The sequence below is a fragment of the Hippichthys cyanospilos genome, chromosome 6 (assembly GCF_059441005.1).
Source record: "Hippichthys cyanospilos isolate Australia breed blue-spotted pipefish chromosome 6, RoL_Hcya_1.0, whole genome shotgun sequence".
NCBI lineage: Eukaryota > Metazoa > Chordata > Actinopteri > Syngnathiformes > Syngnathidae > Hippichthys > Hippichthys cyanospilos.
Genome location: NC_142374.1, coordinates 10,145,203 through 10,267,098, shown reverse-complemented (window position 1 = coordinate 10,267,098; position 121,896 = coordinate 10,145,203). Strand labels below are relative to the sequence as shown.

General features: G+C 39.4%; 1 protein-coding gene across 1 annotated transcript; it reads right to left on the bottom strand.

The window, feature by feature from the left end:
* Positions 1-7,637: 7,637 nt before the first annotated feature.
* tmtc2b (transmembrane O-mannosyltransferase targeting cadherins 2b) lies at positions 7,638-93,975 on the bottom strand. The gene is made up of 12 exons (XM_088417739.1): positions 93,494-93,975; positions 51,683-52,259; positions 34,137-34,983; positions 31,671-31,785; positions 30,130-30,215; positions 28,652-28,836; positions 27,505-27,583; positions 23,386-23,507; positions 17,266-17,347; positions 16,253-16,367; positions 12,166-12,229; positions 7,638-9,787 (listed from the first exon to the last, which is right to left on the bottom strand). The coding sequence occupies exons 1-12, from the start codon at positions 93,574-93,576 to the stop codon at positions 9,608-9,610; spliced, it is 2,535 nt and encodes an 844-aa protein (XP_088273865.1). The 5' UTR covers positions 93,577-93,975; the 3' UTR covers positions 7,638-9,607.
* Between the last annotated feature and the right edge of the window lie 27,921 nt (positions 93,976-121,896).

Here is a 121,896-nt window from a genome sequence, read left to right as displayed (position 1 = left end):
ATCTGGAAGATATGTATTATGTAAGCACAACATTTTCAAATTACCGCAGCGCTTGTTTACTCCTAAATATTCTCGTGGGGTTACTGTACTTGTTTATCTTTGACCTCAAATGACTTTAAACAAGGTTCTTCTGGCTCTCACGCCCACCAACAGCACTGAAACTACATTCACTAAATTTACAGTCTCCTCTTGAGGTCAGACAGATTTTACATTTGGCTGTATTCTAGGATGCCTCGGGACGGCATAAATAAATGCTAAGCTCACGTCTCTCATGCATGAAAAAAATTAAAATGTTCCAGCATGGGGCCATAAAATTATGTAGGAAGGCCAAGCAAGGGCTTCGGTGGTTTGTCGAGGTAATTATTTGCTGATGATGTGTCATCATGAGGGATAAAGTGCATATACTAGCAGCAACTCAATGTTTTTGTTAACCTAAACAATTTCTTCAAGTCTTAAACTGTTAACAGTAAATGTTTATGCTACATTCATGATGGGAACTAGAAAACACCAACTAACATTCCTGGGCACATAACATTTTTTTAAAGTGCTGGGCTGAACATGGTGCACAACTGCCGGCATACCAAATTTATCTTACTATAATTAATGACTGAATTATTCTGATTGCATCGAATGTTTGCTTTGAAATCTAGACTGGCATATCGGATACATGTCACATGTCGGCAAGCTAAGGTAAAACATCAACTACATAAATAGTTGTCATCAACAAAGATGAACGTGACATGATACAGTGCCTTCTTCAACAGTTTCTTTAACATTATATACGTAAATATGTGTTTTCGTGAGTGTCCGGGTGGTAAAACCCAAAATGATCTTTTACTTCCCGGATTTAATAACTAATCATCTGCACCTGTGGTTAGTATAGAACTAGAGATCACCGGTACTGCCTCCCATGGCCATCTGCCACTAAACAAGGAAAAATATACAAATGACACCTATAGTTTGTATTTTAGGAATAAACCATTGAAAATGACTGAATTTGGCTTTTCATGAAAGTCCAATAAGCGTAAACATTGATGTGGTTTTATTACATCACGGATTATTCTAATCCGTGGCCATAAAATTCACTGTGGCACAAAATCGAATGTATCTACCGTGCCTCCCCCCCAACACACCCCCACGACCACACCCCACCCCCACCACTATCATTAGGTTCTGCATGTCTGCTATAATGGCCGGGCAGCTCCAAGTCCCACTTGCTGCAGTACATTAGCACTTAGCGCTAATCACTGAGTCAGTCCAATATGGCCCGCAGATGTTCATCTGAAGGGTCATTTCTGTTGATGTATTAAGTTCAAGGTGATGACCCAACAGTTATTTATGATCTTCTGGGAATTCCAGGAAACTGGCAAGCATTTAATAGCCTGGAAAATTTGTCTGTACTCACAGGCCACTGGCCCTTACTTGTCTGGCCAGCGGTCTTACAACCAGTGTTGACACCACGGTTCTGAGCAAGTAAGCACTGTTTCAATTAATTAGCAAAATCGATCTTTTTCAGTGTATTCTAGCATATTCGTCATGAACCTATTTAGTCAGGCTGCCATTAAACCCATTATCAGTCCCGTCTTTATGGCACCTTGTGTTTCCTCCAGGTAAAAAGACATTTTCTTGTGGGTCAAGACCTTCGGTTGGCCATTAGCAAGCACAATGAAAACCATACAATGGAGTTCTTTGTTTAGGTGCTGCTTGTTTTGGTGCATTCATTATCATTGGGTTGATTAAGTTTATGATATTCAGATATAAATTACAGCTAAGGAAAATATTAAGGTTAAAATGACCATAATACCACTGCAGTGACGCCAACTACTGCGACCTTCTGCACATGCGTTTGAAGTCGTACACTTCCGTGCCATAGGCGGTGAGAGTCACGGTTTCTACCCGGTGGTGTACATTTCGCGCAACGCATTGTGGGGTGCCTGATGTCACACCCGTAGCATCATTTCTACGTAAATAAACAGACTGCTTTCATTTTCACTCATGATGGATCTCTTGCTATTCTGTCCAGGTAGCCATTATATCGAGCACCAAAATTGGGATGTGAAAAACACGCCAGAAATTATGCCACTCTTGATGGAGTTGAGCATTATGAAAGTTTTGACTTGTTTTTTTTCCACGTTCGTCACTTCTGGTTCTCAATTTGGCTTGTGCACTAATTTGCTAGCTAGACAGAGACTCAGAGTGAAGATTGTTCCGATGGCCCCGACCCGATTCAACATGCTGAATGGGCCCGAGAGCTCATTGTTTGAGGCATGTTCTTGGGTGCTTTTGTTTTGGCTATGTGAAGCGTATGACAGTAAAGCTAATATTGATTTGTACATAGTAAATATGATTTAAATATGTCAACTCACATTCAGTATGTTATTATCATGAATCCTAAATACTATTAGAAGATAACTTAAATGGTTTGCTCAGGGGAGGGGTATTTAATGGGTAGGTGAAACCTTTTTTTCCCCCTTCTTGTAAATACTTTTATTTGAAACACTTTGGTTTATTTTGCATTTTTTGTCATTTTGTCTGTTGTTCCACTGTCTGCTGGTGGCTGTTGGAAAATTAACAAATTCACTGAAATCTACTCGACCACGCCATCATATCTCTGTTTTTCTAACAAGCCTGTGACATGGAGTAACGCTGACCAAACATTTGTCAAAACCTCTATCAAATGTATCATGAGGCCTCTTGCATGGTTGGCTTAATGTTTCAAAGCCCTTTGCAAATGACCTTCTCCACCGGTGTCAAAGGTAGAATAACAGCCTGTCCAGTCGTCGCAGCCACAGGGACAATAAGCTTTGGGAAACAACCAAGGTGAGGTGTCAAACTTGACTAACCAAAGCCTACTGATATGAGGCCTGTGGCTTTCACCATGCTCAAGGATGGTGTCCCATTTCTGTTATTGGAGTAGTTATTCAAGGAGTGTCCACAGTGGTTAACTATATGCTTTTTTACTAGTGCCTGACATCGGGGTGTAATAAAGGCTGTGACAGGCCTGACTGGGGTGTCCACCTTCAGGATTTGCATGATTGATGTTGCCGGACTACGGGTGGGACAGGTCGCCGGTTCTAACTGCTCTCTGTGGAACTTAATCAGCAAGGCTCTCAGCTTTGAGGATAAATAACACTGTTGCTTGAAAGGAGGCCATGATTTTGAGGCATTCGTCTTTCACATTGCAAAAAGTCTATACAGCAAGATAATGAGCTTAATCAAGAGAAACAAACTCTAGTCTGGGAAGGTTTTTCGTGAGGTAAGCGGTTTCTTGACCAAACTTCACATTCAAGGTTTGGACAGTTAAAATATGAAGCCCTTCACTACAACTACACTTTTATGTCCTGGCATTGGGGCAACTCATAAAAATGACAGAATGGATACGTAACACGATAAAATGTATCATTTCAAATAGGTGGGTTTCTACATTTCCGGGCATAAAATACGAAAAGAAGGATTGCTCCTTGACAAAAAGTCATTGCCCGAATGAAATAAAAGACTGCAGTGATTACATTTCTGCTTAAATCATTCTAAGTACTGGGAAACAGTAAAACAGGGTAAGAGACCCATTCAAATAAAGAAGTGAGGATTCTACTCTGTTCAAATAATTTGTAAACAAGCCGACAAGTCGAAGTACAACAATCATACAGTATATTTCAAATTAAATTCAAGGGTGACAGCAAACACGTTGTGGTGGATTAACAGCAAAAGATTTTGATGTAAAGCCACATGAAGAAAAACAAGTGTAAAATGGTGTTTTCCCCACCGAGGTCTGTTATGCCCTGTTTTCCTTTGCGCTACCTAACAATTCCCTTGATCTAGCCAATGAAGGTGACAAGACCATTTGTCCAAGCAGGAGTAGGTTTTCTACTACGTATCTCCTACAGCACTCAAACCTAATGTAATATGAAAATAGAACACTATAAAACAACACACTGGATATCAACACAGTGATAGTTATAGTGCATGCAAACAGTACAGAAGTAGAGTACAGTAAAATAGCATTGTTGAAATGTCACTGTAATGGATAATGGATTTATTCTTTGAAGCATTAACATCAAATGAGACTCCTGTGTGCACTGTAACTTAATTTTAACTTAAAAAGTAGGAAAATTAAGATACATTATTCAGGAAGTATTCTTAAATCTTGAATCTATAGTTTGACAGCTCTGACTTTTGTTATGTCAAAAATTTGCGTACAACTAATGTTCATTGTCACTGAAAACTACCATTGACAATGGACACGCTTTTCTTTTCTTCATGATTTTTTTCTTAATTAAAACAAAGAAAGACATTTAAGTGGTAGTCTGCATTTTATATCACATTATCTCAGGTAGTTCTTAATGACACAATGAACAAACTATTACCAGCACTAAAGTTTGCTCAAAAGAAACAAAGAATTTTGCCACTCCTACATGCTTCATATAATTTTTAGATTGATTTATTGCTTGCCATATTTATCAGTTGATTAATTGACAGTTTGATTGATCATTTATGTTTAAAGCCCTGTGCCATTGTCCATTTAGTCATCCAATTTAACTGTTGAGCAACTATAATAGGTGACGGTAACATTGAAAAGGTCACATTTTGTTAAATGCCACCTGCCACAAACGCCACAAGAAAAATACTGTGCATGGTTTTGCTGAGCTTCACTAAATAATGCCGTTTATTAGGAAATGAAAAAAAAAAAAAACATCTAGCTTGCATTTCCTGGCTAAGAGTCAATCTGAGTGAGCTTGTCCCTTGAATGGCATTCACAACCAAGGCATCCCAGAATGCTTTGCTCAACTATCAGCACACCATTTTTTTTTAATGTAAATCATATTTAAAAAGCAAAATAACACAAAAACCTCCTATTTTGTCATTACAATGATTCAGCCCCACAGTGATGATGTACATTTTATATAACCCCCCTCAAAAGATCTTAGGAAAAAAAAAACAAACAAAAAGACAAATCAACTGCAAGTATGCAGAGGGCTGCCGTTTAAGATAAACTAAACTCATGCGGTTTCTGTTTGAATCTTGGAGGTTGTTTTTGTACCTTATGATCAGACACTGTAAAATGAGATCAGTATTTTCAACAAGCACAAAAATAAAACAACATAGAGGTAATTGCTCAAGTTGAATGATTTATTCAAGTGTGTTTTTGCAAGAACAATATACTCCAACTAAATAAGCCAAAGTTGATTTATAATGGTGTACTGTGAAGAAAATTTGCTCATGTGCACTTTTGCTTGTTCCACTGTTGCTGTCAGTGTATGTTAAATCACCTAACATGACCCCTCACAAGTCAGATGACTGAATTCCTTCCTATCACATTGAGGATCCTCACGAGGATGTCAGTCTTCTCTGAATTGCGCTCAAACCAGTCAAACATATCATTCTACAATGGTGTTTTCTCTCTGCATACGATGGCATCTGAGGTCCTGAATTGAAAGTCAGTTTCCTTGAGAAGCGTTTCTTGTTTTGACATTACACTTTTGGATATTCACATCCCTTTCTCTCTCTCTGGAACTAATCAGTCCTGACATATGTTATGCACTGGCCCAGCTGCAAAAAAAAAAAAAAAATCGGAAGGCCTCGAGGGGTGTGCTGGTAATAGTGTTCTATAAATCATCAGGTGTGGCCATCCCGGGAGATCTGTGAACCTTGGATGTGCTTCTTTGGATCAACTTTGTGCAAGCAAAATCACACAGGAGACACTGTGTTCATTGACATTCTTGTGAATTAATGGATTTTATTAATACAAATATACTTGCTTCTTGCATCTTTCTCATACTTCTTCACTATACTCTCGCAGTTTAACTCAAATGATCAAAAACACCACTTGTGTCAAATTCATTTTTGTAGGCCAAGTCATTGCAAATAATTCTAACTGGGCAATCAGTCGCTTAACTGAACAGTTGCTGATTAAAAAACACCCTCTTTCAGAAAGTGCTTCTGCATTTTTGGCGTCTGCTTGAACAGACTGAGCGCCTGCCCCCCGATATGACCTCATTGAAAAAACACACACACACAAACACACACATGCACACGCACACACACACACACACACACACACACAGAACAGGTGACCGGAGAGCGCTCTGCCAAGATGCGTAACTAGGCCACTGTGGTGCCCCATATTTCTCACAAAATGTCTCAAAACATGGACGCATATTTGCAAAATGCATTTCAGTGCACATGAGGAGGAATATAACAACTACACTTATACTTACGTGAATAAGATAAAGGTTAAAAACAAAAGGTCACCAAAGCATTATAATATTGCCCTTCCTAATCCTTAGTTCATGAACATCTATAAGTACCCCAGAAGTCATATTTACAAATCATCATCTTAGATCACGAAAATACAATTTCCTTTCAGGACATTGGACAAAAACAAACAAACAAACAAACAAAAAAAACTTCAATGAAACAAGAAGCTCCCTGTAATCCTTCCTCTATCAAGCAATTACATTGGCTAAATAGTCCTCAGCATCAGGTGAGATGTGTAACAAATGTATCAAGCAGTGGTTCAGTTCATTGTAGTGATAGTTCTTCATAAAATACCAAATAGCATTCATTTAACAACACGTGGCTGCTATGGAAAAGGCTTTGAAAATACTGTCAATGTCGATTCTTTTTAAAGACAAACTACTTTCTTGGTGTCCATACGCTTCATTTTTCAAGACATTTGTGTATCACCACTTGCTTAGATAGTCAAACGGGTGAATTCTTTTGTATGATGTTAGTGAGTATTAAAGCTTGCTTTACCATAATCTTTTCATTTCAAAGCGCACATATGTTTGAATAAGTCGTGGGCCACTTGCGGGTGAACGTTTTGTTTTATAAAGAGAAGAATACAGAGAAATCAAATTAATTAGCAGTGCAACTAATGTTAACCTAATGATGCAGGAAGTAGGATTTTTAGGATTTATTCAAAGGGAGGCCACAGTTATAAATAAAGAGTTCTCTCTGAGGTACATGTAAGACCATCATCAATGTGCTTCCTAACGTAGTGAAAGTAAAAAAACATCCTTCAAAATGACCATGGTGGTGACAGTAATGTTCCGTTTCTCACCATCAAAAAAGAAACATAAGGTCAACATCATTCACTCCTAATCAATTTTTCATCAAATCCTTCAGCGAGTCTCCTCTTGGTTTGAAAAGCATCTGCATTACACATGCATGGGGACTTATTCTTCACCTGCCTCTACATTTTTTCTGGTTAATCTCAATCTAAACATGAGCACACATTTCTCTGATACACAATATAAAGCGCCACTGGACATTTTGAGCAGCTTCTGTATATTCCACTAGGAAGTACAAGCAGCGGCAGAGGTCGTACCTGGTTTACACTGTATGCCATATGTGGAAATGTGCTACCCTCTACATATGGAAATGTTTACATGTCTTCTTTGATGCTGTATGATCAAAGCAGAGGAGATCCATTAGTGTTATTTTTATGACATGCTTTTAACGAATTTGCTGTGGGGGCAGCCTATGCAAAAGCTGCACCGCAGCTTGCAGGACTATCCAATTAATTTTGACAGAAAATAAAGCAGGTGTGAAATGTCATCTAATTTCAAAACAAATAACAACAACAGCAACAAAAGAAGGCTTGGTTCAAGTTGTATACCAAAAAACAAACACATTCATTCAAATGCATAATTTATTAGGGAGAAAAAGAACAACATCAGGGAAAAGACACTTTTTTTTTTTTTAGAAAAAGGAGAAACAATGTTACAAATATCAATATGTACAAGAACTTTCAAAAATAAATCTTTAATTTAGCTCTGTGAATAATTGTTTCTGCAATAATGCAGTGCTTGAGATCCCTGAGCTGCGACACAGTGGGAAAATTGACTCAAGCAATTAGCAGAGTTTGCTTAAAAACACTGAACATAATGTAACCCATATTGTGACCACATTGTGTGAAACTGGGAAGGAATGCGATTTTCAAAACGTATTAAAGTCGTGAGAAATCACCAAAAAGACAGTACGAAGTTCAGATCGACACTTTTTAAATGCAGTTTATCACACTTGTACTTCAGATTAAAAAAAACCAAAAACATAACACTTTCTTCATTAAGCATGTAAAACGCAGTGCCAGCTGGTTCTGTTGCTATGGTAACACACAATAACTTACAAGATAATGGCCACTTCCTAATGCACTGTACCTACTCGGCTCAAGGTAGAATAAATTTGGACAACATGGCAAGAATACAGGAAACACTTGTTCTCCAATAAATGTTGACTGTTAGCATGTCTTGTTCTGACTGGTGCGCTCAATAAGCCACGCCCCTCGCCCAAATTCCTGAAGTACTGTTTTGAAATTGCACTACAAAAGTGGAATATTGGTCTAAGACATTTGTAACAGATAATTAATGACTCACAACTCAGAAGCATCACCAATTTCATACAATTTTTTCATCTTCAGAAGTCGCGTGTTCACTTAATTTTTGCTGACAACAACCAACCAATGTTAGTTACGATACACAAAATATACAACATTGACACATTAAGACTTACACCAAAAATAAGACAAGATGAGGAAAAAAAGAACACAGCGAGGCAAACAAATCTCTCACTGCTTGGCTTTTTTTCATTCAGATTTTCTCTTTAGAATACACAATTTGGGTATATATTAGGATTTATTTTATACAAAGAGATCAAATTAGTTTAGTCCAACTCAAACACAAGGATGAAAATCTCTCTTCAGTCTTTGCATCCTCTTATGTTAAAAAAGGTCAGCATGGCTATTTTGGCTAGAATAACTCCTTCACTCATTGAAATATTAAATAAAAACTTCTGACATGTCTGGGAAGTGGCGTCACACGGATTCCCATACAAGTCCTTAAATTGTTTACATCTTCCATAGGAAGGTAATTTATTTTTCCGTTCATAGCTCCCTACATGTTCCATAAAGACTTCATTCCTATAGCAGTTATTGAAATGACACTCGCTCTGCTGAAAAGAAGTCTTAAGGTTTTATCAGAAGGCATAATAAATATCACAGGTCCCATTATTTCACTCTTTTACATTTTCATGGCAAATTTGTAAACTCTTCTCGGCAGCGAATATACTTTAATTTTGAGGCTTTTGTTGTGCTGCAAGAGCAAATAAATAATTCCCTTTTCAAGTCTCAAATATCCCGGTTGCTATATTCATTATACAATAGTGGTTTTCAAATTTAATCTAGTCTTATTAGCGCATACACTGGCATTGACAGTGATAGACATTGAAGATCCATTTTAACTGGGCTGGCAGTGAATGAGTTTATTATTGACGTTTTGGGTGGCATTCTCAATACCGTACAGTCTTACTGATGGCTAGATAATTTTATTCATTAAAAAGGTCTTGCTGTCACTCCTTCAAAACCATTGCCAAGGTTTCACGCCGCAAACACATTCCAACCTTATTTTCAAGTGCTCTTGTTCGTAAAAAGGAGCTTCAATTGCGACCAACTAATGACAACATTTCTATCAAAAGTTCAGTTGTATGCATGAGCCATGGCGACGGCACCGAGGCGCCGTTCACACCTCCCTGTATTTGCCGGCGTCCTCCCTGAGTCTTTTCCATGTCAACAAGATGCACATAAGTGCCATCTGGGCCAGGCAGCAGGACCCTAAGGGCTTGTGGTCTTCAGGCCTTGTTTCTCCATGATATTCCACAGTTTACGTAAGTTGGACTGGGTGATGGTGTCATCTGGTTTGAGGCGCAGCGCTCGGAGGTAATTGGTTTCAGCTTCTTGAAGTTTCCCATTGAGGTGTAGGATGGCTCCCAAGTTCATCAAGGCTGCAGGATACTAAATGACAACAAAAGAGAACATTTCTGACCCAAGTAGGCATGGTTATGTAGACTCAACATTTATTGCAAAGCCAGACTACAGTATATTTACATTTCCCTTCCATTTAATACAAAAGTCATTCAATACATGGATGTTTGGCAAAAGTATCATTGTACAGTAATTTGGAGGAAGTTAAAAAGTACATATGGTGGTCAGAAAGAAAAATGTATACGGTTTATGAATACTAACTGCATCAAAACACATTTTGCTGGTAATATTAAAGCAAGCTTATAATAATCTGTGTATCCTATTTGTCGAGACGCCATGGCAACTAATGCCTGCGGCCATACTGCTCTGCAGGAGGCGGACCCATGACATAGCGGTGTTGAAAGCAGTCTTGGCGCTGCCATCTCACCAATACATTGTGACTCATTCTTACCAATTTTGCACAACTCGGCATTCTGACAAAACTGACGGAAGTTCCATCAGTGTTCCCTGAGGATGCTTGGCCATTTTGTTGACTGTGTATGTCAGACAAGGCCGGTGGGGGAGCGCACAGCAAAAAAAAAATAAAAAAAATGTGGAAGCCTGTCTGTGACACGGGTCGGGTTATATCCTTTCCATTTAAATAAAGAAATGCCAAATAACTATTCAACTCTAGATTCAAAATGAGTGAAAATGGTCCTGTTCGTGTTTGCGCTTTCTTAGCGGGAATTACACCTGCAATTTGCTTTTAGAAAAGCTTGTGAAGTCACAACCTCTCAGCATTTGTAAACCAGCTCTTCTCTGTATTGAACACTCTGAACTCCAAATAATGTCAAAAGGGTTTATTTGGAAAAGTCTTTCTGACAGATAAATTACAGTAAGATGAAGAAATGTTATTTAACATCCAGCGCTTCAAGGGACTTAGTCAGGTCTCGAATTATTTCAATTCAACCTAACTATACAATTTAACCAAGTATACATCTCTACAAATGTAGAAACATCAAGAATGGCAGTAACCAATAAGCTGAGTTTAATTTCACATAGATACAAAATGTTTAATTTTTGTTTCATTTTTGTCTTACCTTTTAAGACAGGATAGTGTGTTGCAAATTATCAAAGCCTGTGTAGAAACCTGTCTGTAGCCTTGACTCTATCATGTCATGGACAACAAAATAAAGATACATAATTCCACCCACCATCATTATTTTATCATGATGCTGTCAAACACCCTAAAAGTTTTTTTTGTTGGTGCCAATGAAGTGTTTAATTAAGTAACATATGAAACAGGATGGAATGAACGCAAGTACAACTTTTTTTTTCCCCCCATAGACAATCTCATGGAGAGCATATAATGTCCTGAGTTCAGTTCCATCCTCAAATCACCGGTAAAACCTTTCAGCTAAGCTCAGCCAAAAATCTTCCACGCTCTGCTTCATTCATACGGCTAAGACGTCTTTGATTTATATCCACGCTCCTGCATTTTTCCCTTGCCCTGTAGCAGCACATGCGGCACTCCGCAAATGTCCCTCGTCAAAAGCCTTCATTTTTTCCCCATTTCCTGCCGCTCTGCAACCACTCCACCTCCCAGTCCTCCCCCCAAACGGCATATAGCAGCAAAGGCAGAGCCAGATGTGCAGCACATTAGCCTGCGCCATAGAGCAACATGTGCTCATCTAAAGAGCGAGTGTGAAATTCAGTTGGGGAATTATTGGCTCAACAGTGCAGGTAGCGATTAAGGTAAAGAATCCCATGATGAGATAAGGCACTTCAAAGGGAAGATGAAGCGCCCTGCAAAGTAAGCTTCCGATATGACTTAACTTGCTTAGCTAGAAGGAATGGCAAAACTTTAAATGTAGAGTGAACTGTACTCTCTAACCCTGGAGACATTCGTTCTTAATACCAAACGCCAGTCCCCTTTGAGTAATTCATGAAACAACAGTTGAAGATGGACTGGCTACATGGCCTTAGCTAAGCCCACTAAGAAGATGGGTACAAGGCTAATTTAGTACACTGTCATTCTTGTCTTTTACATGGTTGAATGACATTTTTTTTTTTTAATCTATAAAACACCCCATCTTATAATCAGCGATCCTGAAATGGTTTTCCTTCTACCATGGACTAAATATTACTCAAATCCTATCTTTGTAATGCTTGTTTAGTGGCCATGTTTTTTGTCCATGTGTCTTTATCATTAGCGTTACCCTTGTCAGTGTGGTCCACCTTGGAAGCGAGTGATGGATCGACAAACCTCCAGTCTTGGCAACGTCCCCAATTTCTCAGAGATTCACTGATAATGAAGGCACGTGAAACAGTAATATGGCTGAGATTAGTGAAAAGCCACACGGCCTGTGATAACCCAGCGTCCACCAGCTGGAATGGTAATGACAATGATTGCTATAGTCTGTACTTACATTCGGTCTCAGACTTGCTGCTTGTCCGTAATATTTCTCAGCTGCTACATTCAGGCTGGCTTGTCTAAAAAGGAAAAACAGAAAGCCACAGTCATAACTCATCTTTATTACCCGCATACACAGAGGAGGACTTCAACCTGCTGTGTTTACGGTTTGTACAGGAGTCAAAGAAAAAATAATGGCGAGGACAACATGAAGGATGAGAATAGTTGATCCATTTGCCTCAATGTTTCTCATTTCATAGCATCTCTCAATTCGATTGGATACTTGCATCGATATCGTCACATCTAAGCAGTCCAGCGGCAGCACCTTTTTGTTGGGTGTTGAGGTCAGGACTCACTGAAATGTAAGGCCGACTCTAAATTCGCTAGTGAAACCAGCATGACAAAATTGCAAACTTTTCAGTTTTTAACTTTGAAACTTTCCTGTTATCTGCAGATATCTCATGGAATGTTGTCACTGCAACACCATTTGTCTTGTTACTGAAAGTCGGCTAAAGCACAATTCACAAAGCCCAACTAGCCGATTTTCACTGATGGTAACAATTGCTCATTCAAATGGGCTATTTTTGACAAAGTCAAGGACAGCGGGGGCGGTCGTGGCTGCTGGTGGAGCCCCTTTTTCTCTGAAGATCAAAGAAGGCCAGCTTTAATGTTGGCTGTTGCGGTTAATTATATGTTCAGTAGTTATTCAAAGTTCCAGGTAAAAGGCCATTTGACAATCATCAGTTTACCATAGAAATAATCAGGGATTCATGTTTTGACAGGGAAAAGAAAAAAAAAAAACTGCATAAGTCACATGACAGCAGGGCTTCTCGTTATATTTTGCAAAGTCCCCCAAAGGAAAGAGAAAACATTTCGCACCCCCCATCCCCACTTGCCACACCGATCATGAATAAGATTGACATTCATAAAAATTGTATTACTTTAAACCATATCCTTTTCAACAGTGAGATAAGGAAAAAGCAACGTAAAACAACTTTCAGCAACCGTTAATTACTTTTTTTTAACAGCATTTATGCAGGTTAAAGGTTTGTCTAAGCAGAAAAAAACCCAAGTGCATCAAAGTGCCTGAAAAAAAAAAAGATGAATTCTTATTTTGGTAAAACCAAATCTTTTTCCCAGCATTACAGGGATGTTAAATAAGTCAAATAAACTTTTTGTATGGAAGACAGACATCTGGTCAATATAAATGGAAGTGAATACTAACAAACCTTAGTTCTTTCAACAACATTTAGTGTAGGTCATGACTTCTAAGTTCTCTTGCACCAAACTCATCTAAGGATACCTTGTTTGGGCAAAGTCATGCTGGCACAAAAAAGAGCCTTCACAAGACTATTCCCCCCAAAATAGAAGCACACTATTGCCCATAATAGAAATTTAAAGGATGCGATTTTTATTGTGGGTCACAATGTTTTAGAGCGAAAAGAATGTCCACAAAAAGCCAGATACACGCAAGCAGATATGCTGGATTGTTATAAATGGGTGAGTTTTACATCTAACCACAAGCACATGTTTGTTTGCCCTTATTCTAAAAGACATTTTTGAAAATGATGATGATTTTGTTGTTCAACCCTGTTTGGCAGAGGTTAACTGGAGAAGTACCAAAACATGATTGAAACTCAGGAAACTTTTAAGGCCGCCAAGCTCTCGTGAACGGAGGAATGCATGAGAAATGTTTCCAGACATACAAACAACTACCTTATTTAAAACTTAAATAAAGTATACGGAGACAAAGAGACAAATACACTGCTGAATTATTGGTCAGGCATTTTGTTTAGCCCGCAGTTTTTCTTTACAAGACATGAACTAATTATAGAACAAAGTATTACTTCAAAAATGGCAATGTTGCTGATTGAACTTGTATGGCATTTGGACTAAAACCAGTCATCCCAACATTTTTTCAAGCCTGAATTCCTACGCCATCTGAAGGCTCCAAGTACGTACAGCTACTATTTTCAACCCATTCTGATAGTTTGTGCGGAAAGTGAGCCCACGCCAAAGAAGCACACATTGGCATGGCTAACATCATGATATGCAAGTAATTTTTCAGATAGGCTGCAATTTGACATGGCAGAGAACATATGGCCTGTCAAAAGGGAAATTACCCAATGCAAATTGAAAGTGTATGACTTTATACCTTGGCTGTGACAAGGTAACACAAATAACCCCACAAAAAAGCCTACTCTTTTAAAACGCTGCCAACTGGAATCATTTACACAGGCAAAACAATCCCACAACTTATTTAGAGGAAAAATCATGCAATTATTAGTTTGGTAGCAAAATGATCAGAGGCACCCAAGAGTGCAATAAAAAAAACATTTGCCCATGTCAACGTTTCACCTCGTTCTTTTGTGAAGTGTCTTTTCCCCTAACAACCAGAAGCCTTTCCACGTCTGCACCCAACATAAACACATAAAGAGCGTGAGCTGTGGAAGAGTCAGGCAACAGGCCAAACAGGAAGAGGAAGACCCAAGCATTGCTTAAAAAGTCTCTCCAGTCATGCAGTCAATCTCGCTGTTTGGTTTACATGTCTATAGAGCAAATACAGTTATTGGCTTAGCGTGATTGAATTTTGAGATGACATTTAAAAAAAAAAAAAAAAAAAAAAAAAAACCCTTCAACTTTCAATTGAAATTCTCAAAGAAGCAAACATGGGAGCATAACTGGACTCGGGCAACGCATGTAGTAAATATAATACTGCACTATATTTTTTCAACAACAAAGTATACAAGTATTACAAGCAAAGTAAGATGATTGCTTTAAAACACAGCAACCGAAATGGATATACTGTAACGGTAAAGCTCACAGCAACACCAAGGCAATGGTCTTTGCTGCCTCGGTTTAATGGGAAAAGATGCACAATCTTGGTCTTTTCTCACCTCCAGGGTTAATACATATAATATTGTTTAACAATTTACTCCTATTACAGTTTTATTTTGATCAATCTCTGGATGCAAACATACTGAAATATTGTGAAAAATAACTTACACGTTACAAGTTTAAACTAAAAGAACAACCTTAGAAAATTAGAGAACACAGAAGAAAATCTAGCTTTATTGGAACCTAAGTGGACATGAATGTATCACTTACTATAAAGCTATTAATCCAAAATTTACTCATTTTATGGTAGACAACAACACATGCGCATCTACCAAAAGGGTCAAAACACCGTCTTTGCTAAAATTCCTAAAAGGCAATTTATCACTGTCTTTGAGGATTTTGAAAGAAAACACGGAAGGTAGCACATGTACAATAATTATAGTGTATGAATGAATTTTGGGGGGAGTGATCTTGGGTGGGAGTTTTGCTGCTGACAGGATAACGGTGTGTCGGAGACTTTTTAAAACAAATACTTAAGGTTGGAAGTTTAAAAATCTAAAAAGTTATTGTCCTGTCTGCAGACTGGGAAAAAAAACCCCTCCTCTTCAAAAATTAACATCAGAGCCACAATAACAAGGTAAGCACACTGTAGTGGTGCTGCGGTACATTAAGACTTCTCCAGCGTACGTGTACATTTACTGCTTTGCAAACTACTCATATATTCAGTAGTGTTGTTTTCTTTGCCAATTTCCTTTCATCAAATAAACCAAACAATGGCTATTCAAAAGATGATTTCGTCCAGAAGGACAAAACCAAGAAGTAGTCCGTCAACAGCCACGTCAGTATTATTTCTACAGTAAGTATACCTTTCATTTATGTACTTTGCACCAAATTCCGTTTAATGCATTGCGGTCAGAAAAACAACAAAGAGCTGGTGGGCTACTAACACTTCATTTTTCAGACCATTCGGATGGATTTTGCACTTTGATATGGATGTAGAAGTCAGCTCCCGCAAAGCAAGAGTGGCAGGGGAAAGTGAGAAGGCACATGTGAAAATATACAGCTGAAAAGCTCCAAGAGCTCAGCTGGCAGTGTGACCACAGAAGAGGATTATAAGGTGCAGTCAAGTCAACCGTACTCGCTGAGGAGAAACCATGCAGACATGGCACACGTCCCTCTTTTACAAGCACCGAGTCCTTTCAAATAAAATAAGGAGGATCGAGTAGAGATACCGCAACCTGAGAGAATTCAAATAGAAAACTTACCTGAGCATATGTGCAGCACTGAAGACCACATCAAACTCCCCACTGTCAAGCCGGGCGGCCTTTTGTGCCATCTCTGCCGCTTCCAGCATTCGTGACTCTTCCAACAAAAACTGACCTGGAAGAACAACAGAGAGCTGCATTGTTAGAATGCAGTGGGGAACCCTTGAGAGAAAGAAAAGCGGTAGCGGCACCCTAGTGGGAGAAAATCAACTGATTAAAAGTCTAGATGAAAGTAAAATGGACAAATAATTATTAATTAACTACATTAATTACTTGTTTTGGGGAGGAATTAGAACAGAGATGTCCAAGTCCTGTCCCCAAGAGCTGCCATCGTGCATGTTTTTTATGTTTTTGTCCTCCAACACAGATTCATTGATTCAAATGATCAGCTCATCAGCAAGCTCAGCGGAAGCTTGATAACGATACTGGCCATTTGAATCAGGTGCGATGAAGGACAGAAACATCGAAAACACGCAGGATAACCGGACGCAGGACCGTGTTTGGACACCCCTGATTTAGAGGTAACTGAGGACTGTACTTTCCTCACTTTCTTGATTTTGTTCTTCTTAAAGACAACATTAAACATATCAAGTGAAACCGACATCTCAGAGATTTCGCGCAATTTAAAATCACTGAATTAACACACTTCCACAGTCATCATAAGACTTTGAAATACTGCCTGGGCTGCACCTCGTACTTTTATGACCCAATGCTGAAAACAAGGAATCAACTTATGAGTGGTTGCAACTTTGGTAATTTGAGCAATGAACTGCCGTTTAGGAATACATTGCGGGAAATTGAATCATAACAATTTTGACAATTTTTATAGACACAGCATATCTAAAAGTCACAAATTAACAGCAAAATCATGCATTGGCTTCATTTGAAACTGATTCCGTCTGAGATCACACTGCCCAAATATACTAATACACAAGATGTGTGCGTTACTTGAGGATATAAAGCTGGGATCAAGATTTGACCAAATGAAGTTGAGAAAACAAACGACTACTTACCATAATGCATGTAACAGTTGCCCTTTGTAGGATCCAGTTGGATGGCCTTCAAGAAGTACCTCTCTGCTTCTGATTTCTGCCCCTGAGACAGATTAACCACAGCGGCTTTAGTACTGTTTCAACGGCCTCATGAAACTATTCATTCCAGTAACACCACACTCAACTCAACAGTCTAAATATCTTTGTGTATATTCTTAACGTGTCTCACCAAACCGCAGCCTCACTTTAACAATAAATCTTAATAAATACGCATGCACCCTCACTGTTTCTCCAAGCTCATGTGTCAACATACAGTATGTGCGGTCACTCTTGATTCAACTGATCAAATGGGGCAAAGGCTCATTCATTACACTTTGATCAGCGCAAATAACACTTGCGTATGTAACCACATATTGCCGGTTTGCGCCTTAGCTACCATGTGGGTCAATAGAAAATGGATGCAAAAAAAAAAAATTGACACCAAACTTAGAAATGAATGCTTTACTTTGTTGTTCGGATCTTTAGAGTTACTATGAGCACAGTATATGATGCAGTTGACCACAAATATACATGTACTGACTGGCATGTATAAGCATTCAACTTTTTGCTTTGGATATCATGCAGTTCTTATCTTCAGCATGTTATATAGTGCTGCCTTGCATGTGTTTAGGTTGTTACCATTTTCGTTTGTGCCCGACATTTCCCTTTGGTGTATGTCAGCATATGTAAAGGTTTTGTATTGATAAGTGCTAATCTGCATCTAATTAACGTTTTGTATTGAAATGAATAGCATTTGTAATTCAGTTGTATGATTGAATGAAACTTGTGTACATTTTTGTAAGCTATATAATTCTTGCATATGGGCCGCACCTGAGTAACTGAGCTATAGCGATGTTTGATATTGAAGAGAAAGTCATTGACTGTCTTTGTTTTGTGTATTTTCTTTTCTTTACAGTTTCACAATCTAAATGAGTAAGAGATGTGCCACTGGCTCAAATGTATTACAGAAGAGTTAAGCTCATTTGCTGTTCGCTGTCTATCTGGACAGAAGCCATTCCAACATCTAAAAAGGACAGAACAAATGAACTGTTTCCATTTCATGAATTATCCAAGTCTGGAGGCTATTTTATTTTGAAAAAACATTTATTTTGAAAACTAGCTGGATTATCTTTGATTCTTTTCGGTCCCTTGAGCACCAAATTTCACTCACAAATAAGTTAAATGAGTAAGAAACAGACATCATGTCAAGAGACAAGTGACGAGTCTACAACTTCTAAGAAAAAGAAAACTTTTAAAAGACAATACCAGGAGTCCTACTTGTAATAATGATTTCTTTGCAGTAAGGACTTCGAGCGAAAAGTCAAAAAGGACCCACAAAGTGACAGCGAATGGATTCTCTGCATTTTTGTTACCGAAGCAGATAAGCTTGCAAATGACAGCAGCCTCAAAATTATTTTCGAGACTCCTGACGTTGCATCTGTATGAAGAGAGAAACACGCTAAGGGCTCCCATTAGTTTTGTTAATGGTGAGCTGATATTTTGCCATTTTCAGGGTTTCCTGAGAAGTATTAATTTTGGAGATAGAAGCATTCCGCCAGACATAAGTGATATGCATATTTTAAAAAGAAAAAAAATGGTGGCATTGAAGATAAAGGTGTCACTTTTTAACCAATGAAAACCTAACAATTAGAAAACAATGTGAGCTGATCTTTTTACAAAAAAAAAAAATAAACTGCAAGAAACTCATAATGAATCTACAATACGGTGTGATTTAGAGAATTAGCACTCACATGTGCAGGCCATGTACATATGTGTACATATTTTAGGTTAACAAAATAAAATCAACCCCCTCCTCTAGCCTCCTTCCTAAAACTCTAGTGACTTTGAATTGTCATTCAAAGACAAGAAAGCAGAGCAGCTGGCTAATAGAAGTGTGGGCTGGGACATATGCAGATAAAACTCCCAAATTCAGACACCGGATGACATCAGATCAAACAAACCACAAACAGCTGCCATCTATAAGCGCCTGTATAAGTATTTAAAAAGGCAGCCATAATTAGAATGCAATTGCTGGACAAAGGAATACATCATTAATACATTTGCTAAACCCTTACACGATTTAGATGAAGTACTTTATTTTGGCAAAATCCAATCACCGGACCTTCGTGTTTATGCTGGTTAATATGGCTTTTAGAGAACTGCAGATTCAATGAATTAATTTTCTAGTGTAAACATACAATTGTGGCTAGTTTCCTCTGATGCTGTGGAAAATGAAGCCAAGTGCGAGGTACACCGAACGGTAAATATGGCTATGCCTGGGAGTCAACTTACATTGCAATTGGAAAATGGTCATCTCTGTGTAGTTTCACTCTGAATTTTGACAGGATGATGATTTTATAATAACCTGAGGCATGTGCGTGTGTATTTGCTCAAACTCAGAATAAAGCCTTCATTCTCACGAAAGTGAATTGACAGTGGAGGGAAGGTGTGATTTGAGACACGTTTTGATATCATTTATCATTTATCGGACATCTGAAAAAAATATATACAGTGGGCCCCCGTGTTACAAGATTAATCTGTTCCCCGGTTGGGCTCGCAAGGCAAATTCACCGTATCAAAGTTTAAAAAGAAAATCGTCCCAGTTCTATTTGTTTCACACATTACTTGATATCCTACATTTTATTTTGAAGCATTTTTGACAGATACAGTGTCTGGTTCTGGCCTGCAAATGGGTTTAATCCTGCCCGCGAGATGATTCTGTAAGGTATAAAAATGAGCTGAATTTTGTAATAAAATGGAATAATAAATTTGAAGTGATCCCTTGCTACTTTGCACCTCCCCTATTGTGCCCTCTATTTTGGATAGACACACTGTGAAAGTTTTCTGCATGCTGCATTTCTAGCACTCCTCAGTCTTCAAACTACTGCAGTACACATACAGTATTTAATTAGAAATTATAAATTATACTGTTATCACTTCCCTTCTATCCCTTTGGCTGTGGTCTCACAGAGAGCCGCGGTTATATTACCGGTGCCCAAAAGTCTAATTAGAATGAAGCTTGTAGCTGACCAAGCATGATAACAATCGGAGTTCACAATTGAAATTCCAATTCATTACAGATGAACGTAGCTAACTAATTTACAACACTACCTTTCGTGGCCACCACTGTCTTGTTACCCCTCCTCACATCTCACCTCACAGCTTGTGAGTTTCATGAGGAAACACAGTTCTCGGGCTCTCCTACAAGACACGTGATTGGCTCCCGGTGCGACCGTGGGAATTCTTCCTTGTTAGCCCCTAACCCTAAACACCCTTTTATTTAATGAAATATTAGCAATTGCTAACCTAACACTCAAGTGACTGCAACTCTCCACACAAACCCACATCTACAGCTAACAGGCAGTCAGAGTGATCCAATGCCAGGACTGTCTGATGCCAATTAAACATGCTGAATCTGCCAAAAATGCCTCTTGAAGTTACGCCAACAGCTCCGACCTAACAACGGTTTTTACTTAACAATTCAGAAGGCCCATACCGACTCTTCTCGGCTTCCAACATCGGATAGGTCTATCTAGGCCTTCAAAGTTTTTATATCAACCTTTCTGTGAGGAAAGGAAATTCAGGATTGGAATTCAATGGGTATGATGCAGCAAATAGCACAATGGATGGCCTGTTTCAACATCTTCACAGTTTGTAGCTCTGATTCCAATGGGCTACAAATGCTTGGTTGTGTTTTGGCACGCACACTGGCCTGGATGTACTGGATAATGTCAAACAGCAAAGGGACCTCTCGAATGAGCCTGGCTTTTATTAAGTTAGAAACTACTGTATATAGGGGTAAACAATCCTGTTAGCAACCAATTGTGCCAACATTCAGGCAATGGAGGCGGAGGCGTGGATTGGTCTACACAATAAGGCAGGTAATGATTAGATTACATCTACCTCAACCTGGCCGATAAGCAATAAACTCCAATTCAAATGCCGGTCATGCCTCAGCTTCCAGATCTGCAGCAGGTGGTTTTCCTTTGCCCCAACCCTTAATGATCATGCCATTCACATTAATCTAGGATTCTCCACCCTGCACCTCAACCACCCCGAGTGGAACTGGAGCATTCTCATAGCAAGTCAATTTGCCACAGGAGAATATGTAAGTGGGCGATGACGGATGTCGAGGCTGCAAGGCTGGACAAATATCCTTTACCCACATTGAATCAGTCTCATAAGTACAATGACTCTAAGATGTTTGATTAAGAATACATGTCTCACACTGGTCAAGCGCTTGGAATTGACTTCCCATCTGTGCTGGTATTGCACTAAAACTGTACAATAATTTGTGCTCTAAGCCACCTTTCCATCCATCATTGTCAAAATCTATACAACTGTATCGCTTAAGGTTCCACCTCTGGGCTAAAATCAGTAACAGCCTCCTGAATAACATACTATTCTCGCCACGGGTAACTGAGCACTTTCCCAGAGTAAACTTTACCAAACCGTAACACTCTTCTGTGTTACTACCTGAGACGGTGCTTGAGAAAACAACGTGGGTCAACATGATTTATGATGGAGGGCTCCTGCATAGAGACTTTATGCAACCTTGACAAGCAAATTGTATTCAACTTGGAAACTACAACAGCTTCCATTCGGGTAAGACTTCAACAAGAATTTGAACTTTGTGTGATCTAACTGATGTTAGGTCAGAGAGAGGCCCTGACGGCTACTGATTTCTTTTATTGCTCATGAATAATGTGTTTGGTGGTTTCCTTTTTACCAGGATTTCTGCAGATATCACAAGTCTAACGAACACTTTTCAATGATATGACAGGAAGTGCACAATTTATCTTTTCACATTGGGAGCAAATTAAGTGGATCCCAAAACAAATTAATGCTAAATTGTGTTTTGTGCATTTATCATTTATTAATTTATGCATTTATCTTAAGTTTTATACGATGCACATTGTCATTAGCAACGTAGTTTTCCGGCAAATGAGCCAAACATAAAACAGGTTATTTTACATGAGCCATAGTGGCTGAATAATATACACCTAAAGATAACACTACACTACAGATGTCTTTTATTATTATTATAATATATTGTTTTTCATCAAAATCTGCTTTGTGCTGATTCAGGGATGACTGGCTGAAAAAAAAATCATAAGGGGTACATAATTTAAAAAAAAATGTTGAGAACCACTGCCATAGTCCAATATTAGTGCATCATGATTTTTCATGCATGATTTTAAAGAGATCATTGCATTTATAAATTATAATGGGATGAAAATAAGTGGTTTGCAGCGGACCAAGCTCAACCATTTGTAACATGAAAATACAAAGATTCTGTTTATCAGATTCTGACAATAATCCTCAGTTTGGACTGACTGACTCAGTATCATACAGTAGTTTTCTGCACTCAATTATTAACATGTTGTTTAGCTAATCTCTTTCAATATGTTATAATTCAGAATTATTATCTTTCTAAAGGCATGGTCACATTTTGTATTGATAGCATTATCATTGTGAAAAATGCTGTGTCTGTGAATTATTTATGTATTTTTAATTAATCAAGTATTAATTTTCAAATTAAATGCCTTAACATCTGTTAAATGTATTAAATCTAAAAATTCTATTTTCCTAAGAGGAAAAGGCTTACCGCTGTTCATTTACTTACAGTCCAGCATGCTATCAGTAAAAGGTTGGGGGCCTGACAAAAAGTCAGTGAGAAAAGAGAGATAAAAGAGGCCAGAAAGGGGGTCAATTACACGACTCGTGAATTCAAAAAGTTGAAAGTCTGAGGTTGAATCCTGGAGCGAAAGAAAACAACATGGCGATATCTACATGTATTTCATTATATATTGTAGAGGCAGATCAATAAAAAGCAGCAGATGTAGAACACAGTGAAAGGTTTTGAAATGAATTCCAGTCAAGGAAAATATTTATCTTGTAAGGTGCAGCAAAAGTGTCAGGCAAATATTTATCCTGTAAGCTGTAGAAAAAGTGTCAGCAGAAGCCCCTTGTGTGTATTGTGTTCAGTTATTTATGCCTATGACTTCACTCATGAGAGGCACAATTTGTCACGATTTCCTTCATAAGTAACATAATCGTGGCTCTAAAGGCCAAACAAAAGAGTGGAGGGAAAAGGCATACTGTCATAGCCAGCAGTTTTCCATAGGTGAGGTGTGCGGGAATGTGGTCCGGCTTGGCTCGCAGGGACTCTCTGTACCAGTGTTCAGCTTCAGTCAGTTTGTTTAGTCTCATATAGGCCTCTCCTGTGAGGGCAAAGAGAGGGATCAGGTCAGAGTTCAAGCTGGCAAAGGTTAAGAAATCACACATCTGCACATCTTGCACTGCTATAGAGTTCCAGGACAGACAACCAACCTCTGACCCCGAGCGTTGGAATCTAGTATAATTGGATCAGCAAAATTGAAAACTTTATTCAATAATCTACAATCAAACAAAGCCTCACATAGCAAATGTTTTCGATTCTTGTAAGAACACATTGCAGTGTATGGTTTGAGGAGTGTACGTTAAGCGCTATCTCAGCCTGCCTCATGTGTCGGATCTCATTTGACACCGCTGCATCTGACCCTCGGCCTGCTCGCACCTGGAAAAACAGTGACATCTCGACCAAAGCCATCAGGTGACGCCAGTATTATTGCAGGAATTTGACAACATTTGCAAGGTAATTCTACACAACGCAGTTCAGAGTCTATTCAGGGGAGGAAGCTTCGTGTATGCCAGGCGTTAACACTTCGTTAAAGCTTTTTACATGGTTTGCATATACAGCTGCTTAGATTTTACCCAATCAAATAACTGGAATCGGAGGGAGACTTTAATTCTGCGAGGATTACAACTAATCCTTGCACTGATAAGAAAGTCTGATCAGCAACAGGTGACACAAATTCTTAACACTTTTTAATAACATTTCACACTTGGGATGGCGTGATGATGTAATGATTAAATAGATATTTTGTTCCATTTTATATTTTTTGCCTGTGAAAATCAAACGTGTTTAGCCACAGGTGGACTGAACCTGAAGCAGTGCTTCTCAATTATATTTGCAATGCGCCCCCGCCCCCAGGAAAAAGAAAACTTTTCGCGCCTCCCCCACCCACTTGACGCGCTGACTTTATTATATATATATATATATATATATATATATATATATATATATATATATATATATATATATATATATATATATATATATATATATATATATATATATATATATATATATATATATATATGATTATTATTTATAAAACTTGTCTAAGTATACCTAAAATTGTATAGTTTTTCACATTAACAAAAGAAAAAAGCAATATACTGTAAATATTCAACTTTCAACAACTATTCTTTTTACAGCGTTAATATGGGTTGCACCTTAGTCTAAAACAGAAACAAATAACCAAGTGCATTAGTGCCTGAAACTTGAAAATTCTTATTGCAATTAAACTTCACATGAAAAAAACAAAGGCTTTTCCCTGGTGTCACCCGTGCCCCCCCCAGGGTGGCCCACCCCACTATTTGAAAAGCACTGACCTAAAATGTTTGCATAGCACTCACTGTGCTATGAGCCAAGGAATAACTGATATGACATGCTACAGATAAAAAAATCAGAGTTAATTGTTAGTTATCTGTTTTTCCTTCATATCAGTTTTAGCTGGGTATGGTGCAAAAGTAAGATTTTTTTCTGTCACCTACATGTCCTCTGAGATTTGCGTATGTTAAAAACTGGGGGTTTTGCACATATCTTTGGACCTGCATTTGGCTGTAAGGAATTGTAAACTAGAGACTCATGTACATTGATCCATCTCTATAAATAGGAGTAATTATACATTACACAATGGTAGACAGATATAGCATACATGAATATTTTAAAAACTTGCATTTTTTTTTTTTTTAATCAATTCACATCATGACGGTGCACCAAGATGTGATACTGAATCCAACCAGCCCCAACCAGCCTTTGAGTGGAAAATTCCACAGCTCACCAGAGAGCTTTGGAGTAGGCCCAGCGCAGTTCATGTGATGAAAGGGTCTGCTCATTGGCGACTGACAAACAGCATGAGGGCAGCACAGGGAAAGAACTTGGAAATAGTTATGAGCAGGTGCACCAGTAGTGCAAATTCAGCTCAGGGGGGAAAACATGAGTAATGTGCAGAAAATAAAATAGTTGATGGCCTTGTTACAAAGCTGCTGCTTCATGGCAAACTGAGCTTTGGTCAACATTTTGAAATCTAAGTAGCTCTGTCAAATTGCATCTCATGAACAAATAAGTGAAACAGTCTCACTAGCAAGTCTGGCTCGGAGACCTCAAAGGGTTGGCTTATGATATAGGAAGAAAGGGAAGACAGAATGAGAGAATAAAGGGAGGAGAGCCCAACTGAGCCTCAGCATATGCTCTACAGATGTATGCTAACTAGCTATAGCTATATTTCTATAGTTCAAGTCATGACAATTCTGCTTTTTTTTTTTGTACCACTTTCAATACGTAACATTAACTGACTATGCATAAACCATGCATATTCTCCTTCCATCTTTAAATCTACCTAAAACCAAAGTAAACCGATAAATGGTTTTAACCATTAGGCTTCATGGTAGTTACTATGAATGTTTAGAGTGAGGTCTGGCAGGAGCATTCTTTATTTTTTTGACATTTACACAATCCATTGCAGGATGTTGTCAGACCTGTGATCTGTTGGGACTCGTTAAACTAGTAAATAGTTTTAGACACAAGAAATAATGAGACTAGTCAAAAAGGATTGAGCTGCTAATATGGAATATACATTAATGACAGGCAGAGACATACAAATATGTTCAAACTTACTTGTAGGCTAAATGTTAAAACATTTTTGCCATAAAGTAACAGGGTATTGACTCACACATAGAGGGAAAAAAATATTTCGCTTAAGTGTACCTGTGGTGCTCATAAGGCAAAATATAGATCATACATGTCGAACTTCAATCCTCGAGGGCTGGTATCCTGCATGTTTTATGGTTTTCTCTCTCCAACACACCTGATTCAAATGATTAGCTCATTAGCAAGCTCTGCGGGTGGTTGAAAATGATCCTAATCCTTTGAATCAGGTGTGTTTGAGAGAGAGGGTTTGAAAACATGCAGGACATCGGACCTCGATGACTGGAGTTTGACACCTATGATATGATGTTTTCTCAAGGAAAACTGCATCCAAATGCAGAAAGGGTTTGGCTGGTTGTATTAAAGCAAGCTTTTAATAGCTCAATGAACCAATTTCTCGAGAAGCCATGACAGCTTTGTGCACAGCCATACTTGTCAGATGAATTGATGGACCTTCCATCAGTAATGACTGTATAAATGTGAGACTGAGTCAAATTCATCAGAATCTGAACGTTGAATTAGAGAGAGTCACAAGACTGCTATAAACCCTGCATATTATATCTCCGCCCCAGTGCATTAGCTGTCATGGTGTCTTGACAAATAAGGTTAGCAAGCTATTATGGCATTGTTTAATAATATTTTTTATGGCTTTTGTGTGTCTGCTTGTATGTTCAAACGTACTTACAAATATGTTCAAACATGCAGATACGCTTGAAAGTTATGCCAATAAAATTCAACAGGTTTAAATAAAATGTGTTTGCAAGTATGCTCCAACATACTTGAAAATACATTCCAACGTACCTGCAAAAATGTTAGAATGTACATGTTATATGCCTCCATTCAATCTTAACGGCTTAGCCACATAGCATTTGAAAATTAAGTAAACATTGTTTATTATTACTTTTTGTTATTTTTTTTTTACTATGTCTGTCTGACAATTTTTTCCATATGCGCATGTGCAAGTCAATGCATTCTGTGGAAAAATTGGAATGTATTTTGCATTCATCCTACAAATAAGTTGAACATATTTGAAAGTACATTCAAATGTTTTACAGTTACGTTCAAACATGCTTGCATATTTGTTTGAACATGTCTGCCTGTCAAAAATGTTACTCCATGCTTACTGACTTGACAGCTTACCCACCTGTTTTGTTTGACTTTCAAGCCATGTTTTTCCCAATCACTTTGGTCAAAGTCCAAATGTTCTGCCGTTGTATTGCCTTTAAAAGTTTTATTATAAAATGTTGGAGATAAAAAAAAAAAAACTGTACTTGAAGAGTTATAGTCGAGAAAAATCCTCCCAAATATAACCTCTTAGCCTCAGTTTTGCAAGGTATTATTTCTGCCAGAGTGAAAAACAACAGCTGCGGTGCTTTCACAATGAAATAAAAAGCTGTCCTTACCCATCATGTTGTAGAGGCTCTGCGGTGCAAATTGCCTTGGCATCTTCTGTATTGCTTGTTTAAAGATGGAGAGGGCCTCCTATGAATGACACGAATAGAAGAATAGAAGGTGTGAGTTGTTTGCCTTAGACTAGAGCGAGGGTCGCCTGTCGTCAATACAAAGCGTAGAATTGGGGGGTTGCTTAGAAACTGGGTGATACAGCACTGAGGAGGAAGGAAGGGTCTGTCCGCATTGTCACGGCTATTTAGGCGACCAGAGTGTGGTTTCACATCCTGTGCATGGGAGCAGTGATTCACCTTGGAGTTCCCCACAAATTAAACGGTCAAAGGATCTGGAACCAGTTTACTGCTGAAGCTAATGCAGTGGTCAAGAGGTCAGATCTCAGCCAGCTCTCTTTCTCTCGAGTAAAATGGAATCTGCAGAGCCTTTATTCCCAATTCAACCAGCAGCCCCTGTGCTTCTGTACAGTGGTAATGTGCAGGATTGGAATCGGAGCTGCCGAAGTCTTCGGGGGTTTGAAACCAAATGCATTGCTTCAAAACAGTCTAAGGTTTATCTGCTCAAAACATACCATGCTTTGAAAAGACAATTATAGAAAATATGTACAGAATAAATTCCCCTAAGGCTTCTTTTAGCAACTGCCTACGTTTGATTTCACCACTTCCATATCAGGGAAAAACTTACTTTTTCTTTTATGATAAAATATAGTTTATTCCTGCATGTCTGGCGCCTAATTGTCTTCGTAAATTAAATGCATTACTGTATCTAATAAGCACATTTTTGAGACTTGGCTCCATTTCCAAATATGAATGGTATTCATGAGCTGTGGATGAACACAGAGGGTTCATTGTTACAATTTGCTCTGTCTGAATAGTGACCTGCCACTGAAAAATTCCAATAAACACTTTTTTATTATTAGTTCAAACAAGTTGCGAGCATTTTACCCACCTGGAACCCTATTTAACCCTAACCCTAAACAAAAATACAAATAACACTTCAGGGTTGCTAACAGTGGATATTGGTGACATTTTAACTTTGAGCAGAATCATGATAATAATAATGGCTTAAAGAACGGGTTATCTGCAAGGGCAACTAATGTTGTGGCTGGTCAGAAAACTGCAAAACCAGCACTGAAGCTTCACTTACTTCTTGTTGTCCCTGCTCATGGAGCTGCTTCCCCAAGTTATACAGGCAACTGGTGACTGAGCTCTTGTGGGCGTGAGGGTCCTTCAAGTTCTCATCTGGGATGTCGGCGCAGGTTAAGAAAGTGCGCTTGGATTCTTCTAGGCGACCCTGGTTCATCAAGATGATGCCTGTATTCAAGTAGGCAGCTGAATGGGAAAAAGAGAAAAAAAAAAGCACAACAAGTAGTCACTCGTATTATAAGATGAATGGCGTGAGTGAAGTGGTGCCAATCGGTGCAATTTCTCTACTATATCTTTTTGCCGGTAAACTCCCTCTGTGCTGTGTTTCAGAATTGTTTGATTAAACAGTATTTCAAATAATATAAAAACATATTTTTGTAGCTCATGTGACTTAGAACCTTCACATGCTTCTCTCTCAGACAACATGGTCTTTTCTGTAAAATTGATGTCTTTAAAATTGTTTTTTTTTAATATGGGACGATAAATGCACTATTTACAAGAAATTGAATTCATAAGAACAGCATACTTTACTTTGAAACAGCATATCGTCTTTGTAACACATTGGAGCTGAAGTGAAAATGGTCCGAAAAGATATTTATTTATTTATTATAAAATATATATATATATATATATATATATATATATATATATATATATATATATATATATATATATATATATATATATATATATATATATTTAATAGCGCAATCAAATACAGTAATCAATGAAAAAATACTATCAAGACTCACATTTGGAACACAATTGTTTTTGGCACATCACCCTGGATTATCAAATGCATGATTGATCAAACACTCATTTCTATTGTTATTCTGTATAGAAATTTCAACCCTGCTCATAAGACATAAAAGAATTGAACGTTTAGCTCTACCTCCATTTTTTTTTTTATTCCTTGGCGTAAAGGAGCTAACTCGAAAGGGCATTAAACATTCGCCCTTTGCCTCCTATAAGCCTGCTGCTCTAGCTAATTAATTACCTGTATCAGCTAATGGATGAGATAATTGCAGAATTGAAATGTTCTAATCCAACTGTGATCATGATTAGATCTTTAATTACATCAGGGGAGGAACAGACTTCCTGTTTATCCATCACTGACCAATGGCTAGAGCAATGAGGAGTTAATTCATTCTGGTAAAACTGGGAGTCATTTGTAATCATCACTGTGAGGCCGCTGAACACCTTATGGGAAATCAAATTTTGGGAAAACTAGTGAAATAGTGGAGGAAACCAATTCAAAACAAGTCAAGCGCAGAAAAAAAACTTCCCTACAGAATTAATCATAGATGACATCATGTGTTTGCTTGTTCAATTGAAAGCACCAGCTGTAGGCCTGCTGCTCTTTGCCTCCTATTCCTCAGGCCTCACATAACCACAGCCTGTAGTCAGCGTTGCCTGGACACAGTGCAGCCACAACCACAAGAGCTGGAGATTGTCAATAATCGGAGAAGCTGTACTTACAGGCCAGAGTTGGCCGGCTCCCAATGGCCAGCTTATAGTAGTGAAGTGCCTCTGAGAACTTGTTGCTCTCCTGAAGCAGCAAACCACTGCAACGGCAAAATGACAATAATTTCCAGGAAACCCCAAAAGTGAGGTTGTTTTTAAAGAACGTAATCATTGGAAACCAATACAAGCAGTTAATGACAAAAGAAGGACGCCTGGAGAACCTCCGGTATGTTTTTAGTCAATAATGGTTCACACTGGTTAAAGATGAACTCTTGAGCTCTCAAATTAAAAAAAAAAAAAAAAAAAGATTAAGATTAGTATTTGTATTTGCTTTTTCTGTTCATCGTGAGTATAGATGAACATAACATAGCTGAGTGACTTGAGTTCAATTTAGCTGACGTTATTATGCACATCTTCCCGATTGGTATGATTGTTATGTGGTCACTTCGTTTATAGTGTATTAACTGTACAGGGATGGATTGTTAGTTAGTTATATACTAGGTATGTGTATATATCTGTTTATAATAATAATGGTGTAGTATATGCATATACAATATACTATTTTTTTATTATTATATTATGTAGCAATTTGTCTTATTCATGAGAATACTTAACTAGTATATTTTTATTATTGTAAATTTATGTTTATATAGATATTTATGAACTGCTATGTGTATATGCATATTTATAGAGGTATCTATACATTATTATATATCATGTTTTATATAAACTGCATATGTGTAGCAATATTGGAATATAATATAATACAAGAATATACAAGAATACTTAAAAAGAGGTAGGAAATAAAAAAAAAATACTTCTTGCTACTCCTTGTTGACCAGGGTTCGTTTCTTGTCATGTTTGTTTTTATTTTCAATTTTATCTTTTCTTCTTTTTATTTTTATTCGAGGGTAAGAGAAGCACTTTCTAACTGAAAATACATATTATCAAAGCCAACAAAAGCTTAAATGAAGAAAATGCTGTAAAATGTTAAGAATAGACAGACGACAATTTGCAATCCTAGCTCAGGGCAAATTTTTTACATTACAGCTGCAAAAATGTCATTCCTCTATCAGCAATTTTATCCAAAGTCGCACAAACAATTAAGAGGTTCTTCTTCATTATTGGGTGTGGATGTTTTGCAATCCCCATGCTCCAGCACACACCACTTAGAACTGTCAGATATCGAGCGCCATTGGGAATATACTGAGGTAGGCGGAACGCCTCCTTTGGGAACAGACTTATGATCAATGAAACTTGTGGGAGGCGAGCCCCTCTGTTTGATCGAGCTGACATAAGAGTCGATCGGTAGAGATTTCTCAAGATAATTAACTGGTATTCATTGAATTCCCTTTGACTATATACTGTATATTTACGTCGACTGTTTGATAATCCTTGACTGAAAATTAGGACTATTGAATTAAAGTCATGCCATCTACAGTCTTGTGAAAACATACAGTTAGATGTAAACAACAATTAACATAAATATTTAACAAATTATAGATGCAGTGTGATTATTTCATGGGAGAACAAAAATACAAACAAATCACACTCACAGGTTATACAGCATATCAGCCATGTTGCTGCGGTAATAGAGAGCATTTCTGTATGCCTGTTCCGCCTCCTCCATTTTGCCCTGGCTCTTCAGGACATTTCCCAGGTTGCCCCATGCTGCCAAATCCCGAAAGAGAATGTTAATGGGCGCGTGTGTCGCAATATTCATGAATGACAGCTTTCAAATCTCTTCATGAATAGATGACAAAGTAAATATTTTTTCTTTTGTGCTCCACAACCATTCGAAGCTGTTGGGTTGAGTGTTTTTTTTTTCACGTCGTTAAAAGGATGTTGTCCTGCTGCAGCTGCTCTACAGGGCTGAGGGATGACACACTAGGAGAGCTTTGTGCCAGAAACCACCACTCACGGCTGTTAGAGTGTGCTTGAAAAGGAGACCACCACTGAGCCATTTGACTACTAATGGCATTAGCAATGAAAATAGGAAGAAAGAAACCAGTATCTCGGGAGCTTTTATACAGTTAAAGTATGAGCTGGAATCTACAAACAAAACAATTCAAAATACGGTAAACAAAGATCTGTACCGTCATGTTTACAGAATTTTAAAACACTTCATAGTACCTTGCACTATTGAAAAGTTATGTTGCAAAAAACAACAAAACCCGGACACAAAGCAGAATACCTTAACGCAAAGTGCTAAGTTAATTACTACCAACCATGATCCCTGTGGAATATTTAGTAGAATAATCACACTTGCAAGCTTGTCTGACTTATTTGCGCCTCCACTTTCATGCATGTTCAGATGCTTGGATTAAGCTCCACTGGTGTAACGTTACATTTCACAGATAAGACAATTGAAAGATTTCTTTGAGGTTATATCCCTGGCTAGGATGAACACGCTGCTCTATTCGGTTGATGGTTGGCCAAAACAAACAGCCTGTCATGCCTTAGCTCTGATGAAATATTTGAAAGGGAAATTAGCTAACACAAGGTATCCTGCTGTTGCCTCATGAGTCGCAGCCCTGCTTCCCTTTTAGATGGCGATTAGTGCAATGATTTGGACAGAAATCTGTGCCTGTTGGGTTTCAATACAAAAGCTGTTGATATATTTGAATTCCCGTTGAAGGTGTCAAGTATAAAGCAGGGCCACGACAGTGGTGCCCTTGGAAGTGAAAAAGGGAAACTTGTACTATTAAGAGAACCAGGACGCTGAATACAAAAAAAGAACACTCAACTGTAATTCTTTGAACGAGATTTCTGAAAAAGAAGGTGGACCTTGGGTAGGAGAGGCAGTAACAGCAGTTTGAATGTACTTCTAGCGCACTGAGTTCAAATTAAACAACTTACATACTCTGCCGTGAGGCGTACTGATGAAAAAAAGACATTTTGAAACAGCTTTACTTTGAATTATTTAGGGTAGCAGCAGCAAAGAGAAAATGTGCATGTCATTAAAAGTAAACTAGCTTGCAACCTTAATCCGTTTGTAGATATATGCTTGCATTTTTCAAGTAATGACAATACATCCATCCATTTAATTAAACCTCTTGTCCTCACGAGATTTATGAGCATACTGGAGCCTATTCTAGTTGTCTTCAGGCATCAGACTGGGTACACCCTGAACTCGTTGCCAGCCGATCGCATGCACACAGAGACAAACAACCAATCACACTCACAAACACATCTAAGGGCAATTAGGAGTGTGCATGTTTTTGGGACTGTGAGAGGAAACCGGAAAAGCTGAAGAAAACCCACGTGGGCCCGGGAGAACATACAGTACAACTTCACACGGGAAGGCTGAAGCTGGAAGCAAACCCACAACCTCTGAACTGTGTGGCAGACCAGTCTGCCACTGTCCTGCCCATATTTTTTTCTTCATTTGTTAAAATTATGCCTGAGGTTGTGGCAATGGACATCCATCTATCCATTATCGGTACAGCTGGAAGTAGGAAGTAGCTTAGGATGGCATAATTGGCTATTTTGATGTTTGGGCAAACTGAGAGATTCCACAATGTGAATATGATTATTTAGTATATACAGTATATGTTGAAGGAGGAACAGCAACCGTGTCAGGGTGTCAGCATCAGAGTTTGCAGAGCCACATACAGTGCGTGGTACCATATACAGTATGCAGGTGCCGACGGCTAGCGCCTCTTTAATGCTAGACTTTGCTATAAACGCTGGCAACAGGATCCATTCTGACACCCGCTAATGCCTTGATGACTTTTTTCAGCCCTGTTCTCCTCTATACACCATATCACTTCTGGATAAACAAGCCCCCCAAAATAAGCCAAAAGAAGATAGAATTGATTCTGCGAGAAAGCATGGTAAGAGATCACATCGAATTTCTACTTAAAAGTAAGTTGATTAGATATTAATATTGAGTTTCTTCACTCGACATTTAAAGAACCACGCTCGATCAGATTAAGGTCTTAAGATCTTGACTAAATGCAATTGGATTTCTCTAGTGCATGTTGTTATTAATGTTGTTATTAGTTGTTGAAACAACTTACCTTTAGCAGGATTGACAGAAATCCCTGACTTGTAGAGCATCTCTTCATTCTCCCAGTCCCGATTCCTCAAAACAGTCTTCATACTAAAAAGCAAAATCACGGCTGTGCAGCAGTAAATCAAGAATGTCCTGGAGGACCTCTTTCTCAGTCGGATGTAGAGAGACCTCAACCCAACAGCTACCAGTAAGCAAAATCCCATGCTGGGGATGTAGAGCACTCTTTCTGCTATCACAAAGCCTACGTAGAAAAAGAGGTTTGTGGCAGGGAGGAAAGGGATGGCCAAAAGGCCAAGGGAGAACACCACAACATTTTCCGTGGTGGGCAGCGAAGTCTTGCTCTCATGGAGCTTTTTGGTACCATTCTGTGCACTATGGACGTGTGAGACCATACAAGAGTTGTTCACATGTTCATGTTCATGGTGCTGGTAACCCTCCCCATTGCTGTTTCCATTCTTTCCATTGGTAAACATATGTGCTTTACCATTGGTGTCCTTGCCTTTTGCTTTTGGCTGCTTCCACACACTGAACCAAGCTAGCAGCAAAAATCCCAAATAGAAAAAGAGTGTTTGAGCATTCCTCCAATCAGCGAGGCTCCTGATCAAAGGCAGGGTGTCCATCGACCAATCAAAGCTGAGTGTGATGGGGCAGAGGAGAAGCCAAAAATTGATGGCAGGCAGATAAAAAAAGGTCAGCGTCCTGGTGAGGAGGGATGGGGAATCAGCTGCTGGGTTGTCGGAGTTGGAGAAATTTGGCGCCTTGCTGCCCATCCAATAGAAGCGGCAGGCCAAAAGGATGGCGCCCCAGGCTGCCAGCAGAAATACATGCAGCAGCAGCTGGACGTTATTTCTCTGAAAGACAAGCAACACAAAAGTTCAAACAAATAGAAAACAAAGCAGCTGAAAGACATAATGCTAACACAAGACATGGTTCCAGGCTTATTATATTCTTTTAAAATTTGGTTTTGGACTTTCTAATCACTTTGAAGCGAGTGGTTTGGCCAATTTAACCGAAGAGATGTCTGATTTTTCATCAGTTAAATGAAGACAACATGGACATAATGATACCATTTCAAGAATTAGTGTTAGTTTTGACCTGGAGGATGTGAATTTAATCAAGACATTTGTTTTTTTGCTAGTTCTCAAACAAAACCAGTCTATCATTTCCGTACCCTGTGTTAAACAAAAAATATGGTTAAATAAACCCAGCAAAAATAGTGGTCAATCCCTGCAGGTGAATTTATGTTTTCAGTTAATTAACTTGTACATTCTTGCTGATTAAACAATGACACATAACCCATCCAACGGCCTAAGAAAAAGTGTACCGTGATCATTTGTGTAACTTTCTCCATTTTAAAGCCTTTCTAAATGCTGCACAGATGCACGTACAGAACAGTCTCAGATTACCTGCAAACCTGATGTGAATGCTTGACCTTGCATTGGATAAAAATATGACTCACAAACCTTAAAAAAAAACAAAAAAAAACAACAACAAAAAACTCAATTTTGAGAGACATTGGTTTTCTCTGAGACCTAAGACCACATAATACAGCAGAATATGAAAACACATATCTGATAGAAGAATTTCTGTTATCTGCTCATCATCGTTGCCAATACAAAGAAGTGGAAACAAAAATGAAAACCACAGGAAATTGAACAAGGAACACAGGCGGAAAAAATGGGAATTTCTAGTATTGAAAACTGTTGTACTTTCATATGGCTTGAGATGTCTTGGGTCAAATAACAAAGACATTTATTGAACAATCCAAATATCCCTGCTGGTTCTTTGATGTGGTTATATCAAATAACCCTAGTGCATGTTAGTCTGTGTTTTTGGAAGATCAGGAAAAAAAATGCCACTACCAAAAGGATATTATTTTTCAGTTATATGGCAACACAGTTCACTGAAGCCATAAAAATTAATTTAACTGTAATTGTAATCGCTGTGAAAAACACAGCATGACAGACCAAATAGAAACATATCCCATAGAGTACATTCATGGTACAACACCATGATTTATGGCTTTAACTCCTCGTCAGCTGACGAAAAAGGATGAAAGAGCTAGTAGGACAATTTTCTACTCATGCAGGAGCTCTGAAAAATACAGGAAGTGTATTGAAGTGGTTGGGGAGGCCCAGGGGCTAAACTCTGCACATACTTTACTGGAGAGACTTGCTGGCGGTTATTATATCCCAATCATTGCTTCAATAGAATCCACAGGGATTTACAAGGCTCTTGTTGAGGCTCTTATGACACTTTTGTGGCCCAGGCAAATGTTATAAAGTTCTTATATGTATAATGCAAATGCTTGCATGCAGACAGTTGGAGGTGAAGTTTGCAAGTTGCCACATCCACATCTATCATTAAATGGCCACAAGATCAATTTCAAGTAAAAAAAAAAAAAAACATCCATCCATTTATTTTCCGGAGCCGCTTCTCCTCATCAGGGTTGCAGGCCTGCCGGTGCCTATCCCAGCTGACTATGAGCAGTAGGAGGGGGACATCTGAAACTGGTTGCCAGCCAATTGCAGGACACACAGAGAAAAACAGCCATTCACGCAGGACAATTTAGAGTGTCCATGCATGTTTTTGGTGAGTGAGAAGAAGCCAGAGCGAGGGAGTGAGAAGGCCGGGGCGAGGTGGATTTGTACTCGGGTCACTGAACTGTGAGGTGGACGTGCAAACCACTGCTCGACATAACCGCCCCAAGTAAAAACGAACACAACAAACAGCACATAATTCTTGACAAGACTTACTAGTTCTAGTCTGTCCTTAATGCAAATGGAGAGTCATGAATTTGTAATAGACAATAGAGCACACTACAAATACAAAGTTCCAGGGAGTAAATTTGAGGTCCATTGACCAACCTTACTGACGTGGGGCATACATTTAGCTTGCTTTGGATTGCATATGTCAAAACTCCAAACAGTTTGAAATCTTTTGATAATATTAACAACCTTAGCTAATTATTTAATTATACCCCACATTCATAACCCAATTACGATAGTTTGCTGAGAGCTCCAACAAAAGGAAACATTGCCCTGTGAATAAACAGCCATTAGAGTACGATACAAACATCAACATAGTTTATTCTATATTTTTGAATTAAGGTCATGTCTTAGCAAATAATACATTTTCAGTCTTATGTCTGTAATCTATTACAGTGCACACCGATGAGGTCAGTATTTTTTTAGAACCTGGTCAGAATTTAAATAATTGTCATTGTAAAGTGTATTTATAAAATATCCTTGAAAGGCAAAACTGCCTAGTTGCAGAAGACTCGCTCGAGTCTGTGCCTGCTTTTTTTTTTTTTTCAATAAACTCACTCATTACATTGAAAAGACTGAGAAGTAAAATCAATCTCAAAGTACTTTTCTCAGAGGACACACAAACTTAATTAATTAGAGTGAAGTATTCTCTGGGTTCCCAAAACGGGCTCGTTGCATCACAATTTAAATACCTATCCATTACACGACATAGCCTATCAAAACCAGCCCCAAGGAATAGACCTCAGACAGAACTCTGTGAGACGATGAGGTATGTCTGATCCGTCCAATCCTTTTCATCATCACTCAGATCAATTGTCTTCAGAGTCGCTTCCATCATTCTCCTTTCTCACAATAATAGACTTGTAGCAGGAGGGAAAATGAGCTTGGGGTGTTGCAGACACTCAACTCGCAATTCCCTGAGACCACTGGCCTGACTAAATCCCTCCAAGTATTTGATGGATGACTCTGCAGCCCACATGTGCCATTGCTCCTTTAATGCTGGATTGAGTAACCATTCAGCTTCTGGTCAAGGAACCACAAAACGTCGGTCAATCCATCTGGTTTTTTTCTTATCTGTTGTAGCTTGTAACATGAAACAGTAAAGTCATTTAGGTGTAAAAACAAGATTACTTGCAGTCAAGACAAGATAAGGGCCCAAAGGTTTCATATCCATATTACGTGTTGCAAATTAGCCCCATCTGGCTCAAGCTTTGTAAGAGTGACACAGAGACCTGAATGCAAGTGATTTTGGCTGCTGTTACAGACATAGATTAAGTTTAAAATGCACAATCACGAACCTCAATATTGGGTACACCTGCAATTTAATGGGATCCAGTACAAGAGCTGAATCAAGATGATTGCCTCTAAAACAGTGTAGCACCTTCACAAGTAGCACGTTATTAACCCTTTGGGAATTATGACCTAGATCAGTAGTTCCTAATGCTTTTTGCACTATACCCCTGAATTTTTAAAATGTGAAAAGTATTTATACTTTTCATATTCAACACAAATATCACTGCAGTACACATATTTACTTCAAAATTAACTTATTAAACTTTATACAGTAACAGTACTGCTATTCCTTCCCTTCTTTCCCTTTGGCCGTAGTCTCAAGGAGAGCTGTGGTTGAATTAGCGGCACCCGGAAGTCTAATTCGAGTGACGCTTGTAACTGACCACTACAATCTACTCCCGTTCCAACTTCCATGGTCGCGCCAGGGGCCAATCACGTGTCTTGCTGTGCTTCCGTTCTCTTGTAACAAATTGGAATTTGAAGTGTAAACTCTGATTGTTATTATGTTTGGTCAGCTACAAGCGTCACTCTAATAAGACTTCCAGGTGCCACTAACATAACTGTGGCTCTCCGGCTCTACAGTTACTCTATCAGATTTAATAATTTAAGATATAAGTAAATATGTGTACTGCAGTTGTTCGATTTCCAAGGAGTGCCCGTGGCAAGTGCATTCATAGTTAACTCACCTGTCTGTCATGGAGGAAACCTTCACACTGCATCTCTCATGTAGCTTTTTTTTTAAATGGGAAAAAAAAAAGACCTAAATCTGTGATGCACTGAGGGCGCGATATAGGAGGCGCGGAGTAGCGATGGATCACTGTATATTCATGTGTACTATAAGTGCTAATTACGTATGTACACTATTTATTTTTTTCAATATTAATAATAAAATGAGAAAAAAAAACGTGTTAAATGTAAGACTATCACAACATTGTACTGAATTCATCCAAAAGGGTAAAATAGTAGCAAAAGCGCTCAGTAAATATATGAATGCTAAAACTTGCAAATTAGTAAAAGATTAATGGATGACCGCTATTCATTTTTAAATGCTCTTCAACTGAAATATCAAAATTTATGTTACAAGAAAATACGAAAAATTAGAAACAATCACATTTTGTCATACTTTAGTCTCACAATGATTCATACTGAATTTACAATTTAGTGCACTGCACTAAAGCATAAAATGTTGGCTCTCACTAAACACAGTCAGTTTGCCACAGGCAGTTTGCAAAATTTGTTTTTTTGATTTCCTTCATTTTTGGTCTCACCATATGAATTATCTAACCTTGACAGCAGCACATGTATTGAAAAATCACCAGCATGAGGAAGTCTAAAGCTGCACACAACATGTTTTCTTTGAAAAAAATCTATTTATATAGTTATATTTGGAGAATGTCTGTTGATTTAATTTTATATGATTAATTATCACGTTCAGTGATATGTTGAATTCAACTCTTTTGATAAATACACATATTATGGCTGAGTAACAGCTCGTTTGTGCAATTTTAACGAGCTAATTGTTTAGCTTTACACAAATGCCAGAGATCATGCCTGAAACAATGACAGAAACAACAGAAACTCATGAGCTATTAATTTCCATTAGATTTTTGTGACTCACAAGTTGATCGATTATGAGGATTCTGAACATTAACAGAATTAAATGACTAACAAGCTAATATTGAATTTACCGTATTTCTCCGAATACAAGTCAAGTTTTTTTCCCCTCATTTTCAACCTCCATATGAGGGTCGACTTATACCCTTGTCTCCCTTCCGCCCCACCCCTTCCCCCATAACCACAACAGTATGTCATTCGATATGCGATGAAGAAATGCTTCCAAAGGTACCATAATTTTGTAATTTTAATAACAGACACCATGTGTTATAATTGGACAGCCATGATCTATGTAACCACTAATGTCAGGGGTAGACGTTTAATCACGTTTTTGCAAAATTCACCCAAGTTGAGTAAAACAGGAGGGGTCGACTTATAAGCGAGGTCGACTAGGAGAAATACGGTACTTTGTTACTGTATATCATGGGGTTTGTAAAGGCTGAAGGCTGAGCGAATAAGCTACCTCATTAAGTTGGTGCCTTGCTGCAGTACTGGAGCACAGCAGCTGAAATTCCCCGTGTGAATGCTGCTGGAAAGGACCTCTGCACTTCCCAGCAGTGGTCTTATCTGCATTGTTGACTCTTGCAACAAAGTAGGGGGGCAAATAGAGAGAAGCAGGTTCTTTAAGTGGTCACCAAATGGACAGGTTTTCTAAGCCTGCTGCTTCCAGAGAAATGTCTGCGAATCAAGGCCATGAGCATTCTTATACCCCCTTTTCGCAATAAATGAGTGTTTTCATGTTTCACTCCACCCTGGTTGGAAAACACTGCTCTATTGCATGTAACACTTTTTTTTCTAAATCAAACAAAATACATGGTACTTCAGTATCCAAAGTTCAACAAAGACCAGCTGAGTGGGCCACATCTACCACATCAATACAGTGTTCATATAAAATCGTTTCAACCAAAGCATAGTTAGATGGATGCAACATCAGAACATACGGAACACAGTGTTCTTTTATTTCACCATGAAGCCATCATTCTTCTCACAATGAGTGTAATTGTATGTAGTTATGGGTTGATGAACGAAATTAAAACCCTAAGTGACCCAGGGTGTATAAAAAGTGACCCAGGGTGTATAAATCCTAATCCGCCATGATTTTATCTGCATTGTTTCCTTGCCAGACTGCGCTCATGTTGTAGCACACACAACCTCTGTACAGCAGTGTGCCATTCGGTCATCAGTGAAGATCAAAAATTGCAAATTCAAAAATTCAAATCTACCTCCAGCAGCTGTGGAATAAATGGGTCGATAAGTATCACATCCATTATAAATTGGTCTTTATATCATAATTTTGAAGGAAAATCTCATTTTCATTTTCAAGCACATGCATCATAGACAACTGTATCCAGCGTTATCGACACATACAAAATGAAATTACAAAAACCTTTCTGATAAATCCGATTAACTCATTCAATCCCAAAAGACATATTTTTACTTTTTTTTTTAAGAGTTGAGACATTCAATTCCTGTTACTTCCTATAGTTTTAAAAAATTCAAGTCTTTAGCTACAGATTGATGCTAAACAAATGAAGTTCTAAAGTAAACAATTAGACAATAGTACTTTTGTACCTAATAGATACCATTTTTTTAACTTTGGTAACCCATTTCGCACTTAATTACCCAAAGTAACCCATTTTTAATAATTACCCTCAAATAATACATTACCAGGTTAATGTCTAAAATGATCAATATTTTTAGTAACGCTAAACTTAAAGTAATGGATTATTTCAATAATTAATTTGGTACAAGCCAGTTTTACATCTTTAGCCAAACACTTGAAAAAAAATATAAACAAATACATGTAACAAAATGCTTGAACTCTTAAAAAAAAGTAAAAGTATGTCTTTGGTACTGAAATAGTTAATAAAGATATCAACTTTTGCTCTTATTTGCTCAGTTCCACTTTTGTTTCTTTAAACATTATTTTGAATGTGCACACAGAGTCAATGGCCTTCACCTAGTGATCAGGTCTTTATTGCGCACATTGGACTGATTATCAAAGTGCTAAAACCATGCGGGACTCAACTACACATTGGTAGTGGAAAAGATCCTCCCACACAATATGGAGTGAATTTTGAAAGGGAAAGAATTTTCTGTGTATTAGGCTTCATCAAAGTGCTTTTGATATTGCTGTTTTTAGTTTTTAGTTTAACCGTTGAGTTTTTGAAAAACAAAAGTGGTTTATAACTAATTATATAATTGTGAATGGTGGATCTATTAAGTACTCTTTAATATTTGTGCTCTGCTTGATGAATGACCTAGTCTAGACAAGACCCGACCACTTAAAAACTTTTTTTCAAGAGCAAGATTTATATTGATCGTATTCATTTCATGTACTGTACTTACAATATAAGAAAACGCAAATGTTGCTTCGAGCAATAAAGATTTCTATTAAGGATACGTTATATATATATCTATTATCTCCCGGTATTTGCATTGTTTCTATAGATCAAAAACATATTCACAAATTCCTTTAGCAAAATCACTGTCACTGCAGCCAGTCAGTGAGGAGCAAAAGCCCATTTAAACATTTCTGTTCGTATATTTACAGAATAAATACTTATATCTAATAAGGGAAATGAACCCTAAGTATCTATATATTTTAAATCAGCAACATTGCTTAACATTGTATCAGTTTGAATGGACCTGGCCTTATCTTCATATTTTTTAGGGATGCTTCTTAAATGGCCTTGCTTTAGATTGAATAACAAGATTTTCCAGAGTGGGCAGCTGCATCAGAGTCAAATTGTGACAATATCGCATGAAGCTTGGTCAGTTATATACTGCTCTCCAGCAAGGACTGACCAATACAACTCGGAATTGATAGTTAAAGCATTTTGTTTTACTACTGTGGCATATTGTTATGTAAAAATACTAATCTGACTTTTCTTCAACGGCTCCACACAGAAGGGTCCCCCATTGCTAAAAAAGGAGAAACATCAGGAGACATAACAAGTCATGATGCCAGCACATCTGGGAGCTCTTCTCTAATCCCCAGATTGCGTGGTACTCTGCAGCCAAACCGGTGTAGAAGTAAGTTATCATGTTTTGGTGTGTGGCCAAGGTGGCATGGAGGCATGTGGGCTCCCAGCGAGCTCTGCTACCATAATTTAAGAAGTTTCTCTTCTCTAGTTTGATCTTCCAGGCTGAGTTTCTGTCGTCAAGCTTTATTTTTTGCCGTTGTGGCCACCTTTGATTTACCATCTCTGACTGAGAACTACATATTTAAGCACTTCAGTGTGCTGTTGCCATTACTGTTATGATGAATCTCATGTGTGCCGCCTGGTCAGCTTAATCAACAACAAATGCTATGGTGTTGCTGAGAAACAGTGGTCAACCATTACATGCCACAGCAGAGTAATTTTGTCTATGCAGGATGTGACATTCCCTATAATCTGTCTGCCTGGCCTTGTCGTGCTGCTTCGTACATGTTTTGAGGAGCTTACACGCTCGCTAAAACCTGCAGCACAACTGGCCTCATCTCCAAAAGCTTAGTAATGATGTGGAACTATGCACATAAAGAGCAAAATGTAGTTTGGAACGTAGCGTTTTGGAGACAGGCATATAAACATTGTACTTTTATTGTCCTCTCAGGGCTTAGTTTCACGGCTTTGTTTTTTTTTTTTTTTTTTTTTTGCTTTTGGTTCGATAAAACCTTTGAATTATCATGAAATTCAGGGTGTCGCAGTAAAGATAAAAACACGTCTCAGAAATACTACCTTAGCATCTAATCACAGCTGATTGTCTTCTTGGCTCACACAAGACAAATAAATACAGCAACAGAGACAACAGAAATCATGAACAGCCACCTTCTTCTTAAGCCATTATAGTGGTGTCATCAGCATCATCATTTGTTCAGTACACTTGATTGTTCAGACTGAGTAAATTATGATCACAGTTTATATTAAGTGCCAATTTTTTAGTACTTTGAATGTGCAGCTCAAATTAGTACCAGAGCTGAATTTTACCACTTTTCTGCAACTGTTTCCATTGTCAGAAAATTGTGGCTATTTATATATTAGACCACATGCCAAACAACAATCCATGACCGTTCAAATATGCACTGGTCTGTTTCTTGGAAAACATGATATTTAAAACACGTTATTCTGTACTGCTAGTTCCGCACATGATTTCTGTGTGGTTGTGTGCTTTTTGTGTGGTCTTCTGTTTAGATGTGTTTGCAACCCACTTATACAAAGTTTGTGTCGATCCAAACGATATAAACTGATTACATTTGTGCTTTTGCATTATTTACAGGAAAGCATTTGTGTGTCTGAATTCCTGTGGAGTGAGTTTTATTTGGAATTAGACCTCATATCCTTGAATATATACACATTTGGAGTCACAGTGAAATACATTTTTTTTTTACTTAAGTCTGCTGATGAGCAAGGTCATTTATATACTGTTAAAAAAAGTGAAATAAAAACGTTCATTGTATTACACAATTTCAAACAGCCAATGTTCTAATGGTACGAATGATTGACAGTTTATACAAATGAATGGATTCATTTTTACTAACCAGTTTTGTGTGTGTGTGTGTGTGTGGGGTGGGGGGGGGGGGTGGTTAACAGTTCGTTTGGTATTTGATGATATACCAGCTTCAGTATAGCAACGCCTAATTTAATTTAGAATAAATTGTAGCTTGATCAACACTGCTTTCCAACCACAACGTATCTAACTGGGTATCTGTCAATTGGATATTGGCATTAAGATCTTTTCTCTACCATTCCATGTCAGTAATTGATATGATAATTAAAAAGTGGGTCAATCAGTACTTCAAAAATGGTTTCATCATTGTTGCATAAATCTATGTAATATACATTTGTTGAACATAGATGACAAAGAGGCACCTCAGGATAAAACAAATCCAAAGACTTTGTTCCTCAGGATAAAACAAATCCTAAGTCTTTGTTCCATGCAAACAAAACTATTTGTGGATGACAGAACACAGACAAGATCATCTGGCCAGAGAGTGGTACAACATATCATTTTGTATGTTTTATTTTTTTGCCTCCGTTAAAAACAACCCAACAAATTGCATAGATACAAGAAAATGTTTTCACAGTTAAGATCAACAGCAAAGATAACCCAAACACGGTCTCTTCAAATTATGTTCCAATTTAGAATCACTGTGAATAATAAATCAGCCACCGTCAGACTTTATTACGTAGTTAAGATGAACTGCACTGCAGTTGTAGTTTGTATTAGGAGACACAACCTTATAAAGCCCTCTTAGCTTAGCTCAATGTCAAGATCATGATCGTGAGACTATGGTAAGTGGTCACAGGGTCAAACAACACTGGGGACCTGGCTGACACACGTTGTGATCCAAGTATTTAACCTGTGTGAACCTATCACGAAACCTGCAGGCCAGCTAATCGGGAAGGCTGATACAATGAGCCCAAAGATGTTAGAAGGTCTCATAGATGGCAAAAGGTAGTTTTCGATTGCATGACAATAACTGACATTTATTGCATCTCAAGGATAAAATATATTCCACAATTTACGGCAGTCCTTCTCAAATAGTGGGGCGGACAAGGTGATGCTAGGGGTCACGGATGAGTCCAGGGAAAAGCTTTGTTTCTTTCAAGTGAATTGTAATTTCAATAAATTAAGGTTTGATATACTGTATTTTTTCTTTTTTAGTTTCACCTAACACCTTGATTTTTTTCTCCTGTTTTAGACTAATCTGTAAAGTAAAAAAAGTGGTTACCCGTTGTTTGAAGTTAATTTCTATTGCAATTTTATATTGTTAATTTGAAAAAGGATACAGTTTTAAGTATACTTATACATTTTTTTTCAGCAAAAAATCTTATTGGTAGTGGGCACAGCAAGTGAGGGTTATCCGTTCCCGTTCATCTGGTGGCCGTAGATACCAGATACGGGGGAAACCTCATTTCCAGGGCCGGAGTTGCCCGTTCGGGTAAATATAGCCCTTGCAGGATGGCTCCAAGCGGTGCTCGACTCGGTACAGACGGCAGCGGGGAGGCAGCGTCTCAACCGTCACTTTTATTTTAGTAAATACAACAGAGAGCTGCACAGCACTTACACAGATGTTTTTATACGTTAACACGGTTTTTTCAGGCACAGAACTCTTCCTGCGCATGCGTCATCTTTTCTTCACATTCTCCTTCTCTCTCGCGTGATCAGCCACTCTCTCTCTCCGCAACAGAGGGGTGCAAGAGGTTTTCTCTTTGGCAAGTGACTGCATGAATGCAGTCAAAAATATTTACAAGTATAACTGACCCAATACACAAAAGTAATGGTTAGAATCTTGTAAAACACATCAGTTCATAATACTGGTCAGATTTTTATGAACCACATGGAATGAAGCAATAAAGGATCTAGCTCTTTTCTAACATTCTCACTTGCATTTCTTGGCCTAATTTCATCTCAACCTCTTCAAACATTCCACTATGTGATTGAAAAATCACATTGCAAGCATGTCTCATTTTGAAGAGGAAGTCAGATAACCCTGGTTTAGGCATCTAGATAGTTTTCCTTCCCTTCAAGCTACAATCACAGAACATTTATTTTGCCATTGAATTTAATCAGGGCAAACCTTACAAAAACTCGGTATCATTGCATTCGTTCTGTAACTTGGTTCTGAAATTCAAACAGCACAATGAAACTGGCTGCAATGGAATGGCCAAAGCTAATAATTGAAGGGCTCACACTGTACAAGAAGACTAAGAGCCACGGGATGACATTCTTTTGGATAGGAACAGTTCCATTTACCAGTAAGTCGAGAAGGAAGGCGGAACGGTGCATCTCAAACTAACCACCACGTAAGAAAACGATTAATAAATAAATTAAAAATTCTGTCGCACCAACCATGCATCAAAAAGGGGAAAGCAAAACATTTGGGTAATCAGAGCTCAAAGTTTTCGGAAAAACGGGCTGTTTTTTTAGGGTTTTTTTTTTTTTTGCCTGTTTTATTCTCCCATGACAAATAGGAATCAATGTTAAAAAAATATTATGACGCCTATTAATTTGTTCTATAAGTGCACAGTTTACTACTTACTAGTCACCTTTTTTTGTTCATGGTTATGGTAAGCTAATATATGAATAAATACTTCTAAGACTGTCCATTGCATAGGAAGAATAATGAATCGTAATGAAAATAATCAAGTGAAAATGCATAGTTATCCCCTATTGAACATTAAATATTTATGGAAACACTAGTGACAACTAGTGGAATATTGCTGTGGAACATCGTTGATGTGGGATGTTCCGTTTTGTGACATAACCAGATGCGATTGATTCTCAGTATGGCTTAGACTGCAGCTGAAACAATTGGGATTTCAAACCGTATCTTGTATTTCTTTTCTTTGTCTTCTATTTTTTGCCATCTATTTGAAGTGGTGTAGTGAAATGCATTGGCAAGCTCCAGTTAATTTCCATTGCAGCGGTTGCACTTGCTGCACAGCAATGACATCCACAGGTCCAAAGAGCCCTTCTATCCACAGCCAGTGGAAATGATTCAGGATGAACTCATTGGAAAGAGAACTTATTTCCATATCAATTAAATACAAGTGAAGTCCACTTTTGTTTTGCCATTTGTGAGTTTCTATTATGCTCCCCATCTTGCTGTCAAATTGAAGTAGTGGAGTGCGCCTCCATGTTGGAAGCAGGTGGCTGAGGGCAAGGGTCGCTTGCTGAGCCCAATCTATCACACGAGTTGAAGCCACCAGAGCATGAAAGAGCATCTGCGGAGCCTCAGGTAAGAACATAATGCCTTTGTGGACTGTATTTCCTTTTAACTCATCCAAAACATTATGTGCGGATGGCAACGTTTGTGTACATGTAAATTGTATTTGTCATGTCTTTAATTTGCAACAGCAAGATTCTCCTCACTTCGGAGGCATATTTTCCACAAAATGTTGGCATCTGAAGAGCCATTTTAGAAGAAAGCAGATTGAGAGTGACGACAGTCCCTTACAACGCAGGTAGCCTTTGTCTGTTATCAATCCGACACATAAAATTCACACACACAAACGTGCACGCCTCAAGCAGTGACCTTGTACTAACAGCCAAAGTGTGAACAGAAAATGGGAGGTGTGAAAAGATAAAGCATGTCAGTTTGACATTCACTGAAGGCCAGTTGGGTCTGGGCCCAGATTTAGAAATGATTTTTCAGTCTGGGTCAGCAGACAGACAAAAGTGTCCTCAGACCAACCTCCCAACTTTCTTTGATGATAAATAGTGAGTTGAACTAATAGATTTTTTGCTGCTGACATGACATCACCAACATCATTGTTCTTCATCCAGGTTACACTTTCAAAGCATCAGATTTCCTGTATTATGTTTTCAAAGAGTTCTTGTGACGGTTCTTCACAAAAATGTCAGCCAGTTAGGCATGTACTGCGCCTCACTGGGTTTACATAAGGAAAATGGGACGATATAGGTCATTTTCAGTATAAATCCATCTCATATTGAATATGAAGCAACGCCATATCAGGAAATAAAAAGACTAAAACTCTTAAATATTTACTTAGAGTAGACATATGTATTCCCTCCTAAGCCTTGCTTTACCCATCATTACAGCATTTATTAAGGCTAACTTGAATGTTATAACCATTCATCCGTCTCAGCTAACTGAATAGATTTTAACTTGCAAAGGTTAGAACATTATAAAGCTTCAGTCTAAAGTATAACCTCTCACAATTTGAAACGCATTTTGGTTGACTGGAAATAGTTGACTAAATGCATGTTTTTCCACATAAATTGTGGACGAGCATTGACTACAGTGGACTCAGATGCTATAAAGTATTTGCCTGCAAGCAACTCAGCACATGGCTTGGCTTTAATCAAGCGCACAAGCACATCAGCTTGGTTTAATGACACATCGAGAGATAGCACATGCAGGGCAGAGAAAACCAATGTAGGCCGAAGCCTTACACAGACAACGACTGCTTGTAATGAATTATGAGATAAGAACAAATTACAAGCTATTAATAACAATTAAGTTGCACCTTATCAAACGAGCTGGGATGAGATAGTAGATCTTACTTTACGGTTGGGATGGACATTACCTAAACTTTACTAGCCTTTCGAAACAAATGGGAAAAAAAATGCTTTCCAACCATCCATCCATCCATCCATCCATTTTCTTTAGGGTCGTTGGGGTTGGTGCCGAGAGTGCAGAATAGGCAAGGGATTCTTTAAATGGGGAAAAAAAGTGAGTAGTAGTGATGTCAAGACCTAAACAGTAGTTCCAACGGTGTCGAAGCTTTTTGATCCCAAGGTCGAAAAACTCTTTTGTGTGAGCCGAACATCAATGCTTCTTGTACATGATGCTTAAAACTTTTCATACAGTCCTCGTAAAGCACTACTGTAATTGATCGGGACACAATCAGATAAGCTGACCCCTTCTACCATTTGCAGAGTTAAATGTCAAACTATTTCAGCTAAGTGAGGAGCAGAGTAATAAAAGACAGTGCCAAATCACTGCGGTCTGTCAGTCACACATCCAGCCAGGAGCTGCAGTCTGGCTCGAAAAAAAAAAAAAGAAGCTTTAAACCACTCGGGAGGCAAAAAGTGGGCTGCAGTGAATGTTAGTACAGGTCATAAATGTTACAATGCACTTTTCTCATTGATACATTTGCTTCGGGACATTTGTGGCCTACATGGGAGAGATAAACAGAAAGGCCACTTTAAAGATGATGAGAGCTCTCGGTTTAGGCTTCTTTTTATAGTTTGTAACGTAGTGAAATAATACGTTTTCATAATGACAAATGTCAATTCAAAGCAAAACTTTAAGAAATCCCAACTCTCACGTTAGATTTATAGTTCTTTCCTCAAAACACAATGAAAAACAGTTGTGGCACAAAGTATCAGCAAGCCACACAGTTCCTTTTTTATCTCAAAACAACGCTACCCACTGTGAGCTGTAACCCCACTTTTCCTCTATAAAATTACACAAAACATCATTTATCTTTTTTTTTTCAAGTTGCTAGTGAGCCAGTACCAGCTTCAGACACGATGACACGCAAACCCAAGGTGAAAACAGTCATAGCGACACATTGTCTCACAATCTCTCTTGTGGTTGTAAACATACCATGTGGCATTGCATTAAGTGGCCCCCAACTGCAGCTCAACCTTTTAGTCAAACTAAAAAGTCAATATCAGTGCAGTAAGACAGCATGGTGCATTTAGATCAATCTGGCTCTGGGGACATTGTCAAATGATTGAACAACAATGGCAAAATTAGAAAAAATAATAAAAAAAAAAGGGGTGGGGCTGAACCACTCCAGAAATTAAACTGCAGGCATCTTATTTTCAAGGATGATTGACAAAAATGTACATTTTTGGTCTATGTGCTGTGAAAGGAGAATATTCTCCTGAAGACACACAAAGTTAGATAGCACTTCAGTCATGACATGTCAGCAGGGAGCATCTCTGTTTCCACAGCACAGGAAGAAAAACTTGATTGTTTTCCAGCTAAAATATTTCCCCAATGGTGAACTCTGCTTGGTGCATTACATACCGTAAATGTGCTCTCTGCTTGTGTATGTTAAATACACACATTTACTGTGTATTGGCTCCTCAAGAACACCTTTGTACCGTTTCATGAACGTCTCAATATATTTGGTTACCGAGCGTGACAAAGGATAGCTGTTCTGAAAGATCAGAAAAATAAGAGAAAAAGAAATTCTGATGTGCTGCAGGGATAATAGTGATGTGCTTGTGGGGTCCTTCAAAATACATCAACAATGCCTATTTTTTTACTTGCCAATCATCATAGAGAATCACTGGAGTTTTTAGTTGAATATGATTTCATTTGAAGTAAAAACTAGTAGTGTTTAGAGATTTTTAAAAATGAGGGTCTAATTAATGAAGATAGTGGATCTAATTAACCTCACCTAAAATTTTGTAAAAAAAAAAACAAACAAAAAAAAACAAGAAAAACCCAAAACAAAACCTTTCTTTATTTCAATTCAGATATATTGTGCAATTGTGGCTGAAATACAACAACAAAACAGTGGCCTCTGTCAATCATTTTCTTTAACAGACCTAAACATACGGACTTGTAACTATTTACCTTCTGCTGTGTTTGACATTAGTCCCAAGTGCTGGCAAGAACCTTTATTTTCAACTATAAAGCCGAATGTTGCTGTTTTCTTTAGTCAAAATAATAATTTAAAAAATATATGTATTAAATTAAACATTGTCCATTCTGTCCGTCTCAATCTCATTTAAATGCCAGCTTAATTTAGCAAAGAGCTTTGCTATGGCTCATTACATTAGAGTCTTTGTTGCTTTAGAAATCTGTGGGTGCAGTCACATTTGGTTGCTTTGCATTTATGTGGTAGGTCAAACTTGAGTTGCTTCTTGCCATAGAAGCAACTCAAGGTCCTTGTTACAAAGAATGCATATCACTCTGTCTATCAAAAGTGTCGTTGGTGATTTTTTTAAAGTTAAATTTACCATTCATCGGCTTGACAACCCTCACAATTCAGCTTCACAGTCATCGAATAATCAGAGAAAAGACAGTATGCCTTTAAACTGATAACAAATTAATTTGTGATTCATGTCCCAAGGGGGCGAAAAAAAAAAAAAAAACATGGCTAAGCAGAGTCAGACACATTGGAGCCAGAGTAGTAATTGACCAGCCTGTCACCATGAATACAAAATATTAGTTTGATCGTAAGTCTTTAGAGGTAACGAGCCAAATGAAATGGTATCAGAAAAGAAGGGTCTTCGGTATAACAAGTCCTTACGTCATGCTATCAGATTAAACGATGGATAGTCAAATTGCCGCTTGTGTATTATTCTGTATTATAAGACAGAGCAATATGATGAATCAAAAATACATTTGTACAAATTCTGTTAGGCATTGTTGGCAGAGTTACAAAGAAAGCATGTTTACCTTATACAGAAGCATGACAACTTGTCGCAGTTTGAGCCTGTGCAAGACGCAGATGTCATATAGCGCTGATAAGGCCAACACGGTGACTCCCAGCTCCTTCCACAGCATGCTGCATGCAGCACAGCCCAGACTGCCAAGGAACCAAGCCACAAGCCGCAGTGGTCCACCGTTGCCCCGCAGCTTACAGAAACGAATGTAGCACAACAGGGACAGCAGAAAGAACAAGGCAGCCCCCTCATCGGCTCGGCCCACGACACCTGCCACCGCCTCGGTGTGGATGGGGTGAGAAGCAAAGAGCAGGCCGGCCAGGAGGCTCCATAACCCTCCTCCAAGCAGCAGGTGTACCAGTCGTGTAAAAAGGCCGGTCACCGCTCCGTGTAGGGCTACATTCACGAGGTGGTAGCCCCAAGGATCCAGCCCACCAGCAGCATGATTGAGGCGGAAGGAGAGGGTGCAGAGGGGGCGGTAAGACTTATGGCTTCCACTGTGTGTGAGCAGGGTGCCCCAGAAGTCATCATAAAAGATGTTTGTCCATGGTGTTTCTGGAAGCAGGTCCTGATTAGTCTTGATTGCTCGACTATGGAGAAAAAAAGAGAAAAAAGGGTTAGAATCAACTATGAGGTAAAATAAATGATGTGGTATACACCGCAGACGGGTGCATTACATTTACAATATATTCAGCGCTGAACCTTGACATTTATGTCATTTCAATTACAATCAAAATGCTTCATTGCGAGGCAAATTTACTGGCCTGACATGTTCAATTTACAGTATATTCCCACAAACTGCGTTAAATCCATTTGTCCGATGATGTTCTGCAGACTAAAGACAATCAAAAGAATTGTATTTTGTTCTAACAGCTGAGGGAGTGAGTCAGGAAGCTTTCACAAACAGAAACTCACCAAGGTTGCGCCTCAAATTCTAGACAGCTTTGCCACTGCAGCCACAGCACTTACAGTTGTGCACTTTGGGATTTGGCAAGAGTGCCACACCCATGACCACAAACAAATACAGGCAAACAGTAGGGGAATGCCACAATGGTGGGAATTAGTTTATAGAGAAGATCATGTGGTGATGGTCAACAGTTATTTTCCTGCCAAATGCTGAGGATTACATGTTTAAAAAGCTGCAATGGTGGCATTATGGAATGATATACACAGTTGAAGGGCCGGCAATGCAACACAAAAGGCAAAAGCCAAACGTGTATTTAGAGCTTCTCTCGGCAGGCAAGGATGCTAAATGGGGAGCTACTTTGACTTTTCTTGTGTTAGGGATGTACTTCTTTGACCTGAATGAACACTGGTACATCAGCCACATGCTGTGTGAGTGTCAGTGGGCTGTTGTTGGGGAGGTGGGGTGTGGCTGGGGGGCAGCAGTCAGCAGGGGTTAGTGTCAGGGACCAGACATTTCTCCCAGCAGGAGTCCATCCATGTTTATTCCATCTTCCTTAGCAAAAAGTACAGAGTCTGACATATGACCTCTGCTTCAGTGAAACATGGCAGCTCAGATGATTTCAGACATCAGCATGAGCCTCCTCAAAGGAAAGAGGTGTTAAAAATAGATGAAACCAAGGGGACGTGGCATGTGGGAACGAGCCAAGAGCACCTGATCAGGCTTGTAATGTGCACCAGAGACCCACACAATTAACACAGTCAATTAGCTTGAAAACAGCTGAATGCAAAATCGACTAATGGAGGAAAACAATGCAACAGGATGTGTACTTTTTCCATCTGAACCAGTTAGGTTCACATTCACGGTACCTGGGAATTGATACCGGTACTCAATAGTACAACAGTTATTAATAATAATAAATATATATATATATATATATATATATATATATATATATATATATATATATATATATATATATATATATATATATATATATAATGTACATTTATAATTAATTTTTCAAAATATAAACAGTGACAGTAATACTGTAAATCAACACCATGAATATATATATATATATATATATATATATATATATATATATATATATATATATATATATATATATATATATATATATATATATATATATAAGAATTTTAAATAAATGAGACAAAGAGGTTGGAGTAAAATTAAATAGGAATGGGTGCGTACCGATACAGAGTTTTGGAATGAAACAAATACTTGGCCTTATCAGGAGGTACCGATGTGACCCCAATCTGATCGGCTTTATTGTGATAGGCTGATATTTGCCATTCTATGCAAGATCTGTGATCGACTGAAATGTCATAATGTTTACGAGACATCACTGATGCAATTGATCGATTCTGCACATTATGTGTTGTATCACTGATCAGTCCTGACAATTAGATTTTGTATGAAGAATTTGAGGGGAGAAATCATGCCTTTATTTGGAATTGTGTGACTGTTCATGTCATATAATTAAAGGAGTTTGCTGTATTGCTATGAATGACTCAAGAGTTGACAACTCGCACCGTATCTTTCTGAGAGAAAAAAAAGGTAGCATCCAACACCCCTTAAAATAGATGCAACATTTTACAAGTTGTAATTATTAATAATAAAAATAAAAAAGGTATTTGAATTACTTATAACAGGAATGAATTTACAAATACAAGTTCGGAACTAAAAATGATAAATATCATTAAGTGTTCTTCTAAATTGCATTATGGTAAAACAGCGAATCTCTCAGTATCATTTGATTCAGACTGCTTGGTGCCAGTGCTGGGTAGCGGTGGGCAATGTTCTCCACATCGGTGGCTAGGAGGGAGGTGTCCCCGGCTGGCGGCATTTCCTTTTCATCTATTGCCAGCCACTTTATGGTGCCAGCAAGAAGCAGTTCATTTCCCCCGCTGAACCATATGATGCTGTCCATCACAGCACACTCTGCTAAAGCATGCTGGAAAGTGTGCGGCTTTACTATGATTGCAATATACTTCCCTACTGGATGTGTGGTCTAATGGTGGACAGTTGCACATTCAGTCGAGTCTTGCCGGTTTCCAACCCAGAAATGTATTTTTAGAGTGCACGTGTGAGTGGGTAACATCCTAAGGCTAGTGGTGGTGCACTGCTGTGTTCAAGTGCACCGTAGAACATTGCCCAGGCCCTTAAAACTCAGAAAGATCTGCTTTGGTAATCACAATGTGGAACAGTCTGATTTCAAATGAATCAGCGCTCGAGGTACCGATCCCAATCAGCCCTTACAAAAAAAAAAAAAATCTGACTTCTGTATGCATCCACAACAGGATGGAAATTAAGACATATTTTTAGAGGAAAATGTGTGGATGAACAAAAGATGTTTGTACAGGGTTAATGCCCTCACGTGTATGTGCTATACAACTGGGCATTTTCACTCATCATCTTGAAAAATACATTTCGGGAGTAGACCTTTTACTTTAAAATAACAATTATACAGTACACGCCCAATATGCATGAAAGTACACATGGATGCTGAGACACACACACACCCACGCACACACGCACACAGACGCACGCACACGCGCACACACACACACACCAATCAAACCTCCTCCACCCAGGGGATCTTCACAAAATCCGTCAATTTGACCGCAACTGGTACATCTTCTGCCACATTACAGTATCACAAGGTTTTTAAGAAGCCTGATGTGAAGCAGCAGGAAGTGTAATACCCATCAAAGCACACATATACACTATTAAAGTCAACAGCTACTTAGTGATGGATCAAAACAAAGTTATTACTAATATGCCACAAGATCTTAGAAGCAGGCATACAATTAGTCAGTCGAAATATAATGGGAATATCTAGAATGTCAACACATAAGCTTGTCTGGACGGACTGACATAGGCTCCAGCCTTCTACCAGAAGACCTAAAAGTATACTACTCTGCTATGACTAATATATGCCAGGGTATTTTCTCCAGCCCATTCGTCAGGAAAACTTTCATTTTGTTGCAAGATACTCACTTAAGAGGCAATATGGTTCAATTACATACTAAAGCCTTTTTAGAGTCAAACGTGGTCTTTTTCCATTGCGTAGAATAGACAAGCCAAAGAATTATGCATTGCCACAAAACCTCACTGCATTTTCTGGCAATAAAGCAAAGACAAAAGCCTATGCCAGTCTGTCCAAACCCAATTGTGTTTATAGCTTTGGCTTCCTGAGCCGACTTGCAGGAGGCACACCTCTTAGATTGCCTCTTCGCATGCTTACACTATATCGTACTGGCAAGCACCTTTACCTAACACAAGTAAAACAGTAGAATATCGAAATGAGCAGTTGTAACCTCATAACAAAAACTGCAATAACTTCTCTTAGGGATATAATATGCACTTTACAAAGTAACACAAATCACAAAACAGCTGGTAGCTAACCAGGAATTGATCATAAAGTCACACTCTTCTATAATCAAAATCCAAGTCGGGGAAAGGGATTGGCTTTCAGGTAGAGGCTACGCTTATTTCCTAGTACAGTGGTTCTTAACCTTTTTTCAGTGATGTACCCCCTGTGACATGTTTTCAGCCAAGTACCCCGTAATCAATGCAAAGAATTTTGGGGTAAAAAAAACAAACAAATGTATTAAACATTGTCTTAAAACATTTGTATGTTCCATACATTTTTCTTTCTCCTTTTGGGATCCATGGCCCATCAAATATCTGCTGTTTTTTTGTTTGTTTTGTTTTGTATGTTTTGGGACGGTCACCAAAAGAAATGTGTGACACAGGCTCTACGTTGACTGAAATGTTGAAATGTTTTATTTATTCTGCTCATTTTACAGCATTGAGCAATTTTAACAATGTCCGTGGTATGTTTGTTAGTCGTATTAAACCGACCCTGTATGGATAAGGGGTTAAGAAAATGGAAGGATGGATTCATGAAGTGCAGTTGCTTTTGAGGCCTGGATGACTGTGAACGCACAAATTACACTTAAGCACTTTCAGATGCACAAGGCCATATGAGCAACCTATTTTAAGAAAACCACAAAATCAAATATTATGCTATCACATGCACCTTCTGCGGTTAAAAAAAAAAAAAAATCATGCAAATTCAGTGCACAATAATTGAGATTGCTGTGGTAAACCGTAAAATGTTTCAAACATTTCCTCAGCTGATTATTTTTAGAGGTTGGATACATGACATGACCAACAATGAAGCCCACAAAGGGAAGCATCCAGATTGTTGCGCCGACCCTGAGTTCTGATACTTCCAGCAATGTCCACGAAACAACATATTTTTAACATTAAAGCCAACGTGTAAAAAAACAGGCATGCGAAACCAAAAATGAAAAGCCTAAACTTCCCCTCTAACATTTGACAGTGAACTCATTTTGCATGTGCAAAAATGAAGATGTGCCCAAGCACACTTTTAGACTATACCAAGACAATTTAGACAATTTGAAAGCATAAAAACATCCATGAGAAGACTTGCCTAATCAGGAGGCATGGTTTTGTTTTGTTATTAACGGGGTTTAATGGTGTACGTAGTAATATTTTAATTTTCCATTCAATTTGTATAGCATTTATCTCCATTAGTGTGAAACTTTTTGCAACCGCTTATGAGTGAGCCCATGAATAGCAGGGAACATATTGACAAACAACCTTACACACTTGAGCTCCCAACTGTGGGATATTTTTTTCTTTCACTTTATTGAGCAAGAATGTTTTGTGGACATGAGATTTTAGGAATCCCGGAATGCCCTGGCAATAATTCTTAAAAAGCACAGAAAAAAAAAACAAAGCAACTTCACACAGGAGAGCCTGAGCTGAACAGATCCTCCCGACAGCGAAGCAGATGCGCCGACTACTAATCCACAGTGCCATGTGATAACAGATAAATTGATTGTGTGGAATTAGTGTCGACTAATCATGGTTTGGAGCAGTTCAGGCTAAACAAAGTGCATAATAGAAGGGAGACTAGAAGAAACCCTGTTGACACATTCTCAACAGTGGAAAGGCTTTAAAATGTTTGCCACCACAGACATGAGAAATACAAGCCGTAGGCCTACTGTACACATACTTCATATGTAAAAAAAGCATATGGTTGGAGTTTGGGGAAAAGCAATCACAGGTTTGTCAAATGTCCCTGTGTTATCACACATCTTTAATATTTTAAAGAGGGGTGGCTACATTAGTATATTTCTAGTTTCCTAGAGTGGCAGCTCGGTTATTGTGTGTTTCCGGAAAGCTCTTTTGTCTAATGTTTCTTCCCATGCACACACTAACTGGCCAGTATTGCTAATGGGCTCTTTCTATTTGCCAATTAAATCTTCATTTGTAAGTCTGTTAATGTCACATGCTGGAATCCTTTCCCGCAAACGGGAACAGTGCAATATTGTGTGTGTGTACACGTAAAACAACGAACCATTTATTATCATTCCATTCACACATTTTCTATGGCCGCGTATCCTCACAAGGGTCATTTTAGTATATGGCAAAATGGAAGATTCTCAACCAAAAACAGAAGAAGCAATCATTTCAGACACTCAAAGTTTGCTGGGGAATTGATCGAGCCAAAACAAATGTTGATAAACTAAATGAAATCAAAACTTGAACTATAATATTATCAGACAAGCTAAACTAGGGAGAAAAATGTTCACAGGTTCTGTTCCAAAGTACTTTTGGCGTATGTTCAAAAGTGCATTTCTGTGTTGATTAAATAGTAACTGATAACTTCGGTGGTCGAACGTCAAGAATGTGAAGAACATGGAGCAATGAATGAACAAATGTGGGGGAAGGCAAGTGAAGATACAAACAGTGGCCAGTTGCGTGCTAGCTCAGTGGCACCAAATACACTCCCTCAAACTCAAACCAAAAATAAAATAAAATAATTATAGTAAAATTTAATGTTCATCTGTATTTAAAAGTGAGTATTTTTTTTAATTCAGTTAAACATAGATTTTGTATATTAACTGAACAAAAACATGTAAAAAAAAAAAAAAAAAATATATATATATATATATATATATATATATATATATATATATATATATATATATATATATAACCCTAACCCTAGCCCTAGTGGTAGAGCGTCCCCCTAAAAGTGGGAGGTCAAGGGTTCAATCCTCAATCAGGTCATATCAAAGACTATTAAAATTGGGTCCATTGCCTCCCTGCTTGACGCTCAGCATTAAGGGTTGGAATTGGGGTGTTAATTCACCAAATGATACCCAAGCACCAAATGCTCACTGCTCTCTTGGGGATGGTTCATAAGCAGAGAACGCATTTCACCCATTAGTTATGAGATAAGCAGAGGTACTTTAACTTAATCCAAGGTATAAATTACACCGAATCTGAATTAAAATACACCTAAAGAGTAAATGTGTCGGTCGAGGTTCTCCGAGAGAGAACCATGTTTCATTTTCCCACAATGATTTAAACAAGTATATACCAATTTTCTGGGAATAGTTTGGGAACATCTGATAATTTTAGTATTCATTTGTACAAATTACTTAAGTCTGTAGAGTGGATGTGAATCTGTGTATTTTTTAAATAACATTGATCATCAAGTGAGGTTATAAAATGGTGCCCAATTTGTTAAGATCTGTACATGTGCAAATTTAAAAGAATTATAACATCAGGGCTTCTTGCCTTTGCACCATTGGCACAATCACACAAACACACATTTCATGGCACAGTAGACACAAAAGCACTAGGATACAGAGACACAGAGTCTGAGGCTGCTGCCGAGCATCCCCGATCAGGCACTGGTACCATAAAGGACAGGCACGACATGAATGCTGATCATTAGCGTAAAAGCCAGCAAAAAGCAACCAACTCGTCTGGCAGAGCAGGATTTAATCCTGGCTTCTCTGCATTGCATCTCATTGTGCTGTGTTGCCTGGGACACAAAACATGATTGATTCTCTGATGTCCAGCAGAGGCCTTAAATCAAGTGCACTCTTTGAAACAGAAACATCAAATTAAAACTGAGACTTCTCATGCTTGGCTTCATTTCACTTAAAAACAAATCAAAAAAATAATCATAGTTCATAACATTAGGTTGTTGATTTCATCTGGTCATGTCTCCCACTGTTATTCCAGCTTTTCTGTAATAAAGATTAAGATTACCAAAACATCACCGTCCAAGGTTAAATTATTCCAGATAAATAATACAACTTTTTTTTCGAAGCTTCACAATTTACGTAGGTTTTTATATGTAGGACACAATTATAGTGGTGATCTGTGCAGAGCGGAGGAGGGTGATATATACTCTTGATTATTACAACCCATAAATCAGTCAGCATGGCCTTGCAAAGCAAAATAAACCTGCATGCGCACTTGCACTCTCTCGCTCTCTCTCGTTCTCTTTCTCTCTCCATCCCTCCCACCCTTCCGCCCCCCCCCCCCCTCTATTCTTCCTACATACAGTATGTCTAAATGTCGTACCCGAGCTTGATCCGCTCAAAATTGAAAAAGTAGTCTTCCCATCCTAATGATAACTAAGAGAATGAGCAATAAAGCATGACCCTAAAGCATGACCTCCTTGGCCGAGGTAACAAAATCTAATTTCTTAGTCTCAATTAGCTTTTTTTAGAAAATGGAATAAAATGGGATTCATTAAATAAACCTCGGGGCCCAACATGAAAAGGCCTTGTGTTCCCAATGTGTTCTACCTTTATGTGCACACTCAGACTGACCCATGTCTAATGCTTTGGTGGTATTCCAGACTGTGTTAGAGGTGCCACTAAACAATCAGCCCTCTCACAACAGGAGGGCTTTTTGTCTTGGGCTGACCTTTTTGGGTTCACGGTAATAAGTTTGTTTGATTTGTTCCTCCTCACGTATTTAGAATGCTTGTCTTTCTCATGGCAAGGAACGTCGGTGTAAGGAAGCATTCACTGCACTGTGTTCAAGGAAAGTTTTGTTGCTTGCCTATCGCTGCGTTGTTAATGTATTCTGGATTGACCCAACAAGGGGTTCAACAAGCAACCCCCACAAGATGGAGGGAACCGCAGGGTGGGATGGAATGTCCATACAAAGAGGTTACAAATAAGTGAATGGATTGCTTGGTACAGCCTTTTTTCATCGTTATTCCAAAAGCTTTTAGCATAAGGGGGCTCAAGGTAGGTCTGAAGGATGAGCTTAAATCACGGCACATCAGCAGAGAGGCCAGTCTCTCACTGATGTTTATTTCAAGGGAGCTTAAGTGCCCAAAGAATCTTTAAGGATGCCAGCGGAGCAGAAAACAGAGCACATCTTTAGTGCATGCACCATCTTATATGCTCAGCATTCGAAACTTCTGTCATTTTACAGCAAAAATCCTCTTCCGTTTAAAGTTGAAGTCTCGGTGCAGAATAACTGACTTCTAGCAGTGTATTATTTGGGACTACAGTACTTCTTAAAAGCTGTATGCAATTAGAAAAAGAAAAGACATAATAATAAGGGCAACAAATAAAGATCACTCTAAAAACACTGAGCAATGCAAAAAGATGGACTGCTGGAGAGCATATTCCTGAGACATCCCACCATTGACTGCATTAAAAACGGATCTCTTTTAGCTTGTCCCTTGTCACCACAAGGCTTCCAGCAGAACACAGCGTGAAAGCTTATTTAGCGAAATGGGACACGCATGCATATACAAAGAAGCATCACATTAATGAATGGCAGCATTCAAGGATGCAGCTCTGAGTGATCTCATTAGATACTATCACAACAGGCCAGTGTTCTTGTGTCACTCTAAAGCCTGGCTCACTCCTTTTGACATCCCCAGTTGGGCTCCACTTCCAGCCCTTAATTGAAGGCACATGTAGCTTGCCCGTGTCGGAGCGTGGGGAGTGTTGCTGTTGGAGCCTTGGTCTTCCTTCGGGGCCATCTATGACAGACTGGACTAATGTGCCACTGAGGGTTGATATTGCTGCCTCATTAACTCCTGCTTGCTCTGAGCTATACTGAACTGATTTTAACTGAAATCAGGTTAAGGCAAAACGATAATATTGTGTTTATGTTTCAACGGAAGATGACAGATCGGTGAGAGAAATTCAATGGGCAAGCATTGGTAAAATATTGCCTTCAATATGAGATGAGACTGAAATGAATGTTAATAAGATGACCATTACTGAATGTTTTTCCTAAAATGACGCTATTTCTTTTGACTGGAACCCTTCTGTTAATACAGAGAACACTTGAAACCTGTCTTCCCACAGGGCAAGAATAAACATGAGATCCAGAAGGAACCCAAACAGCCTTTTCAAGTTTTAAATGGGTTTCATTTCCCATTAGGAGCTACTTTGCATTTTTGCATGTTGAATCTTGTAGCAGCCAAATCAGAACATCTTATCTAAAGTCATTTTTCTACAATCCCTTTAAATTGTAGGATTACAAATTGACAATTAACTGCTCTAGTCTTAGAGTAGTTTACTAACTAAAGATTGGAAACATAACAAAGGCCATGATTAAGAGAAGAATTGCCACTTTGGGTTATTTTGTTTTAATCAAAGCCCTCTGGCCAAATTAACTTGAAAAATAAGATGATGTTTACCATTATCAATAAGTGATAAAGTATTAGGTTTTCTGACTTTCAATAGCAAACCATTGTCTCAAGCACAGGTGTCAAAACTCCAGTCCTTGAGGACATGTGTCCTGCATGTTTTACAAGGTTCTCTCCCCAGAATCCCACCTGATTTGAATGAGTTGCTCATCAGCAAGCTCTGTAAGAGCTTGAAAATGATTCTAATGATTTAAATCAGGTGTATTTGAAAGTGAAGCAGAGAAAATATGCAGGAAACTGGCCCTCGAGGACTGGGCTTTCACGCCTATGTTCTAAAGCTATTCAGACAATGGTTGTAAGTATAATTGGAATAAACAGGAATTTAATTTTCACTTTCAAAAGTGTCTGCCTCCTACCTCTAGTGCACAGGTGTCGAACTCGAGTCCTCGAGGGCCGGTATCCTACATGTTTTCAAATCTTTTCCCTCAAAAACACCTGATTCAAATGATTGGGATCATTTTAAAGCTCTTGCAGAGCCTGCTAATGAGCTAATCATTTGAATCAGGTGTGTTGGGGAAAGAAAACTGGAAAACATGCAGGATGCCGGCCCTCGAGGACTGGAGTTCGACACCTATGCTCTAGTGTCTAGTGCTGCCAGTGCCTTTGGAATAAAAGTCCAATATCAATGTTTTTTTTTGTGCTTATGTTAGTTATCCATAGATCTACAGTACCACAAACTGCAAAAGGCTTGATCAGACTTGTGTAAATTATATTATGGGACTGCTACAGTGAATTTAATCCATTTAGCACAGATATAGGATAGGACAACTCAAGATTCAAGACATTCAAGGTTCAAGAGATGTATTGTCATATGTATAGTTGTATCATACAGTGAATCCATACATGGAAATTGATCAAATTGATAAAATCCTGAGTGCACACCTTTTTTATAATATGACTAATGGCAAAGCTGTATGAGTTGACAAAGAAATATAAAGAAATGTATGTAAAAATGGTTTAATTTTTGTGCCGGTTCAACCATTTTTCCAAATTGGCTTTGGAATTTACAAGAGTAATGATTACTTAAATTGCTGTGGTTGCCTTGTGGAATTGCTGGAAACAGAAATCTCGCCTTACAAAATCATTTAAACTTGCTCATGCTGTTTAACTGGTTCTATATTGTACTTCTACAAATTGTGTTTTTGAGAAAGGGAACATCATTTTAAAGGATGAGGATTGTAAAATTTCTGTATAATTTCAATGCAAGGCTCACATATACAGTATTAGCAGCATGGAATACAGCTGTAACCTAAAAAGCACATGCACTATAAACTACAGGTAGTGCGATGACCACAATGTAGAAAACAGAAATATTATCATCTATTTTTTCAAAGTACCTATTGAAGCATGCAAGACTATAGCCTTCATATTTTACCGTACTGCATTTTTGATTGGCACTAACAACATTAAAGGAGCATGTGGCGAAGATGACACCGTTGAGGACTACAAACCACTGACTGTTATACCTAAATGGTGCAGGTCTAAATAAAATTATAAGCCATGTCAAACCTTTCAAACTGCATAATTGTAAATTAATCAGGATGAAAATTTAAATACACATAACTAAATTCCAACACACCATTTCTCATGTGTCAATGCGTTAAGTAACATCATTATGTTTTATACCTTTAAATAGTGGAGGTTTTTTTTTATTTTAGGCAAAAGGCAGGCTGCACCTTGAACTAACTAATCACCAGTCAATTGCAGGGCATTTTCACGTATTGTCAATGTTAAGATGCCTGTTTAAAGAGCAGCAAACTTTGTTTGTTTTTTCCCCCCCCAAATTATTGACAAATTAACATTGCAAAAAGACTCAGTGTCAAATGCAATGGAATTCTATCATCTTAAGACTTTTGTCATTTATCATTAAAGTGGAATTTTACGATTAAATGTGGTTCCGGTTTCCACTTTAACAATTTGATGTTATTTTACCTAAATTCATTACGTTTTATGTGTTATGATCTTGCAAAATTACAATTAAAAAATATCATCCATAAAGAGCTCCATTCATTTTGTTTCTTCTGAATTCTTATTGGTGGCATAAGGTGCTGGAAAGAAAACAGAAGCAGGCAGTACAAAAGCACGAGGCCCCTAGATAGGAGGACAAAGGCCCCAGCAAAACTTGAGTTAAGTGAAAGGACCTAAACAAAAGCCTGAGGCTGTTGCAGGGAGGGCAGACCTCAGGCCTGATCCCAAGCATCGAGGCCCTGGTCCCAGTGAACGGCTCGAGCCTGACCATGTGTGGTCCATTATCACACCAAGCAAACTCAAAGCACCACGCCTCCTTCAAATGGAAGATGGATGCCCCCTTGCTGGTTGCCCCGAAATCAGAAAAGAAAGGATTGCACAACAAAAGCAAGCCACTCCGAAGGGAGCGTTCCACTGAAAAGGTTGCTCAGAGCATGTCTGTGTCGCTGTACTCATCTTCACTGCAGGACAATGGGATTGACAGGTGCTGGAGGAAGAAAAGAGGCTTGAGCCCAGCAGTGGATGACACATAAGTGGAAAGGGATGGACACTGGGAAATAGTCAGCACCCCGAGTGTTTGGATCGGACAATTTCAGATGTATTGGTTGTTGAGAGAATTTGACGGAATCGTATGAGGAAATGTCGTGGGAGAATTTGTCAATCGCGTGTGACTGTTTGCTTGGATGTTTGACTCACACCCACATGCAAAGTGCTTTAGCAAACATGCCAATATTTCCAGAGCTTGCACTCCAGCAGAACCACTTGTCAAAACAAAAAGAATAAGTGCATTGATGCATCCTTCCGTTTGTCGTTTCTCTTCATCTGATATGAGTGAGAACACTGCAGCGCTCTGGAGCAGGAAACAGATGGAGCTGTGTCCTTCACATCAAAAAGCAAGGGGGTGGGTTGGGGGTGGGGGTACTTCAGACCCGCATTAGACGTTTCACAAAACAACCTGTGTCACAGCCTCAGCTGCACTCTGAGCTGTTTCCAGGTCAGCTGCCAAAAGGGGACAGGGATTGTGCATCATCTCAGGAAACCTTTCCTTAAGAAATTGAGGTCAACAGAGAAGAGCAGCATGACCTCCATAATGCTCATGGATCAGGAGAAGGGAAGGAAGAAGCGAGGACTTACGTCATCTCTCTCGTGTCTTGGGTTGACCACTGACACTAGCAAAACTATTTTTATTCGACACCTAACAGTCAATGAAGATAAGACTCGGTGGATGAATGCTGTTGATGTCATCAGACAATCCATGCGCAATCCCCGACCTGCTTGTCCAGCAGTTATATCACACAACTGTCACTACACATCAGTCATCACAGAGCGTAAATAGCACATAGACACGCATGTCTTGATCAGCCTCCAAGCAGCTTGTTTCAGTCTGGGATTGATGCCTGCAAGCATCCTAAATGCGTACGAGAAGCTTTATCTGCAAAACGTTTTCATGCAATGGGCCTCACAAGCACAGACGTCAAGAAACTGTGATGTTTTCTTAGACATGGCTAAAGTCAATGACATTGACTGCTGCAACTGCCTGTTTGAACACCGAGTAAAAAATGAACATGTGAAAAAAGAGTGACCAACAGTGAACGGTCAGCCAAACCACACGTTCACATGTGAGTAACAAGATCAACAAATTACCAGACGGCTGGTCTGTTGACACAGCAGGGACAGACACTCAAGATGATACAGGAAGCTTTGTTGAAATCTTTACATGAAATGTGGAAGAGTAGCAGGCACGCACATGCATCCAAGATTTCACTTCTTCACATTATGAATTATACATATACAGTATGTTCTAAAACGTGACCTAAAAATAAATTGTCTAGATAAGGCTTGGTCCTCAAGGGCAACCTATCTTGCATGTTTTTGAGGTTTCTCTTCTCCCAACACACCCAATTCAAATGACCAGTTCATTAGCAAAATCAGAAGAAGCCTGATCATAACCCTGATCATTTGAATCAGCTCCATTGGTTGACGGAAACATTAAAAACAAGCAGGATGGGCACCCCTCAGGACCAGGTTTGGACATGCCAGGTCTAGGTCATTTGTAACTGGATCATTATCTCATTAGATCAGGTTGGAATGGGGATTATAAATTATATTAATAATAATTTGGAGTAATAATTTGAACGTTTCTTTTCAGGACAAAGTTCACTGAACAAGAACAACAGTTTATTACTCACAATTATAACAATGAGGATTGTCACAGTATGTGAAAACAGCCTGAGGTTACAATTCAAATCAACATTTATTTTTGCTTTTCCATCATTTCACAAGGCAAACCATTTAGCAGCATACAGCCAAGGCAAGAGGACACACAGGCAAGAAAGAGAGATATGGCGAAGCAATAAATCCCGGCAGTATTCAGTCCACAACGCTCAAATGGACTGCACGAGCAGATGAAGATAAACAAAAAATGTCATTGGGGGGATGAAATTCGCTTTCAAAACATTTATCTGAGTCAAACATTTATTTATATACAGTGTGAGCTGATGAATATAAATGTCCAGAAAGCCGCTCCCTTCCTTATTTTTACACTTTGCAACACCTCCGGCTAGATTTCAAGTGTAACCCTCAGGCATTTGCGGAGTATTAATAAATCAAGACAAAATCACCAACGGTGCTTCTTTTAAATGTTTCAAGTACACTGGGGAGTCATTTGTTATTACAGGTGGCGCCTTACAAGCACTGTTCCATCTCAAGTATCTCAAATAAAAAAAAAAAACTCAACTACTTTTCAGCTTTTTTCATGTCCGTAATGGACAATGGACTGAAGATATGCATAAGGCTGGCGGTCGCGCGTAAATGCACAGAAGCAGATTAGTCGATTTGGTCCATAATCCCTTTGCAGACGAGAACAGATTTATGGGTCATCATGGGGGGGTGGGTGGCTGTCTGTATCTACCACAGGAGTACGTATTGTAGGCGACTCTAGGATGCCTCAAGCAATCAAACCGGGCCTGTGTCAACTTTATGACCACACACCCACACATGCCCTTGAGGAATAATCCACTGCACCATGACCTATTAACCACAAACTCCGAAATTTACAAATTTTCTTCTACCAGAATTAAATGCAAGAGTAGTTCAAATGTGAAATGGAATTGGGTGGAGGGGGTTAGTATGTGGGGGAGGGGCTATTATTTACTGAGCTTACTACTTAACAACAGTATGTGTATTAAAATGAAGCAATAAAAAAAAGGTGCACTGGTGTAATCCAGCTACTAGCAGAGGAAACTATTCTTTTCTTGTGGAGGAATGAACCCATGCAAATGATTTTGAACAGTCAAAATATACTGTAAGCAGGGATAACTCAAAATTTTTGGTATGGAGTCAATCAATTGCTAGAACTTCAAAACTTTGAAGAATCTATTGTTTTATAAATGTGTTATGAAATTTGGAGGTGGACTCATTATTATATTCGATGTCACCCAAGATCTCTGTTCACATACCATCAACATCCATCATATATAGAGGCAGGTGCTATACTTGAGTGTCAGTTACGATAATGAGTAAGCCTTCGTGCAGCACTGGGAAGTATTCAAGTCCCTCGCCAGCCAGATATGACATGGTATGTTTTGGCTACTGGAACTACCTCAATGGAACCGAACATTTGCAACCTGACTATTGAGATATTGATGAGGCATTTTTGTTTTATAAAAAAAAATACAAATGAAAAAAGAAAGAAAAGTCAACAAACATTACAATTTGCAAACATTATGTGGCAGCCTCACAGAGAGAAGTTGGATTTAAGGGAGCCAGGTGTCTTACTTCCGGGTTAGAAATAAAGCGACAAAAATAATTCATTTTTGATGAGAAACTGAATCTTGCTTTGGAAAGGTGGCACTCCCAATATCTTGTCGCAAACCCCCGCAATGCACAAACATGAAACAAGGACAGCATTTTAATACACTTACGGAAATTAAATACTCTGATAAGAAAGTTGTTATGGTATTTAAAGGTTTACAAGCTCTTTAGTTGGATCATGCAGGTGTTGCGTATAATCATCATTACAACAGTAACAAATCTTGCCAGCAAACCCCGGCTAAACATGGATATATTAACATACAATTGCTCTCATCGCCTCGTAGACTCGACGCAAATGCTCATTAGGCAGGAGACCTTAGGCTGCCTTGGAGCTGTTTCTAGCAAAGCGTTTTCCTGGAGGAACACGACTATAAAACACACTCAAACTGGAAAATCAAATGAGGGTAAATTCTAAGAACCATTATCAAGCATTTCGAGTTTCAGCTCCAGGGGCTCCACCATGATAATTCACAAGCAGAAATAGATTCTCTCACCAAGGAATGAGTATTTACTAAACATTAAATGGTTTCCTGAACGATAAACAAGTGTCGAAGCATGCGATGAAAGATGAGCAAGTCCTGGTGTGGGATTAGTCACTGCAGGAACTTTGTGTTTGTTTTACTATTTAATTATGCTTTGATCTGCGTTCACTCCTTGCTGTCTGGATTATCTTTTATCCCTGAAACTTGTAATAGTTAACCAACTCATGAGCATTTTAAGCACTGTAGACTGTTACGAACATAAAAAACAGCACACCATACAGGGATTTCAGTAATTATTTCTGTAGAAATGTTGCATAATAAGCTTGATTTACAGAGGTCACAGTTGTTAAAAGGGGTTATACTAAAACAGCTGCGGCAGCAATACCACTGCAAAGTCCCTCTGGGTGCTTCAGATGTCAGACTCTTGCTCACTAAATTAGTATATAAAGGTGATATGAAAACGTGCGCTCGGTTTACTGGGTTCTTTTATTCATTATTTGCTTCAAACCTTGAACAATTACTGGATCAGACTACTCTTCTAACTTCATAAGAATGTTGCAGCCCAGAAAAGTGAAATGCACACTCAGCAGGGACCAAAGCTAGACAAAACAGCATTAAGTATCGGGGTTGTTTGAAAAAACAAAAATTCCCTGTGTCAAATCAATTTACAAAGCGGCAGGTAAAGTGTCACCTAAAAAAATAAGATAATATAAATTGCTGTTTTTAACAGAAGTGATAAATTGTGAAATTGCCAAGTCTTTGTTTCCTTTGTGATGTGTTACACAGTAGAAAGGAGACAACCTACTTATAATGGGCTTGATCAACTTATGATGTGAATGTAGGAGCGAGAGAATAAAGCTCATGCAAATGTGGAAACTGGTCAGCTATATGGGTGTTTTGAAAATTGCGGAGGCTGTATATGCAAATAGATGAATTTAGTATAAACATTATGATTTGACAAATTGTGAATGTCATCTTTGAAATGCACTCCAGAAAGGTGTGCATAGCCTTATCTGCAGTGCTCATGCAAAATAGAGAAAACTTGTCTGTTCAGGTCATTTTTTTTAAATGCCAGAAACGAAAGCAATACAATATCCTAACTTCTAATTGAACTAAAAGCTGACTTTGAGCCAGTCACAAGAAGGAGTCATGTCATCACCTGTGACAAAACACCTATCCACTGTGCAGTTTTCATGCGTCTTGGTGTCCTAAACAGGCAATTAGCGATTTATGGTGTAGTACTGTAGTCTAAAAACATCTAACAATACAAACAGTCGACCCCCCACCACCAAGGGTTTAAATATAAATATATATATATATATATATATATATATATATATATATATATATATATATATATATATATATATATATATATAAAAATGTTGACACCATTTGAGGAAGATTGATCAGTCAGCCACATAAGCTGAGTTTGTGCATTTTTATTTCGGCTGTATTCTTACTTACAGTGCTAGTAGACGGACATCAGTTGTCCTTTAGCAGACAGTGCCAATTGCAGCTAACAGCAGCTTGTGTTAGCTGAGGTTGTTCTGGCATTATTTTCAAAAAAAAAAGAATTGAGCAGACTGAACTAATGTCCGAGTCCATCCTAGTTCACACACAGGAATATTACTAAAACCAAGAGGATCATATGATAGTTATGATGTCTCCATCTGATTAAATTCACAGTGTACCAGTTAGAGCCAAGGTCCCCAACCGCCAGTCCGCGCTCCAATAACAGTCCATTAGTCAACTGGCACCGGGCCGCATGTGCCGCACCCGAAATAATGTTTTATTATTCGAGTCTAAAAGCTATTTTATCTTGAAAACTGGCCAGATTCGTTTGAATTTGTTTCGGTCACTTGAGCACCAAAATTTCACTCACAACTACTGGTAAGTTAAATGAGTAAGAAACAGATATCTTTGGAAAGGGGAACTGGCCCAGTCAAGAGACAGGTGACGAGCCTACAACTTTGAAGTAAAAGAAATCTTTTAACAGGCGATACCAGAAGTCCTACTTGAAATAATACGTTTTCGCGGTATGGACTTCAAGCTCTACTTTGCCCAAAAAGGACCCATTAAGTGACAGGGAATGGATTCTCTACATTTTTGTAACTGAACCAGATAAGTTTACAAATGGCAGCAGCCTCAAAAGTATTTTCGAGACTCTCAACGTCCCATCTATTTGAAGAGAAAAACAAGCTGAGCGCTCCCATTAGTTTGCCGTTAATGGTGAGTTTATATTTTATGTGCAATTTATATTAGCCATTCGCCCCCCCAGTCGACGATAAAATTGTTGACACATATGCTATTTTTGGTCAGTCTCATTATGCGGCCCAGTTCCAAAAAAGCTGCAGCCTAGTTTCAGTTGGCGACCACCGGCTTACATTACAAGTTCACCCAGAGCACCGGCACGAAACACTGCTGTGAGACATTCTCAAAATTACTTTACACTTAGCTTCAATGCTTTGAAAATCTGTCAGCATCATTGCAATATGTCTTTGGAGACCTGTGTAGATGTTTTTACATTCAGTGTGGAGCAAAGAGCAGGAGTGTTGTCCCCAGCTTAGGAGCAATTTAAATTTTTATTCACAGATGCACTTAATTGCCCACCCAGCGTGATTAATGATGGCACATGAGATCACTGTCTGCAAAGCACATTAAAAGAGAAGGAAACTGAGGGAGAGGTCATGTAAAACACAGCTGTATGCAGTTGTGAACAAAGTATTGTGTGTTTTATCATACAAACCTGCCTGCATGTCAGATGCCTGATAGCAAAGTTCAGAGAAGGTTGGACCTACTCAACGTAAAAATTTACAGCCTTGTTTGAAATAGAGTAAGCCGCTGAATTAAGAGTGGGAGGAAAGATTTATTTTAGCCTCCTTCCAAAAGTAGAAACCTTGCATTCATTTTTTTGGCAATATAGTGGACATACTTTAGTTTGATCTCCAATTTATGGCCCAAGGGTGCAGTCATGCATTTTGTTTTTATGATGACTTTTTACCAGCCACTTTGTCAGCCTTGCTCGAGCAGTCAGAATAGTAAAGGTCAGTGAATCTGTTGACCACTTGGGCTGTAAATGTAAAATACAGTTTGAAAAATGGATCAGTACAAAATATACCAAAAAGCAGTGTTTTTTAATCACAGTGCCACAGCACAGTAGTGTTCCACGAGATATAGTCAAGCGTGCTGTGGGAAGTTATCCAGTTTCACTTTGTTGGGGGGAAACAATGCATCGTTGTTTGCTGCGAGAACATTGTTGCAGAGTAAATTGTGTTTTAAATAGTCTTTGCCAATAGGTGGCAGCAGAGTACTTTGAGACAATATCTTAAGGGGTTGGTGTGATGATCTTATCAGGGCTAACAGACATCGGTCTCGCTAATTACCGCCAGCTGTGGCTGCAACCCACCTTATACATACATACATACACACACATATATATATATATATATATATATATATATATATATATATATATATATATATATATATATATATATATATATATACACACCTGTGCTGTTACTTCGAGATTCACTGTTCTCGACCGTTACCTATCATTTTAGGCACTGCTTTTCAGGCTTTAAGGAAGCAGAAGCTACAAGAAGGGGCTTTCTGTGGCCGGTGAAGGTGTGCTTATTCGTTTTTATGATGTGCTAAGTGTGTTATTACTTTTTCAAACCCGCCCCGTCCTTAAAAGGGGAAAAAAAAAGTCTCTCTGAATCCACAAAATTACTTCTCTATGGGTTTTATGACTTGAAAAGTACAATTGACCTTCCCCCATTTCTTGGCTGGCAGAAGCAAAGTTAAAAGGCACCCCTGCCAAACATTGCACTGCATGGTGGGATTTGGTCCATGTAAACAGATTAATGAAATCCTCAGATATGCTTCAAAGTCAAGGTCCCCATCAAGACAGGCTACTGTGTAGCACGACAGCTCCATTAGTCTCCTGTACTTGTATTATTCATGGTGGAGGAACAAATTATTTAGGTTTGCCCTATGCATGTTCTACAATAGTATTTGGCAGAACTACAGGACACATGGTCCATTTTTTAATAGTTATGTAATACAGTACTGTACTATATTCAGGACAGCACTTAAAATTGGTTCGTATCTTTTAATAGTGTCTACTGCAGGTACAATCTGGAAAGAATGAATCACAATGTCTCTATTGGTACAACTTCTCTATAGTAAACCAAGAACCTTTGCATTTTTGTCACATGTTATGCTCTCTGACAGGTCATTAAATGAAATGGCATCCTTTTTGCATTCTGACTAACTAACCACTTATGGTATGAGAAATGACATGGTGTCATATTTATTTTAACATTCTTGGTCTAAAGGAGCGACCCTCTGGCTGAGTTGACAAAAAATCATGTCACCATTATATGATATATCCCATAGCTATTGTATGTGATGGCGTATTGATTGGTCATTATTCCTCTCTCTCCTGCAAGAGGCCTCAGGACCATACTTGTCATTTCACACTATCAGACCAAATCAATTACTGGCTGCTTGTTGGAACAGCCATTTTGCAGGCCTTTGTTGAGCACTATTTAACTAATAACTAATAATATTGCAGAGATACAAAATAATGTTAATTATAATTCAGTTTTGAATCAAAACTTATTCCATATCATCAGAGAAATGACATGTTGACTAATCACGCGAGTAAAATTCCTGGATTGGGGTTGAAATCATTTTTACCCCCTTCTTCGTGTTTGCATTGTGTTTATAGGGTCCAGCCAAGGAAGGAAATTCACTGTGTAGACTGAGTAACTATAAATGTGCATCTCACAATTTTAAATGTGTCTTCATCATCATACAGTACAATTCAAAAACAGTGCGGTGCTTCCGCTACATTTCTTTAGGTGTGGCAGCTAAATTAATCTAGGACCCTCTCGCTCCCTTCATCCTAGCTGCTGTTGCAAGGACTCAACAGTATTTCATTTTGCACAACCTCAAACTATAAGAGTTACTGCAGCCACACATTGAGAAATCTTTTGTATTACAGATAAATAATTGTTCAAATGACGTTTTGTCAACTACTTTTTGTATGAAATTCAAACAAAATGTAAATTAGGTATGCTTTCCGTGTACAGCTAAGCACAACAACAATCCTTACACATGCAACAAATATTCAAATCCGTTATACAACAGAAGACACACTAGCCAAGCATCTACTGAACAAGCAAATATGAGTCTTGATCAAACAAGCACCACACATGAACACTCACAATGGAGCTACAGTTCAAATCCAGACTAACACTGCTCATTAAAATTCAAACACGTCTATGCTTATAAATCTTGACAACATGTAGTCCACAATGCAACAGTCTTTACTTGTTCCACCTATTTAACTGATGCTTGTCAGGAATGGCGGTGCTAATAAATGAAATACACTGCTAGATATATCTTTCCCTAATTGGCTAACTGTATAGACAACAACTTCAGTTAAATATTTGGTTGGGTATGAGAGGTGACCTTCTTCTTTGCCAATTGTGATTCTAAACAATCTGATGAGAAAAGTATGGTTATTTGAAAAGGGAATATTTGGTGTGAGGTTGGGGACAGTGGGTAGACGTTTCATACTTCCTGTTATAAGTGGACAGTTTTTCCTCCATCTGAAATTGATATTTTTCACTATACTGTACAGTTGACACTCACTGAATCATAAATTATGATACATCACATACTAAATCAGTTTTTTTAAGTAACTAAAACTACTAATAACTGCACCTACTTGTGTAGGTAGTTCCCCTTCTAATATACAGTACTTGTAATGTACATATAGCATGAACTGTAATTTTTACCTGAGTAAATGGGAGACTTGTAGTGGTGCTGCAATATTAAACATCATCACTATATATGTAAATAGCAGATGGTTAGCGGAGAAGTTAATTGGTTGGACACTTGCTGTAATAACACTTGTGTGAGGAGTCTGAGGACAATGTGCGTTTCAATTCAGCATACAACACAGTTGTAGCATATAAACTGGTAACAAAGTTGAACAACCTAGTCATGGGGAGCCCACTTGGTACCTGGATACTGGAGTTCCGAACTAACAGACCCCTGAATGTCAAAATTGTATTATTCCACTCTTTTTGTGAATGCAGGGATACGTCAAGGAGGTTTTTCCTCAAATCCCTTTTTTATGCATGGCTGTTGTCAACACCATCAGATTTGCTGATTTGCTAAAATCATCTTTATAGAGCTAATCTTGACCTACTGTCACACAAGTTGGTTCAGCAGCTGTGCTGCGAAGGGCAAGAGGGACCTGCAATGGGTGTTGAAAGCAGCAGAGCAGATGATTGGGTGGACACTCCCCACACTCGTGGACACCTACACCGGCAGACTGCTGTGTAAAAGCAGACTGTGGAATCATTAAGAACCCCTCCCACAACAAACACTCACTTTACTCCCACCTTTCCTCTGAAAAATACCAGAACATTAAGGTCTAGAATCACAAGACTAAAAATCAGCTCCTGCCACAAAGCTGTGAAATGCATCTGCCTCCGTCCCACCCCACAGAGAATTAATGACTATCCACAACCCCTCACATAAGTGCAATCTGCAAATCTGCCCTATCTGGGTGTAAATAATCATGCCAATACCAAGTCAAAATGTCCCAAAGACAAATACCTTCTGTATGTTCTGTAAGTCTTTTTGATCATGACACGCTTATACAGTAGCTTCTTTACCACAATGCTACAAGTTGCAAAATGTTTTGCCAGATTTTCATTGCACCTGTAAAACTGACAAGGTTTTATTCTACGTTACGCTACTCTATTCCACCCTAGCTGACAGCTGACTCATTTGACATTGAACAGCAGCATATGAGAAAATTCCAGTGAAGGTTCAACAGTCTGGTGGGGCTCATTGTGCAGTGTATGTCCATTGCTCAGTATATGAGCAATGGGGTGTTATACTTCAAAATGATGCAAAGAAAACTCTGGATCACTGGATAATCTTGGAACTTACTGGCTGATCAGCTGGATCTGGCTGTTTGTTTAATTTAAGGTAAAATGTGAGTCAAATTAAAGATCAAAGTTATTTAAGATACACAATACTGTATGTATGTATTTTGAAACAATAAAGTACTGACAGTATGCATCACTGATATATTGGCAAAAAGGAAAGCAGTACATTTTATTTTTAAAAGTTGTGAAGAAACAACGCACACGCCAGCATCTGTTGCTCAGTGCAATCATTTCTAAATTGAATCATTTCTAATACATTTATTTTAGGATTGGATGTTTAATGCTTCGGTTTACTCATTCACCATCAGTCCAATTGAAATAGATTTTTGATTAACATAACTCTCAATGGCAGTGAATGAGCCGGCCCAATAAAAATGGAACTTTGACATCTATAACCATCAATGATGGTGTATGAGTTCAGGGCAGCAGGATGGAAGACTGGTTAACAAATCTACATCCCAGTTCAGATGTCGTGGGTTCAAGTGCAGAATCTCACCTTCCCGTGTGGTGTTTGAATTTCCTCCCTGTGCCTGCGTGGCTTCTTCCCCCATTTCAAAAACATGCATGGGAGGTACACTGAACCGTCCAAATTGGCCTTACGTGTGAGTTTGAGTATGAATGGTTGTTCATCTTTATGTGCCCTGCAATTGAGCAAACGTGTTCGGCCAACAGTGAGTGTATTGACATACTGTAGATAGTGAGGATAAGTGGCTAAAAATATGGATGAATGGATGGATGGATGAATGGTTTGTCTCAAGGTGTTTTGTTTTGCAAATATTTTCCTTTATGAATTCTTACATCAGGAAACCAATAATTTTCTTTTTGACTGGTTATTCTCTATCATTTTCTTATATTATGAGAAATCAACTTTAAACCCACACAATAAAGAACTGCTCTCCGCAGAATCAACACTTTTTCACTGCAGATTCCTGGAGGGACTCATGTGTGGTTTTTAAATACTTAGGAATGCAATCCTACATCGACGTCAAACTATTGCTCAGAGGGCAGAATCCTGCTCTTGTTCAATGTTTCTCTTACTCATTTACCTGATTCAAATCATTAGCTCATTAGCACACGCCACAGGAGTTTGATCATTTGAATCAAGTGTGTTGGAAAAAGAAACATGGAAAACGTGCATGATACCGGTTCTTGGCGACTGGAGTTCGACACGTGAGTGAAAACAAATATATATATATATATATATATATGGTCATTAATTGGGATGCTTCAGTGGAGGCAAAGAAGTTAATGGTGGAAATTTACAGGAACAGGCTAGTGCTGACTATTGAGCTTCAAGGTTATTTTGAACATTGTGTTCCAGGTGACTGTAAACAATTGGTTTGTTGTGATCACAAATGTTCCTATAAGTGCAGAGACAGTTAACTTTGTTAACAAGACAATCTTTTGTATGGCACCTGCAATGTGTTGCCATAACATCTTTTGTTTCACACTTTGCATGAAATACTGTAGGTTCAGACACTCTCTTAACATAGCATCCTGTTGTTTGAAATGACTAAGTTCCACAATCATAATAGAGCAGTAGCCTGTTCTGGTAAATTTCCATTACAATAAAAAAACAAAACAAATTAACTGATTTACACAAGAGGCAGCTGGCAAACTAAGTGTCACTTACCCACAAAAGTTATCAATGGCACAATCTGTTATTAATTAAAACTTTGTCTGTTTTAATATTGGAGGAGGGACATCTGTGGAGGGGGGTGGTGAATCAGCCTTCTAGTAAAAGAGAAGCCACATGTGCTCGTCATACAGTGTTTGTTTTGTATGAGTAGGTTATTGGTGGTGTGAGGTTGATGAAGACATGATTGTAAAAAGTACACTGATCATCTATGACTGTTCCATGAAAACATACAGTTTGCAGTTGCTAATTTGCTAATGCAACGCATAATGATACAATGTTCTATTAGTACTACAAAAGATGACATATAAACTGTGATCTACTTCTGCCTTATATAGTGAAGCACATACTGGTGACTTTAGTGACTTATTGATTACATGCTCATGAACTATAAATTTTGGTGACCGTCATCCTCGTGTGAGTACAAAGCTCCTATTCACATACAAATCATACATATGTGCATTATTTATAAAAATGTGTTCAGAAAATTAATGTTTTTTGTTTTTTTTTTCATTTTCAGTGAAGGGATGAAAGAGCTGGACTTTATCACTGTGGCAGAAAGAAAGAAAGAAAGAAAGAAAGAAAGAAAGAAAGAAAGAAAGAAAGAAAGAAAGAAAGAAAGAAAGAAAGAAAGAAAGAAAGAAAGAAAGAAAGAAAGAAAGAAAGGGAATCCTCGTAAGGGGTCGTCATCTCACTTGTCACAGAGAAAAAAATGTGGCAGCTTATTATTTGGTTGAAAACAAATCAATAAATTGTCTGCCACCAGCTGCTGATGAATGTTTGCCTCAAGGAGCATGAATAAAATGAACTGAAAGATGGTCAATAGATGAGTGACGTGATCATAGTACCATGGAGGGCTATTTTTTTTTTCCAGACTCGTATCCCGAGGGAATCCACACAGAAGGTATCGGCTTTGTCTGCATCAATTGTCATGTGGCAGAACCCTTAACAATGTCAGTCCAGAGGAGGGATGGATACAATTAGCAAATGGATTAAATGAGTACGCAAGGTTGAGAGCTGAATTTACAGTTTGATTTGAAAAAACGTTCTCAGTGAAGTAATTATTTTAGTTGCATTCCCGTTTGTTTGATGAGAAAAGGGTTGTATTAATCCTATCTTGACCACTGTGTTTAAAAAAAAAATCCTGGGACAAGTATTTTTGTGATGTCAACAAGCATAACTAATGTTTGGTGCTGCTCAAAGTGAGCGCTTTGCATTTTAAAACAAAACAATGGTCACAAATCTTTAGACTCCTCAAGGTGCTTCAAAATTAAACAGAAGCTGATTGTTTGCACAATGTGCTCATGAACTATGGGTATACTGTACATGTGGGATATGTTCAAAGTCGCCACCTGGGGCAACCTGAGGTTTAAGGGCTTCCCAACATCACATCAGGTTGGTGGTGTAAGCCTTTTAGCAGCTGGAGTTCACCGTCAGGGCAGGCTGAGCGAAATGACATCCACAACCGCATATGTGAATTCAACCTTTCGCACCCTATCACTTTGGTCCATCCATACTGAAATCAGTTTCACAAAGTCATGTTTTCCTGAGAACCCTCCAATTAGAAATTTATTTTTGGAATTGAAAGATTCTCATTATTCTGTCAGAGCTGTTCTCTTGCTCCTCAGGCTTTAGGGGCTGGTAGAGGAAAAACAGTCATTTTCTCGTTACCCGTTTCTTGTCAAATCAAAATAAACTCACACAAATTGTGTGTATCCATCTCGGTAGTCGGGAGGAAGCAGTCACTTGGTGGAATAGCTAGAGGGCAAATTGACATGCGGAGGTCAGTGATGAAGAGAAACACCGCGGCCGGACACACTTGGGGTCAGTGCTCAGCCAAAATAAACCAGTGAAAGCAGCCCTGTTAGCCATCAAGAATCCATCAATCTGCTTCCACTGTGATTTTATTCCCAATGACAGTATGCAAGCAAGCGAGCGAGTGAGAAATTTGGCCCCATCTGTGAAATGTAATACAGCAGGAGTGGATTTACCATCTGGAGAGATTTTACACTCATCTGCCACATGAGAACTTGACAACCTATGCCTGAAATCCACCTACTGTATAGTAGACCGAATTTGTATGATGTAACAGAAGCAACTTTAAAATGCAAGTTACTTTATGTCAAACATTACCATTACAAGGGTGGTAGATTGGATTCACCTCACACACTACAAACAAAGTCATTTTATTGCAGTGTTCCAGAGGGACATGTTCCACATAGTTTGCTTCACAGTGCAAAAATGCAAACAATAATTTCACTGGTTTGAATCAATCACGGGAATCACTTGAACAAACTATAGCTCTGAAAATGTCCTGCATCTCATATTTTTTTAACACAATTCAGGTTTCCCTTTGCTCGTCTTTCAGTGGTCAATAAGAACAACAACAACAAAAAATACTTAAAGTCCACTTCCGCTCCAGTTGGAATAATCGTTTTCTTCAAAGCCATGCAAAGACCATATTGAATCTAGGGCTACAGTAAATAGACCAGCAATCAAAAGCCTATAAATACTGTAAGGGGAAAGGCCAAAAATTGAATAAATTCAATGTAGGACGGAACAAATAATGACTATAGGATTATTTGTGTAAAATCCACAGCAATGGATCGCATGACCAAGCTTTGAAAGTGATAGTCAGAAGAATTCCAAGAGAAAAAATGCACTCGTTTTACCACATATACCGAAGCTTCCAAAACCATATCTTATGCCCGATATGGCAACCCACCCTTGCTCTTCTCAAGAGGCATTTGCCTTGATGCACTGAAAATTGCATCATCAATATACTGTAGCTATAACGGAATGCCATCCAACTAGCCAGCTGAACTGGCACACACACACAGTGCATTGGAAACAATGAATCATTTGTTAGCTTGCTCAACATTGAATCATCTGCTCTCGTCTTTTGTCTGCCCGGTTCAGAAACTACCAACCAGAGCACCGTGTACCTCCTTAACAAGTTCACTAAATTGCTTCTGACATATTTAGTCCGCAAAGCTGCACCATTCCTATTCTGTTCAAACTTAGAGCATTGAGGTCTTGCTTCTCTCCACAGTTTGACTTGCTCACTATTTGCATCCAGAGGGAACAGCAGGACCACACAACCCTTTCCTCTTACAATGGACAAAGGCACCGCAACTGAACCGGCCGACTCGTGTCATAACCCTAATGAAACAAGCCATTGCTTTTTGTTTGAGTACTAGGCCACCAAGAAGGAGACAATCATTGAGGCTTAGTAGCCTCCTTGCTTCCTTAATGAAAAAGAGCAGTCTGTAGCATCTTATTTAGAATTGGGGGGGGTAGCAAGGAAGTTTGGGTTTTTGACAGCTCAGGGATCTCTGCTTACACCATGGGCCGTACCCATCAACAGTCTTGCTAATCCTATTAATATGAAGAGGGCCAAGAGCCTGAGAGTGGCCACAACTTAAGACCCATCAGCCAGCATTAGCGTTTGAAACACAAACCCACGTCTAGACCCACTAAGTACTTAGACCCAGAAGTCAAATCATTGGAGGTCTTATGATGGCAGAATAACCTATAGCCAGTATTTACCAAACAATCTCCCAAAGGGAATGCACAGTGCCAGTGCAACAGATGTACCACATTATTGGATATAAATCCCACTAATCTCATTTTGGTGGTCAAAGGGCATATTAGAGCACTCATTTTCACACACTGTATTCCTTGGCAGTGTGAAAGCTTTTCTCACATTATTGAGTATCCGCCTTGCATGTTCACTCAGCTATACTGACCATGTGAAGGATTTACTTGTTGGATGATCTAGTCCAGCATTGCATTTTATTGCCATTTAAGGCGATTACTACCACGGTGTGGAAGTCTGTCAGCGTGCAAAACTCTACCTGCGTGTTACTACAACTACATGATGTCTTAGAAGAGATCATCTCTTAGCTTTTAATCAAAACACATGGCAAAGAGATTCAAGTATTGTCAAAAGAACACTAAGGATGACATGTTGCACTGTCTTGAACTTTTATACTTCAAGCCACCAACCGGCAAAATCAACCTCGTGCTACATAAGGCCTGTTTCTCTTTCCACTGCAAACCAGTCAAGTGATTACAAAGCATTTGATTTATGCGGCTTGTTCTGGCTTGGCTAAAGCGCAGTGAGGGATTGGACGGCAAAGCAGGCTCGGTGGCTGCCCATGAGCAACTCTCAGCCACACAGGAGGTCATGGGCCGCCAATTTTGCAAAGCACGAAAAAATCAGTTGAAGTACATCAGAACTTTTTACAATCAGCCAACGTTAGATGTGAGCAACACGGTGTTGTTCCTAAATCAGTCACGTTCACAGAGTATTGTTTGGAATTGAAGTTCAACCTGTCAATTCAAAGTACTAAAAAAAACAAACAAAAAAAAACAAATAATCAAACGACAAATGTCTTTCTTTTTTTAGGTGGTTCACCAGTAGACCATGGGTGACACATTGCGCATCCCTGCTCTATAGCATGGCTGATTTCCCCCTTTTGTCATTTGTTATACAGACAGGAATCAATTTGGCAGAAGGTTGAAAGAAAACAGATTCAATTGTAAGTTTCGTCTGAAAATGCAAAAGAAAAAGAAAGAGACTACTTCGATAGAAAGCTCCAATGTCGCTTGCTGGGCTAAGATTAAAGACAAGAAGGCATTTCCGATCGACACTAACCGTCACGACACCACAGGTTTCAAAATAAAAGACTAAAGGCTATGGCAATGGTGTCAATGTATTACTGTACATGGTAAGCTTTATTTTGAAATGAGCATTCACAGTCAGTGTCACATTATAAGAATATTTTCAGCTTCCTTGACATGTCTAAATGACTGAGAGGAAAATTGAATCCAGCTAACCTTGGTTGTATCAGCTTTTGAACATGGCTGGTTAGCTAGTTATCTGTGCTATCTAGTGCTAACTGCGAGGCAGACGTGCTAACTAGTCAGCAACATGCTTAAAAAAATGATCTTTGTCCCTCATCAGACCTCTAATTTGCTGTCAATAAAATTCTGGACATTATGCAGATCATGTTTATATTTGTTACAGGTTTAAGCGGACACGAGTAGCAATGTGGTGGTGATTACTCACCATTATAGATGACAACTAAACATGATAAGTCAAGCCAGGAAACATTACAATGCTTGCCTTAAGGCAACCCTTAATTGACATTGTCTGGAATCAAGCTGTCTCCTCCCAATTTTCTGGCAAATCAGACCAATTTGGGGTTACTGGAAAAAAATGTTTATCTATAAAATAATTTTTTTGAAAACAAGCCCCAACCATATCACCACTACAAAAGCTATTGCAAAGTAGAGCGGTTTTAAGGGAAAATATTATGCAGCATGTCCACAGTATTACTTGGCACATCTTCCATGTTTTGTGATTTGCGGTAGGAGTACGATTGGCACACAATCATACACTCTTTAACCTTATTCAGAGCTGTTCAGAGCTGTCCATTTTATGCAAAACTATGTTTTTTTTTTTTAATGATTTCTGACTAATTTCTGATGAAAACACAATTCACTATTTGGGTAAAAATGTTGATGTTTCCCTTGAAGTGTTTCAAAATGTGTTCCAACACACACACACACACACTCACACACACACACACACACACACACACACACACACGTTTGTCCGTGCTACATGCCTCCTCGCAGAAAAGGCCTGAACAAGTTGGCCGGTGAGTGTGTTCAACTGTCAAATTGAACACGACGAGCAGGCGCCAAAGGGGAAGATGAATAAAAACTTTTGCCTTCATCTCATTTAGCTTCACACCTAAGCATCAAAATCCGTGCTCTGGATGACCAGACAAATGGGAAGCGAAAAAGGTTGTCTGTGCAGTTGCACACACACAGACTAAAATACAAAGGTCTCACAAAAGGTTTGTTTAACCAATTGATTTAAAGTTTAGAAGCATACTAGTCATGTGACGTCACACGGCTTGGTCACATGACTAGTGAAAATGAGGGGGAATGTTTCCATCACACATTTGTGAAATATTTCGACACCTCTCAAAAACCACCTCATGAGAGTGTTTTTTGGTTTTTTTTGGAAAGTTTTAGTTTTTTGTGACATTTTTGTGTTAACAATACCAGTTTGCTTTTGCATGACTATTATTTAGTGCAATGAAATAGCACCTCCTGTTACAAATGTATGACAAATGTTTTGTTTTTTTTCAGTATCTCATCACCAAAAGGAAACACAAACGCTCAAAGATTTTATGATAGTACAGGTCATAACTTATAGATGAGTGCTCGATGAGAGCGTGGGAGAGAAAAAAAAATGGGTTAATAGTACTGTATCTTGTCTTTTCTTTTGACCTACCTATGAACTCCCTTATTGTGAAATCCCAAATTTGTGAAATGCCATAGGTCATGGTAAACAACCCCGAACTGTATGAAACAACTGTTCATATGAGTACTTTCGGGGGATGACAAATGGGCTTACGTTAAATTTGCAAAGAGGATGAAAGTGACCTTTTTTTTTCACCCTTGTAACAAATTTGTTGGAAAATGGAGCTGAGGAAAGTGGAGCTCCAATCTATTTGCGGTCACAGTCTGAGTGAATCTTTCCAGGCTGATGTAAGGAAAGATGATCACACCAGCAGTATCAACATGTCGTAGAGTCATCTTTTTTCTGTGAAATGATTAGACCGCAAGAGATTGCTTACGTTTTTGTAATTACGAGGCAATTTGAAAGCAAATTTGCTAGGTCAATTAGAGTGAAAAATGTAACGGAGGACTTGACTGAGATGCCGTTTGATACTTGTGCATAATCAGGAAGGCCTAGTATCCTCATCTAAGACCAAAGATAGAAGTTTGGGGCGGCATGGCTTAGTGGTAGAGTGGTCGTCTCCCAGCCGAAAGGCCGTGGGTTCGATCCCCCGACCATCAAGACCATATCTAAGTGTCCTTGAGCAAGATACTGAACCCCCAGTTGCTCCTGATGCTGCGTCATCAGTAGGTAAATGACTAGTTAGTGTAAAGCGCTTTGAGTACCTAAGGTAGAAAAGCGCTATATAAGTGAAAGTCCAAAGTCCATTCAAGTTTCACTATGATCCACCTCATTTAATATGTTCATTACAAATAATTTTCCGACCCTACTTTACCGATATGCTTGATAATTTTTGAAACAATTACAGATAAGTATTTGGGAATGAATGTCTAGAATCTGAAAAGACTAATAAGTGTCTTCAGGATTCAAAACTAGCTAACACTAACCTAGTGCACACTGGACAAAGCTTAGCATTCAACATCAGCATGTACAGTAGCTGAGGAAAATATCCACCTAATTTGTGTATCCTTTGCTTTTATTTAGAGGAGCTGGTAAATGTCCACATTTAATTGAATATGCAATCCAAGTACCAATTGCATGAGATCTGCATGAAGCTTATGACATCAGAGGCTTCTGATGTCTCCAGCCTGGCAAAAAAATAATGAAAACTACCATGGATCTTTTTCCCGCCTCTTCATGCGCATCAATCTCTTCCCTTTTAATCTTCAGCAGGGAAAAGAATCAGACAGGACCATCTGTAGACACACGATGGATGTTGAGGCTGGAAGCCTGAAGACTTAGGGGGGTATTGAGATAGATGCATGGCAGACACGGAAGTGCGAGGAAGACAAAAGCATGAGGGAAGAAGATAGCGAAAGAGAGACAGCCATCGAGAGCGAGTAAGAGAGACAGATGCAAGCAAGACTGTAATTATAGGGAGGAAAAGAGAAATCCAGACCGGGAAAAATGAGGAGATGCTCAGACTTCTGGGTTGCCGCCCTTGGGCCCTCAACAGAACCACAGCCCTAACCAGCCCATCCTTCAATATTGAGTTACAGACCACTGCCATGAAACGAGGGGCCAAAGAAGGGGCAGCAACGGGTGCAGACAAGCATTTCAGGGATTTGTCTATTCTCAGATGCACTTTGGAGCGGAAGAACACTAAATACACAAAGAAAAATATTGATACCTCAAATGGACCCTGGTAGGTAACTCAGACTTTGCGAAAAAGGGACATCTTTGTAAATCAATGACTACCTGCACTAATGAACAACTTGTGGAGAGTTGATGGTCCAAAACATTGTCCGTGTTATTTGCCACCGCCGGGTGAAATAAGTGATAGTTCTGGTTCATCCCAACTTCGCTAATAAAACCACTACATTGCCTTACAACTGTCGTACCACGGATACATGGCCACTCCTGTCAAGCCTGCAACCTTCACAACATCCTCCTACTGCTAAACCTCACCACATCACATAAAAAACGTGAAGGGTGCAGTTCATCACATCTATCATCAGTGCTTGACATGGGGCTACAAGAAAATGAGATGATGTGGCTTGAGGCTCTGGGTCTAAAAGTATATCCAACTGCACAAATGTGATTTACACATCACATTTACACATTTTTACACATCGCTTCAGTGAAATTGCGGAGCAACTTACAATTGTACTCTTGCTAATGCTGAGAAAATACTTCAATAGTTTAGTGTTTTGCAAACTATCTTCATGAAAAACAGAAGAAACAGACTGCACAGGACCTAATGTCTTACACGGAAGCCGGTTACATCACATATTACTTGCGGATAAGGACGGAAATTTACTTTCCAGTAGTGATACACATCCTGGCAGCTTTGTACTTCAAAATTACATGAAATCAATGTCAGTCATTATGTATCTTTTCTTTATTCAGTTACAAAACACATTTGATAAACCCCAATTCCTTGGGATCTTGTATAAAACGTTAATTAACCAGAACATGCAAAATGTATTTTATTGGTGCGAATATTCAATAAGCACCACTTGAGGGTTAAGTCAGCCAGTCCGGGAACATAAAGTGAGCTATTTTTCAAACTGGCCTATAGCTACTACTGTAATCTTCAAGGGCTACCTGGTGAGCTATGTTGGGAACATCTGTTTTAAAGTGCACAGATGTACTTATTTTTGTCATGGTTTGTTGGGTTGTGGGTTTATTTTGAGGGGTTCTGTTTCTGTTTACGTTTATAGTTCCGGTTTCTGCCCCTGTCGCGTCTGCCTGCGTTAGTTTTGATTTAGTCCACCTGTCTGTTACCTGCGCCTCGTGTCCTCCAATCTGCTCCCTTTGCCTGTTGTCCCTGCCCAGCTGCCATGTGTTAGTTTGATTAGTTTGTGAATGTATTTAAGCCTAGTGTCTGTTACAGCCCGTGTCGGATCATTGTCTCTGTCACGTCATGTCATATTGTCTCTATCGTATTGTTGTCTCGTAGTCCCGTCTTGCCCCGAGTCCCTCAGCTCCGTGTTTTCCTGCCAGCCTGTCCATAGTGTTTTGCTTTCTGTTTTGCCAGCCTGCCTGCGCCCTTAGTTCGAGTTTTTTGCCGTCCTGTTTTTCTCGCTTTTGTTCCCGTTCGTTTATAAATAAATGGATTTAATCAACCCCCTGTCCCGACGCTCCCCTGCTTTTGGGTCCTCCTCCTCTGCAACCATGCCGGCCTCCTCAACCGCCGTACTCCCCCGTGACAGAATGATCCGACCAACGCAGGACCCAGCGGGAAGCCCGCGGCGGCGGACACGACGCCGCCGCCCCGTCCGCATCCGCTCTCAGCCCGCCGGCCAGCCCCGTTCCCCCAGTGTAAGACCTCTTGTTTTTTCTTCCGTGTTTTTCCCCTCGGAGTCCGCGCCTGTCCCCGCTTCTGATCTGTCCCCCGCGTCCGTCACTTCCGCGTTTCCCTCGTGTTCCTCCGACCTCCCTTACGACACGATTCTGTCCCCGCACGTTTTTTGTAGTTCCGATTTCGCTGATTTGCGTAGTTCACCTTCCGTCCGTCCTCCTGATCACTCTTCCTCTCCTGCTCGCGCTCCTCACTACACGTTAGAGTCTAATTTTTCCGACATCGAGGATTGCCCTCCCTTCGTCACGTTTCGTTCCAGTACCGGTCCTGATTTTGTTTACCCGCGTCCCTCTTCCGTCAACACTTTTTATCATATTCCGTATTCGAGCCCGTGCACCTCTGATTATGATTTTGATTCAGATTTTGACTATCAGTCTGGCCAGTCCTTTTACAGTTCGTCCGAAGACTCCGATTCAGAGCCCCTATTTGACCGTGACCTTTTCGTGGGCTCCCGGTTGGCATTTCGTGGCCGCCGGTGGAGGGGCCCGCGAAAAGGCCACCGCCCCAGTGACCACCAGAACCCATCTGTTCAGCCTTCCGATCCGTTCCCTCCTGTCTCTGTGTCCCCCTCTTGCCGCGCCCTGCCTACTTCCTCCTGTCCTGTACCACCCTCTTCTTGCACCCTGTCCCAAGCTCCTGTCGCGTCTGTACCACCGGTCTCTGTTCCCCAAACTTCCTGCCGGCGGGCTGAAGCGGCACCCGCCCCTGTCCCAGCGCCAAGGCGGCTACCCGTACCTGTCCCAGCGCCAAGGCGGCTACCCGTACCTGTCCCAGCGCCAAGGCGGCTACCCGTACCTGTCCCAGCGCCAAGGCGGCTACCCGTACCTGTCCCTGCGCCAAGGCGGCTACCTGTCCCTGCGCCAAGGCGGCTACCTGTCCCTGCGCCAAGGCGGCTACCCGCCCCTGTCCTTGCGCCAAGGCGGCAGACCGCCCCTGTCCCAGCGCCAAGGCGGCAGACCGCCCCTGTCCCAGCGAGCCGGCGCCCGGCCTCTGCGAACCCTGCGAGCCGGTCCCCGGTCTCTGCGAACCCTGCGAGCCGGTCCCCGGCCTCTGCGAACCCTGCGAGCCGGTCCCCGGCCTCTGTGAACCCTGCGAGCCGGTCCCCGGCCTCTGTGACCCCTGCGAGCCGGTCCCCGGCCTCTGTGACCCCTGCGAGCCGGACCCCGGCCTCTGTGACCCCTGCGAGCCGGACCCCGGCCTCTGTGACCCCTGCGAGCCGGACCCCGGCCTCTGTGACCCCTGCGAGCCGGACCCCGGCCTCTGTGACCCCTGCGAGCCGGACCCCGGCCTCTGTGACCCCTGCGAGCCGGACCCCGGCCTCTGTGACCCCTGCGAGCCGGACCCCGGCCTCTGTGACCCCTGCGAGCCGGACCCCGGCCTCTGTGACCCCTGCGAGCCGGACCCCGGCCTCTGTGACCCCTGCGAGCCGGACCCCGGCCTCTGTGACCCCTGCGAGCCGGACCCCGGCCTCTGTGCACCCTGCGAGCCGGACCCCGGCCTCTGTGCACCCTGCGAGCCGGACCCCGGCCTCTGTGCACCCTGCGAGCCGGACCCCGGCCTCTGTGCACCCTGCGAGCCGGACCCCGGCCTCTGTGCACCCTGCGAGCCGGTCCCCGGCCTCTGTGACCCCTGCGAGCCGGTCCCCGGCCTCTGCGACCCCTGCGAGCCGGACCCCGGTCTCTGCGAACCCTGCGAGCCGGTCCCCGGTCTCTGCGAACCCTGCGAGCCGGTCCCCGGCCTCTGCGAACCCTGCGAGCCGGTCCCCGGCCTCTGTGAACCCTGCGAGCCGGTCCCCGGCCTCTGTGCACCCTGCGAGCCGGACCCCGGCCTCAGTGCACCCTGCGAGCCGGACCCCAGGCTCTGTGAACCCTGCCCGTCTGCCTCCCAAGCCAGTCGCCCGTCTGCCTCCCAAGCCAGTCGCCCGTCTGCCTCCCAAGCCAGTCGCCCGTCTGCCTCCCAAGCCAGTCGCCCGTCTGCCTCCCAAGCCAGTCGCCCGTCTGCCTCCCAAGCCAGTCGCCCGTCTGCCTCCCAAGCCAGTCGCCCGTCTGACTCCAAAGCCAGTCGCCCGTCTGCCTCAGTCATCCCAAGTCAGTCTCCTGGCATCCCCGCCGTTTCTGATTGGCCCCCAGTGGCTGTCTCTGTCCAGCCTGCCGTTCCCAGTGCTGCCAGCCACGGTGCCGCAGCCTCAGCCTGTTGAGCCACCAGCCACGGCGCCTCAGCCTCCTGAGCCGCCAGCCTCTGCGCCGCTGCCTCAGCCTCCTGAGCCACCAGCCACGGCGCCGCAGCCTCAGCCTGTTGAGCCACCAGCCACGGCGCCTCAGCCTCCTGAGCCGCCAGCCTCTGCGCCGCTGCCACAGCCTCCTGAGCCGCCAGCCTCGGCGCGGCAGCCGCAGTCGCCTGAGCTGTCAGCCATGCCACCATTGCCGCAGACGACAGAGATGCCAGACGGTTCCCTGTGGTCGCCCCTGTCCCAGGTCAGTCTTGTGCTCTCACTCGTGTCTGTGGTCTGCACCCAGTGGCTGTTCCCTGACGGCGTCCCGACGACGCCTCCGCACCTGCCTGACGGCGTCCAGCCGACGCCTCCGCACCTGCCTGACGGCGTCCAGCCGACGCCTCCGCACCTGCCTGACGGCGTCCAGCCGACGCCTCCGCACCGGCCTGACGGCGTCCAGCCGACGCCTCCGCACCGGCCTGACGGCGTCCAGCCGACGCCTCCGCACCGGCCTGACGGCGTCCAGCCGACGCCTCCGCACCGGCCTGACTGCGTCCAGCCGACGCCTCCGCTCCGGCCTGACTGCGTCCAGCCGACGCCTCCGCTCTCGCCTGACGGCGTCCAGCCGACGTCTCCGCTCTCGCCTGACGCCCCGCCTGCCGATCTTCAGGGGCAACCGGGATACAAGCCTACCTGGGGTGGCTTGCTGTTCGCCATCGGGCGCCCAGGTCGCCCGCCTGACTCGGCCCGCCGGGCACATCTGCTCTGGCGTCCTGGCCGCCCGCCTGATTCGCCTCGCCGGGCGCCTCTTGTCTGGCGTCCGGGCCGCCCACCTGACTCGGCCCGCCGGGCACATCTGCTCTGGCGTCCTGGCCGCCCGCCTGATTCGCCTCGCCGGGCGCCTCTTGTCTGGCGTCCGGGCCGCCCACCTGACTCGCCCCGCAGGGCACCTTTCGTCTGGCGACCGGGTCGCCCGCCTGACTCGCTCTGGCGACCGGGTCGTCCTCTGGACTTTCCCCCTCGGGTGCATCCCGTTTGGCACCAGGGGTGCCTTTGGACTGTTTTTGTTTTTCTCCTGTGCCCTCCTCCGGTCCCCCTTCCGCCCACCCTGCCTCGGTTTTGTTTGCTTGTCGGTTTGTTTTGGGACGTCTGGGATCCGTCCCTTGAGAGGGGGGTTCTGTCATGGTTTGTTGGGTTGTGGGTTTATTTTGAGGGGTTCTGTTTCTGTTTACGTTTATAGTTCCGGTTTCTGCCCCTGTCGCGTCTGCCTGCGTTAGTTTTGATTTAGTCCACCTGTCTGTTACCTGCGCCTCGTGTCCTCCAATCTGCTCCCTTTGCCTGTTGTCCCTGCCCAGCTGCCATGTGTTAGTTTGATTAGTTTGTGAATGTATTTAAGCCTAGTGTCTGTTACAGCCCGTGTCGGATCATTGTCTCTGTCACGTCATGTCATATTGTCTCTATCGTATTGTTGTCTCGTAGTCCCGTCTTGCCCCGAGTCCCTCAGCTCCGTGTTTTCCTGCCAGCCTGTCCATAGTGTTTTGCTTTCTGTTTTGCCAGCCTGCCTGCGCCCTTAGTTCGAGTTTTTTGCCGTCCTGTTTTTCTCGCTTTTGTTCCCGTTCGTTTATAAATAAATGGATTTAATCAACCCCCTGTCCCGACGCTCCCCTGCTTTTGGGTCCTCCTCCTCTGCAACCATGCCGGCCTCCTCAACCGCCGTACTCCCCCGTGACAATTTTGGCAAGTGGGATTGTCTTTGGGAATGCATAAGATCAGATCAGAAGTGTAAAAATTCGACCCAACTACAATATTGATAACGGCTGTTTGACTGGTCCAAATTTTTAGTCTAAACAACGACGTTATTGAGCAAATGTCAAATAAGGATGCCGAAAGCTTATTTGCATTCTAGTGCAATACTGAAATCCAGTGAACTGATGCTCAGGTATCGAGTCATTTGCTGTAAATATAGTGAGACACACAGTAGTTCTTTAATCTTGATCAAACTGAGAGAGTTAAGCAGGTGCACTGACTTCCTAGCCAGAGGCAAGAGAACTGCCTCAAAGTATCCATATTTGATTCGTCCCCACGAGTGATATCTGAATTCTGAGCAAATTTGTGCCTCACGCGGTACAATTTTATCTTGTCATTCCAGCATGTCGACAGCTCGCTTTGCATCACAAAATCGTATCAGGCTTCTCCTCGCACACACCATTAGCAAGTTACTGTATATCACCCTGTGGGTCTGGGTTAGTTTTCACTCTGACAAATTAGACATCATTGGCTCAGCCGCCTCTCCGTGCTACTCTCTCACCACCAGCAAAGCCTGAGGGGACATGAGACTGCTGCTAATTACGAGCTTGAGAGCAACATGCGCTGCGCCAAAAAGATAGTGTTATATGACAGATAGCCTGCTAAGAAAGATCCGCCAAACTAAGAACAAATCAAAAAAACAATATTGAAAAGTTCTTGGCTGGAATTGCAGTGTTTGTGTCAGAAGCCTGTACGAGGTTGGACTGCAGCTCAGGTGGCAATGAATAACATCTCTTCGCAGACAAATCACTTCTTGGCATGCTTTCTTACACTAAAACTTGGAAGGCAGTTGGATCTCTCCAGTAGTCACCTTTCCACTCTCGGCTATGACTCTTTGATGGCTTTATGGATATTTTAACATCTTTCTTGAATAGGAGAGCCACAACCATGAAGCCCAGAATGCAAATACAGCAAATGCACTACGGGGAAAGAAAAACTACACAAGCAGAATAATATGCCTTAGGATTTTTCTCTTGTTGCAGGAAGTGTTCTATATAGAGATCAGTTAGCACAGTTGTGAAGACAACACAACAGTCGTCGATATAGAGGGTGTTCATGTCATGTTTGTTTCACTGATTGATATCCTCTGGCTGTTTAGAATAGTCATAGAACATGCCAAAAATACACACAGCGTTGTTTCTGCTTATTTTTTTTGGAGCTATAGTAAATACCGAAAAAGAGTTCTTAAAATGTGGTGTGAACTGAAACAGGAAGCTGAATGCAAAAGACCCTACATTCTAAAAATAATACTTTAAGAACCTTTCAAATTCATGACAGCATTTTTTTTTTCTTTTTGGATAGGACTCTATCAGCATGACACGGTTGCAAAAGTGCTCTAAATCTGTCAGACAGCAAGTGCATTGCTTTGTCAAGTACAGTATCCCAAAAGATTTGCAGCTGGATTTATGTCTCGGTGTAGCTGGGCCAAAACTAAAAATACATTTGCTAATATTGTATCCATTCTTTCTTTTTTTCTTTCTTTCTTTCTTTCTTTCTTTCTTTCTTTCTTTCTTTCTTTCTTTCTTTCTTTCTTTCTTTCTTTCTCTTAAACTTTTTTTTTCTTCCAGTTTGAGCTTTTTAGATTTCAGTTTATCGGCTTGGTAATAGAATTAAAATCTACTCATCCAGTTATTTTCCAACAGCTCCATATACTGTAGCAGGTGAGCTGTGAGTCTTTACCAGTGGACTTATGGGCAACTGATGGCACACAGCCTGGACTGGCTGCCAGTTACTTACAGGACACATAAGACAAAAAAAAAAAAAAAAAAAAAAAATATATATATATATATATATATATATATATATATATATATATATATATATATATATATATATATATATATATATATATATATATATATATATATATATATATATATATATATATATACACACACACCCTGACACACACATTGGCACATGCATGTAAGTTAGATCCTGTAGAAACCTAATTTGCAGCAGGTTTTTGTTATGTGACTTGAAGACAACCCACACACGCACTGGAAACTCATGCAAATGTCGCATGGCAACGTTCGAGTAATGATTCAAATTCAGGACGTCTCAACAGATCCATGCATGTGACTTTATCACCTATGTTGTGTCCCATATGTTTTCAAAAATTTCCCAATTGATTAGCCTCGTTTCATTTGTCTGCAAAAGAAAAAATGTTTTTTTTTTTTTACAGGATATGTTGTTTATTTCAAGCTCATGTTTGATAAAACTAATCTGGTGCCATTATATAAATAATCACATTGCGTGAACTATTAAAAACCCTGGATTGCAAAGCAAAGTGAAACAAGTGGAGAAGGCACTGACCTATATTGTAATATGCATGAGGAATAAATGAGCCTGAGGCAGTGACATCCACTCAGCCATCAACTATCAAATGGTCCTCTTTCCCCCCAAAAAATGATCGTTTCCAGTGAAGAGTGGCAAGCGAGTCTATTTTAAATTGATGGAGGAAAAAATCATAATACTTAGGGGTTCGAGAAGGGTGCACATTTTGACAGAATGGGTCTTGTTCTGTGAAATGATTTCTTCTCCAGAGATCAATTATTTCCACGCGGAAGAAATCGTGGAGCAACTCTACTCACTGGAGAAAGTCAATTCAAAAATACTTGAGGATTGTGCACGTTATGATCCTCTTATTTTATTTAAACTTATCTCAACTCCATTTCACTGTTGGAAATCCACGCTCAAATCATTGTGAAATACAGAGCACAATATAACTTGGAATGGATAAATGTTCCGTTGTTGTGCTCAGTCAGTGTGTTTAGTCTTGAAAGAATCTCCTCGTAGCGAAAATGCATTGTGTTTGGCGTGACTGTCATGTGCCATCGCAAGTACCTGTCATCGTAGCAGAAATCTGCTCCCAGAGTGTTGACATACAGGACCAGAGCCACGGCGCTGCACAGCAATTCTGCAAACATTGCTCGTCTTCTGCGTGACGTGAGTCCGACAATACAACTTTAAAGAAGAATAAAGGACTGCAAATCTCAATCGCGTGTTCCCTCGCAGTCGCCTTCTTTGTCAGGATGTCAGTGCGAAAACAAGTCCGGTTCCCCCCATCCTTCCTTCAAGTGCACTAAGTGGACACTCCGCGGGTCGCGGCGTGTCTAACCCATGCTGGCTCAGGGGAGCGCTCTTTATCCTGCTGGAACTTGGCCAAGGAGAAGGAAAAAAAAAATCATACACGAGCAACGTTTAGTGAATGGGCGACGACGCAACTGATTCACACGCCTTCCCTTCCACTCGAGGATCAGCACCCCGATGCTGCGCGACCGCGGTTGAGGAGCCGCTAACCACAACTAAGTTAGCGCTTGTGGCAAAAGCAACTTCTGCTTGCACTTTCAAAATAAAAGTACATTTGTAACCTTGTCTTCATTAACGTTATTACAACCGCCATCCAAGAGCAGGCATAAAACAAAGAAAGAAAATGAGCTGTTGAAACAATGTGTGTATTTCTCATGGCCCCCCTCCCAAATGATTTTTCAACATTCCGTTGTATTGCCAAGGAGATCGACATTTCCGGTTTGAGCGGGGGTAGTAAAGGAAAATAATCGAAAATATTTCTTTTAAAATCAAAGGTACAATATTCATCAAAGACGTTAGCTACAGCTAATCTTTTAACGAAACAAAAAAGGGTCCCACAGCCATTTGCTCTGGTCTCCATTTGTGATCGGTGCTCACAGTTCCTATCAATTACTGTAGTTGTTCTTAATTATCTGCTGCAATAATTATGCAAACTCAAATCAAGAGTTTTTTTTTTTTTTTTTTTCTTATGTGGGCCTCATTATTGTGTGGATTTAACGCGCCTTAAGCGTTTATTGGGACAAACTTAATGTAACGTTTTGCCAAACTGAGTTGTATCCAGCCATCCATTTTGAGCCACTTATCCTATACTTACAAGGGTTGGAGGCTCTAGAAAATGGAAGGATAGATAATAATAATAATAATAATAATAATAATAATAATAATAATAATAAAATTATATATATATATATATATATATATATATATATATATATATATATATATATATATATATATATATATATATATATATATATATATATATATATATATATATATATATATACGTATATGTGTGTGCGTGAGTGCGTGTGTGTGTATGAAATAAAATAAAATTTCATATAAACAAGTGTTTGTATTGAAGAAACAATGGTAACCAAATTGTACAAGGATGTCTTCGTGCCACACAAGGGAAAAATCCACCAGTGTGTAAAAAGATACATGAGTTGGCAAATGAGAGAGAAAAAAAGGGCACATGCATTCACAGGAGTTTGCATGCAAGAGGAAGACCTCCCTGAATGTCCTAGCACCGTGGATGGTTTCAAGGAATTATAGGGACACTGCATTGGCAGAAAGATAATTGTTGGTTTGGAATAACGTCTGAGAAGGAAAATCACATCCTTGTGGAAAAGATGAAGACTAAACGTGAAAGTGGTAAAACAGAAAAGTGGTGCTTAAAGCTGACTTTGGCTTTGCAGAAAACCAAGAAGCTTTGTCTACATGCAGGTATTCAGGAAGAGTCAGGGGAATACCAAACAAGAAATAATTAGGCAAGTACAGTATGTGGTCAACTGTTGGCACCTCTGTCTCAGAATTGTGAGGTTTGGGTATTCAGATTGGCTAAAATTACAGAAATGTCTAAGTTAAGAATTTGAGCAAAAATATTTGTTGGTCTGGGCCCCGTGATAGGCGCAAGTTCCGTACCTGTCTCTTGGGCCAGCGACGATAGCCTCGTCCTAATGAGAACAAGTAGTATAGGTTGCTTGAGCGTGTTATCAATTCCACTTCATTCACCATTTTGAAGGGGTTCTGTTCAATTGATTACATTGAACGGCATTTCACTGCAATTTTGAAAACGGGCGCTCTGCTTCTTGGGAAAAAACATAAAGATGAAAGATGCTTATTTCAGGTACAGAGGATATGTAACTGTGTACTGTGCCAGTGGAATTAAATAATGCTAAGCTGCAAGATGTTTATGTTTTCGAATCATGAGCACTGGCGGACAACTCCGACGTTAGCTAAGATTGCTGCTATTTCATATAAGCAAATAACGGTAATTTTTTTGCTGCTGAAATGGGATGGAATAAAGCCCTTCTTTCATGCGCTGGTGTGTCACAGTGCATGTTGTCAGTAGAAGATAATTAGCAAGACATACTTTGCCAAAAAATCAGATGGGTCAAATTCTCCACACAGAGTGACGTTTTGCCAGTATGGTGGTTTTAGATCAACTGGTAAGTCCGCAAAATACCATAAAAGTCTAAGTTGACAATTACTGATAATAATGTGTGTGCGTGTAGCGCACGTCTACTCAATGATGGTCGCAGTCAGAAAGAAAATTGCTTTGCTCTGAATGATGTGTCGGCGACCTATCGATAGATGGATGGACAGAGAGCGTGCTATAAGAAAACATTTCATGTGACTGTATTTGGGGGATGGGATATATATTTTACAAGCTGTCCTTTAGCTTTAATGTGACGCATGCATTCATTCAACTTTCGCTCTACTTAGGCAAAGACAGTTTGTTATTTTAATTATGATGTTGGCAATGGACTGCGATTTGCAGAGATTTCATTAGGCCTTTTAAAAAGGCCACAAATATATTTTTTTTTGATTCGTCCAAGTGAGCTTCTGAGTAATCATGTGTTTTGGTCTATGCTTAAAAGTACAGTAGTTGTCTTTTGGGAACACATGATAGAACACAACTCATAAGACTTTTAACTCAGAATATCAAGCGTGACGGTTATCTCAGCCTTTCTCTATTAGAAGCAAAGTACGGTCTAACTCAGACTTAATGTTGTATAAAAACATAGTCTAATAAATTTGGTTACATGAATCCATGAATTTATAGAAAATAAGAACCATTTGTGTGCACTTTAGTTTATTTCATAGTGTTTTGACACTCTTTGCATTGATTTCTCCTAACTTCAAATCAAAAGAGGTAACTACAGTGCATGTCAACCCAGGCACACATAAGCATTGCATGAATTCACCACTTATTTATTTTGTGCAAAGCTATGTAGAAAACAGTTCCAATTTAGAGCAGTGAATCCACAGTAATCTCAAAGCACCTAACTGCAGTTTATAATTCAAAATTAGGCTTCAAACAAATGTGGACATCTGCCAATGTGACTGCAGGGTAAAGAGGGACATCAGATATGATCGGAAAATGCTATGCTTGTCATCGAAATGAGCTGATCAATGATGTATGCACTCACATCCATCCAATCCATGTATCCGTATAACAACCTCGGGGAAAAATCATGGAATTACCAGTCCGGAAGGATGTTCATGCAGTCGTTTAATTTTGTAGAAAAAAAGATCAGACAAAACAGTTTTAGTTTCAAATGGAAACTTTCTGGCTTTACAAAACACTAAAAGGAATCAAGGAAGAAAGATGTTGTAGTCAGTAACAGTTACTTTTTAGGACCAAGCTGAAGACAAAAAATATGGAATCACTTATTTCTGAAGGAATCATGAAAAAAAACAATAGAAAACCACGTAACACACCAGCACCATTTTTTTGCATCACCTCTGGGTTTTAAACAGCTCACAGTCTCAGAGGCATGAACTTAATGAGTGACAAACAGCACTCTTCATCAATCTGGCTCTAATTGTCCCTGATTACTTTTGCCAAGTCAGCTTTGCAGGTTGGAGCCTTGTCATGGACCATTCTCTTCAACCTCCACCACAGATGTTTAATTGGATAGCAATCTGGGCATTTTGCAGGACATCACATTGACCTTATATGTCTGACTTCAAGGAATGTTTTCACAGTTTCTGCTCTACAATGAGATGCCTGAAAAAGGTTTCATCTTCCTCAAACGCCCTCTCAATTGATAAGAAAAGTGTCCAAAATGTCAATGTAAACTTGTACATTTATTGAAGTTATAATGACACCTGTCTCCCCAATGCCTTTACCTGACATGGAGCCCTGTCCTTAATGTCTGTAGAAATTAGCATGTTTTCTTCAGGCAGTTGTCTTCATAAATCTCGTTGTAACGGCACCAAGCAAAAGTTCCAGCGTCATCACCTTTTCGTGTTTCTTAAAGCCCGAAAGTTGAAATGACTTCAGTTTTCTGGCATGCCTATGATCTTTATTTCTACAAAATTAATCAACTGCATGAACATCCTCATCATTTTTGCCAGGGGTTGTTGTATGAACTACAATGTGCACTTGGAGATGCATCGTCCAAATAATGGTGAAAACAACAGGGAGGTGATTCCCACTCCCGTTTGATACATATGGGTGGGTATGTGTCAAAGAACTAGTCTCTTTTTGGAAATTGCCTTGTGCTAAGGCACACTGGGTATAAGATGCACCTGCTAATAAGACTTGCTAAGGCACATTAAGGGAAACAAACAAGTACAGCAAATGCATCAAACCTGATTAAATTTCAGTTTAACATCCATACATAAGGTACACCTGATTATAAGGCACGGTTGATTTTTGAGAATATTAAAGGAATTTATGTGTGCTTTATAGTTTGAAATACAATAGTTATTCATTTGTGTTTTTGGTCTGTCGCTGTGCAGGTTGTTTCAAGTGTTTAGTAAGTATAGTTGCCTTACTTGAGGTCTGCGGAATTTATTCCACTTCCCACAATTGCAGTGACATTCTTCATTGGAGTGGAAACTAGCTAAAGCCAAATTATCAACACCTCTCCTACTTGCACCCGATACTGTGCTGCTTTTTGTCTCAATTGCTTGTAGACCTGGATAATCCATTCCAGTCCACACAATTGTCCTGATTCGTTACAATCATTTAGTCTATCCTAGCCTACTTATGCCCGATGGAGTCAAAACAAATTGGACCTACTAAATCTTAATTGGCAAACAGACCAGCACTGCAAATGACAGCCTTGGTTGTGGGCAAGTATTTTAACATTTGACAAACCTATCCCATAATTCTGTAAGACACTTTCTATAAGTTAATTAAGTGTAAAGGAAAATGTGTCTTCCAAAGGATCCAATAGCAGCTGCACAATTTGGACAGGGTAAATATGGTATGAATATTAAAAAAGAATGAGGACCATGACTGAAACTTCTGCAGTAACAAAATGAGTGAGGTTTTGGATACTGTTAAGCATGACACGCTCAGAGCTATATCAGCCAAAACATACAAACCTCAACTTTTCCAAAGCAGCTTTCTTTTTACTTGAAATAAATGAGGCAGAGTTTGATGTGCCAGGTGAAATTGCCGCAAAACAGAGCATGCAAGCCACAGATAATTTTGATATCTCCATCCTTGACAAGAACACCGGTTGTTTCATTTTATAAAGTATGAAAAAAGAAAAAGAGATGCAATCCAGGAAGCTTTTCTAATCCTCAATAGGAAGCTTTTTAGCCAACATGGTGTTGATTTGACTGTCGCCTTTATTCAAGGAGGTCATGTTAAGGATGCCGTATCATGTCCTGAGAAAGACACAACATAACCAACAACATAACCTGACGGGAGAACAAGCAAGAATTATGCTGTATTGGGGCATCTGGGAAATTAATAATAACGATAGAGATAATCAGTCACAATGATATTGGGCATATTTGCTATTGTCCAGTTCGGCCTTTTGTTATGAATCTGATGGCCAGTTAATGAACCATTTCAAATGGTGTCTTTTTAGCTCGGCTTTTCTCTTGCCACTCCCCATTGTTATAAATTTCATTATGGCATTGTCAAGCAACACTGTGAATTAGCATATTAGTAAAGTAAACATAATGTTTGGTACAATTGTGCCTGGTTGGCATAAACGTCCCTGTTTTAATTTCAGTTAAATTGAATCAGAATTAAAGGAGCCTGATGCTGCCTGATAGAGTATTGTTGCCATTGCGAGTTTCTGTCTATTCGACCAGTATTTGCAGACACGCACACACATGGCCAGAGAAATGTCTTTTCAGCATCATGCATTAACCACTTCACTCAGGGGACCATCTCTGCTATTTCTAACTCTCTGCCTTTTAAACTTACATTGACGACCGGCAGGTTTCGAGCAGCAATGCACGAGATTCATGTTGGACTTCTTCACAAGCTGAAAAGGTTACGCAACTGGTAATTTAGTTTGGACAACTTTTCTGATGTTTTATTGCTGTGCTGTGATATCTTCAGCTCTTGAATGCAGCAGAGATTCAGAGATTCATTCCCTGTATGATCAATATAGACAGATTATGTTTGATGGATGACTATGAATGTAAACCTGTATTTTCTTGAAGTGCTGCTACTCATACATCAATTCCCGGCTTTTTATATATTTTTATTCAAAAGCCTCGGATGAAAGTACCAGCTGAATTGCAGTAATGTGTGCAGCAGATGATTGAAAATGACTATTGCAGTAAAGGATCTAGTAAATATCAATTCTGTTGTCCACTGCCATGCTCTCCTCAACCTTTTTCTTTTTTTTTTTTTATCCAAAAGACAGCTTTTGCCTCTGCCCCCCCCCCACCCCACCCCCATTTTGAGGCAAAATTAAACATAATCACTTGGTTAGCTACTGCTTTATGACATTCCTGGCTCTTCTGCAGTTTTGCCTTTGTTTGAATGAGTTGAGCTGTCAGTAGATGACCGTCAGAAAAAAAAGCAATAATGGAAACATGTTCGTGACCATTGCCATGACTGTAACTACAGCCAAGCCATTTGAGAATACTTTGATTTCACTTCCAACAATTCTAACGTTTCATCTTGAAAGCTTAACAGTAAAATATGTCTCTTTCACATTATTTGTTCAAGAGATGGTTTTGTTTATCTTTTGTGGAATGAATTATATTATACAGAGGAACTTTTAAATGAGAAACAGAAAATAATGCATATTCAAAGTTCACATGTTGAATTATTAAACCTGTCTGTCTTTCAATTAAAATCCTACATGGATCAGTAAGAGCAGACTTGCACTATTTCTTACAAAATCATCCCAATTTGACAAGTGAGCAACAGTTCCATGTCTCTGTGCGCACAGCCAATGGCAAGCATTGATGTTTTGACCAAGACGAGTGAAGACAGAGCAAGGGATTTTCGATAAGACGTTTTCAAGTTTTTACTTGTTAAACCTAGACCGAAACTGTTCCCTTTCAAAATAACACGCTAAGCTATTTTTAAAGATACACTGCTATGTCATCAAAGCAGCGTGACTGTTTGAGTGATTCCCTTTCCCGCTTTACCTTATGTTCAAATGTTTAATTCTCGACCAGTATGTCAGTGTGGTGCCGTGTCACTTAATTCACTGCTGAGCTCACGTGATTAAACCACCTGATACACAATAACCAGTTATAGCACTTAACCCATAAGTAATTAAGTTGATCAATGAACTCAGCTGGTTACAATACAGAAATTAAAAGCAGATGTCTGTTTTTTTTTCAACTTTTTCCATGGTCAAATTAATACCATTAAGACTTCCCTTTGAATGTCACGACCAACTCAGACTGCACCCTTCACGTCATCTTGGCATTTACTGTGTTGAACCAACAAGAAAACTTTGCTTTGCAAACATACCATTTGAGTTAGCAGTGAGCATGTTGTCAAGAGTGACTACTGTAGAAACTGAGTTTTAATAATGACAATGTGAAGAATTGCATGCACATTTTACATCCTCCCTTGTTTGCCATGCCAACACACTCTCATCATGTTTTCTCAGGAGACATTTTCCCGTAGACAAATTGTTGGTACGCATATTTTGAGGATGGTGTAGACACCACACAAGCTCAGAATGGGCAAGTTATTCAAACATTATCTTTGTTCTGCTGTTTTCATTTCCTCCTCTATCCAACATCATTCTAAGCCAACAATCTGTTACTGTTAAGTGGAGCCACACGTCAGACTGTCTGACGGGATTGATATATATGTGTACCATACAACATATGAGGAGAAGCAGAAGGAGACGCTCATTTAAGGGTTTATAAGTAGTATATAACTCATCCAGTAATGCTGCTGAGGGAATTGTGTTTTTAGTTTTCATCTTTTACAATGGAAACGAACAGAACAGATGTGCGTCATAAAATTACAAACAGCCTGTACAATGAACAAATGGCCAATAATACTTATTGTGAATATTTGGTCATGGCTGTTTTTTGCACATGCTTATACCGCCCCTACACACACACATACATTTTTTTTTTATCTTTTAAGCTTATTTCTACCCTTGAAATGCATTTAATACATATTAATATATTCAGAAATCCATTGAATTTGTTCTCTTGTTGTTCAGCCACTTATTTAATAAAGTTGATGATTGAGAAATCTGACAACAGTCGGCATTGTATCATGACTACACTTCTTTGCCAAGCACCCCCAAGGAAAGACGCTTGACGCACTGACTATAAATAAGATTATTATCTATAAAAATTGTATACCTAAACCCTGTATTTTCTTCAACATTAACAAAAGAAAAAAGCAATATATATTAACCTTCAACAACTTTTACTTATTTTTACAGCATTTATACGGGTTTAAGATTCAAGATTCAAGAGTTTTATTTTCATATGTATAGTATTGTTATACCACACAATGAAATTCTTATTCTGTTCACTTTCTGACCTGCAGGCTACATTCCATAATGGAGCAAATAAATAAATGGCAAAAAAATAGCAATAAATAAACAGAAACAACACTGCTAATAATACAGTGCAAAATATCATTTATTGTAAAATATTATTTATGCATGCAGTAAGAAGCAGATTGATGCGTGAGGAATTTTTTGAGAATCCGGATGGCTTGTAGGTAGAAGCTGTTTGCCATCCTGGCAGTCCTGGCCCTCAGGCTCCTGCAGCATCTGCCTGATGGCAGCAGTTCAAACAGCTCGTTTTGTGGGTGCGTCTTGTCCTTGATGATGTTGCGTGTCCTCCTTAGAACCCTGGTGTGGTAAATTTCCTGCAGTGAGGGTAAGGCTGCGCCACAGATGCGCTGTGAGAACTTGATCACACGCTGGAGAACCTTCCTGTATTGTGCCAGACTGTGATGGAGGTAGAGACGACATTTTGGATTGTACATCTGTGGAACTTTTTCAGAATCGTTGCAGACATGACAAATTTCTTCAACCTCCGCAGAAAGTGCAGTTTCTTTTGGGACTTTTGATGATCTGTTGAGTGTTGTGGGACCAGGAGAGATCCTTGCTGATGTAGGTGCTGAGGAATTTGAAGGCTTTCACCCTCCCCACCTCAGTCCCATTGATGAATAGTGGCTTAGTCTAAAACACAAAATAATAACCAAGCGCATCAAAGTGCCTGAAACTAAAACATAAAAAGATGACGATTCCTATTTTATTACAATTACACTCTACATGACAAAAACAAAGCCTTTTCCCTGGGGTCATCCCTCCCCTCCTGGCATCACCTTGTGCCCCCCTCCCCCCGCCCCCTCCCCCCCACCAGGGGGGCCCACCCCACTATTTGAGAAGCACTGCAATACTTGAGTTCCTCATACCACCTGTGACAAAGTCTTCCCGTCTTTGTCTATATCAGGGGTAGGGAACTCTGGTTCCTTGAGAGCCATATCCTGCCAATTTTAAATGCTTCTTTGCATTTCAAACCTGGTTCAAATAACCAGCTCATCAGCAAGCCATGTGGAAACCTGATAACGATCCTGATCATTTCAATCAGGTGTGTTAAAGTGAGACACATCAAAAACTGGCAGGATATGGCTCTCGAGGATCTGGAGTTCCCTACCCCTGCTCTACAGACTTGGCGAATAAAGATAAGGTGCATACCAAATACTATGTCCTGGTACTCATGTGAGAAAATGCACGAAAAAAAAAAATATGTGCATGGTTATTATCCCAAGCTTGCTTTATCCAAGGGACGACTGTTATGATATCAAAGCGTGAGTGGTTGCCCTTCACTGTTTATTCCCCCACGTGCCAACATCCATGGCGGCTTGTTCAATCACACATCCAAGAGCTGGAGTAGACAAGTCAAGCCATCTTTTCCTTTTCATAATAAAATCATAATTCATGAAGTCCGCTGGACAAATTATCCACTCAGCCTCGTTGTTGATAACAAAGAGGCAATATGGCAGCGCTTGACAAAAGTGCGTGTCTAGACATTCTGTGCAAACACTCTAAAACGGATATGCACCATATCAAATTAGAGGTATATATAATCATTTTAAGCCTGGTAAATGACATGCTAGTACTTATTTCACATTCAAATTAATGTTATTCAAACACAGATATGTGGAAAAAATTGGTCTGTTTTGAATTATGCGGTTATAACTTGACCCCTCTAATAAGGGGTTTGAAAATGAGGAAAAAAAACTCGACTTGTACTCGGAAAAATACAGTAGTAATTACAGTACCATTTATATGAAATCCTACTAAATTCTCATGAGAGCATGGTAGAAATATCTCAAACCCAAAGAGATAACACATACCAATTAAATTGAATACCGTATCTAAATATGCAACATATATGCCATGTCATACTTTCAATTAAAAGTAAGGTTGTTGTCTTAGGAATATTTCATTTACTGTACATTGAAACATATTCCAGGAGGTAATCACAGAAGTGACTCCCAAGACAAAAACATATCTTTTTTCTTCTTCAGATCACCCGATGTTTTTCCTGAATTTACTCAAAGTCATTACACTCAACTGTCATGAATCAGTAGACATTTGCAACCTACATTTAGTACTCAAATGAATATAACTGATATAACAGTAAGGTCCCAAGATGGGGCGAAATTTGTCATAGCCACCTCTTGCAGTTATAAGGACCTTCATTGTCTCAATGCAGTTATACAGTGCAAAGTATTGCAGCAGTGATGTTACAATTTTAAATAGGTGCTCAGAGGGAAGATTATAAATGGGTTCTCAAAAAAAAAAAAACGCATCCTAACATATACAGTAATTGGTTTTACTGGCAGTATTAAAGCTGGCTTAATATAGTTCTGGAAAATTATTTGCCAAAACAACATGCACACAGCCGTACTTGCCTGGAGGTGGCAGGGTCGATACACAGGTGGACTCGTTGACAGCGGTCTCTTGATCCTTCCATTTAATTCCCGTTCAATCTTTCTCTTGCTCACATAGTGAACAATCTGAGTCAGTCTCACTATCAGGTCAATACTGATTAATTGAAGAACGTGACTGGAAAATTGTGAGATTTACTCAGATTTGTTGCAAGAAAATGATGCACAACGAATGGAAAATGAATAAGAAAAAAGATGGTCATCAACAATGCTGTGTCACATCACTGCCAACTAGCAATTAAGACTGTGCAGCAATTAATTCTTTCCAGATGTTTAAAGCTTGTTTAATACAAGCAGTAAAACAAATAACATATTTAGATGAGATTTTATCAACAAAACATAGATATTTTGCATTTTGGGCATCACAGGTTCACCTTAGGGCTGAATTTTCCTTTACTCAGAAAATTTTGTAATACTGTACAGCCTAACTGTACTTTATGCACCCACATGATTAAAAGTGTTTACAATGTCAACTAGGATTTGGCAGACATTTACAATGGAATTTCACCCTCATTTTTCCAGAGTCAAAGGATACCTCTTCAGTGAGTGAACCAGCCTTAATCAGTACATCCTTTCAACACTTTTGTCGATCCAGCAGACAAGGCAAGAGTCAGACATTGAAAATGCCAGGAAAAATATTTGGAATGTGGATAAAAACTGACTTGATAGTCTTTTGATTATTTGGCAGCATTTTGACTTTTAAGCGGTCCACACTGCATTCCCAGTGCAAGATATGTTTTTATCTTGTGCGATTTAGTATCATAAATTAAATATTAGTTAGGTTATTTTGTTTAAGTATTACTTCAAGTCATGCTTTTAATTTAGATATCATGCCGATGCTGTATTTTTGATCTTCCTCACTGGACAACAGCCTCATTCCTAGAAGTAAATACAGTAGATCCTTGTTCTCCTCCATTGTTGGTGGTTATCATATCATGTTCCTACTGATACATTCCATAGAACATGGTACTCACACAATACAGGGTAATTGAAAAGTAGCTCCCTAAGCCTACAAAAGCCTACAAATTTCTAAGTCTACAAAAGTGGGCTGGATGTCGGACCCAACAGAAACATGCCCATCTTATTTGAGTGTCAACTATATATTCTATAGTAAATTTTGCATGAAAATTCTTAATGGTCTTATCGTCACCTTGAGCTTGTCTTCTTTTGATGGTGATCAACAGTCTTTGCAGTTCAACAACAACACACCAAACTTTGTGTCACGAGCTCAAGATTCAAAGTGTTTATTGTCATGTGCACAATGTGGAAACAAGTTTCTCCGTGCAATGAAATTCATGAATGTTGTAACAAAAAAAAGTACCAAGTTAAGTCAAAAACAAGTTATAAACAACACATTAGTTGCAGAGCACAAGTTGAACCATAAGTGGGTAGGTTATGTACAGATACCTACACTAATGTGTATGTTCTTGTGGGGTCAGGCGTCAAGCCATTTTTGTAGGCTTTCAAATTTCAAACAAAACAATGACTCCAATAAGAAAACAACATACTGTAGACGCAATTCCCATACATCAGGGGTTCTCAAATGGGGGTAGTTGTACTCCTGGGGGTACTTGAGGGTAACTTCAGGGGGTACACGAGATTTAAACAAAACAAACAAACAAATATGAAGACATCCTTTAAAAAAAATCACTGAAGTAATTCATTGTTCTAAAGTTCATAAAACAAATTTTATGTTCAGTAGTTTATTCGATTTAATTATTTTAAAAGACCAAGTTCTCCTCTATACTAGAATGGTTCAACCTAATTTGTCACATGCCACCTCTTGTTACCTGTCAAGTAAATGATTTCTTTTTGTCTCTACTATGATCCAAAAGAGGACACTTTAAATTGAATATTTTTCTGTGGAAAAATATTTATTTATAATGATTTCTTTTTGAGGACACTTTATGTTGATTTTTGCTGGGGGGGGGTGGGGGGGTGGTATATTTATTTATAATCATATATTTTTGAGAATAGATCTGACACTTTATGTTGATTACTTTTTGTGGACAAAAAAATATTAATAAATAATAATTAAAGGTAATGATTTTTTGATAGATTGTAACTGTAACAGAAAAACAGGATGTTTTATGTTTAGTATTTTTCTGCGGACAAATATTTATTGATAATTCATTTTTAGAACAGGTTTGACATTTCATATCAATTTTTTTTTGAAAATTATGTATTAATAATTAATCTATTTCCTTTTGATAACAGGTTTCCTCTATGATCCAAAAGAGGACACTTTAAGTTGATTATTTTTTTTGTGGATCAATACAAATGAAGTTTTAAAGGGTCTAAAGTTGAATAAATCAGACACTGATGGTATGTTTTGAATCTTTTTATTTTTTATTTTTTTCCCTGAAATGCTTTGCACTGGTTAAGGGCTACTTGGCAGATAAGATATTTCACAGGAGTTACATCACTGGAACAAGGTTTAGAACCACTGCTGTAGCGTGTCTAAGCATCCAGTCTACATTCCCAGGAAGGGTAAGGTTTTAATTTATTCAGTTACTGAAAAAGGTGTATAACTTTTTTGAATTTATTGATGTCTTCATTTATGATCCACTGTCCTTGCTTATACTTACTTGTGTTTGTCATTTTGGCACAGAATATTCTTTCACATGTTACAAGCTTTTTAAAATAGAACATATTTAGAAGAAATAAGCGCATAGGCTCAAACAATTCTCTGAAAACAGACACACAACTAGTTTCACCATTTAATTTGAGGGTTTCTCATTTAACATATGTCCTTTCCTAAATACTATTGTTTTGATATGACCCGCCACCTGAAACAGACTCGAGTAGATTTTTGTGAGTAGACTAAATCAAAAATTAATCAGGAGGACCTCAAACAATACAGGCTGAGTGCAACCTCCAGACTTTCCATGCAAGACTGATCAGGATAATGGTGATAAGTGAGCGGATCAACCTTGAATTCTACATTGATAATCATGCTCACTCACATCCCAAAGCAATTTTCTTCCAGCAATCATTTAATCGAAATGCATGCAAGCTGTTTTATCATGCCCCTGTTCATTGGAATTACTGTTAGAATGCAGTAGCTGCCAGATTGTTTTGCTTGCTATGTGACGTTTGATTGAGCTCATATTTTGAAAATGCAAAATCATCTTCAGGTATATTTTCTCGCAAAAAGCTGTCGTAGACAAAAGTTAGACTGAGTGCAATCAAAAAAGTATTATTCAGCACTTTAAAGCTGGTCAGAATCCCTCAACTTTCTGTATGGTGTATTCTCATTAACATTTTGAATGTACATGAGCCTGTCATAGCTGATTTCGGGCGAGAGGCAAACACACAGCGCTAGTCACCATCCAACTGTGGAAAATATAGTGTCCAAATATAGACCAACATAGACAATCAACAATTCGCATGCACATTCACACAAAATGACAGTTTTAGATTCTGCAGTTAACCAAACACATGTTTTTGGAATGTGAAAATACATAGAGAAAACGATGCAAATTCACAAAGAAAGGGCAGGACCTATATTTGAACCCCTAACCTCAGAACTCTACTAAACACTCATCGCTGTGCTGCCTGGTGTAATGCTGGCATTTACAAAAATATAAAAACGTTTGGGAGATCCGAGATTGTGACTGGTTGATTCACCAATATGACAGGTTTCTCAAATGTCAAATTTGGATGATGAACCACCTTTGCTTAAATCATGAAGTACCTTCATATATTAATGCATGTATTCAGCAGCCCACCGTGGACCAAAGATTTTTGTGAGTACAAAAAAAAGAAAGAAAACCACCCATGCCATAACAAACAACAGGATGTGACAATGCAGTACCCTCAGTGGCCCTTTATTCTGGGATCCAAACCAACACGAAAACATCTTGAAGCATTTTATCTCGTCACAGCTTAGCTTTTTTTTATGTAACCACTCTCCTTTAGAAGTGGTGGGCTGTGAAGATTCAACACGCTCCATCCATATGTAGAATCTCATAAACTGGGTGGATGTTTGTGAGGAACCAGTTAGCTGCTGGCTGAGTCATTTGATATTCGTCCACTGGTTGAATATCGTAATAGAAACAGCCCCACTTGCCAGAGAAATTGACTACACTCACCTTTTTGGTACGACTCCCATTTTTGGTACGATGCCCATTCATCAAAAACTCATGGGACAGAAATGGACCCTTCTATAAAGCTGTTTATGAAAGTATGGAAGCTGTTTTATCATCCATCCATCCATCCACATACATACATACATACATACATACATACATACATACATACATACATACATACATACATACATACATACATACATACATACATACATACATACATACATACATTTTATTTTTAGCCGCTCTCTTTAAAAAGAATACATCAGTTCTTGCTTTTAGCCGCTCTCTTTAAAAAGAATACATCAGTTCTTGCTTTTAGCCGCTCTCTTTAAAAAGAATACATCAGTTCTTGCACTTGAAGCACTGGCTCCCAGTGACAGTAAAATTAGTGTGCGAAGTTTATAGAATTGTATAATATTTACTTGATAGTACCGTCCATGGTCAGAAGTGTTTCCCTTCCTATTCACAGAAAAAGAGCTCGAGGATATCAAAAGGCCTCCCAGGCAGAACATATGTGAAGAAGGGCTCATCGAGCTATAGAATGCACAGCGCTCCATCCCACACGTTCCCATTACAAAACCACTTTTCATCCATAAATTTCCACCATGCAACCATCTGGAGTTCATCTTCACGACCTCACACCCATATTCTCAAGGAGTTCTCGGTGCAAATGCACAAAAGTGCGTATTGGGCCATTTCAGCATACTGAATTTACACACATATATTTGCCTTTATTTTCTTCCCATACAACAAATGCAAAGGTCATTTCTGCAATTTCTAAGCCAAATCACACCGAAGCATTCAAGAAGAGTTCAGTCAATCTAGCAATGACTAATCTGACATAAATTCAACATTAGTATTTCGAAGCGGCAGTCCAGGCTCCTTACAGTGCAACCAAAAATGAATTCACACCCAATCTACTATGACCTTTGTGTAGTGAATATTAGTAAAGGTCCCTCAGTTGTCTGTGCTTTGTGTTTTCTAAATGCTAGTTTGACATGGCTTCTCACATGTCCTTCTGCTGATTTGTTCTGTTTGCCTGTGTAGTTCACCTTTGTCCCCTTTATCATCATCTGCTATCAGTTTTTCTTCTGTTCTCATTTTCTTGTATAAGGCTGCTGTGTTTTGCTTTTTTGTAAAAATTTTGGATCAATATTGAAATGCATGAATACGTCTATAAACTAGTGTTTATAGTCGGACAACTTGGTTGATGTATGTTTTCACCATATATTTAAAATATGCACCTTAAATGTGTTTTTGAGAACAATGTGGATAACGATTATCCTAAAAGCTGAATCAGAAGATCAAGTCCACCAGCTGTATTTACATAGCCAACAGAAAGACATAACAGTCACTCACAACATTTATCTTTGAGTTGTATCACTTACTCATACTCACTTATTCATTTTGGCCAAAAATTGGATAAATCATAAACAAAGTTTCCACATGGCTCCACATTAAAGAATGGTGTATGAAATAAATTTAAAATAATACTTTGTCGATGTATTTTGTCTCCGATACAATATTCCTTTGTCATGATGAAAAGTAACATAAAGAAGAAAGCATAAAAACGACACTATTAAATACCGCAGTCTTGACAATATAAATCAAACGAAAACAGTCGAAAATCCAAAAACACGCTTCAATCGTGAACTCCAGCTACTTAAAACATCATTTGCTCATACCAAAACAGAATACTGTATGTTATTTATATACTGTATGTTATTATTATACTCTATATTGTTTTGTTTCTAGCAGTTATGTGTTGTTTTGTTTTTGATTGTATGTTTTTCTTGTCTTTTGTTGTATATATTAATATTTGTAATTTAGTTTAATAAAGGAGAAACATATGATGAGGATCATTTCAATGCATAAGCCTTGAGGGTTCAAAGATCAGATCACAGTTATAATTCAGTTATTGGGGTTCTCTTTACGAGAAGCCACTTTCCCAAAATTCTCTGTGTATTTAGTTGACCTTTAAGTAGAAACTCGCTGAAAGAACGTAAGGACTCAAAATATTTGGTTTTCTGAAACAAGTTTACTACCTATTTATTTTCTGCTCAGGAAAATGGAAGTGGAGTTTATTGGTGCATAATTAAAATAAACATCTGAACATGATCCATGCTGGTGAAGCAAGGGAAATCCAGACATGTAAAGATGAGCCAAGAGGGTAATGACAGCTTTGGGTGGCAGAGTAACTGCCTCTTACATGCATGATGAGTCCTCGCAAATATATGTATTTTACATGTGGCCAAGACTCTCCATGCAAGTGGAACTTCATGAAAACCCACAACATATCCCTGTCACCAGCTAAAAGTCATTGGCTTCAAAAATACTAATACTGAGCTGAGGCAGCCCAGTGATGTCACATATACTGAAACAATATGTCATACGGTAGTGGGGTCTTCGGAGGTTTTCCTTTTCATCTAAATGTTAACCATTTGATCGAGTGGATGTACAGCTTTGAATGATGGACTCGCTTAGTAGCAAAAAAAAAAAAAAAAAAACAATAATGATAATCTTCAGGCAAAACAAATCTATGGTCATGCCAGTAACTCTGTTTGTGTTTTACACAATAGTGATAGTGGAACCGTGAAGTAGCGAGGGTTCACTGTAATTCACAGTTGCACAGGCCCTGATTCAGATCGGAAGATGAAATTATGCTTCCCTTATGTATATCTGAAATATGTCTGTTGAGAGAAAAAACTGTTTCATTTGAACTCCGAAGTTAAAATTTACCTTTACATTGCTTTACCTACTAGATATTCTGCTTGAGGTGTTTTATTTGTTATTGTTCTTTGAGAACAGGATCCCATATGGTCATCACATTTTCAGAAAAAAAGCCATGCAGAGGCAACAGGGAGCCCGGAACAAATCACTGTGTGCTAATTTGTGTGCCGTAGAACAAACTGGGAACGTGTCTTTAAATACTGATGCAAGCCTTTAAGAATGCCTTTTTGCTGTCAGTATGCTATCATTTCATTCTTCTGCATCATCTCCTTGACCTCTCCAGGCATTGTATGCAGAAAGCATGGAATTCTCAAATACAGGTACAATCCAGGAGATTTTATGGACCATGTGGGCTGCACATTCATGCATATTTTATCGCCCACTGAATGAAAGGACCTCTGATTGATGGTTCCATGCGAAACTGATTCTTCTTATCTTCTTTTGACAATAGTCTATGTATTTTAAAACCAAAACAGCATCAACACGAAACATATGGTGAGATAGAACCCAAAACACCTGCTGTGCTGTTTTTGCACATCCAAAAAAAGTGTCTTTTTTTTATGTCTGGATTTATTTGTTTCTTCAGCTACTTAATCAGAGAGTGTTTAGTGATAGGTACCCATCAATAACTCATCCTTATGGGAAACACATGAAATACATGACACGACAATTATTCTTAATGACTTGAGGACAGTACTTACTCTGCTACCTAATTTTGATGCTCACAATACTGTATTACTGTATAGTCTCACAGTACTGCCATTGCCCTTAATTGGCATACTTTATTGAGATATCCTGTATCAGTAAACTGAATTTATGGGGTTATCTCTGAAGTATTGCTGTTGATTGTATTACATCTGTTCAGTCTCTATTTTATGAATATAATGTGAAGCAAACTTTAAATAACCACATGTGGGTACCAGTAAGTGGTGTCTGCCATCTAGTGTGGAACACTGTTATTACAACTTAAAACCGATCAGCTACAGTCAAGGAAACATTTTTATCACTTCCAAAATTAATTGTGGGCCATTCAATGTGAGGATTTGGCCCAATTGCCGGTGAATGTTTGAGTCTTCACTTAACCAAACATGAACGTGCATGGGGATGTTAGTGTAGAAATTTGAACCAAGAACCCCTCAACTGTGAGACAGATGTGCTAACCACAATAGCTCTTTGTAACACAATTAAAATCATCAGATTCTGTATGGGAATTAGGAAGGGAGGTGGAAAGTTTGTCAGTACTGATGATGACAGACTGGCATTATGCCAACAGACAGGGAAATGATGACTACATTTTAAAACGATAGACTGAGACCAAAAAAAAAGCCCATTTGATCCATTATGTTAATCCATTGTTGTAATTAGTAGAAATCTTTAAATCCCGACTAAAAACACATTAATATTCAAAAGCATTTAGTTAATTGAGCCTGTCTGCAGCTTTCTTCTTTTCTCTTTTTTCCTGCCCCCCTCTTCCGGCTGGGAGAGGGGGCTAGCTAGATGGTGAGGGTTGACTTGACCGCCTCCAATGGGCCCTGCGCTGATCGACCATCGCGGGTTAGGAGATGGGGCGTCTGCGGTCCACCTGGTTAGAATGTGGGATGGTTCCTGCCCAATGGCTTTGCCTGCTGTCAAGACATCACTGCACTATATAGCACAATATGTTTTCTGTCATTTATATTGTTTATGTATATGTCTGTGTTTGGTACATGCAGCATCCACTTCAACCTGTGGGCCTGGAAGGGGGCTCCTCCCACCTGTGGTCCCTTCTGGATGTTTCTGATTTTCCCCTAATTGGGGTTTTTGAGTTTTTCCTTCCCCTTCTGGGAGCTTTGACAGGGGATGCTGTTGTGTACCTTAAACTGAAAGGCATCTGTGAAGCCCTTTGAGACTTCGGTGATTTAGGGCTATACAAATAAAATTTGATTGATTGATTGATAATTATCATCACGTCTGTCACCTGTCACTGTTGGTATGGTTTTGTGACCTCACCCAGTTAAATCTTCACAATTTCTGAGAAATGTTTAAACTGAATATATTTGGGACCATGGAAGTGCTTGGGCAGCAAGCATACACACATGCACCTAGGAACATGCATAAGCTACTACTAACATGAAGCAGCCACTATTAAGAGAGAACATGTCATTAACAAATTTCACTGGGCACTTTTTTCTCCTCATTGAAAGAAACCTGCATGGCTGGGAAGTGATTTGACAGAAATGGTTTTAATGAACTCAAGTGGATATGGCACACAATTTCACTCAGTGCATTTATTGTACAGATCTGAATTAAAACACAATGATTAGAATTAAGTATGATTGATTTTTGTGTTATTTTGGGTTTGACTTTTATGGTCACTTTTATGGGTTTGATTTTAATGAATTAATCACTTGTACATAAGGAGGTTATGTAGTGGTCATTAATTGAAGTGCAACAAACTTGTGTTGAAGAGACAAATTACTTTTTATTCCGCAGCATACCTATTTAAATGCACAACACATTCCAAGGGTTTATGTATTCTATAAAATCTATCAATTCTATGTAATCTATAAAATAGATTTTTCATTTGTTGTAATGTGGGACATTCCAATGGTGTTGCTACATTCATGAGATGTGCTCCACAGATAGAGCCTGATGTCATTTCACATGTGGTGGATGTATACACATTATATTATGGAATGTTACATACTAAGTTGTCCTTAGGTGTGATTGGGTGTGTGAATGGTCGTTCATCTCTGTGTGCCCTGCAATTGGCTGGCAACCAGTTCAGAGTGTCCCCCGCTTATTGCCAGAAGTCTGTTGGGACAGGCACCAGCAGGTGAGGCAGTGAGGATAAGCAGCTGTAGATGGATGGATGGATGGATGTTATAAGGTTTATTGGTAAAAAAAAAAAAAAAAAAAAAAAAAAAAAATATGTTGTCTGACGTAGCGGCGAATATAATTTTCAGCTTATAAAAAATGGCAGAACAACGATGACGGAAGGATGTGCAGGGTACTGGAGTCTGTCGGACTAGCAAAAAAAAAAGTAAAATTCCACGTCTGATTATTATTATTATATTGTCTGGTCATCCATGACCTCAGTTAAACAGTATTTATTGTCTTTATACCATTTTCTAAAACCACCATCAGCATGATTTACTGTCTTTTGTACTTTCTTTCACACCAGGGAATTTGAATCAGCCATCAAGTTTTGTTAACTCTTTTGTACCCCCGATTGACTGATAAGTAAGGACTCATACATTCTTGCAGTAATTTGCTTTGCTTTAATTCAGTCAAGGCGTGTAAAATAAGAGTGATTCAAAACATTATCACAAAAATTGTCAGGTATCTAATTGCTGATACATACTTTGTTTGTTTTGTTGTTGTTTCCTACACAAATTTTTATGTCTGTTTTCTGCCACATGTTACTTATTTTGGTTTTGAATCATTTGAGATGAGTCTAACATAAATGATTTGTGCCTTAACCAGATATTATGATGCAATAGTCTTGAGGGGTGCATTCATGGCACGGCCCAACGAAAGTTGATCAACTTCATAGTAAACTAGAGACAGCTGTCCATCTGGACTTGGACAGGATCAAGGTGGATCCTCAGGCACTGCCAGATTCCACTGAAACAGATGATTTCTTCAGCTTTAAGTCATAGCAGACTTCTGGGCAGACGTTGGATAGTAATTCCATTTCAGTTTATCTCCACACACACACACTTGGCGTTGCCCTCTGCCAAACCAGAGCTGGTCTGAAGCCAGTTCCAAAGTGTTCCCTGTACTACATCTCTCCAGAAGGATTAAGTCTAGAGGAGCCAGCACAGCAGCACCGTGAACAAAACTGCAGCAAAATCTAAGGGCAAGAACATCCAATCCATTTGAATGAAATATACTTTCACACTTAGTGAATAATTTGTTGTGTGGCAAGCATCTACTTTTTTCCGGTCAGCTGTTTGGAGTGTAAGTTGAAAAAGGCTCCATAATGAAAAGTGCATCATTGCAAAATCCTCATAAGAAATAAAATGCCCAGCATGAAAAACCTTTTGAAAATTATGAAAATTGAGACTTACCAAAATGACAACAAGGTGAACTTGTTAAAAATAGAATCAGTGGTGGTTTTATAGGGATGCCATGTATATTAAAGGGCTATTTGGTGCCTGTATTGTCTTGGGAGGCACGACTACTGACTGATGCTTTAAGAATGATCAGGTATCATTAACATGTTGAAGTACTGCTCTGAAAATGGTGCATTGAAACTATTGCCTTACTAAATATCAATTTTTATTTACATTATTCTTCTTATCAGGTGACCGACACTCTTGCATTTTCATAGCATTTTAAAAACCGCTCTACAAGCTTGCACAGAACACTTTGTGTAAGAATACTCAGACAGACAATTGAGTTTACAATCAGCCATGCAACCACTGCATATTGATATTCCCAAAAGGAATATGCAAGAAGCGAAAGCCTTCGTGAATCCGTGCGGACATGGCAATCTGCTCAAACAATCCATAACAACTATCAGTCACACAGGTCCGCACGAACACTACTCATATCTATTCATAGGAACATCTGTAACAGCTCCAGAATGTGGGTTCAAGAGAGGCACTATATATCATGATTTATTTCAAAGCAGACTGCAATTACAGTGATGTGACTCCTTTTGCGATAGTTATGATAAGCCCCACTTTACTTGACGCTTTGACACTTCTCTTTCATGCATTGTTTGGAAAAACCAGCAGTTATTGTCCAAAATATACAGTAGGCCTATTCATTCTGAGCATGATATGCATACAGTGTACTGTACATTATAGTGACTGAGTGACGCTTGCAGTGAAAACTTTAGCTCTTTTCTATGTTTCTATGTTTTATCATGATTTAATTTGTAACATGTAATCCCTGCTAAGTGTGATGGACATTTGTCTAGGTGTGGGCTGAGTAAAGGCAGACAGATAGACAGACAGTAGAGGCTGACATTTTTTTGTAATCCCACAGGTCACGGCAATCTCGTGAAGTGGGAGTCAACCTTACTTTTAATCAGAGGAATGGGATGATACAGGATAAAACATTCACGGAAGGAGACTGGAGTTATTCAGAAAGCAGAAAAAAAAACGCTTTGGATAAATGCACAGCAATTTGCAGTTTTCTTTTCATAAGTGTACACAGTGTGTAGTACACACTCAAAAATGGGAGCGGCATGCTAGTGGGAGTCATTCTTAACGGGAGCATGAAAGGATGGAAGCCTTTTTTAGTGGAACAGGATGGGGCAGGATTTTTATTTTTTTCAGTTGTCTTTAGTTCGGTTCAAGATTTCTCCTGTGAGATTGAAAGGCAAGAGAAAATCCACTACCATGTAACCTTCTTGCAGGCAGACACATCAAATTATGGTTGCATCATAATCAATGAAACTACAGGCCCCTTGAGTAAATCTGGAAATCATTGAAAAAAAAAAAAAACTTAACTCGAATACAAAAATGGTCTTTTACTGATATAATACAGTTGTCCCTGCTAAAGCTGTTCCACCATACATCAACGAGGCATGACAAATTGTCTGATTTTTAGAACAGTAACAGTGAGCCAAAATTGATGGAACATTTTTTAAATATTACTATTAGCATGTCATTAATTTCTCATTAAAATGATTTAGTAACAATTTTCAATCAATAAAATAATGTACTTTCATCCTTATTGATTAGCTATATGATTGATACCTGCCATTGCTCACAATCAGAAAATGAACAAGTCTGTCTCCTAACGGTTTTTAGATATTGCACTTTAAGCAGTTAAGAGAGGTTAACATGATGGTGGTGACGAGGAAGAGACACTGGTCTTGAAGGTGGAGGGGGATGATAGTGGTTATGGTAACATGGGAGAAGAAGGAAGAGAATGGAGCAGGAACTGCTTGCTACGCAGTTTGACTCATACTAAGGTCTTCTTCAAGAATGGTCCAGATCTTGGCTCTTACTATTGCGGCGTCAGAATTTTGGTCTGAGTAAACATTTAAATCAGTGCCACCCAGTGAGAAAGCACTATCATTCTAGCACATTGCGGTCTCAGCTTTCTATTTTTCTCTCCTTCATTGAATAGCTTTGCATCCCCATATATACACATAGATGGTTTTGTGAAGACACATGATATAACACAATGCATTCAATAACCTATTCCCACCATTAAAATTCTTGCTATCTAGCACCCTGCGGTCAAATGCGTTCTGAAACTGCTGAGCTGTGTGCGCTACTCGTCTGTTTGCACACTCTCACAAATGTGAAATCACTCTTTTGGCAGAGGTCTGGGATGGAAAGTATCGCAAATGGACTGGGCAGGGAGTGGAGTACCTCTAATCCCAAGATCCTTGATTCCTTAAAGAAGATACACTTCTCAACCACAGTCTCACTGTGTTGGGCTCAACTGTGGTGAGAACAAAACCAGTTACCATCTGAAATTTCTCACAGAAGAAATCTAAATGTGATGGGAGATATTTCCAGATGTGAAAGGTAAAGGCACTCAGAGCATACATATTCTCTATCTGATTAAAAGGATATACATATACATATGAGTAGAACACCTCGTAATACCTTTTCAGCAAATGGACTAAAATAATTGATGAAATACCTCGATTTCTATTTAGGCACATGTTTTTTTTCATAAATATTATGATCTTGACTATTTTACCTTGCGGATCAACTCAAACAAAGTCGATATTTGCTTTTGATCAACACAATACTTTTAGTCTATTCAAATAAGATTGCTTTTTAGTGTATAAACCGCATAAATTGTGAAAGTATGAAAAGGGGAGCTGGTGTTTAATGTATATTATTACATTTCAAATGTGGCATATGTGAAATGTAAAATAAATGTACAGTATATATTTTCTGTGACATGTTAGGTATTGGTTTAAAATAAGCCACCATTTGACCACAATATCTGTCCTGCATGATAACCCTAACCCTGCTACAAAACAATGGCATGGAGCAAAAATGGAGATTATTCAAAGAGAATTTATATGAGGCCATTGAAATATTATGAACATCAATACATTGGTTGGTTGGTTGGTTGGTTGGTTGGTTGGTTGATTGATTGATTGATTGATTGATTTTCCTGCACAATCAAGAGAAATAGAGATTACTGCCTGTTCCTAATAGTCATTGTAGTAGAGTCTGGGTGACAATTTGAAACTTAATGTGAATTGGCTGCAACTATTTCGACGAGAAAAACACCTGTACTGCATTAAGGGCAAGCTGTATTTGTCTTAGAGTTGTGTAAGCCAAGTAGTTGTCTTTTTTAGCTTCCTTTGAATTCCCAATTCAAGGCATGGGTGCTGTTAAAGGGAAAGGTAGCTGAAAAGATACACTTAATTGAAAATAAAGCATATACTAAAGCTGAATCATCTTTGCATATGCTTCTCATGTACATCAGGCGAGAACCAATGCTGTCTATAACCTCAGGAAGCACACTCTCCAGGTGATGTGCATATTTAATAGTGAAACTAGTAAAAAAAAAAAAACTTTACAGTATCTACATACCTGCCTACCAGCCTTGTATTTTTCCGTGCCTTTTTTTTTTTTTTTGCTTCTTTTAAATACACATCAAGGGTAGAGTAAGTGTTGTTCGTTTTCAATTTTCAAATTTAACTTAATTGCTGATGTGTGTCAGACAGATGGTTTCGATTATATTTGCAAAAAGAAATACCTAAAATACGTTCAACGCTTTCAAGGTTCTCCCCCTTTCCCTTTGTGTTGTGGGGGTGGTAGTGATGGTCGGGATTCAAGTGCAGGTAGCCGACCTTGTCACCACAGCAATACACTCCATGGGGTCATGTAACTAAACATTTGTGCAGTATTATTTTATGATTTTTGACTTTTCCCTGTCATGTATGTTCCTCAGCTCATGTACTTGCTTGCCCACCCTGCATCCTGCACCCAGTTGGATTGCATTCCCTGACCTGGGCCTGCTCACTTTGAGCCAATGCAACTATCACCAATCTTTAGATCAATGAAGTCATGGTGTTTTAGCTAAATTGTATTCCAACTTTGCTATAGGGCCCCCCTTGTGTCCAGTTGTTCTAAAAGCTCTTTGTCTTATTGTTTTTAGATACACAAGATACCTTTATTGACAAACAACTCTTGTTTGTATGTATTCATTTTAATGAAGTGCACTTGTAACATAGTGCTCTCCACATCATATACTTCTCAAAGCACTTTACAAAGGCTTACCTATAGACATTCACACACACATTAATACATTGCGGGCTGCTACCACACAGTGTGTCGCCAGGTCTACCGGGATCAAATTAGGGTTCAATGTGCTTGCTCAAAGACACTTTGATGGATGTCTGTAGATATAAAGAAAACTACATAAGCTCAATTTGACAATGGGAAAGTCAGTGTGGCCTGGGAGTCCATAAGAAAAACCATGGGCCAATAGGAAACACATGTTCCCATATTCCTGTTCAGCATATACGGCAAGAGTAACTGCAATCCCATTTACTGGCATGAATCCATTTTTTACATAGGAAAGAAAATCTTGCATGCACGAACAATAATATATAGAGGTCATATACAGTAGAAGTATCCCGTCCTCCAGGTCAACAGGAATGCTCTAACAATCAAACAGAGGTTACTAGTGTAATCATGGAAGAAATGAGGATGCGCTTTGATGGAAGACTCGCAATTACTTAAGCTTTCCGTGATGTCACGCTCAAGACTAAACCATGGTTAATGACAACAATTAATTTAAGGAGCAAATAATAGCTTTCCTTGTGCTATAAGGCTGTCATCATATTGGTGTTGCATGAAATCTTGGAATCCAACTTGGAAACTATAAGGAGCCAGGCTACTGCGTGATTTCAGAAGCGTACCACTTCCTTTAAAAAATATTCAAATTGGTCAGATCTTTCGTCAAAGCAATGTAAAATACTTTGGAGAGGGACCACAGGAAGGATGGAGAAATCTATAAATCATCCAATAGAACACCCAGATGGTTACATTGGTCATATATTGACACTTTTGAATTTATATCAAGATGTTGCAACTATAAATGGCTGTCACTGCTTATGATCAACATCATATTTTAGGAGAAAAAACTTAGCTAGACAATGGTCAATCTTTTTTTTTTTTTTTGGTGGTCAAGTACAGTAATTCTTTTAGTCAATGACTGATCATAAAACCCGAGCATGGAGTTTGCCCAACATAATCATTATACATTGTCTAGTGGGAATCCAAACATTGGCCGTTAAATTTCTACAACAGACAAATGTTGACATTTCTATTTATTCATAGCTATTCTTCTGGTATTTAAAATAAGAACAAAAATGGCTCACAGAGCAAGATGAACATATATTCCATGGCCAGCTGTATGATAGAACTAAGTTACTTGTGTACAGGACCATAAAAATGAAAAGATCACAGCCCTCCAAACCCAACTGAGTATTTTGTTGTTCATGGCATACCAAGAGAGCTAATGTTAAATATTATTAACTATGACTAGGATCTAATAATAAAAAAAAAGTATGTTTAAGTTCATCACTGTTCCTGGAAAGCAAATTGGGACAAATAGAACCATGGTTGATTGCATTGGTTTTAGCTGCCAACAATGTGTGAACAAAAGGCCATAACAAAGGTTTCTCAAAATCCTTTCGCTGTCCTTGTGTGGACATGACTTAAGACTGTGGACAGCAGAAAACATGTTAAATAAGGTCCAGTTTTCCCTCTGGAGACAACTAGAGCCTGAGCTCGTAATTACGAAGGCACAGTGATATAGCACGCACACGTGGCTTTGAATGAGAAGACTCCAAAGCAAAGCGTCCCCAGAAAGATCCACAGGCATAAACTTGATTAGAGCCGCATCGCGTGATGCGCCAGGCTAGCAAAGACCCCTAAATCAGCCGCACAGATGACGCTAAAGCCCCAACCACACACCCTGCCATCTCGGAGATTGCAAAACAGAATGAATGTCTCCAAGTGTGATGTCAGTCCTTCCAAGGCCTTAAACCAGAGCAATGTGGTGAGTCTTGCTCCTCTGCTTATTTCCAACTGAGCCGTGTTTGCTTCACTGCCCTGTTTCCCCTGTACAAGTGCGGCTCTGACAGATTTTATTGTCAGTCTTAAAAGTTTCTCCTGGGCTTCATGAATGGTAAGGGTTGAAAGAACCGGCTGCTTGCGCAAAACACTCACAGACCGTCAATGAGGGCTAAACGCTTTCTTTTAAACTTTGACTCAAATACTTTAAATTTAGAACACCTTCAACAAAGATATTTTTAACAATGCATTTTTTCACATTTTTTTTTATTGTTTCATCAAGTCACAGATTCATTCGTCCATTCATCCATTATGCGTTCAGGTGAACAAGGGCCTCACATACAAATGGTGTGTGCACACAAAAATTTTGCAAGTGCAATTTGCCATGTTTATGGACAGATGTATCAATATTGAAATGACTGCGGGAATATGCGGTATGTACTTGTC

Coding starts and splice junctions, on each gene's coding strand:
- tmtc2b (XM_088417739.1), bottom strand. CDS start 93,576: ATGTTTGCAGAATTGCTGTGCAGCGCCGTGGCTCTGGTCCTGTATGTC. Junction 28,837..30,129: donor GAGCCGGCCAACTCTGGCCT/GTAAGTACAGCT, acceptor TTTCCCATTCAG/CTGCCTACTTGAATACAGGC. Junction 27,584..28,651: donor ATGAGCAGGGACAACAAGAA/GTAAGTGAAGCT, acceptor TGTCATTCATAG/GAGGCCCTCTCCATCTTTAA.